At 41.7% G+C, this 114,431-nt stretch overlaps 1 protein-coding gene across 1 annotated transcript; it reads left to right on the top strand.

Annotated features, from left to right (window-relative positions):
• Positions 1 to 4,512: 4,512 nt before the first annotated feature.
• LOC140454461 (cytosolic 5'-nucleotidase 1A-like) lies at positions 4,513 to 80,193 on the top strand. Its single transcript, XM_072549219.1, has 6 exons — positions 4,513 to 4,668; positions 4,753 to 4,920; positions 8,310 to 8,439; positions 12,437 to 12,559; positions 22,069 to 22,244; positions 79,906 to 80,193. The coding sequence occupies exons 1-6, from the start codon at positions 4,513 to 4,515 to the stop codon at positions 80,191 to 80,193; spliced, it is 1,041 nt and encodes a 346-aa protein (XP_072405320.1).
• Positions 80,194 to 114,431: the final 34,238 nt, after the last annotated feature.

Raw genomic sequence — 114,431 nt, 5'->3', positions numbered from 1 at the left:
GAACATGGTTTTGTGAAAGGCATTTCATCAAGTACCACATTAAAGTTTAATGTAGAAGACAGGAGCTTGCAATAATGAGTTAGTATGAATTGAGGATTCTCTGGAAAAGCGCAGCAGCACATTTTCAGCTCTGATCTCCAGCATCTGCAGTCCTCACTTTCTCCTTGAGGATTCTCTGGCCAAGCAGAGAAGACAGAGTCCAGATTATTGGGTCTTTTTGGGTCGATTGCAATGACCTAACTAATGGAGTGCCACATGGATCAGCCATAGAGCATCAAATACTTACAAACTGTCTGAATGACTTGGAGGAGGGGTAGAGTGCATTGTGTCATGGCACTGTGATAATACAAAAATAAATGCAATGACATGTTGTGATGAGAACTTAAGGAATCTACAAGCACGTACAAATAGGTTGAGTGGGCAAAATCTTGGCAAATAGAGTTTAATGTAGAAAAAGGTGAGGTCTCACACTTTTATTTGGAAAGAATGAAAAGGCCGACTGTTACAGTAATAGAGAGAAACAGCAACAACTTTCAGTTCAAAGGAACATCGGTGTTCTTATGTATGAAACACAAAAAGGTAGCATGAAGGTGCAGCAGGTAATGAAGAAGACAAATGGAATTTCAGTCTTTATTGTGGGAGCGTGGGAGGCAGAGGGGTGGAATTGAAAAAAGGGCGGCACGGTGGCACAGTGGTTAGCACTGCTGCCTCACAGCGCCAGAGACCCGGGTTCAATTCCCGCCTCAGGCGACTGACTGTGTGGAGTTTGCACATTCTCCCCGTGTCTGCGTGGGTTTCCTCCGGGTGCTCCGGTTTCCTCCCACAGTCCAAAGATGTGCAGGTCAGGTGAATTGGCCATGCTAAATTGCCCGTAGAGTTAGGTAAGGGGTAAACGTAGGGGTATGGGTGGGTTACACTTCGGCGGGGCGGTGTGGACTTGTTGGGCCGAAGGGCCTGTTTCCACAGTGTAAGTAATCTAATCTAAGAAGTTTTGTTACAATTGTAAAGGGTATTGCTGAGGCTGCACCTGGAGTACAGTTCTTGTCCTGTGTCCAAGAGAGAGCATGTTAAGATAGGTTGCAATTCAAAATGGGGTCACTCGACTGATTTCTAGTGGATAACTTATCAAGGACAGTAATGATGTTAAATGTTTATTCATTAGAGTTCAGAAGAATGAAGGAGTGATTGTATTGAGACATACAACACTGAGAGCGGGCTTGACAAGGTAGACATTGAGATGATGCTTCCACTAGTGGGGACATATTTACAGATTACAGGGACACTGATTTAAAACTGAGGTGTGAAGGAATTTCTTCTCCTGGAGAGGGAACATCCAGAATTCTCTATCCCAGAAAGCAATGGAGGATGTATTTCTGAAAATATTTAAAGGGGTGGGGGGGGGGGGGGGGGGGAGGTGGATAGATTTTCAAAATGGAGGAGCTGAAGGCTGTGAGGAAAAAGGAATTGAGGATTGGAACAGATCAGCCATGATTTTATAAAATGGCAAAACAGGACTGAGGGGCTGAATGATCAACTCTTGCTCCAATTTATGTTCCTAACAGTCGTTGATACATTAATCACCATTTTCAGTACATTTTGTGTTCCTCAAAAAATTGTGCCTGATATCAGTTTGTGGTACACTTTGCCCCCTTCCAAGGCATATGTATGATAGGATAATTTGCCGCTTCCCTTCAAAGTATTGGTGTTATCGAATGCATGACCCATTCAGTAAAATCCATGATCATTCAGTATGAAGTGAATTTTTGATGTTTGCGGAACGATTTAAATATGCATGCTGCTCCTTTAGCCAATGGTTTACTCTCAATGGTAGCTCCAATGTTTAGAAGACAGATTCACATAGTGCTTTCCCCAAACACTCTTACCATCCAACACACATGTTCATGATGCACTGTCGAAAAGTAGGGAGAAAATGGTAATAGAGTTTGATTAATGAACATTTAGATAGTTATCCCAAGCTAAACTAGAACAAATTATCAGATTTCAAGATCTTCGTACAAATATGAGTTCATCGGAAAATACTATGATGTTCTGTACACCCAAGTCTTACAACACTGTTCAAGCTCAACAACGAAACAGACAACACATTTGAGTTGTACAGGATCAGTCAGGAGTGTGATGGAATACTCCCCACTTGCCTGGATGAGTGCTATCTACAAGATGCACTACAGAATTTCACCAAAAATCCTCAGACAGCACCTTCCAAATCCACGAACAATTCTATCGCAAAGGAAAAGGACAGCAGATACATTTTGTCAGCACTCCGTGCATGTTCCCCTCCAAGCCACTTACCGTCCTGACTCGGGAATATATTTTTCCTTCACTGTCCCGTGTCAAAATCCTCCAAAATTAGAATTCCTTCCCTAAGGGCATTGTGGGTTGATCTATAGCAAGAAGGCAGCTCACTACCGCCATCTCCTCATGTCGAATAAATGCTGGCCAATCAGTGACACCCAGTCCCACCAGGGATTAACCATCTCCTCATTCAGAAATGATGGCTCAGATACTGAAAGTATCGCACCTCTCGCCCATCATATATATTCATCCACAGTGACAATCAGCACACTGTGGAATTAAACCGTACAGGCTAGTCGTGATGATTGTATGTCTGCAAATGTGTTTATCTTAATGTATAAAGATATGTACCTGAATGTACATGTTTATCAAAATGCAGTTCCTATTCTTCAGAAGGTAAAAAAGAATGTTGTTTTGTTGCACAAATCTTAAAACAGCACAATGATTTAAGATGGCTTTGAGACATGTAACACTCTGATATAAGGATTTTCATCTCACTCTCAGTTTATTAGTCTTTCTCATATACATATATCAGTATATATATTCAAAAGGAACTTAAGTAAACAGAAAACCCAGACTATGAGATAACGATTGACTCATTGAGCTGTACAGAATGGAAACAGACCCTTCGGTCCAAGCTAATTAGATATCCTAAGTTAATTGAGTCCCATTTGCCAGCATTTGGCCCACATCCCTTGAAATCCTTCCTTTTTATATCTCCATCCAGATGCCTTTTAAATGTCGTAATTGTACCAGCCTTCACCACTTCCTCTGGCAGCTCATTCTAAACACTCACCATCCTCTTCGTGAAAGGTTTGCCCCTTAGGACCCTTTTAAATCTTTGCCCTCTCACCTTAAACCTACACCCTCTGGTTTTGGACTCCCCCACTCCAGGAAAAAGACCTTGTCTATTTATCCTATCCATGCCCCTCATGATTTTATAAACCTCTGTAAGGTCACCTCCTCAGCCTCTGATGCTCCAAGTAAAATAGCCCTAGCCTGTTCAGCCTCTCGCTATAGCTCAAACCCAGTATTAGGGTTGGAGGATTTGAGCTACAGGGAGAGGTTGAATAGGATAGGGCTGTTTTCCCTGGAGCGTCAGAGGCTGAGGGGTGACTTTATAGAGATCTATAAAATTATGAGGGGCATGGATAGGGTAAATAGTCTTTTCCCTGGGGTCGGAGAGTCCAGAACTATAGGGCATAGGTTTAGGGTGAGAGGGGAAAGATATAAAAGAGAGATAAGGGGCAACTTTTTCACTCAGAGGGTGGTACATGAATGAGCTACCAGAGGAAATGGTGGAGACAAGTACAATTGCAACATTTAAAAGGCATCTGGATGGGTATATGAATTGGAAGGGTTTGGAGGGATATGGGCTGGGTGCTGACAGGTGGGATTAGATTGGGTTGGGATATCTGATCGGCATGGACGGGTTGGACCAAAGTGTTTGTTTCCATGCTGTACATTTCTATGACTCTATGATCTTGCTAATGTCCTGTATAGCCACAACATGACCTCCCAACTCCTACACTCAATGCACTGACCAACAAAGGCAAGAGAACCATATATTTTCTTCACCACCCTGTCTATCTGCGACTCTCCTTTCAAGGATCTGCACTCCAAGGTCTCTTTGTTCAGCAACAATCTCCAGGACATTCCCATTAAGTTTACAAGTCCAGTTCTGAATTAGACTCCATCTGCCACTCTGCAGTTGACACAGTGTTGCTAATAGACTCTCGTTAAGAGACATCTCTGTCAATTAGAGTGCAGTCTCTCTAGTACGTGTGGACGAATTACAGAGAGTGATTCAGACCATGCCCGTGTAGTGGCCGTGATGAAAACACATTACTCTACAGTAGTGAAATAACGCCAATATATTTTCACATCGTCGGCATGTTGCAGTGTTCCAACATTCTCAGTGGGCAGGCAGTCCCTGGGTAAATGCAGTTACCCGCTCCAGAGGAGTGTAACAGTGTGTAACACCAAGCGCAGACGTGTTTGTAACTCCCTGTCACAGAGGCTGGTCTGTTTGTGACGCTGCGGTGTGTGTGTGTGAGCTGCTGAATGAGTGGGGTGACCAGGTACAGCCCAGCCCAGCGCCTCTGAGCTCGGTCTGAGCCTATCCGACCCTGCTGCGGCCGCCTTACACGAGCAGCTGCAACTCGTTGAGTTGGGGAGTAACACAGGGAATCAGGGACGATGAGTGACACCGGCCTGTACTTATTGGACGAGATGGACCTCTGCGTTGTCCCGGTTCCAGAAAGAGCCTCGTCAACAAAGAAGAGCCGAGGACCATCAAACAAGATTTCCCCAGTTGTTGAACGGGACAGGACTCAACTCCCTGTACCGTTAGAGGTAGGGAGTAACTTGTACTGGTGTGTAACTCTACAAAATAAAACGAAAACAATCTCAACTTGTGTTTCTTTGTGTATTTATCAGAGCAAATCCCAGCAAGCCATTACCATCGCTGTGTCCTCCAGGACCCTCTTCAACATGTCTGATGAAAGGGCTATCTATGAGTCTGATGGGTTGGAATCGTATGTGAAATACCAGCTGGATCATGAACACGAGCCACTCAAGAAAGGATTGGCGTTCGCCCTGATGAAGGTAGGACCAGGAGACCTTTAAGCACTCCCCCCAGGGACCTGTTTGTTCAAACGGTGTCGAGTGTTTGCGGAATCACATGTAAACCTAACCTATTAGAGTTTGTGGAACACACCTCTCTGATCACATCGCCAGGCTTTGTATATTTCAGCTCAGTGGGGAGGGCCCCATTAGAAACGGGTTGAGTGTGTTTTCAGAGTTTCCTGATGAAGAGTAATGGAAGCTGATTGACAGGGCCAGGATGAACAAACGTAAATCCGTCCCTATGTTAAAAATGATCCACTGCCTTATTGATTTGATCTTAATTTCAAAGAATCATGACAGAGCAGAAAGAGCTCAATCAGTCAGCTCATCATGTCTGGAAGTGAGCAATTCATCTCGTGCTATCTGTCCACCTTGAAACTTAAATCTTTGTATATTCTTCCTTTTCAAATAGTCTAATTCCCTTTGAATTAATCTCCCTCCACAGTGCAGTCCAGACTTAACCATTTGCTGCTTGAAAACGTTTTTCCTCTGGTTAGTTTTCCTTTTGCAAATCGCCTTCAGTCTGTACCCTCATCCTTCATCTTGTGAGTGGAAGCAATTTATCTTCATATCTGATGTTCCTCATACCTGGAACTGTTCTTGTGACTTCTCCTGGACCCCCTTTTAAGGCTTCACATCTCTCCTGATCTGGATGCAATGTCCCAGCTGAGGGAAAGCTAGTGGCTGCTTGCTCTTGTGCTTGATTGCACCTGTTGGTTAAAGCCTTGGACACAGTATAACATTATTAACCACTCACTGCATCAATCCTACCACCTTCAGCGATAAATGCACATTTGTGCCCAGGTTTCTCTGTCCCTGGACCCACTTTACAATTGTACCCTTTAGTTTAGACTATCTCTTCACATTCTTCCTGTAAAAGTGAATCGCTTTATATTTCTCACCTTTTAAACTTCAGCCACTTGTCCATCCAATTGCTTTTTTTTTTGTTACTTCTTCAAAAAGCTCCACCAAGTTGATTAAGCACTATGTTCACTTAACAAGTCCTTGCTGGCCTTCCTGCATTTGTCTGAGACTACTAATTTTGTCCCAGAAATTGTTTCTTCATGTTCTGATAGTTGCTGAGTTTATCTATATATACTTTTTTTTGAATGAGTGTCCAAAGAAGTGATGGATGCAGAAACAATTACTTTTACGAAAGGCAGCGAATGAAGATCCTTTTGAAATAATTTAAAGGCAGAGGTAGAGTCTTGATCATCTAGTGACTAGTCTGCTTTGTTCTGCAGAAGGATCACTGGACCCAAAACTTTACTCTGCTTTCTCACTGCAACTGCTGTCAGACCTGCAGAGTTTATCCAGCTGTTTATGTTTTTGTGAAACAAAATGAATTGGAAATTACTTCTTTGGTAGCTGGTACTGTATGGAAAAATGAACTATTAATGTTTGACACAAACAATAACACCATCACTAGCCTTGTGTATCTTTTATAGCACGCTTTCCACAAATTAGAGTTGTCAGGAAACAGTCTTCAGTCGATTTTAGTTTCCATTTGGTTCAGTTTTCCTTGTTTCACTGTGTCATTATGCCCCGCATCCATTAAAAACCATTTCCCTCATTCTTCTGAGAATGTTGTTACTGACTTTCAGCAGTGACGTTCATTTCCTGTGATTCCTTCCCTGGCCTCTCAAGGATGAAACTTGTAGTGATCTTAAATCTCTCCTGGTTCTATCTCCCGACACAAAGGGTAGGGTTTTCACTTGCATCCTATACAGCACGGTGGCACAGTGGTTGGCACTGCTGCCTCACAGCGCCAGAGACCCGGGTTCATTTCCCGCCTCAGGCAACTGTCTGTGTGGAGTTTGCACATTCTCCCCGTGTCTGCGTGGGTTTCCTCCGGGTGCTCTGGTTTCCTCCCACAGTCCAAAAATGTGCAGGTTAGGTGAATTGGCCATGCTAAATTGCCCATAGTGTCAGGTGAAGGGGTAAATGTAGGGGAATGGATCTGGGTGGGTTGTGCTTCGACGGGTCAGTGTGGACTTGTTGGGCCAAAGGGCCTGTTTCCACACTGTAAGTAATCTAATCTACCTGGCAGTATATCCCTCCTATTCTCAATGCTTTGCTGCTTCCCCACCTCCCTCTTCCCCTTTCTCTTGCTCTCTATCTGTTTGAATCTCTGTGACAAAGACTGTAATAAGAACACTCGATTTTGCATTTTTTAATACTTTAAATCAAGCATATATGTTGTAACAATATCTGACCTGTTCCCCATGGTAGTTAAGATATATTGGCTTTTTGTTGGCATAATTGGCTCAGATTGTGTCACTCTATTCATTATTTGGTTTCAACTTCAAGTAAAGAGGTAATTTAAAACATAACCCTTTTATAAAAATTTGCTGGCTTAGTGGTAGGGATGCGAGCATTGCAGCAGAGGAACCCTCAGAGCATCAGAATGACAATTTCTTAGCACAGTGCAAGCTGATTTGATGACAGTGGCTGATTAACATCCACAGTTCTCTATTTTAAAACAAATGAGGCCCAAAGTTCAAACGAACTGACCTCTTCATCTGTATATTTCAATTAAACCACCATTTTGTGCCAGAAATTTGTGCAAATTGAATTATTCTCCCCTTCAATCTGGTGGCTGAAAGCACGTTTTCAACATGTATAGAAAAATACTATAGTTACGTAATCAGTGCTCCTCTTTGTTCTGGTTTGCAAGAGTTCACCAACATATAGACTTGCATATAGATGTTTTGAAACTTGCCTCTCACTTTCTTTCAGATTAATTAATAGGAGAGTTTTGCCTTCTAGACTAGAACTGTTCGATTGAAATGCCTGCCCCCTCCCCACCCCGAAACACGAAAGGTCAGATAAGTATGTGAGGCCTGCATCCTGAGACCATAAAATTATTTTTCAAATATTGGCAGAATTTCTGAAAGTTTAGATATAAATACTCAATTTTTTCAACTTTCTCCTACTTTTGCAAATTTAGGTAAATTGCAAATTTTCAAAAATTGTGCATTCTGAATTCACCTGATAAAATTGTCATTCAAAGCAGATACATCTAGTTCAAGATGAAGTTTGAGTGAAGCTTTAACATTTTGTTCATTCCTTAATAAAATTATTAAGGGACTCAAAAGGTAATTCAAATGATAAAATAGTGGATAGTGGCATTTTAGAGAAAGTAGAATTCAGCATCTCCTAGTAACAAGTAAGTTTAATAGGTAACAAGAGGAACTGAGAGACAATGTGGATGTAGGAACTTAGTGAGGAAAAGGTTATATAACAGTGCAGTGAAACGTTGATGTCTTTGTGAACAGGAGTTGTGTGTAAACATAAGACTTGGACTATATGTATAAAAAATATTTGAATGATATTGTTATAATTGGAAACCTGTGTCTTATTTCCAGGCACTGGAGACAGTTAACTTTCGACTACATGAACTTTACCCTGGCAGTGATGAAATATTTGATATAGTTCTGATGACTAACAACCATGCCCAAGTAGGAGTGAGACTGATAAACAGCATCAATCACTATGGTATGTATACTGTGATTTGTCTTTTTAACCAGTAGTAACAATTAATACCCATGGATTTGTCTTTACTAACTATATAATGAGGTGAAAGGTTGTGTATTGACTTTGTGTAATAAATTGATGGAATGAAGGCTTTTCTCAAAATAACGTTTTCTGTTAAGAATCTCCATTGGTTGTAAGAATGCTCTTAGAATTTATAATTCAAGTTTAAAAATAATGAAAATGTCAAAATGCATGAATTCACTATATCAAGCAACACAGGTTTGTCATAGCCAGTTATCATAATCAGTGTCAACGAATATAATCATGTATTGGGTTGATTGATTGCTGTAAATGGTGTAATTGTCGGTTTTGGAAGGCACTCAATAAGGGTATGTCAGAAGAACAAAGATTCAGTTATGTGGTAGGAAAGAAAATGTGACATAGCCTAATGTTGGGCCGAAGGGCCTGTTTCCATACTGTAAGTAATCTAATCTAATCTAAAACATAATTACCAAAAGCACAGGGATATATAGCTTAAAAGTGAGATTCCAGCAAAAATCTTTATAAAAAAAAAAAGCAACAATAAAATATTTAGCTGCTCTTGACATAATAAGTAACCAATTCTCAGGCAGCAGATGGTTCACTTAACAAATTTTGGAAGATTTAAACTTGTTGATACAGCAGCTAAGTGCACACTATTGGGAAAGGCAATTCAAGATTATCAGGAGTGTAGTGATTGTAACAATGCCAGCCAGGTAGACTTCAAAGAATATGCATTCCTGATTGGACTAAGCTAGTCCAATCAGGGAGCCCTGGATGACAGATAAGAAAAATAGTGTCTCCCCCTCCAACTCTATTTTGATTTAGTCCCTGCCCTCCTCTTCACTGTTTGTTTGATCACACAGCATTGCCCTTTGATGTGAAGGGCAGTGCTTGTCATTGGCCACTCGGGTGTTTCCTATCTTCCTGGTGGTGGAAATTGAATAAAAATTCATACACCTTGTGTCTCTCACTGTGTCTCACACCTGCACACACAAAAAAAAGAAAAAAAAAGAGGAGAAAAAAGGGCACTCAGTTTGGTTTGAAGGGCAAAAAAAAAGAAAAGTAGTGTCTTCCCCCTCCAACTCTATTTTGATTTAATCCCTGCCCTCCCCTTCACTGTTTTGATCACACAGCATTGCCCTTTGAGGTGAAGGGCAGTGCTTGTCACTGGCCACTTGGGGGTTTTCCCAACTTCCTGGTGGTGGAAATTGAATAAAGATTCATGCACCTTGTGTCTTTCACTGTGTCTCACATCTGCACACACACACACCATGGGTGGTGGGGGGAAAAAATAAGCACTACCGCAGTTAGGCGGTAGAGTGGGGGTTTAAAAAAAAGTAGTGTCTACATCTGTACACACACAACATGGGTGCTGGGGAAAAATAAGCGCTACCACTGTTAGGTGATAGTGGAGGGGGGGGGGGGGGAGAAGAAAATAGGACTGTCAGAGGTTTTGTTCACTCTGAGTGCTGGCAGAGGTTCTGTCAGAGGAGCTGGATCAGTTTCAAGTATAATGGACATGTAAATAATAAGAAAAAAAGAACAGGAGTGTCACACCCTTAATACAAAAGAGTGTCTATTTCTGCACTCACACTACAAGGGTGCTAGGGAAAAATAAACACTACTGCTGCTAGGTGGTAGTGTGGGGGAAAATAATTTTAAAAAAAGAAAAAGTGGAGTGTGAGAGATACTGCAACTCTGAGAGCTGGCTCTGAGGGAGCTGGATCAGTGGTGAAGGACTCTCCATTTTGTGTTCAGGAGGGGACAGACTGTGCTGTCTGGATAAAACAAGAAGAGTAGTGTCAGAGGTTCTGTTCACTCTGAGTGCTGGCTGTGAGAGAGCTGATCTGTGCCAATAAAAGGTAACTTGGTGACACAATATCAGTCTCAATGGAGTTATTTCAAGGAGTTAGTGGGGAACGTCAAATTTGAAGTAAAATCAATCAGGAAACCTGGTGGAGCGGGCTTGTGGAACCATATTGCCTGCTTTTGTTTCAATTTTCTATGTTCTTTATCACAAGGCTATCTAATCCGTCAGCTAAGGGAATATAAAACCACACAAATCAAGAAGTCTGTGGTGCATGCAAAATAAAAATGACTCCTTGAACACAAAGTGCAAGGGTGGCAGATAGATAGGAACACTACCATTTGCAAGTTCCCCTCCAAGCCACTCACCATCCTGACTTGGAAATATATCGCCGTTCTTTCACTGTTACTGGGTCAGACTCCTGAAATTCTCTCCCTAAGGGCATTGTGGGTCTAGCCACAGCAGGTTGACTGCAGCGGTTCAAGAAGTCAGCTTATTACAACCTCCTCGGGTCAACTAGTGACAGGCAGTACAATGCTGGCCCAGCCAGTGATGTCCACATCCCATAAGAGAATGAATAATGTGCTAAGATGCAATAATGGTCTTGTAGACACTTCAGTTTTTTTTTCTGTGAAACTGTAAAAGAAAACATGACTTTTTTCTGGTAAGAATCTCTAGTAGTTGTAAGAATGCTCTTAGAATTTATAATTCAAGTTAAAATTAATGAAAATATAGAAATGTATGAAATCGCTATGTTAAGCAACACAGGTTTGCCATAGCCAATTATCATAGTCAGTGTCAACAAATATAATCATGTATTGGGTTTGTAGATGCTGTAAATGTTGTAATTGTGGGTTTTGGAAAGCACTCAATAAGGGTAAGTCAGAAGAAGAAAAAGATTCAGTTATGTGGTATTAAAGAAAACGTGACATCGGTTAACAACAGGAATAGTTAGTGTAAGTAATGCACACTAGAGGTGAATGCTGGGACCTTGTCCATATGTGTAGATGTTTGGGCTTGGGTGTAAAGGTGGAGTCTTGAACTAGAATTTTGAATTCTTCTGAAAAATCAAAAGTCGGCGAGCAGTCAAGAAAACTGCAAAAAATGAAATGAGGATATGTTAGTGAACAAGCAGGTGTATGTAGTTGAATTTGGTTGTGTGAGATAATAAATTTTATGAAGAACAGAAAAAACACCAAAGTACATGCTACATTGCCCATAGTATAAGGTGCATTAGGCAGAGGGAAATGGGCCTGGGTGGGTTGCTGTTTGGAGGGTTGGTGTGGACTTGTTGGGCCGAAGGGCCTGTTTCCATACTGTAGGGAATCTAATAATTTGGGCGGCACGGTGGCACAGTGGTTAGCACTGCTGCCTCACAGCGCCAGAGACCCGGGTTCAATTCCCGCCTCAGGCGACTAACTGTGTGGAGTTTGCACGTTCTCCCCGTGTCTGCGTGGGTTTCCTCCGGGTGCTCCGGTTTCCTCCCACAGTCCAAAGATGTGCAGGTCAGGTGAATTGGCCATGCTAAATTGCCCGTAGTATTAGGAAGGGGTACATGTAGGGGTATGGGTGGGTTGCGCTTTGGCGAGGCGGTGTGGACTTGTTGGGCCGAAGGGCCTGTTTCCACGCTGTAAGTAATCTAATCTAATCTACATTTAATTGAAATGTTATGAAAGAGACAAATACAATTAAGGGCAATATTCCATTTGCTTTCCTTCTTACTTGATCACTTATTATGATTTCATCTAAGTGTACACCCAGATCCCATCTGTATTGTTTCACTCTATAACCTTTCTCTGTTTGAAGTTAAAAATCACACAACACCAGGTTATAGTTCAACAGGTTTAATTGGAAGCACACTAGCTTTCGGAGCGTAGTTCCTTCATCAGGTGATAGTGGAGGGCTGTTCTCTGTTTAGGTAATAATTTCCTGTCCCACGTTTTCTACAGCTGTGGATAACCTCATAACTTGTATCTTCCACTTCATTGCATGAAGAATTAATTTTCACATCTACAGCATGATAATAGCAGGAATTGGACAGGGAGAGATTTCATTTCTTTGTGACCAATATTGTGATAGACTGGCGATCACACAGCAATAAACAGTACAGTGGCGTCATTAAATTATTTCAAGTGAACAGCAGTTTTCATGTTGTAACTTTTGTTTTAGGCTTGGCAATTGAAAGGTTTTGTATGACGGGTGGAACAAGTCCTATCAATTATTTAAAGGCATATCATACCAACTTGTACCTTTCATCAGATCCCGTGAAAGTTGCAAATGCACTAAATGAAGGTAAGGACGAAGAAATCAAAGTATCACAGAAGTAAAAGTGTATTTATATATCTTAAAGTTTCACTGCAGAGGCAACCTGTAGCTTGGATGTTTATGAACCACAACTATGATTATTAGATCTTGTTTATCAGAATGATAAAAAGAATATGCATGTTACGGGTGGAGTGCCATGCAGAATAAACTTTACAAAATTGTAAAAATAAAATCAAGAAATTCTTTGTTACCGTTTCCAGCTAGATAATCTTAGTGGCGTTTCATTTGTAATATTCAAATATCTCTAAAATAGTTCTAGGTTTTATCCCTGCATTGCTATTTGAATATCCATTTCTCATATACTCATCACCCTATGTGAAGATTTTGTAAATCATCCTAAGTTGATCTCTCAAGTCTGAATTTGTTTCCATTATTCACTTTCCATGTTTGAAATAATATTCCAGGTTTACAATTGGCATAAATTTCTCTAGTCCATCTTCATACACAGGTCCATTACACAATGGATCTGGTCTTGTGGTTTTTTTGCACTATATGCAGAGCTAGAATATCTGTCACAGAGTCATACAGCACAAAAACAGCTGACCAAGTTTCCTTAACTAAACTATTCTACTTGCCTGCATCTGGTCCATGTCCCTCTAAACCTTTCCTATTCATATACCTATCCAAATGTCTTTTAAATGAACAACTAGAATTAGGTCTGATCAGATCACAGAGCTATAAAAATGTGGCTGATTCCTCTTCTGACTTGTATTTTAGCTTTTAATGAGTGTTGTCTTCATTCTTGCAGAACTGTACATGGTTGGGATTAAACTTCAGCAGCTATTCCTACCCCCATTATTGTACTTGGAAACATTCCATAAATTGTTTGCATTGACCCTGATTCGATGACCTCTCTTTGTTGATGTCATCCACAAGTTTGATCAACTTTTATACTGAATTTCAGAATCTATATAGAAATGGTGAACTCTGCAACATTGAACTCACTCGTTTACCCCTCCCCTTTTAAGATTGCCTCCGTGGTAATGGGTAGAATTTGTTGCCCTCTCCAGGACTAGGCTAAGGTGAGATAATGAGGTGGGAAGATCTGGTTGCAGAGCCTATGTTTTCTTAATACCACCACCCCCCCAACTAAAACAATGATGGAGAAGTTTGAGATCAGTGGTCCTTCTCTTACGGGCTAATTGAGGCCCTAAAGTAGCCCATTTATAGTTACTTTAATGGCCCCATTCTCCAAACACTGCAGCAACCAATATTTATTAATAAGGTCATTCTGGAAAAAACATTCTGTCACCTCCCCTTCCAACTCCAATTGATTTAGTCCCCTCCCCTCTCTCTCTATCTCTCCCTCACCTTTGGTGGTCTGCGTTGTCCTACACAGATGTTTCACATAGTTTGAATAATTGGAAATATGGGTGATTTGGTGGTGGTGGATAATGGGTGAAAAGTACCACAGGTAACTTAGTGATGGGGAAAAAGCCATTTGGTTGTGTGTGATAACACCTCTGGATATATATTTAAAAAGAAAGAAAAGCATTCTGTTCTAGCTGCTTCTATTGCTACAGTTGACATGGCCTTGTTATGATATTATGGGATAGCTGCTTAAAACAAAAGTTGCAGGTACATGCAAAAGTCTATTTGAATCCTTCAAATTCACTGTCCTCATCTCTTGCACCACTGAATAATCCATTCCAGTCATTTGAGTCAAGCATATCGCCGGATGGTTCACTTTCATCTTCACTCTCAAGGAAATCATCAATTGACGTTTTCATCACTTCCATCTGACTATAAATAGTCAGCCTCCAAACCATTTGAAGTATTAGAAATTCCACATTGTTTTTCACAATAATTTCAGTTTTCATTTCCTTCCAGGACTCAACAATCCACTCATAGACAGTTGCAAGTAATGGAGCATGCATGTTGTAACCCTTTGTGAAGCTTTTTTCCCCTTAGAGTAATAGAGATGTACAGCATGGAAACAGACCCTTCGGTCCAACCCATCCATACCAATCAGATATCCCTCTTGCATCCAAGTGTCCTGTTTCTTCAGGACACTTAAAAGGTTTATTGATGCTAATGTGCAGTGGCCTCCAGGAATCATTGCAATGTCAGTATTGTTAGCTCAAAGTTCACTGATAATACTTTTTACTCAGTGTGATCTGAACACACCCCAAACCAGTAAGCTTTCTTCCTTTCTCAGTCCACCTGGTCACTTATTCCAGACCTCCTTAATCCAAGTTTACCAGCCACCTTCATCCATCCACCCCTTTTCAAGGACGAGGACAACAATGCCTTTTGGAAATTTCCGTTTGGGCAGAGTTTTCCGCTTAAAAACCACCACAGGCTTTAACTTTGTTCTGTCTGCCTTACAACCAAATTCCACAGTAAATCGGCTCCTTTCATGGCCAGCAGTCTTAACTAAAATAGTTTTTGTTCCAATCTAGCCCACTGTTCTGTTCCTTAGCATATCAAAGTTTATTGGGGTTTCGTCCATATTGCCGATGCACGAGAGCCTGGACGTTTCTCTTCTGACTTCTGATTGCAAAGCAATGGAACCCAATTAACTTGTCATTAAATTCTGAGGGGAGACAATCTTGGGCAATCTTGGCTTTCTGTCTAAGCACCAAATCAGACCTTTTCATAAACCTACTGCTCCATCCATCACTGGCTTTGAAATCACTGAATCCATATTTTTGTTTTTCCTTCGTTTTTAGCACGTATTCTTATATGCTGTCGAGTCACTATGCTTCCCTTCCGATAGCTGACTGAATTACCCAGTCAGCAATCTGTTTCAGTTGTGGCCACTTGTTCATCTATCCTCTGTTGGCATTCTTCTGTTTTGGCATAGCCTTTAACTGTGTGGCTTATTTCCTCCAATCTCAAGTTTTTCAGAAACACAGAACTCCCTTGCAGCTGCGCTATTATTGTTCTTCGCTGCAACTTCAATGACTTTATTAGTTTAAACTGTGCTGTATACTCGTTCCTTCGTGATACCATTTTGTCAGAAAGAATTGGGGGAGTTGTACAATAAATTCAGAGCACAACTGTACCTGACCCCTACTTTTGAGAAACTGAGGCAACAGCGGGAAGATTAAGATTGAGGGCTGCCATAAGGTACCGTAGATATTTGCATGCACCAGTCAAATATATGTATGTAAATATTACATAAATATATATAGTATATATAGTTATCAACATTCAATTTAATGATTTGAAAATTGTATTGTATAAATATATGCTGGTGCGTGTAACATGTGATGAAGCAGATATTGCATTTGTATCAAAAATGTGCCAATCATGCCCTTTAAGGCTGCATATATGGTCAGGAAGAGACCCCTAAAGACCAAGGATCAACTTATACACGCGATGCATGAAAAATACCAGACTTTTTTGGCCAAAGATAAGGGGTTGACTTATACATGAGTGTGGGAGAAAGATCTTGCCTCCCTGCCCACCTACAGCATGGCCACATAAAAAACACAGAAGCTGGCCTGTAAAACACAGAAATCAGGCCTACCAACATATACAGGAACTACCCAAGGTGCCCCAGTCTTCGCCAAATAGTCTCTTCCACGATATTATTTTGTTTAATTAAACTACTGTCAATTTCACTGCGATCCTCGTTTTGTCAACTCTGATTTATTGGGCTCAATTTCTCTGACAATGCAATCAACCTATCTATGAGTATATATGGTATTTGACAAATATATTACGATACCTTGTAAATGTTTTTTTAGGAGGTTTTCCAATGACAGTGTATTTATTTACTTAAGAACCCAGAAGTGTTATAAATATGAGCAGGAGTAGGCCATTCTGCCCTGCGGATCCACTCCGCCATTCAATGAGATCATGACGGACCTTCTACGTGGTAACACAATTTTCCTGTACTATTCGCATATTCCTCACACACAACGTCGGCAACTAACTGTCTGAGGACTGTAAATTCAGACTGGCCTTCCATTGTCGGTAGAGGTGAGCTCACTCAATACTTACCAGTGAGTGGGCACATTCACTATCCCCAGATTAAATCCCAGTAGTCTTGGTGACATGCTGACAAATTACTCTGTATTCTGGTTGCATTCCAGTTTCGAAGAGGTTCTGAAATCTTCATCTTTCTTCTGTGTGTGTGTGTGTACACGCATGCACGTACTTGTGTGTGTATGCGTACGCGACGCGCGCGTGTGTACACGTACAATGTGTGATTGCTGATGGAATTCTGATTGGAGTGCTATAATTCTAGGAATTCTTGTGCGTTCCTCTGTTTGGCTTGTCCGAAGATGGTTATGTTGTCCTTCCTCATCTGTGTAGATTAGATTAGATTCCCTACAGTGTCGAAACAGGCCATTTGGTCCAACAAGTCCACGCCGACCCTCCAAAGAGTAACCCACCCAGATCCATTTACCTCTGACTTATGCACCTAACTCTATGGGCAATTTAGCATGGCCAGTTCACCTGACCTGCACATCTTTGTGACAGTGCGAGGAAACCGGTGTACCCAGAGGAAACCCACACAGACACGGGGAGAATGTGCAAACTCCACACAGACAGTCACCTAAGGCTGGAAGCGAACCTGGAGCCCTGGGGCTATGAGGCAGCAGTACTAACCACTGAGTCACTGTGCCGCCCATATGTATGTAAAGATACTAACGAGAGTGGGTCATGTATTTTTGTGGCTAGTTATCTGTCTTTTTGTCCAAAATCATGTTTGTTACAGATGTTGCAAGGTATTTTGTAAATGACATTAATTTTGCTTGTTGTTGTTGTAGCTTGCTACAAAGAAACCTAGCACATAGATCAAACATGGGCCATACTAATAGTGCTTCACCAGAGGGTCACTGTTGATGTTGCCTAAAATGGTGATGAAACATCTGAAAATGAACCTTGCAGCTCGGCGATCAAACCTACATCCAGAAGCTCAACCTGAGCTATAAATCTTCTCAAAATCTTACCATCAGATAAAATGCTGGGGCTGTTTTCCTTGGAACGTTGGAGGCTGAGGGGTGACCTTATACAGGTTTACAAATTTATGAGGGGCATAGATAAGATAAATAGACTAAGTCTTTTCCCTGGGGTCAGGGAGTCCAGAACTAGAGGGCATAGGTTTAGGGTGAGAGGGGAAAGATATAAAAGAGACCTAAGGGGCAACATTTTCACACAGAGGGTGGTACGTGTATGGAATAAGCTGCCAGAGGATGTGGTGGAGGCTGGTACAATTGTAACATTTAAGAGGCATTTAAATGGGTATATGAATAGGAAGGGTTTGGAGGCATATGGATCGGGTGCTGGCAGGTGGGACTAGATTGGGTTGGGATATCTGGTCGGCATGGACGAGTTGGACCGAAGTGTCTGTTTCCATGCTGTACATCTCTATGAACTCTATGACTTTGATCCCATTTACCCTCCCCTGAGGGAAAAAAAAGGAAATGACACTGCAGGAAATGACATCACTAACCCAAGGAAACCTAAACACGTAAATAAAAAGCGGGCCATACCACCGGTGCTTCACCAGAGGCTCACTGATGATGTTACCTAGTATGGTGACGAAACGTCTGAAAATGAACCTTCCAGCTCTGCGAGCAAACATACATCCTGATAACGAGATACTTGACACCAATCAAGCCAGTGAGAATTGCAGGACAAAATAAAGAAAAGGAACACAGCAGTTCCAGCAGCATCTGTGAGGAGAGAAAAATAGAGCGAACAATCTGATTCTGATGTGACTCTTCTACAGAACTGAAGTGAGAGGTGGAGAAGTGATGGGTTTATAATGTAGGAAAAAGGGAGGGAGAATGTCCTGGAGCAGGTAGGTCCAGAGGATGGTCAGAGGATGAGTGGGATTAGAGATCACATATATCACAAAACAAATAACAAAAGTAATAACAATGACTGGAGAAAAAAATGCAAAGCCCAGTGTAGATGCTCATATGAGCTGTTAATGACAGAGTAAAGGTCAGCTTTGGTAAAAGCAAAACAAAGAAAATCAGACACCCGTGGGTTGCAGTGAAGAGTGGGGGAAGGCAGTGAAACACAATGGAGGTCTGAGCTCATATGGATCACTGAGTGAGGTGGGGGCACTGATAAGACATTCAGATGCTCTCAGCAGGACCCTCACTTCAACTTCTTTTTTCTTTTTTCCATCCTCCCGCTCTACATATACTCCTGAACTGGAGCTCACTTTGATAAGCATCAGCAAGATACTGAAGGGCCCAAGGCAGGGATTTGATCAGTTCTCTCTGAGGTCACATTCTGAGTGTGAAAACCATTGAAAATACCTGTTGTTCACACTCAGTGTTATGACACGGCGGTGAACCCTTCTGTTAATTAAAACACACCCAGAAAAGCTCACCTTGCCTTGTGATCTGATAAAACGAGTTACAGAGAACTCCCAAGTTCCACTATTTAAAGAAAATAATATCAATTTATTCTTTAAATCTAAAAGTGAACATTAAACAACAACTGTTCACAACTCTAAGCCCTCCCTTCTCTTAACTGCTTATTATCTGCCTCCAACTCTGTAGCAATATATTGTTCCAATAAGACACTTACTAAAGTTGCATTAACTTAATTTCATAACCATACAGCAGCTGTCATCATCAGTGTTTTTCTTCTTCAGGCTGAAGATTTCCCTGGGTCGTCATCTTTCTTTTTATGCAAATATGTTTCGTGTGAAAAGGTACCTTTTGATTGGGGCGGAGGGGTGGGGCGGGTGGGTTTCAATGGCAGTTGCTCAGTCTGACTTTCAAAATGCCTGTTTTTCTATATCCCCAACATTGGATCCTCTTATTGTTTTGATGTTGGCAAAACAATAAATTCAAATTGGATTGGGCTTTAGTATACTGGCGTATAATTTAAACTGATTAAATTTGAATTGTCAAAATAGCAACCAACTCTGGTATCTATTTCACAGCTAAATGTTTTATTTTCAATTTTCCAGTACATTCTGAGGGTGCTCTTGTAAGCTTTCAGTGCAGAACAATATTCACACTCTCTTAAAGGTATGGTACATGCCTTCATCAGGCTGTCACGTTTGACACTCCACATCTGTATTCCCTCTTTCCAGGAGCAAAGACCTCATTGCCAAGACCTGAGGTGTTATATTATTCATACTGGAGACAGAATTTTCAGCAGCATTGTGCACCGTTACAGAGGGATTTGAGGAGCCTAACAGTATTTCACACATTACTGCTGGTCCCTCAAACTTATCGTCTTTGGTCATTGAGGCTCAGATCCTAGGTCTAGTTGTGCTGAGTTTGGAATATCCTGAGTCCTCTGAGATGGGGCTTCTCACTGCTGTTTCTGTCATCCGCATTATCTACTCTTGTCGATTTTCTGATGTGTGAAACACTATTGGAAAACTACATGTCCGAGTGGATTTGTGTGTATCTGAGCTGATCATTTCCATGAGTCTGATAGTACATTCTCACATTGAATCTTTGTCTTTCTCCTGCACCACCACTTGTGGGATGCTCAATGGGACTGTAGGATATTAAAGACACAATTGAGAGCTGTAAAAATGAGAAGATCCTACCTGAGCATCATGCACATAATCATACTTCATTTGGCTGCCCAAATTTGGTTAAAAATACTGAATATCATGTGGCTGTTTGATATTTCATTCTGCTACCAGGGTCACCAACATTCAACTTATCTTGAGTGCCTCCTGATTTGTGACTGTTAGAATTAAGGTGGCTCATGAGCCATGCCTAGCTCTCTGTCTTTCTGTCAGGTTTTCTGTACCATCTTGTCCTAATTAGAGATGAGATTGATGACTATGAGTGAACTGTTCTGAATTGGTGAGTTCACTCGTCAGGAATCCTAGAGATCAAGTATACATGACATAAGCTGACTTCACTGACCAGTGCCTTCCAAGTACTTCCAGTTTCTAAATACCCTACCAGGATACCCTATCAGTGAGTCTGTCTCTACGTCTGGTCTCTATTTCTAGTCTAATGATCGTATTCCATTTACATAAAATTATTATGCAACAGAAACGTATCAGCCCTTTAACATAGCTACATTGTCTTTCATCTCGAACTTATTTGCTACTAATTGTTTTTTTTCCACATAAAAAGCATCAGTTAAGTTCCCAAGCCTCATGTTGTCTTTCTAGTATTTGATGCTTTTATCATCCGTGAATGAGATACAGTAAGGTTTGTGACTCAGGAGAATGTACAGCATTTGTAACCATAACTCTTGATTGAGGATTTTAAACCTCCTTCACGTCAGTAAAGCAGAAAGCAACAAAAGTTTTCTATAAACTTAATGAACTCTAAGTACTCTATTTATTCGTGTTGGCATTGTTGGCAGGTCAGAATTTTTTGCCCATTCCTAGCTGCTCAGAGGGCAGTTAAGAGTCAAATATTGGCCAGATGAGGTAAGAGAGGCAGATTTCCTTCCTTAGGGATATCAGCGAACCAGATGGTTTTTCCCATCAATTGATAATGGTTTAGTGGTCATCATTAATTCCTGTAGAATTTGAAATCTTCCATGACCGGATTTGAGCCCAAGTCCCAGAACATTATCTGTGTCTCTGAATTACTAGTCAAGTGGTAATACTACTGGGCCATCACCTCCCTAATCATTATTCAGGACATCTTAATTACATTTTACATGTTGATATTGAAAGAAACCTTTTCCAATATTAACTTAACTCTGACACAGCACAGGAATATGAGTAAGAGCAACTTAAGATGGTAACACAGAAAATGTCAATCCCAGTAAAGGAAATATCTTGACAAATTACATGATCAATCATTTCCACCTTGTGGCATGTTACAATTTTTGCAAGGCAGACATTGCCACAATAAACCTTGCTATTCATTACAGACAAACCCTCCTGAGTTTGAGATCGTAGATTCTATGTACAGTAAATAGGTAAAATCAATTATCGTTGAATTTCTTTCAATAAGGAAGACCTGGGCCAAATATTCCACAACCTCTCTGACACTAGTGTGTGGAGATGGCCTGGGAATTAGATTAAGAATTGGATTCTAGCTTTCAGTGTCAATTTCCATAAGTTGCTGGTCGGTATGCCTCGTGAGAAGGAACAAATTGACTGTAGCAGGAATGAGGCCAGGACTCCATAGGGGTTTGAGGTCTGGATTGCTGCCTTTGACGATTTTGAGTTGTCTGTGATTTTATTGGCACACTTGTTAAGGGATCTGATGGACAACCTTCTGGCATGTTTCCAGAAACAAAGGAAGCTACAGCTACGCTCTCAATTAAAACTGGGAGGCTGACTTGGAAGGGGTAAAGTGCTAAGGTTGATACTCAGGCGTGCGGCTAGAGCAGAGTCTTCACTGATCTATTGCAACTAGAGAAATTAAGGTGTAGGACGTTGCAACTGAATACAGATAATGTTCTGTCCTCACTCGGTATCAGTCATTTTTCATCTTGGTAAACATTGCAATCATAAAATGAAAATCGAGGAAGTAGTTTGAGTTTTGCTTGAATTGTTAATTTGTAGGGGAGAGAAACAAAATTTACAAAGCCGGACAGCTTTGTTTCTGCCATTTCAGGAATTGCAGCAGCAACAATGTATCACATTGACAAAGAAGGGCAACTTTCTGAGAAGCAACTAAGAGTGGCATTTGACGGAGACTCCTTGATACAGCAAGACCAGGATGACAGAAATACAGAGACATGTATGCGATCAAATTCACCCTACAGCCATGAGTCCAAGTTAACATCACAGGTATGGATTACTACTAAACCTGAAAAAGTTCTTAGTTGATGTAACATTTGGGTGGTTGACATGAAACAGGAACATTTTACAATCTGTGGCATTTTACTTTCAAAAATATCTAAAAAGGTTTCTTTTCTTAGTGCTGGCAGACAATTTTCTTGTATGGAGCACATATTAAGATTTCACAAGTTGGTAACACAATATTGTTCCTATGTTAGTGGAGGGTCAAAACATCAATTAGGATTACAAACGCAAAAAATTGATTTTCAACTATCAAAAAATGAAATCAAATTTCCATTATAAAAGTGATTATCTGAATACAGTTTTCTTTACCTTCATAACAAGGAATATTAATGTTACGCGTTTACACTGTTACATGTCTGATTAAGCCAGATAATCATTTCTTATTGAAAGGTTGGTAGAGAGCATTTCTTTTTACATTGTAATTTATAGAACTGTTGTCAGTGTTCAACACTTGTATCACATTTGGTCGCAGCTGTCTTGAGGTAGTGGGATGATAATAGAATTTAGCACTTAGCTTGAAGTCCTTCTCCACTATTGGAACCTAGTTAGTTAAAAAGAAGACTTGTGCTTAATGTTCATAATCCATGGCATGACTTCAGAGCAATACAATGGTGGTTTGTTAATTGGATTCAATTTATCTCTTGATCATAATGATCTCAGTGATCATTAAGATCAGAATGAATCAGTTACAATCGGGTAGGAGGTTGAACAGTTAATATGATTAATTTGGTTAGCAGCTAAACTGAACCCCAAGCACATTTTAGGAACTGTTTCAAAAGCTCAGCAATAAATTTGATCAGTTGTAGGGATTATTATTTAAAAGCCAAGGATTTATCACAATTTTATTTCGTTCACTTTTTGTTTATATTGCTTCTATTCACTATTGAGCATTTTTCTTTATTCATATTTTCTATTTTATTTCAAAGTGCAAACCATCTGATTTGTTTTCTGCTGCCCTCCTGAGCAAACTATGCGTCCTATTCATAGTCACTAACACCAAAGCTCAATTATTTATTAACAATTAAATTATATTCCTTTCATGATGATGGTAATCATGTAGATTTTAAGTCAATTCTACTTGCATTCTGAATCCCTTCTATACCTTGAGTTGATTTTTTTCTGTATTATCAATCTGGACCATTTCTCTCTCTCTCTCTTTCTCTCTCTCATGTGCATTAGAAGGAATGGGAGGCAAAGATTGCAGCGTTTTTAAAACAGCATTTGAATTGAAAACACAGGAATTTTTAAACCATTCTTATTTAGTTGTAGTTTTAAAATCACTTTGAAATTTGAGATAAAATAACTATTAACTTGCTACTTATGACTAATGCCTTGAATGTACCAGTGAGGTAGGTTAATGTCATGGAAGGGAAATACGTTGGAAAGACAAAATTATTTTTTTCCGTGTCCTTAATTGTAACATTGTTGTTGAAGATAAGATTTTGGTGACGTGGAGAAATTTTATTTTTCTTTTGCTGGGGTAGTCATCGATGTCTCAAGCAAATTAAAGAAAATTCACAAAGTTATATCATTGGGTATCACTTTTAATCAATTGACCTACATGCTCGGAAATAGCAAATGTTATCTCAATATTGAAGGAGTAGTCATCTAAAACTAACCATCATTAACCATATATTTGTGCTGGCATACTTACTTCACAATATTATTGCAGGATTGATTCTCATTCAAAGAGTAAAATACAGGTGGCTTCCCCTCACCCCCCCCCCACTTCCCTTCCCCCCCCTTCCCCCCCCCCACCCCCCCCTTCCCCCTTCCCCCTTCCACCCCCCCTTCCCCCCACCCCACCCCCCCTTCCCCCCCTTTCCCTCCCCCCCCACCCCCCCCTTCCCCACCCCCCTCCCACCCCCCCCTTCCCCCCCCTTCCCCCCCCCCCCCTTCCCCCCCACACACCCCCCCTCCCCCCTCCCCCACCCCCTCCCCCTTCCCCCCCCCCCCCCCAACCCCGTGTCTGCAGGAGACACGTTCCAAGACCTACCGCGGATGCCTGAAACCGCAGATAGTAGTGAACCCTATCGTTTAACTGGGAAATTTCCCTCCCCTGCAGCCCCCAGAATTATTTCTGGAACGTTCCATGTAATATTTTTGGGCCGTGGTAAACCGCGGGTAACTGAAACCGTGGAAACTAAATTGGGGTTTCGACTGTACTTAAAAACAGTAAGTGATAGAATCGATTAGCTGCATTTTAAGATATTATTTATTTGGTTGTATTGATATGTGATTAAGTTTTGCCTTTAAAACTTGTAAAGACTTAGCTAGTTGGAAAATCTGGCTTGGTAATGAGAATTATTATTTTATAATCGTTGGGGTACAGACATGTAGAATTCCATTGGGTTTGTTCTGGGACCTGCTATCTGTACAGTGCTCATAAATGATTTAGAGTGTTTTTGACGCTGTAATGGTGGCTACACTCTTTTTAAACAGAAAGCTTCATTTTCTGTCAAGCACTTTTTGAAACCTTCTGAGTCCATTGAAAATGCTATGTAAATGCAAGTCTTTTCTTTTTCTTCCATGCTTTAGAGAATAATACTTTTGTAAGGTTATAGCATTTTGCTAATGATATAAAGATATGCAGCAATGTGATGTGAATAAATGAGACATTCATCACCAAAAAAAAACTTATCTGGACCAATTAAACATGAGGTGAAGAAAATGGGCTGTGATGCAGATATATGTAGGGCACTACATAATTGAATAGGAACATAGAATGTACATGATGACAAAGCGTTCTTTAGCAATAGCAGAAAAGAGTTTAGATGTGATTACCTATTTTTCTGGCTTTTACTGATCATTGAAATATGTTCCATCTACCATGTTGAAGAAATTGCCTATTTAGTGGCAACATGTAGAACCAGACAATGCAGCTAAAAAAGGATACACAAGAATTTGGTTAATGATGCTATTGGATTGATGTAGTGCAAATTGTTTTAAATACTGTGGAATACATATTCCACTTTCTTTGAAAGTATGGGGCCTAAATTGGATGCAAGGATTTAGTAAGAGATTCTCACATTGTGCTAAATAAATTACTTTCAATGTCCAGGCAATATGGTTGTCATATATTTTTGTTTTTTGTCAGTGTTACTAACAAGACATTTAAGTAAACCTTCCCTGTTGATTTAAAACCTGTTGTTATTCAGTATTTTAGGTACAAAGTCAGGAGACTAAAAGATGGGACAGGGATCCTGACAAAATACCTGGCCACAATGCACCATCAGCTGCCTCTCTTCATAACCCTTGGAATTCTTTCTCGCACTTAAATCCACTTTCTGATATATCTGGTCTAAACCTCAGTGCTTTAGCTTCCACCTGAATTCAAACATTCACATAGCCTGTTTAGTTGTATATCTCTATATTCTGAACTGGGGCACAACCAATTTATTTTCCTTTAATAACAACAAAATACTGTGAATGCTGAAGCTCTGAAATAAAAACAAGGTTCTGGAGAAACTCAGCAAATCTGGCATTATCTATGGAGAGAGAGAAGTGCTAAAAAGAATTCCTAGGGTTATGAAGGGAGTCAGCTGATGGTACATTGTGTTTTGGCTATCCTGCTCAGATATCTAGTCGGGATTCCTGTCCCATCCCTGGCGATATACCTAACGCTTTGAGTCCAATATGACTTTTGGGAACAGTTTCATGGAACAGGAAAGATTAAATGTAAATGATGATTGGGCATTCCTCACCAATAGAAATGGTTTGAGAAGAGGTAACTGATTTTTCTGTCTGTTACTGATCATTATAATATCCTCAAAAGGTGTTTACTATTCTGTTCTAAATAATATTTCAGTGTGAACAGCAAGTGTGATGCTATGCTGTAATTCTTCAATGAAAATTTTGTGATCCAGCTATTTCAATACTTCTCTCTCTTATCTCTGAAAGAACACACTCTGAAACAATAGGAAGGATTGAGAGCCTAAAAATCTGATATTCAAAGTCTCTTGAGTCTACAAGTTTCATCTTTTTGGACAAATTGGAGCTGAAGATACTTGTAGCAGTGGACAGTACAATCCAAAAACATTGCATCTGCTCCTGGCCCCTCAAGCTTCCATGTCTCCTTTGCAGACCGCTGTCAAATTGGCACTTGCTCCATAAGCTCTACATAGTTTCCCCAAATGTCCTTCAGTGCCTACATAGGTAATCAAGGTAACCACCCTTAGTGGTGCGTAATCTATGCCTACATAGGTAATCAAGGTAACCACCCTTAGTGGTGCGTAATCTATCCGACCTGGTTTGCTGTTTTTCATACTGCACAGCCAAATTATTAGACTCTGATGTAGACCCAAGAAAAGCTGGACTTGTACTTTGAGAAGAAAAAAAAAGAAATGTAAGTTTTTTTTTAAAAGATACTTGCAAGGGGACTCGATTCATCACATAATCTGCAATATATTGAAGGTTAGATCAGGAGACTTCAAGCTCACTTTTATACTTTATTCAGCTTTTCATTCTACATTTCAATATATCACACACAGACACCTGTGGCTGTCATAAAGCGTAGTTCAGCTGAACTCCCTGATGAATATTATTATTCAGATGAATAGAAAAGAAACCATTCTAGTAATGTATCCAAGGCTTTCAGTAGTTATACTAATGACTGGAAGAGATAAAAAGAATGTTGTTATTAAAGGAAATGTTTCCAAAGCTCTCAATTGCTGTGTTTTCCTTGTAAAATGCAGGAGGCTATAATTAACCAATCTTTATTGATTGCTATTACATATTAGTCAACAACTCCATTAACTTGATATAATGGGATAATTGGGATGCCTGGAAGTGAAATAGATTGAATTTCCTTTGTCCATCCAGCAACATGGCTTCTTATCTGTTCAAGATTGATCGGGATTTCAGATACTGCCTGATCATCCATAATATGCATCATTTCTAGATTAAGCGTGAGAATTTGAAATTACTAGTTAATTTCTGTGGCGTAACAAGCAAACGTTTTCAAAAATATTTTCCCACATCACATATTCCATGGGTCTTAGCATTGGGCAGCTGCGTAGACTCCTCGTAATTTAATTTGCTTTAGCACCAGTCCATGTAGACCTTCATGGAGAAGGCAAATTGACAATAAGAGCATCGACTGATCATTTTCTATAAACCTTTGTGGTAGGCCTTGAACTTGGGGGAATCAAAATATGTTATCAACATAATACACACATATTCATGACCACAATGTTTTTTGGGCTGCATACAAAAAGCCAGTGCTATCAATAGTGCTCAGATGCGAGGAGAAGGGGTAGAATTACTATCCTCTTTGCCCCACTTCTAATTTGGCCAAAACAATTTGTATTTTTAAAATAGTGTCCTTGACAATACTGTCAATGTTTCCCTGTACAAGTGCTCTGACTATAAAAATGCCACAGTTTATTTATGGAAAAAAACCAGAAAAATATTTATTGTACTTAAGACCCAATGTAATTGTAATAATGAAAGTACCACAACACACACACGCATTCAAGAGTACGTATATACACACACACTCAGACATGCACGCGTGCTCTCTCTCTCTCTCTCTTACTCACACACACACACACACACACGTAAAGTACAATGTGGGAGGATCAATTAACTAGTTTGTAAGAAGTCAAATAAAAGTCAGTGGGATACAGATCATATATAGATTGAGGAGTTGAGCAGCTTTGGATTGAGCTTGCTGGTCCTTCTGAATTCTGTATGAGACAATTCAGAGGTGTTAATGAAGGATTTATAGGTCTTGTTTCTGGAGGCAGACTCCGCTGGATTGTTTCTTAAAACATGTCTCCAGTGTGTGGATTGTGACTAATCAGGTCGGGCTCAAATCTGTTGGACAGAGAGAGAGTGTGTCAGTGTCCTGAGAATCAGTGTTCTGCTTCTTCTGTATCTTTCCTCTTCAGTTTTATGGCATGAAGAAATGTAGAACACAGAAAAGAATGGCACTTGGTCATCACACGATCCCCTCTCACCAACTGACCAGACATCCAAATATGACCAGAGCAAGTTTATTCCAGGTTGGTGTTTTAGACATGTTTAGATTAGAGATGAAAGAGTTCCTTTCTCACCCAGAGTCCATTGTCTACATTGATTACATCTAATGGCTTGTTCTAAACCCAGATGAATGCACATGTTGTCTAGGTGTTTTGTGAATGGGTAGAAGATGGCTCATTTACCTACCTCTGTCTCTGGTGGATTCTTCCAGACTGGTTGGCTCTATTACAGAGGCTTGACAATTTGCAGATTTCTGCAATGCTAATGTTCAATCAATCATCTTTAAAGCTGCTGTGTTCTGCCTATGAAATGATGTTTTTCAATATTTTAAATCTCGGCCAGTGATTTAAATCCCATAAACGCTAAAGCCATGTAAATCATAGGTTGATAAGAATACCATCACTGTGTCTCAGGGAGGTTTTCTGCTGTTTTTGATGCTGTGGCACTTTTCTTCTCCTCCTCTCTGTTATATATCTATGTGGCACTCTTACCTCCATCCACACGTTCAAGTTGAATATTCATATAGTCTTTGTTGCATGGTTAGTGGGTATGCTTGTCCCTCCCCCCACTTCCCCCCACCCCATCACCAAGTCAAACAAATGCTTTTCTCTGTACCACAATTCATTCCAGTTCTTCACCCTTCTCCTTCTTCAGTCCAAGTAGTTCTCTTTTCCCATTGATGTTCTTACTTTAAACTGGGCTGTTCTCTCCAAATCCTCTAATTTGATGTGGGCAGCTTTATTCCTCCCTCGATTGTTTGTGATCTTGCTATCTCATTCTCGGTCCTTTGCTTTTCCCTCAAATTCATTCCAAAGTTCTCGCAGCTTAATTCATGCCTTCCCAGTTAATGGTACACCATTGTGTGTTATGGGCACTGATGCTGAAAATTACAGCCTACTGCTTTTTGTCAAGCTTTGAAGGCCAGGACATTTGTGACCTTTAAAGCAAAAGGAACCAGGCTGAAATGGGTGGAACTGGCTTCCAAGTATGTTCAGCCAGAAAGCCTGAGCTTACAAGTTGGGTTCTGACCATAACCCCTGAAGTTTGAGTTGTCTGCAATTACTGCTCAGATGTTTGTCACAATCATGAATGCCTTCTCTTCTGGTGCTCCAGTACCAGATTAGATACTTTTATGATGCTCTAGAGAAAGTGAGGACTGCAGATGCTGGAGATCAGAGTTGGAAAGTGTGGCACAGGAAAAGCCCAGCAGATCAGGCAGCATCCGAGGAGCAGCAGAGTCAATGTTTCAGGTGGAGAAGGGCTTATGTCTGAAATATCAATTCTCCTGCTGCTCAGATGCTGCCTGACCTGCTTTGCTTTTCCAGCACAACACTTGTAGACTTCTCCTTTGCTCTGTCTAGCAATCATTGCATCTTGGTTGTTATGTCTAACTTTCCAACACCAGTCTTCTCCAAGTCCATGTTAGCAGTGATAATTTTCTTCTATACACCTTACGGACTGCAGCTGTTCAAGGAGACAGCTCGTCACCACCTTCTCCAGGACATTCTGAGATGGAAACAGACAGTATTGCTGGAGTAGCCAGCAACACTCATCCTGTGAATGAATTTTCAAAACTATTTGAAGCAGAGTCAGGGACCTCTGTGTCCTAGCACCTTGTCAACTTGGCCAAAATGGCTATGCTTGGTAATTATTTCAGAATCTATGGAATCTTGTTTGCACAAGTGGGCTGTCACATTTTGGTTATGCTGTAAACGCAATCAAAAATAAATGTAAAAGTTGTCACCTTTCTTAAGCACCGACAGCACCTTTAAAGTTCAGAATATTTGCAGGATATGTAGTACTTGTGAATCATAAAACATGTTACAAAGCAAATAGTTATAACATTTAAAACAGTGAACACCTTACTGTTCCAATCATTATCTCCCATTACTGTCTATTTCCCAGTAGACACCTAGGTTACTCCCAAAAGAAACGAGGGGACCTTTTGTTTGGAATGGAGGAATTCAAAGTGACCAACTTGTATCCTGAATAGACAGTTGGTCTGGGTGATCAGTTCATCACCCACAGGTTATTTACTGCTACTCAGGATTATCGCATTTCTTTCAATACTATCAGATTAGACGAGAATTAATTTCTGCTTTTTAAGAATGTATTTTACTAAACAAGTCTAACTTCTTTCACACCACTGAAACGATATCCTTGCATCTGACCAGTGCCGACACAGCCATGGAGTGGGAAAATCTATGGAATTCATTGCCACAGAAGGCTGTGAAGGCCAGGTCATTGAGTATATTTAAGACTGAGATGGATAGGTTCTTGAGGATCAAGGGTTATGGGGAGAAAGCAAGAAAATTATGAGCCATCATTAAATGGCAGAGCAGAACACGATGGGCTGAATGGACTAATTTCTGCTCCTATGTCTTATGGTCTTATCAAGCTTACACCTGTACTTGAAAGTGTCCTTCACTGGGACAGCTACCTATATGCATACATTCAATTTCACAAAGAAACATATAACTCTTGGCCATTATGAACCTCAATTTTGATACCTGGATATCAGAGTCATTTTAAAGGTAAGTGAAGGATTTTTGGCTTTCTTTTCCTTTTCTTTTTCGGAGGCACGGCTACCCATGAAACCGGTAGGGTGCACAATCATTCATTAAACTCTGCAGTGTAATGACTGCTCTAAGCCAGTGAAACATGGCAGTCAGTTTGTCTCCTGCATGCTTTGACAATCAGCACGGAGAGAAGTCACAAAATAAATTATTATTGTGAGGTTGATTGAGGGATACATGTTGGTGAGGACACTTAGAATAACCCACAGCTCTTTTTCTCAAAACAGTAAGATCTTTTCTGCTCATCTGAATGAGCAAGAGTGAGCTTGGTTGAACATCTCATCTGGAAAAAGACCAATATCACTGAGTGCAGTGGCACTGCAGAGTGTTAGGCCTTCCAGAGTCTCCGAAATTGGTCTCTGATCCAGTGTCTGTGGTTGCTTCTAATCACATCCCTTAACTCTGTAGCTGTTGGGAAATGGAATAATAAATCAAGGAGCAACCATCCTTTTCCATTAGAGGACACCAGGTTTGAGAATTGAGTGCTTGTTATTTACAAAGAATGTACTGACAGAAGCAATATAAAAATCAACAGTAGGGGGAGCAGACACTAATTGCTTTTCTGAGCTCAGTGATGCTCCGACTAAAGAGACCAGCTTGAATAAAAACACTTCAATTGTTTTTTCCGATTTTAAGGTACGGATATTTTCAAATCCACCTGTTCAGAGATGTTATGATACAGCTCTGGAGCAAGTGGGACTCCTGGTTTAGAAGTTGGATATGACCACTGTACCTACTAGCGTCACATTGTTTTATTGGAAACAGTGAAGGGTTCAGTTCCAGTGAATTCTCAGAAAGATTTCTACCTTAATTACCGAACTACCAGCGCCCTAGTTTGTAAGTAACATTATTTATTCTTATTTTGACTCCAGCATGTGGAAGCTGGAGAGCAAAGTGTTATGGATGCATGAACAGTCAACATAAGGAGAATGTATTAGTCAATATCGCCAGAGACCCATATCAGGAGGTGGGAGCCCTGCACACTCGTAGCTACACATTGGTCTTCTATGATGATGGGTGATCTATAGATGTGCTTTGCTCTTGGTCCAAATGTAGCTCTGTGAAGCAATCAAATAATCGTACACAAATATAGGAAATAGACTCATCCATGCTAACACTCCTGTCTAGTACTCCAGGCGATGAATGGTACCCCAAAAGTAAAACTTTCTGCTACATTGATGTGGGGAATAGCAGCTCCCTGGTGCATTCTCCAGGCAACATCTGATCAATTGACGCTGACTGAACAACCAATCAGCCCATCCTTTTGTTATACAGCATAAATTGTTGCTGCCTTTGAAATCTGGCATTCTTGCATCAATCCTGATGAGTACAAGCTGTAAAACCTTTAACAGCGTGTCTCTTTGTTTCAGTAATATTTGAGTTCTATACAACCAAGTATCTATAACTCCTGTTAAGCATGGCAGCCATTCTCACATTTGTATCTAAGATCAGCCAGGAACAGCTCTTCAGGTTAATGTCTTGCTGCTCCTTTGTCACCTTTATATTGACTCCCTTTCAATCGTTCTTTTTGCTTAGTGTTCTCTCTTCAAAAATCACACTCCTTGCTGTCACCAAGCTGTTCATGGTCTGAGGTTTGTGACACATTTTGAAAAAAAGGAAAGTCACTCTTGTCCTGCCGGACAATGAGGTTGTGCTCTCATTACAGAGAGTGCAAGAGGTGACTGGTGGTGGTTTAACCTGAGGGTCACCACAGCGCAGGTAATGGGAGTGGTTGAGAAAGAGGGTTCTTCACGGTAACCTTTGCTGAAATGGGATTTGAACTCAGGCAATGTGTCCACGAAACAGCCATCCAGTCACCTGAGCTAACTGACTTTCCTGATCGAGACGTTGATTGTCCTCCTCCTCGGATGATGCCTGACCTGCTGTGCTTTTCCAGCACTACACTCTTGACTCTGATCTCCAACATCTGCAGTCCTCACTTTCACCTGACTGACCTTAAGGTAAATAAAGGGAGGATTGCAGTGTAATTTGAAATGGTTAGACCACCTACGTCTGACCCTGGAAGCTGCTATACGTCATTTGTAAGATAGTTTCTGAGAGTACTTAGTACAGTCTAAAAGCAGTATATTATGGTCACATCCTGTCTGTAATGCTGAAAACTAGCAGGCCACTAGGATGGTCCACTTACCAACCAAACCATTCCATTTTAGTCATGGCACTAGTATATACCTGCCAATGTAAAATATGTACCATTCATAAAAAGCGTAGCTTTAGCAAAGCCAATTATCAGTCAACTTGGCCTAAAATCTCAATGATCAATAATGTAACAATAAGTTATTAATATTGCCATTGAAGTATTCTTATTCATAATACTCTGTAAACCCTCCAAGTTGCATATTGTTTCAAAGCTGGAGTTCATATACACACATAAATTAAATACTTGAGGTATTGTGAGAGCTGCATTCCTCTTTATCAAAGCAATGTCCAATTGATACTGGCATCATGGATCCATAGCAAACCTGAAGGCCAATTTCTCCACTAACAGGCATCATACTTGTTACTGAGAGAAATAATTGTGGTTGATGCAGGCTAATTTTAGAGTCTTGAGGCATACATGTAGGAGTTTGGTGAAGTGTGTCAAAGCAGTTATCTTCAACTGTTTCGTCAAAGACCTCCCTTCTAACATAGAGTTAGTGATGGACCTGTTAACTGATGATTCAACAGTGTTTCCATTCACCATTCCTCTTATAGTAGAACAGACAACACTCTAGTCCAAAGCATTGCCTCCACCTTTGTGGCTTCACCAATACTACATCAATAATCACTCATTGCAGAGATTGCCATTGATCGAATGTTTAACTGAACCAATTATATTGGGCAAAGTCAGAGGTCACACAACATTAAATTATGGTCCAACAGGTTTGTGTAGAATCACAAGTTTTCAGAGCACTGCTCCTTCATCAGGTGAAGTGGAGGGAGGCACACAGGCACAGAATATATAGGGGGACAGATAATGGCAAGATAATTCCAGGTAATTAAGAGTGTCAACAGATAAGTACAAATAGTAAGTGGAATGTCAACGGGCTGAATAATGAGTCCTTGCAGGTGATCAAGAGTGTTAATAGATTAATACAAAAAGTGTGAGTAGACTCAACTCTGATACCTAGTTATTTTAGGCATTTGGTTTGTCTTATTTTTGATTATTTGTCATTGTGTCTCTACCATAATGAATTGGCTCATAAGTCATCCATTCACTTTTTATTCAGCTGTTGACACTTTATTCACACGGAGGGGAGGGGTGTATGTGGGAGGGGGGTTGGGGGTGTGGGTGGGTGTGGCAGGTGGGGTCCTTGATCACAGAGTCATGAAATGGATTAAGTGGGCTTTGTCTTGAATTTTCTTTTCTTGCTTCATTATGTTATCATGGAAGAGCTGTTATTGTGAACTTCCTATTTCTTCGTTTTTCTAATTTTTGTCTTAGAATTTGTACTCAGGAATCCATGGCTAGGTACCTTTGTACTTACAATGACACTGTAAGTGGTGACTTGTAAACCTTTTACTGTACTCATGTGAGCACATGTGACAATAAAGCTAATGCAATTCACTTTAATCTAGACCATGTCAATGTAAAATAAAAAGGAGGAGGTGTTTGATGTTTTGAAAAGCATTCAGATTGACAACTCCCCAGGTCAGGTCATGATGGGTTCTGTCCCAGAATGCTGAGGGAGGAAAGGGAAGCAATTGCTTGGGCCTTATATGAAATCTTTGGGATTTCTCGTATGACTAAAGAAAATACAAAGGACTAGAGAACAGGCCAACGTTGTTCCTTTGTTTAAGAAGAGTGAAAGGGATAATCCAGAAAATTACAATCATTGGCAGAGAAGTTATTGGAGAAGATTCTTAGGGATAGGACTTACTCCAATAGACAGCATGGCTTTCTGTAGGGGAGGTCTTGTCTCACAAACTTGATTGTCACTTCCCCAAACAAACTAAGATAATTGCTGAGGGCAGGGTGGTGGATGATGTCAATATGGACTTCAGCAAGGCCTTTGAGAAGGTCCATCATGGCAGACTGATACAGAAGGTGAAGTCATGTGACCTTTGCAGCGAGCTGTTAAGATGGAGACAGAACAAGTTCTAATCCATGTGATGTGCAGGTGCTACTTTAAAGAATTACATTTCATTTCTCCACCAAGAAATCTTGCTGCCCACTCTCTCAGAATGTAATGGAAACAGCGGGCCAATCCACTGGTAGTAAGTAAATGAAACTGGAAACAATAAGTATCTTCCTCGACAGTATGCTATCTCTATTCCACCTGGAGCATGGAGATAATGAGGTGTGCAGATGCTGGAATGTCAGAGTCGATAAAGTGTGGAGTTCGAAAAAGTACAGCAGGTCAGGCAGCATCAGAGGAGCAGGAGAGTCGATGTTTCAGGTTTTCATAGGACTTTCAGGATGTGGTGAAAGAGCTGAGAGAAGGTCCTGACCTGAAACCTCGACTCCCCTGCTCCTCTGATGCTGCTTGACCTGCTGTGCTTTTCCCAGCTCCAAACTTGGTCAAAACCTGGAGCATGACAGGCTGAAAGCTGCTGCAACCTATTTCTGAATTTCAGGCGCTCTATTGTTTTTGCAGCTCGTACAGGAGCCATTTATCAAACTTGTTCATATCACTGACGTATAGAAAAATGTTGACTCATTTCACTCTGCTTGACTGTTTCTGAATATTTAGATTTTCTTCTAATTTCCCACTGACATCTGGCTAATTTACAACCCCCATGATAATATCGTCACATCTAAATACATATCAACATTTCCATTGTAAAGAAGTTTGTCTTTCCCTCCTGTTCAGAGCACCTGGAACAACATCCCTCTTTACTATCCTCAGTGGTAACCCACATTGATTATTCTGTATCACTCTTTTCTGTATGCATTATCCCTCCTGGTACTTTGCTATGCATGTCCCTTCTGGTATTTTAGTCTCCCAGTTAGAAGTAGTGGTTTATCTTTGTTAATTCTATTGAAACATATTGTGCTTTAAGTAAGTTTTTTTTTCAGCCTGTTTGTATCACTGGAGCCCAGTAGAGCAGGCTGGGTGGTGAGTAGACCTGCAGGATTGTAAAGATGGGCGAGTGAGAGATCCATTCTCACAGGAACTGAAACTGACCCCAGTTTAGTCAGCAACATGAATGTACTGATGTGAGGAACCTGCCCAATGGCTAATTAAAGAATTATAAAGTTAAAAGGGTTAGGTCTAAGTTAGGGTTTAAAGAATGCTATTCTTGAACTAACCGGGATGTAATGATGGCTCAGGGATTCTCCCAAATTCAACGAGTCTCCCATGTCCACGAAAAGGCCAGCCATGATCTTATTCAATGGTGGAGCAGGCTCAATGGGCTAAATGGCGCACTACTGTTTCTTTCTTTTATATTATTATGCTAACTGACAACCATCCAGCAAAGTCTTTCAGTGAAACTCCTGTTTTAAAGGTTTCTGATCATTAGTTTTATTTGGAGGTTGGTTAGCTCACTTGGCTGAACAGCTGGCTTGTGGGACAGAGTGATAGTAACAGTGTGGGTTTAATTCCTGCACCAGCTGAGGTTATTGTGAAGGACTCTCCTCAACTTCTTCCCTCACCAGAGGCATAGTGACCCTCGTGTTAAACCACCCCTGCTCTCTCTCCAGTGAGGCAGGACCCCTGTAGTCTGGTAAGGCTAGGGTGACTTTGCCTTAATTTGTCAGTGAGGTTTGCCTTTCACTCTGAGGGATAGGGTAGTGGACAGACAGGTCCATTGTCCATCTGAGCTGGAGTGGGAATCAACTTCAGACTGCTGGTTTCAATCTGACACTACACTGGTCATCTGGCCAGCTGAGGCAACTGATATCAGCCCCTTCCTCACTCCCACTACATCCAGACTCTTGGAATTATTTTGTACTCTGCCTCTGTAACCCTAACCTTAATAACAATAAACACTGTTCCACCTGAAAATAATTGTTTTACTCTGTTAACATTGATCCAGCAAGTCAGTAATGAATATTCCCCTCCCATCCTGAGTCTTCCAATAACGTTTAAAAAATCGATTTGAAGGAATGTTCAGCAAAGTAAACCTGATAAAATCCTCAGTTGAGAAACACATTTACAGCATTTCCTAGCTCTGAGTATTGTGCTAACCATTAATAAAAGCAATTTTTTGGTAGTATGTTTTTGCTAATGACAATGTAAAGGGGTAGATTCCAGCCTGTCAGAAACCTGTACATCAGGGATAAAGTAGCACTTTTCTCCATTTTTGGATTTTTCCTTCTGTGGGTGGTCTTATCTACTGATTTTACTTCAGTTGCCAGAATGGAACAAACTTCTTTTCTGTTGGAAATGTCCCTTGGAAACCACCTTAAAATCTTGGATGGACGACATGACTTTAATGGAGATTTATTTGCAGAGATACAGGGGATTTTACAATAGTTGGTATTTTTAGTTCACGGGTGGTCTGGTCTATTTGCTATGTTTTGACATTCAGTGGCAAGCAACCAGATTTTTCTTGTTAAAAACATCCCTTCAAGACCAATCAGGGTAAACAAGGCTTTGGTCTGCTAAACTAGTTATTGGGGTCACTGTAAGGGCTAAGTCTTGATTTTGTATGTGAAATCGTTTCATTGGATGAATGTCATGAATTGCTATCTGTTAAATCAGCATTTAACTGTACTTGAAATATTTGAGTCTGATTTTTATTAGCTAGTTACAAATGAATAAATATGGCAATGCCTTATAAAACATATTTATGCTTATTTGTGGATTTGTCTATTTGCAGCAGTCTCACATCCAAAATTGAAAGGTTTCTGGAAATCATTTTTAAGTCTAATGATGTTTTCTGTCTTTCCTTTTTAACCTTCTTTGACTTTGCCTGGTAGTGGGAAACAAGTGATAGAGAATTTTCAACCCAGTTTGCAACACTCTTTATAGTTTTCATTATAATGGAAATAAAACGTTGAGAGAGATGTTAAGTGCACTGTCGATTCACTGTCAGCTATTGTAAACAATTTCAAATTGTCAAAGTCTGCTTCTTGAAGTCAAAACAAATGGTAACTTTCAGGTGAAGCAATGAAAATTGGAGAATACACAGAAAAATAGATACCTTGGAGCAGGTGTTGACCCAACTGCAGTTCAATGGCCCAGCCTCAATATGTTATGAGGAAGATCCTCTGACTCTGAGAAGGAAATGCTTTGTCTTAAAAGGGAGCTCTCTCATTTTCAAAATATGTCCCCAGGTTTAGTCTCCTTACAAGAGGAAACATCTGCTGGTATCCAGCGTATTTAGTCTCCCAGGATCTTGTCTGTTTCAATAAGATTACTTCACATTCTTCAAAACTCCAGTGATGATTGGCCTAATTTGTTTAACTTTTCTTACTAAAATAAGTCTTTGACCCCAGGGATGAGTAAAGTGAGTTCTGTCTCCTCTCTCTCCCACCCCTACCACCCCACAACCCAATCTACTGGGACTATCTGTTCTTCCCAGTCTGGCAGTCAGGCACGCCATTGTTCTGCAATTCTCACATTCTGATCACTTAAACTGAACGAATGACATCCTTTCTCCCCGACAACTCCCTGCTTCCCTGTTCCCCCCAACCGTGCCACCAGCTATAGTATAAATGCTGTGTCCTCCACACTTCACTTCAACTCTGATGGAGAGTCAGCTAGGTTCAAAACATTAGCTTGTTTTCTCTTCCTGAATGCTGTCCGACACACTGATCTCCAACATTTCTTTTCAGTAATGTACTGTACAGCTACAGTAACACTTGCTTATTTTTATATTCAATTGCCCTTCCAGTCAACAACTACATTGCATTGACCTTCCTAATTACTTGCAGTACATGTGAACAAACATGGTGATTTATGTATCAGGAAATACAGATCCGTCTCTACCACCACATTCTGCAGTCTCCCTACCACCTGTTAACAACTTACTTTCCTATTAATTTGGTGTCACTGGCAAAATTATATTCAGTCCCTTCATCCCTATTACTGGTATAGGTTGTGAATAGCTGAGGTCCAAGAGGCACTGATTCCTGTGGCATGTCACCATTTACAGGTCAGATAAGTCCCATTTATCCATTTTTTCCCTGATACTGTGCTTCCTGTTAGCTAACCAACCCTTTGTCCATGCTAATAGTTTGCCCCCTACATTTTGTGCTGTAACCTTGAGCAGAATCTATGTGACAATTTATTAAATGCCTTTTGGAATCCAAGGAAACCAGATTTACAGCTGCCCATCAATGCAAATGGTATGAACAGATCCAAATGAATGTTATTTTGCTCGAAGAGAGCTGCCATTTGTGATTCCCCTTTCATAAGCCCATTTTGGTCCTGCCAAAAGACATTGGGTTTTTTTTAAGTCTTAAGTACATTAACAACAATTAAAAGGCATTTGGACAAATACATAGATAGGAACGGTTTAGAAGGATATGGGCCAAGTGCAGGGAAATTGGGTTAGAGTGGATGGACCAGTTTGGGCCAAAGGGCTGTCTCTGTACTGGAGGACTCTATGACTCTCTCCTGCTATAACCTCCATGATAATGTATTCAAACCCCTTTCCTGATAAGTGCTAAGCCTATTGGCCAATAATTCCTGCAATTTTCAATCTGCTGGGACCCTTCCAGAATCGAAGGAATTTTAGAAAACAGCTATTATCTATATGTTACTTCTCTTCAGACCTTAATATGCAGGTCATCTGGTCCTAAGGATTCTTCAACCTTTGGGTTCAGTTGTTTTCCCAGAACCTTTTTTCCTAGTGGAGTGGTGATTCCTCTAAGCTCATCCTTCCTAATCACTTCATGATTTCCAATTATCTTTGGGCTGTTCCTAAGCCTTCTACTGCGAAGACAGACGCAATATCTGTTCAATACCTCCACCATTTCCTTGTCTTCCATTATCAATTTCTTAGACTCATTCTCCAAAGAATCAACACTGGCTTTAGTTATTCTTTTCGTTTTCAAATACCTGTAATAACTTGTACTATGTTTTTGTTTAGAATCTCAATTGCTTGTTTTCTTTTGAAACTTCTTTCTTTCTCTTTATTATCTCTCTTTTTTTTTAAACTGCTATTGGATATCTGTCCAATCCTCTGGCTGACCAAATTTTGCAGGCTGGTAATGTTATGGACTAAGCCAGACTCTCCAAACATTCCTAAGCAGGCAGTCCCAGACCATGACTTTGCAATTTGTTTCAGTAAGTGTACAGTGAAGATTACCCAGAGTAAGTTAGCTAGGTTGACTACTAGATATTAAAACAGACAGAACTGTATTCACAAAATTACACAGTGAAACACAAAGAACAGAATACGGAACCCCTATAGAACTTAGTCTGTCTAAACTGGACTTAATTATGCTGTTCCAAATATACACAACAGTCCCAATAAGCAAATTCCCTTTAAAATCCAGTCTAAATGGAATACATGCTTACATGTTGAAGTTAGAAGGAGAGAGAGTTTCCACACAGCTCCCTGTTGAACTCCCAACCAGTTCAAGACTGAACTAAAACTGCTCACCTCAGCTTTATACAGGTCACTTCTAAAGCATGACCACTTTGGCCTGAAGTCTCATCTGTTTACGTATAAACAAAAGGCCTCTCAAAATCTTTTTAATCTCTGTACCAAACCAGACTGATCGGATCCCGGCCCAGTTTATTACCCTTCTGAAAAAAATCAAGGACAGAGTCTCCTTGAGCCAAGGAACAGCTTTTAGAAAGAAAAGGACTAGCTTTGTGACAGTACAGAGTAGTGTCAGTGACAATTTCTGCAGTTATACAGGCGCATTCAGTCCTCTTTTAACATCATATATTCTGTCCTTATTTTAGAAAATTTCAATACAAATATAAAAATGCCCATGTTCATAATGTAAATGTTTCCTTCCGTATTGAAACCGTTACAAGAACACAAGAAACAGGAGCAGTGTATTAACTGGGCAAAAGTGAGGACTGTAGATGCTAGAGATCAGAGTCAAGATTAGAATGGTGCTAGAAAAGCACAGCCGGTCAGGCAGTATCCGAGGAGCAGGAAAATTGACATTTTCCCAGCTCCTCGGATGCTGCCTGACCTTTTGTGCTTTTCCAGCACCACTCTAATCTTGGCAATGTACCAACTGTCTATTCAGCTTGTTCCACTATTCAATACCATCAGAATTGATCTTGACCTTTAACTCCGTTTTCCTGCCCACTCTCCATATCTCTCCTTTCAGTGGTGGCATTGTAGCATGTGGGTTGTAGTAAGCAATGGGATGTTTTAGTGTGTGGAAGGGACCATCGAAAGGACCATAGGAACAGGATGTGTCTGGAACCTGCACCAGGATCATTGTGATGAAGCTGACCTGAAAAGCATTTCAAATGCAGAGTGGCAACAGTCGAGGTGATTATCTGTAGCCAGCCCAAGTCTGTATTGTTTCTTGGGGATACAATTCTGGGTGTAATTCAGCAATTCACTTTGCATTGATTTTCCAACTGTGAATGGAGGGAAATAATTGTATTTGGGAAAGGCAGTGATTAATAGCATCATCAGTCATAGGGTGATAGTATGTGGTCTAATTATGTTATGATAGCTCAACAACTGAATTTAAAAAAAACTTGTTTAAAAAACTTTCATTGACTTTGGATAAGATTGTGAAATGCCAATCTCTATGCTGAAGATTTCTTCCTTTCAAATTTCTGCTAAGGTTAGCAAATGGCATTTTTAAAAAGAAATCAATAATTCTTGTTTTCTGTATACAAAAGCACTCTTCTGAGTCCTTTGCTGTAAATCCTGAGGATGTCACAATTACAGCATTTAAAAGGTATCTGAATGGGTTTATGAATAGGAAGGGTTTAGAGGGATATGGGCCAAATGCTGGCAAATGGGACCAGATTATGTAGGATATCTGGTTGGCATGGACGAGTTTGACCGAAGGGTCTGTTTCCATGCTGTACATCTCAGCGACTCCATCTGTATGTCCTTACACTCTAATGGGCTGTGCTGTTCCTTCCCCTTGGTTCAGTCTGTAATCCATTTAAATGCAATGTATCATCACGTGCTGATCTAATTTCTCCTCAGAAGTACATATTGTCAATATATTAGCTGGTGACTGCTCTGTGAAATCAAGGGATTTCATAATTATTCACATCTTGGTGTTCCTTGCTTAACAATTGAACTGCAGCCTAATTAATGACATCATTCAACATCATTGATTTGTCAGTAATTATACTTGCGAAGTCAAAAGATTCAGTCTGGGTGTATCCTTTGTAATTATGTCCATTTTTACCTGAAGGAGTCTTTGTTTCTCTTCTATTCAAATCTTAAACCATTTGAAGTATATTTCCTTTCCCTTTCTTTCAGAGGAATGTACAATTTACTGAGCAACTTACACTTCCCCAGGGTGTACCAAAATGTTTCACAGCCTTTGATTAACTTTTGAAGAATAGTTACTGTCATTATAAGGATTGCAAGGTGGCTCAGTGGTTAGCACTGCTGTCTCACCCTGCCAGAAACGTGGGTTCGATTCCAACCTTGAACATCTGTCTGTGTGGAGTTTGCACATTCCCTCCGTGTTTGTGTGGGTTTCCTCCAGGTGCTCCAGTTCCCCCCCACAGTCCAAAGATGTGCAGTTTAGGTGAATTGGGCATGCTAAACTGCTGTAGAGTCCAGGCATGTGCAGGCTAGGTGGGTTAGCCATGGGAAATGCAGAGTGACAGGGATAGGGTTGGAGTCTGGGAGGGATGCTTTTTGGTGTGGATTCGATGGGCTGAATGGTCTGCTTCCAAACTGCAGGGATTCTGGGAAGTTGGCCGTCAGTTTCCATGAGGCATGAATACCCATGAAGAAACATATTTCTTCTTGTATTTTTGAAGCATGACTGTCATCTGGGAATACAGCAGAATGTTTTCAAAATTATGCCTTTTTCTCTCCTCTTCTGGATTTTGTCCAGCCAAAGTGAAGGACTGGGAGACAGTTCAATTGAAAAAGCTGATGCTGAGCCACTATGTCACACCAGTTCCAGTTGCCGGGTAACTTGTTCTGTATGTACCAGTAAGTCATTCAAATGCCCTGTCCTCCTCTGTGCTTACCTGATGTTGAATGTTGTCATAGAACGTGGTGTATGAGTGTAAGAGCTCATTAAAAGATACGTCGTCAGCAAGCCAATGGAATTAATTATGTAGAGTTATTCTAGTCATACAACACAGAAGAGGCCCTTTGGCCCACCATATCTTGAACTGATCTATCAACACTTATCCTATTCTACAGCACATGCAATGACACTTCAAGTGCTCATCCATGAACTGTTTAAAGCTTGTGAGATTACCTGCCTCAACCTCTTTCCCAGACTGTGCATTCCAGATTCCCATCAGCCTTTGGCTGGAAGAGCTCCCTAAAAGAGCACTGGTCAGTGATCCTTTGAGGAGGGTCAGGCCAGTTCTTTGAGTATTATTCTACTTTCTCAGCCAAAGTTGCACTGTAGGGCTATAATGTGATTATATGTCTGAAGAATGTGAAATGTCAGAAATTGGCATCAGGCTGGTATAAAACCAGTCGGAAGTAAACCCCTGAACAGGTGAGTGGAAGTGGGTACTGCAGGTGCTGGAAATCAGAGTCAAGATTATAGTGGTGCTGGAAAAGCACAACAGGTCAGGCAGCATCCAAGGAGCAGGAAATTCAATGTTTCGGGCAAAAGCTCTTCATCAGGAGTGAGCACCACTCGAACCTGAACAGGTGTCCTGATGGAGCTTGCCAATTGGAAACTTTGGAGAAAGTGAGGACTGCAGATGTTGGAGATCAGAGTCGGGAGTGTGGTGCTGGAAAAGCACAGCAGGTCGGGCAGCATCTGAGGAGCTGGAGAATCAACGTTTCAGGCAAGAGCTTTTCATCAGGAATCTGTCTTTCCAGCACCACTCTCTCAAATTGGAAACTTATCAACTCCTCTTGTCTCTGATGTTCTGAAGTAGGATCCGAATGTAGCCATTCAGATACACCAAGGCATATTAAAGGCACTTTGGGCTACAGATTGGTGTGCATGATTTTGGATGCAGGATGCACGATTTCTATGCCATTGAAGCAGCAGCTTGGAAATTCAGTGCTGTGTCCTCAGGTACCTGATTGTAACATGGATTGGAGAAGTGCCAATGTAGCTGGTAGCTTGAATGCTCCACAGACACAGACAATACACGGTGTAGATAGCCTGTTCCTCTTCAATACAGTCAGCTCCTTTCATTGAACTCTGAGACAATCACTGAAATGTAGCTGGAGAAACAAACAGAAGTAAAAGCATAGGAAATGGAGGATTGCGGAAGACAGCTGGCTTCTGAAGTCTGATGGCCTCCCTCATGAAGATGAACACAAGGTGAGAAGCCGTTTTCTGCAGGAGTGCATTTATTTTTGGAGGGAATGGGAGTAGGTGGCCAGGGATGAACATGGTCAGGGACTGGCTCAGGCAGAATGGTCACATAAAATTGAAAGAGCTCACATAGCTGCTGAAGGTCTCTGAACACATCCTCACATAATATCTTCTATCTGTCACTCCAAAGACCTTTCATACTGCTCAACCTACAACTCAGCTAACAGCTGTCAGCACTCACCTTTAACATTCACTTGCACACACTAATCAGCCTCACATTGAGTTCCCACTTTATCAAAATCCCTCCAGTTATTTAGCTGTGTCACTTAAACACCTTTGTATTCAATCACTAGAACCTTGTCCTTGCAGGAGCAGGTAATTCATAACTGCAAAGAGCAAAGAAGGTGGAGGCTAAGGAACCGTGCATGCCCAGAGCCGACAGAGAAGGTCTCTTGACCAGGCTGACAAAAGCAGAAATTGCTGGAAAAGCTCAGTAGGCCTGGCAGCATCGCTGGAGAGAAATCAGAGTTAATGTTTCAACCCACTTATCTCCACAGATGCTGCTAGACTTGCTGAGGTTTTCCAGCAATTTATGCTTTTGTTTCCGATTTCCAGCATCCACAGTTCTTTGTGTGACTTTTTGGATTTCTCAGTCAGAAACGACTGTGCAATAGAGCCCTAGCATCCAGTGTTTGCTGAGAGATTGTGGGTGATGATATGTTTCTGCTCCATGCTCCTTCTCAACTGAATGAAGCTACAGTTCACCCCAACTTTTAAAACGGTGATTTTATGTTGGGTTTTTAAAAAGTAGGGATATTTTAATCTACAAATTATCTTTAGAAAGGAATATTTAATCTTTGTACCTTTACAATTTATTTTGTTATCTGATAAAATGATTACAGTATATTATGTTTTGTAAGTGGTTGATACATCATTATATTTGCTTTTCAGTAAGTGGGATTTCATTCATCTTTAGAAAGAGTTATCTCACATTTATTTATATAATTTATGCAATGTGGATGGACGATCACAGACATTTGATTTTATATTCTGACATTTTGGAAAAAGAAACACTTTCACATCTTTGAATTAAAGTCATGCAGCACAGAAAATGTCCATCAAGTCTGCACCAACCTATCGACACTAGTCCTTTTTCTGGTGCATGACCCACAACCTGAAATGTTATGACATTTCAAGAGCTTATCCATGTACAAGTTAAAGGTTATGAGGTTTCCTGCTTCTACGACCCTCTCAGGCAGTGAATTCCAGACCTCCTCCACCCTCCATTTGGGGGGGGAAAATACTTTCCTTTATTTCCCTCTAAAAGTCAATCCCTTCACTTTAAAATAATGCCCCCTCATTATTGACCCTTCAGCCAAGGGGAACCTTACCCACCCATCTTGCCCCTCATAGATATTATTGTTATTCTCACACACCTCCGTGATTGTCTACACAACGTCTCTATTGCCCACTATGTTTGGAGGCCTGTAACATACTCCCAGCAGTATGGGAGTGAAATAGTTAACAAGTGGGACACTCTTGTTAGGCTGAAGGTACCTCACTGGCTCTTTAAAACTAAATAATTCCAAGTAGCCACATGCACTTGAATACATACCTAATTTAATTAACTTAATCTACTTAATGTATATGCAAACTACATTAGATTACTCACAGCGTAGAAACAGGCCCTTCGGCCCAACAAGTCCACACTGACCGTCCAAAGAGCAACACACCCAGACCCATTCCCCTACATCTACCACTACGGGCAATTTAGCATGGCCAATTCACCTGACCTGCACATCTTTGGACTGTGGGAGGAAACCCACGCAGACACGGGGAGAACATGCAAACTCCACACAGTCAGTTGCCTGAGGCGGGACTTGAACCTGGGTCTCTGGTGCTGTGAGGCAGCAGTGCTAACCACTGTGCCATTACCGAGCAGATCTATTAATCTAAACTACTTTATATTCAAACTACTGAGCCACTCTAGCTTAAACTATTCCATAGATATGCAGACAAATGAGACTCACTTCCTTGTCTTCCCACTGGGGATTTTGGGTTGCTGGCACTTGGAGCTCTATCTCAGATTCCATGTCCCCAACCTCATTAACCGCAGTCCAATGGTACTGTTCCATGTCCACAATCTGATGACCCTGGTCTGACTGGAAGCATCTTGTCTATTGCGCAAAGTCCTTTATATCAATACTATTCTATCTCTGTGCTCTACCAGTGTTTTGTAGTACTTTCAGTAATTTTCCCAGAATTCCATTGTGCAGAAAACACATTGAAAACATCTCCAGGTGACTGCATGTTGAGAATGCAGTGAGATTAGATTCGATTCCCTACAGCGTGGAAACAGGCCCTTCGGCCCAACCAGTCCACACTGACCCTCCGAACAGTAACCCACCCAACCCATTTCCCTCTGAATGATTTACCTAGCACTATGGGCAATTTAGCACGGCCAATTCACCTAATCTGCACATTTTTGGACTGTGGGAGGAAATCGGAACACCCAGAGGAAACCCACGCAGACACAGGGAGAATGTGCAAACTCCACACAGACAATCGCTGGAGGCTGCAATCGAGCGTGGGTCCCTGGTGTTGTGAAGCAGCAGTGCTAACCACTGAGCCACCGTACCCCCCTGCAGTGCTGGAAAGGCACAGCAGGTCAGGCAGAATCCGAGGAGCAGGAGAATCGATGTTTTGGGCATAAGTCCATCAGCAATTTTGATGAAGGTGAGGAAGAAAATGATAGGTTGGAGAGGAGGGTGGAGCAGATAGACGGGAAAGGTCATGGACAGGTCATGAAGGTGGTGCCAAGTTGGAAGCTTGGGACTAGGATAATGTGGGGGGAGGGGAAATGAGGAAGTTGTTGAAACCCGCATTATTCCCGTGTGGTTGCAAGGTCCTAAGGCAGAATATGAGGCATTCTTTCTCCAGGCGTCAGGTAGGAGTTTGGCTGTGGAGGAGGCCCAGGACCTGCATGTCCTTGGTGGAGTGAGAAGGGTAGTTGCAGTGTTTAGCCACAGGGTGGTGGGATTAGTTGGTGCGGGTGTCCCAGAGATGTTCTCTGAAACAATCCGCCAGTAGCGTCCTGTCTCCCCGATGTAGAGGAGACCACATCGGGTGCAATAGATACAGTAGATGACATTGGTGGCGGTACAAGTACATTTCTGTTGGGATGTGAACGAATCCTTTGGAGTCCTGGATGGAGGTGAGGGGAGTGGTGTGGGTGCAGATTTTGCACTTCCTGCTGTGGCAGGAGTGGAGTGAGGGCTGGTGGGGGTGTGGACCTGACAAGGGATCGAGGAGAGAATGGTCTGTCTGGAACACTGATAGGGCTGGAGAGGGAATTATATCTCTGGTGGTGGGGTCCGTTTGTAGGTACTGGAAGTGGCAGAAGATGATGCGATGTATACTGAGGTTGATGGGGTGGAAGGTGAGGTCCAGGGGTTTCTGTCCTTGTGATTGGAGAGGTGGGGTTCAAGGGTTGGGATGCAGGAAGTGGAGGAGATGCGCTGGAGGGTATCACCAACCACATGGGAAGGGAAATTGTGATCTTGAAAGAACAAGGTCATCTGGGATTTTCTAAGGTGGAATTGGTCATCCTGGGAACAGATGCAGAGGAGGCGGAGGAATTGGGAATAAGGGATGGTTCTTTTACAGGAGGTGGGTGGGAGGAGGTGTCGTGCAGGTAGCTGTCGGAGTCAGTGGATTTGTAGTAGATGTCCGTGGTTAGTCGGTCGCCGAGATGGAGAGCTCCACAAAGGAACTGGTCCAAGCTGGTCCAGGCAAACTTGAGTGTGGGGTGAAAGGTGTTAGTGAGGTTGATGAACTGTTCAGCCTCTTCATGGGAGCAAGAGGTAGTGCCAATGCAGTCATTAAAGTCGCGGAGGAACAGGTGAGTTGTGGTGCCAGTGTTGCTGCGGTAGATGGATTGTTCTACGCACCCGACAAAGAGGCGGGCATAGCTGGTGCCCATGTGGGTGCCTATGTCTACCCCTTTGGTTTGGAGAAAGTGAGAGAATTGGATGGAGAAGTTAAGGGTGAGGACCAGTTCAGCCAGGCGGATGAGGCTGTCAGTGGAAGGGTATTGGTTGGGACGGTGTGAAAGGAAGAAATGGGGGGCTTTGGAGGCCTTTGTTGTGGTGGATTGATGTGTACAGTGATGGATGTCCATGGGGAAGATGAGGCATTGGGGGCCAGGGAAGTGAAAATCTTGGAGGAGGTGAAGGGTGTGAGTGGTGTCCTGAATGTAGGTGGGGAGCTCCTGGACTAAGGGGGACATTTCTGATGAAGGGCTTACGCTGAAACATCTATTCTGCTCCTCGGTGGCTGCCTGACCTGCTTGCTTTTCCAGCACCACACTCCTTGTCTCTGATCTCCAGCATCTGCAGTCCTCACTTTCTCCCAGGTGACTGCGTGTTAACTGTCTAAAGGAATGGTTCTCACAGACTATCAAAGTAATGCAATTCCTTCCCAGCCAAAACAGGCCTTCTTTTTGACACTAGGCTGATTTCCGTGTACATTTCCAGTTTGTTTCAATTGCTCATTGTCATGTCCAATTAACCCTCAGCTATTAACATTTCATCATGTGGTTTGAAGACATCATTTTTAAGGCCAACATGACCACTGGGACTTTGCTATCTCCCTACAGGCTGCAGGGATGGTGCAGGAGAGAGGGTTTTGGATTCCTGGACAATTGCAGCTTATTCTGGGGTAGGTGGGGCCTCAACAAACAAGAGGGGTACCAATATCCTGGGGCGGGGGTGGGGGGGGGAATTTGCTAATGTTCTTCGGGAGGGTTTAAACTAATTCAGCAGGGGAATGGGAACTTAAACTGTAGTTCTGATATCCAGGCGGTTGAGAGTAGTGACGTCAGAAATGAGGTTTCAAGGTTGCAAGAGTTCACCAGTAGGCAGGAAGGTGGTTTGAAGTGCGTCTACTTCAATGCCAGGAGCATCCGGAATAAGGTGCGTGAACGTGCAGTGTAGGTTGGTACCTGGGATTTCGATGTTGTGACCATCTCTGAGACATGGATAGGCAGGGACAGGAATGGTTGTTGCAGGTTCCGGGATTTAGATGTTTAAGTAAAAAAAAGAGAAGATGGTAAAAGAGGGTGTGTGTGGCATTATTAGACAAAGACAGTATTACGTTGGCAGAAAGGACATTTGAGGACTTGTCTACTGAGGTAGTATGAGCTGAGGTTAGAAATAGGAAAGGAGAGGTCACCCTGTTGGGAGTTTTCTATCGGCCTCCAAAGAGTTCCAGAAATGTAGAGGAAAGGATAACAGATAATTCTGGATAGGAGTGAGAGTAACTGGGTAGGTGTTATGGGGGACTTTAACTTTCCAAATATTGACTGGAAATACTGTAGTTCGAGTACTTTAGGTGGGTCAGTTTTTGTCCAATGTGTGTTTCCTAGCACAGTATGTGGGCAGGCCAATAAGGGGTGAGGCCACATTGATTTGGTGCTGGCTAATGTACCTGGCCAGATGTTAGATTTGGAGATAGGTTAGCACTTTGGTGATTGTGACCACAATTCAGTTATGTTTACTTTGATGATGAAAAGCGATGGGTATATACCGCAGGGTAAGAGTTATTGATGGGGGGGAAAGGCAATTATGATGCAATTAAGCAAGATTTAGGATGCATAGGATTGAGAAGGAAACTGCAGGGGATGGGCACAATTGAAATGTGGAGCTTATTCAAGGAACAGCTAATACATGTCCTTGATAATTATTTACCTATCAGGCAGGGAGGAAGTGGTTGAGTGTGGGAGCCGTGGTTTAATAAGGGAGTTGAATCTCTTGTCTCGAGGAAGAAGAAGGCTTATGTTAGAATGTGATGTGATAGCTCAGTTAGGACACTTGAGAGTTGTAAGTTAGCCAGAAAACACCGAAAGAGAGAACCAAGAAAAGTCAGGAAGGGACATGAGAAGTCATTGGCAGATAGGATCAAGGAAAACAGGTATATCAGGAATAAAAGAATGACTAGAGAATTATTAGGGCCAATCAAGGATAGTACTGGGAAGCTATGCGTGGAGTGCGAGGACATAGAGGAAGCACAAAATTAATATTTTTCATCAGTATTCACACTGGAAAAAGACAATGATGTAGAGGGGAATACTAAGATACAGGCTACTAGATTGGACGGGATTGAGGAGGAGGTGTTAGAAATTCTGGAATGTGTGAAGATAGTTAAGTTCCCTAAGCTGGATAGGATTTATCCTAGGATTCTCTGGGAAGCCAGAGAGGAGATTTCCAAGCCTTTGAGTTTGATTTTTGCATTGTCATTTTCTACATGAATAGTGCCAGAAGACTGGAGGATAGCAAATGTCCCCTTGTTCAAGAAGGGGAGTAGAGGCAACCTGGTAATTATAGACCTGTGAGCCTTACTTCAGTTGTGGGTAAAGTGTTAGAAAAAGTTATAAGCAATAAGATTTATAATTGTCTAGAGAGGAATAAGTCGATTAGGGATTGTCAACATGGTTTTGTGAAGGGAAAGTCATGCCTCTCAAACCTTATTGAGCTCTTTGAGATGGTGACCAAACAGATGGATGAGGGTAAAGTGGTTGATGTTTTGTATATGGATTTCAGAAAGGCGTTTGATAAAGTTCCCCAGGGTAGGCTATTGCAGAAAATACACGGGAGAGGCATGGGATTGAGAGTGATTTGGCGGTTTGGATTAGAAATTGGCTAGCTGAAAGAAGATGGTGATGGATGGGAAATGTACATCCTGGAGTTCAGTTACTAATGGTGTACCGTAAGGATCTGTTTTGGGGCCACTACTGTTTGTCATTTTTATAAATGACCTGGATGAGGACAGGAGAAGGATGGGTTAGTAAATTTGTGGATGACACTAAGGTCAGTGGAGTTGTGGATAGTGTCGAAGGATGTTGTAGGTTTCAGAGGGACATAGATAAGCTGTAGAACTGGGCTGAGAAATGGCAAATGGAGTTTAATGTGGAAAAGTGTGAAGTGATTCACTTTGGAAGGAGCAACAGGAATAGAAAGTCCTGGGCTAATGGTAAGATTCTTGGTAGTGTAGATGAGTAGAGAGATCTCAGTGTCACATAGATTCCTGAAAGCTGCCACCGAGGTTGATGGGGTTGTGAAGAAGACATACAGTGTGGTAGCTGTTATTGGTAGAGGGATTGAGTTTCAGAGTCATGAGGCCATGCTGCAGCTGTACAAAATTATGGTGCGGTTGCACTTGGAGTATTGCACACAGTTTTGGTCATTGCATTATAGGAAGGATGTGAAAGCTTTGGAAAGGGTTACATAGGACATAGAACATAGAAAAGTACAGCACAGCACAACCCCTTTGGCCCACGATGTTGTGATGAGACTTAATCGTAACGTAAAATATAGTAACTTAACCTCCGCACCCCTTAACTCACTGCTGTCCATATGCATGTCCAGCAGTCGCTAAAATGTCCCCAATGACTCTGTTTCCATCACAACTGGCAACGCATTCCAGGCATTCACAACTCGGCGGCACGGTGGTTAGCACTGCTGCCTCACAGCGCCAGAGACCCGGGTTCAATTCCCGACTCAGGCAACTGACTGTGTGGAGTTTGCACATTCTCCCCGTGTCTGCGTGGGTTTCCTCCGGGTGCTCCAGTTTCCTCCCACAATCCAAAAAATGTGCAGGTCAGGTGAATTGGCTGTGCTAAATTGCCCGTAGTGTTAGTTTAAAAAAAAAGGGGTAAATGTAGGGGAATGGGTGGGTTACGCTTCGGCGGGTCGGTGTGGACTTGTTGGGCCGAAGGGCCTGTTTCCACATTGTAAATAATCTAAAAAAAACTCTCTGCATAAAGAACCTACCTCTGACGTCTCCTTTATACCTTCCTCCTAATATCTTCAAACTATAACTTCTCATACCAGTCCTGCCCTGGGGAAAAGTCTCTGGCTATTGACTCTATCTATTCCACTTTGTAGACCTCGATCAGGTCTCCTCTCTTCCTCCTTCTCTCCAGATAGGAAAGTCCAAGCTTATTTAACCTCTCTTCATAAGGCAAGCCTTCCAGTCCAGGCAGCTTCCTGGTAAACCTTCTTTGCACCCTCTCCAAAGCCTCTGTATCTTTCCTATAGTAGGGTGACCAGAACTGGGCACAATATTCCAAGTGGAGGATATTTACTGGGCTGTTGCTTGGTATGGTGGAAAGATCTTATGAAGAAAGGTTGAGGGACTTGAGGCTGTTTTCTTTAGAGAGAAGGTTGAGAGGTGACTTAATTGCGACAGTTACTTAGAATGGACAGTGAGAGCCTTTTTCCTCAGATGATGATGGCTTGCACAAGGAGATATAGCTTTAAATTGAAGGATGATAGATATACGCCAGAGGTCAGAGGTAGTTTCTTTACTCAGTATTAGGAGTGTGGAATGCACTGCCTGCAACAGTAGTGGACTCGCCAACTTTCAGGGCATTTAAGTGGTCATTGGATAAACATATGGCTGAAAATGGAATAGTGTCGGTAGAGGGCTTCAGATTGATTCCACAGGTCAACGCAACATCGAGGGCTGTAGGGTCTGTACCGCACTGTAATGTTCTATGTTCTATGCCTGCTTCGCACCTTCCCTCTGCCTGTTGCTCTCCCATTCCCACTCTGCCTGCAGCTTTGTGGCTTGCCCACTTTAGGAATTGTGCTATCCTTCAGCCTCCGTGATGTTACAACATGGGGTAAGCCTTCTTGCTTAATTTAAAACCAGCAACACAAAAGATTTATCCCATGCAGTAATTTGTAAAAATTCATGTGGCCAAGAACTATTTAAAGTAAAAATTAACAACTTTATTTTTTAAAGTATAACAGAGAATAATTAACTAACCACTATTTACAATTTCTTTCTCTAACCTATCTGTTATCTTCCCTTTTATAATACTCGTCCGATAAAACTCCAATTAAAATTTATAAAACAACACTTGTTCTCTCAAAACTAGGCAGCTGTAGGTCTTTGTCTTTGGATCTTCCTTTCTCCTTGTTAGGAATTTCTGTGTCACAGGTTACTGATCAAAAAGGTACTTGTAAGAGAGAGCTATTTTCAAGCATTCTGTTTACATGCTCGGTGGTGGCAGTTCTCCTCTCAACTGTTCAGTTTTCCCCAATATTATACTCCAGAGCATTGAATTGTGTCATTGGCTTTTAAGATTGTCAGTATACTCAATTCAATCTTGACTGGAGTTTGATATGTTTCGGGTATAATTTAAACTGATTGGCCAAATTCAAATTTGTTTTTTGTCTCCAAACAATGAACTAATTGAATGGTTTGACTCAATGTTACATTGTTACCATTTTTGAGTACACTTGGTGGTATGTCTGGTAGTTCTGCTGCTTTTAACTCTCTTAAAGGTATACCCACATCTTCATAACAGTGATGTATCTCTGTGCTTCCAGCCATTGCTCCAATTCTAATGCTCATTGCTCGAGTTGTTTGAACTGGCCACATGTCCTCCACATGTGGTCATCCAGCCTGCCAGAACATTGAGGAATTTGCAGGTGCTGCAGATGATACCACTTGGGGAATGGGCTCCTGCTGTATTGACTTAAATCTAAATAACTTTTAGCTTTTTCTTTGCAGTAGTCTTAAACATAACTCTTACTGTATGCACTCCGTAAGCAAAAAGCTGAAAACATTGAGGCAAAAAGTACTGAAAGATATTCAGCCTCTTGCTACACTTAATAGTGAACTGTGAATATGTTTGTATCAAATTATTTATGTGCGTTCAAATTGTGTTCAAATATAACCACATTATTGTAATGTTATCAACTTACAGATCATTTTTCCACCAATATCTAAGCCAAAGTTTTGTTTTCAAATTGAAACTAAACCATGTTCGAGATGGTCGTTGTAGCCTCTGCATCATAGGGTTCAGATTAAAGTCCAGGTCCTAGGCTTGAGCACAAATTTGAGGCTGATGCTCCATTGCAATATAGAGGGAATGCTGCATTGTCCTTTGGATGAGCTCTTAAACCAAACCATATTTAGCTGCTTGAATGAATGGAAAATATCCCATGGCCTTGTTTCAAAGACCAGTGGAGCTATCCAAGGTTTTCTGGGCAATGATGATCAACTAATCAACATCGCCTAGCAGATTGTCCAATGATGATCACATTGCCGAGTTTACTGTCACATTTCCAACATTGCAACAGTGTCTACACTTCAAAAGTAATCTAGATTAGAGTGGTACTGGAAAAGCACAGCAGGTCAGGCAGCATCCGAGGAGCAGGAAAGTCGACATTTCGGGCAAAAACTCTTCGTCAGGATTGAAGGCAGAGAGCCTCCAGGGTGGAGCGATAAACGGGAGGGGATGGAGATGGGGCTGGGGAGAAGGTAGCCAAGAGTACAATAGGTGGATGGGGGTCGGGATGAAGGTGATAGGTCAGAAAGGAGGGTGGATTGGATAGGTGGGAAGGAAGATTGGCAGGTAGGACAGGTCATGGGGATGGTACTGAGCTGGAAGGTTGGAACTGGAGTAAGGTGGGGGGGAGGGGAGGGGAGGGGAAATGAGGAAACTGGTGAAATCCACATTGACGCCCTGGGGTTGAAGTGTTCCAAGGCAGAAGATGAGGTGTTCTTCCTCCCAGGCTTTGGATGGTGAGGGAGTGGCGGTGGAGGCCCAGGACCTGCATGTCCTCAGCAGAGTGGGGGAGTGGCGTGGGGGAGATGGGGGGGTGTGGGCGGGGTGGGGGAGGTGGAATGATATGTTGGGCCATGGGGCAGTGGGGTTGATTGGTGCGGGTGTTCCAGAGATATTCCCTGAAGTGCTCTGCGAGAAGGCATCCAGTCTCCCCAGTGTAGAGGAGACTGCATCGGGAGCTATGGATACAGTGAATGACGTGTGGAAGTGCAGGTGAAACTTTGATGGATATGGAAGGCTCTTTTGGGGTCTTGGATGGAGGTGAGGGGGGAGGTGTGGGCGCAGGTTTTGCAATTCCTGCAGTGGCAGGGGAGGGTGCCAGGACGGGAGGGCAGGTTGTTGGGAGGCGTGGACCTGACCAGGTAGTCACGGAGGGAATGGTTTTTGCGGAAGGTGGAAAGGGGTGGGGAGGGGTCCATTTAGAGGTGGCGGAAATGTCGGCGGATGATGCGGTTAATGCGAAGGTTGGTAGGGTGGAAGGTGAGGACCAGGGAGGTTCTGTTCTTATTAAGCTTGGAGGGGTGAGGTTTGAGGGCAGAGGTGCAGGGTGGGGATGAGATATGTTGGAGGGCATCTTCAACCACATGGGAAGGGAAATTGTGGTCTCTAAAGAAGGAGGCCATCCTATGTGTTCTGTAGTGGAACTGGTCCTCCTGGGAGCAGACACAGATACAGCGGAGGTGGAGGAATTAGAAATACGGGATGGCATTTTTACAGGAGATAGGGTGGGAAGTACTTCATTTTCATTAAAGGTGATTTGGGACTCACTGAGGTCATGAAAAGTGCTATTTAAATGCAGGTTTTTTTGTCATCTTTTTTTCTTTTCCTATGTACCTACTGTGAAAAATAACTTTACACTTGGGTAAAGATGTTTTTCACGACTGATATTAGGCTAGATTGTGAAATTTCCAACTTTTTTTTAACATAAAAAGTGGGCAAACCTACACAACACTAAGCAAGTTTAGGCAGGTTTGAATTACTTCATTGGTAATGTTGCAGTTGCCCTGATTATTGGAATTGGGGAATTGGTGGATTGTGATTATTTTTAACAAATGGTATCAATAAAAATCTTAATGCACAAGCAAAACAAAGTACTATTGCTTTGGTTTTAATGGATCAACTGTTACTTTTCACTTTGACTTTGAACAAATTTGTTTAGCACAACTTGTTGCAGGCAATGGATTCACTTGCAAGCAAAATATATCAGTTCATTTAAATGCATGTTAGAAACAAAATGCTTTGCAAATGCAAGAAAATGGCACATTAAGCAGAGGAACATTTTGCTGGATGTATAAGTCTAAACTTAATGAAGCACACATCACCATTCTGATAGACAATGTTTTGAATTATATCTTGAAAATGATTTAAAACTCCATGAATTCCCTCACTGAACAGTGAGGAAGATGAAATGGGAGGTGACAGCTTTCAGGTCAGTTTTCAGGTCAAGAGGACTAAGAAGAGCTGTCAGATGCCATCCACAGGCATGAGAATGACAGATCTTTCTTCAGAGAGAAATTAAAAAGCTGCAAGGAAAATCAAGTTGAAAATCACAACGTAAGGTTATAGTCTGACAGATTGATTTGGAAATACAAGCTTTTGGAGCACTGCTCCTTCGTCAGGTAGTTCGTGACTACCTGATGAAGGAGCAGTGCTCCAGAAGCTTGTAATTCCAAATAACCCTGTTTGACTATAACCTGATATTGTGTGATTTTTAACTTTATCCAACACCGGCATCTCCATATCAAGGAAAATGAAGACAGACTAGTTCCAAGAAACGTCATCTCTGAGTTCACAATCCCTTCTCCTTCTGGATTTGGTAGTTTCTGATGAATTGAGATGTGATTGCAACCTTCAAATAAAAGGCCAATAGACAGGTCAGTGATAAATTATTGGCGTCATAGTTTATATTAAGGTGAATGCAGTTAATTCTCAACAAAGTACATTCAATCCCATTGGCAGTCTTTTCTGATGGTAAATTTTGTATTTTTAGAAAAACATTGGTCAGATTTATAACTTGAAACTCAAAATTTGAATCAAGTCATTTGTTAAATGCAACTCTGTCTACAGTCTGCATTATTCATTGGATTTCAGTCAGGTGTTAGTAGCTACAGAATTTGTGCATTTAACTGGGTTGTGAAGTTAATTATGTTGCAACTTAACAAATTAATTTTTCTTGTAAGTCTGCCAACATATGGGGCAATATTAATTATTTGCCACATGGTCAACATCAAGGATTTAGGCAGTCATGTGCCATAACTGACAAATTTTCAGGTGGATTCGTCAACCTCAACTAACGAAGAAGACAATATTTTTATGTCGCTCATGAGACTGATAATGATGGAAGACAAATATAAGAGCATCATGGCTAGTGTATTTAAAGTATGTGTTTCAGGAGAAGGCAAAAGATAGGGTCATCACTGCCTCCACATTTTTATCTTCCATTTGATGGAGTTTAGAGGGATGAGGTGGGATCTGATTGAAGCTTCCAAAATACTGGGATGCCTGGATAGAGTGGACAAAGAGATGTTTCCACTAGTAGGGGAAACTAGGGCCCGAGGGCACAGCCTCCATGAGGGGATGAGATGAGGAGGAATTTCTTCAGCCTCAGGGTGCTAATTGGTGCCAAGTCATTGCTGCAGAAGGCTGCAGAGGCCAAGTCATTGAGTGTATTTAAGATGGAGGTGGATAAGGTTTTGTTTAGTAAGGAGATTATAGGGAAAAGGCAGGAGAATCGGGTTGATAATATATCAGTGATGGTCAAGTGGCAGAGCAGATTCGATGGGCCAAATGGTCTAATCTTGTTTTGTCATTTATATAAGTGATTTGGATGCGAGCATAAGAGGTACAGTTAGTAAGTTTGCAGATGACACCAAAATTGGAGGTGTGGTGGACAGCAAAGAAGGTTACCTCAGGTTACAACGAGATCTTGATCAGATGGGCCAATGGGCTGAGAAGTGGCAGATGGAGTTTAATTCAGATAAATGCGTGGTGCTGCGTTTTGGGAAAGCAAATCTTAGCAGGACTTATACACTTAATGGTAAGGTCCTATGGAGTGTTGCTGAACAAAGAGACCTTGCAGTGCAGGTTCATAGCTTCTTGAAAGTGGAGTCACAGGTAGATAGGATAGTGAAGAAGGCATTTGGTATGCTTTCCTTTATTGGTCAGAGTATTGAGTACAGGAGTTGGGAGGTCATGTTGCGGCTGTACAGGACATTGGTTAGGCCACTGTTGGAATATTGCATGCTATTCTGGTCTTCTTCCTATTGGAAATATGTTGTGAAACTTGAAATGGTTCAGAAAAGATTTACAAGGATGTTGCCAGGGTTGGAGGATTTGAGCTATAAGGAGAGGCTTAACAGGATGGGTTTGTTTTCCCTGGAGCGTCAGAGGCTGAGGGGTGACCTTATAGAAGTTTACAAAATTATGAGGGGCATGGATAGGATAAATAGACAAAGTCTTTTCCCTGGGGTGGGGGTGTCCAGAACTAGAGGGCATAGGTTTAGGGTAAGAGGGGAAAGATTTAAAAGAGACATAAGGGCAACAGTTTCACACAGAGGGTGGTACGTGTATGGAAAGAGCTACCAGAGGAAGTGGTGGAGGCTGGTACAATTGCAACATTTAAGAGGCATTTGGATGGGTATATGAATAGGAAAGGTTTAGAGGGATATGGGCTGGGTGCTGGCAGGTGGGACTAGATTGGGTTGGGATATCTGGTTGGCATGGACGGGTTGGACCGAAGGGTCTGTTTCCATGCTCTACATCTCTATGACTCTATGTCTTATGGTCTTTTGGTCAAACTATTTCCTAATTCTTAAATAACAAAAATACAGGATTTTAGGAATTAGATTTGATGTTTAGGAAATCATTAATCTCATAATATTTACAATACAATCCTCCACACTTAAAATGCACTTCAAGCATCTAACCTGAACTTTTATTAACTTAAAAGTGATATGTTTCAGGATAATTAGGTATACAGATTCTTACTTTAATAATGAAAGTAGAGAAAATAAATTTATCACAATGAATTTTTGGGCAAAATATATGTGTTTTGTTTTTAATGAAATGCTTCCTTCAAAATGTTCCATATTTTGTTCAGATATTGAAATATTTTTCAAGGTTAAGGTGCCTGCATCTAGGATTTGTATATATTATCTCATTAGTATTTAATCTAAGAGAGGACACAAGTGTTTTGGATGATGTTGACCAATTCTGTCCTCTCAGCTGACTGTATAAGATCCTGTTGCACCATTTAAAAGAATAAGGAGCTCTGCCATTGTCCTGGTTAATGTTTATCTCTCAGCCAACATTATCGACTTGTTGGAGTAAATTACTACAGATGCTGGAATCTGTACTGGAGATCACAGTAGGTCAGGCAGCGTCCGTGGAGAGTCATCGAGAGTTGAAACGTGAGCTTGCTGTCTCTCCATGGATGTTACCTGACCCACTGTGATCTCCAGCATTTCTTGTTTCATTATCTAATTGTTGTCTGTGGGAGCTTGCTATACTCAAATTGCCTGTGTTTCTGTCTCGATTAGAATAGTTGGTAGGAGATCAAGTAATTAACTGGCTATATTGTGTTACATGAGCACAATGTAACTCTATGTAAATTAGTCTATTCATGATTTAAATAACTCAGTGGCGTTGCCTCAAAATTTACAGCTGGAAATTACTGCTGAATGAGTACACACTAGGTTTGAAGCAGAATCATTTACTGCATTTAAGTTAAAATTAATCATGCCTTAATTAAAAGAGTGCATAAGGGAATGCAGTTTTAAACATTTTAAATGTTCAGTCACTGTTATGGTCAACAGTAATCGCTACAGCATGTTCAAAAAATGGACTGCATTCCTGGTGTAGCCACACATTAAGTATTAACGACAACAGCAGAAGTTACTGAGAAAACTCAGCAGGTTTGACAACATCTGTAGAGAGAAATCAGAGTTAACGTTTCTGGTCCAGTAACCCTTCCTCAGAACTGATGGCAGCTCGGAAATGTTGGATTTTATGCAGAAGATAGGGCAGAGGAAGGGGAAGGGAGTAAATATTAGATCCCTCCCAATATGTACGGAACTGATAATGGGGAATTCAAAGATGGTAAATACATTAAATATCAAGGGGCAGGATCAGATTGTCTCTTACTGTTGATGGTCAGAGTCTGTCGTTTGCACGTTCTGGATGTTGTCTAGAATTTGTTGTATTTGTACATGAGTCGTGAATGTTAATTTATGTTAATAATAGGGTATTATTAACATAATTGTGCAATCATCAGCAAACATCCCCAATTCTGACCTTATGACAAAGGGAAGGTCATTGATGAAGCAGCTGAAGATGGTTGGGCCTAAGACACTACCCTGAGGAACTCCTGCAGAGATGTCCTGGAGCTGAGATGACTGACCTACAATAACCACAACCATCTTCCTGTGTGTCAGGTATGACTCCAACCAGAAGGGAGTTTGTTCCCTGACACCAATTGATTCCAGTTTTGCCAGGGCTCCTTGATATCTCATGCAACCTTGATGTCAAGGATTGTCACTGTCACCTCCCTGCCTGCTGGAGCAGATGATGGAGTGACTGAGGGTGTGCTGTTGATTTTGGAAGAACCAGTAGGGGGCATGGGATCTAATCAGTGCAATGGGTTTGGTAAGATACAATAAGAAATCCTGCTTGGCCTTGCAGTGAAAAACCCTCCAAAATCACAACACAACCAACACTTAGACTCAGCCTAAAGATGCACACACACAAAATATTATTGTTCCTAACTCTTTTTGAATAATGCAACAATATTGCATACCAACTGATCCACAACCTCAGGACTTAATGATTTAACCAATTTATTGTCAGCCGTGTCCACTTCTTTTACTTTTAATTATTATCCACCAAAATTAATGAAAAGTTGACTATTATTACTGCAGGAGAAAGTGAGGACTGCAGATGCTGGAGACCAGAGTTGAAAATGTGGTGCTGGAAAAACGCAGCAGGCCAGGCAGCACATTTTTCAACTATTATTACTGCAGTCCATTCTTGTCACATTTTCCATACTATAAGGTTTTGCATTAATACAGCATCATGGTGTATTTAAGTGCTTTCTAGCATGTAGGTTAGTGAATCAAATTAATCAAAACAGCAAAAACTGTGGATGCTGGAAATCAGAAATAAATAACAGAAATTGCTAGAAATGCCCAGCAACTGTGGACAGAAATCAAAGTTAATGTTTCAGATCCAGTGACCCTTCAGGACCGGACTGAAAACATTAACTCTGATTTCTCTCCACAGATGCTGCCAGACCTGCTGAGTGTTTCCATCAATTTCTGTTTTTGAATCAAGTTAATATCCTACTGTTAACAAAAATACAGTGACCCAATACTATCAACAAGGAATCAATGCAAAATGTATTTCTGGTTCAAAGTATGATTGGTATCACTGGCAGTGGATGTTTAGATATTTCAACATGACTTTTATTGAATTATTTGATCCATCAAAAGATGAAAGTAATTCCTGGCAACAGGGACACCTTGATGTCAAGGGTCTGATATGTGTGAAGTCAGGCTGACTCTGAGTGGAAGTCTTATAACTGTTGGCTGCAGATCATATTTTTCCTGTTTGGGAAAACAGGGGGGGTCATAAAACCTACATGTTGAAAATCTGGCCTCAGTGGGGCCTTTTGAAATTGGTAAACAAAGCTGGAAACCTGAAACAGAATCAGAAATTGCTGGAGAAACTGAGCAGGTCTGGCAGCATCTGTGGAGAGAGAGAAAGCAGAGTTAATGTTTTAGGTCCACTGACCCTTTTGAAGAATTTCAGATTTTCTTTTCAAATCAGTGCTGAGATATAAAAAAGCAGATCCCGAATTTCAATTTCTGTGTGACTGTTACATTCTTATGAAGATAAACTCTGTTTATGGAAAAAAAAACTGAACCAACTGCTGATTGCTACTCGTTTATAGAAACAAAAAGAGAATCTGATCTATACTTGAGTTTGTTATTTCCCAAGAGCTATTAATACAACTGCGGTTATTATGAATGTTTAGCTGAGTTTCAAAAGCAACAAAAATACATTTATTTCAGCCAGACTGAGTTCACATTTTATTTGACAGTTTTTAACAACAGTTATGAAATAAGCTGTATTGATGGAGTTACTGAATAGAAATTTGATCTTATCACTGTTTACTCAATCAAGTGGATTTGAAATCTTTCAATGATTTTCTTTGTGTGTATAAGTGAGAGTGCTATTTGAGAGTTAGAGGCTTACTTACTTCTTTGATCTCCATAAGGCTCCTGAAGTTTTCTCGTGGTGGATAAATGCCTGGGGAGGTGGCACGGTGGCACAGTGGTTAGCACTGCTGCCTCACAGCGCCAGAGACCCGGGTTCAATTCCCGCCTCAGGCGACTGACTGTGTGGAGTTTGCACATTCTCCCCGTGTCTGCGTGGGTTTCCTCCGGGTGCTCCGGTTTCCTCCCACAGTCCAAAGATGTGCAGGTCAGGTGAATTGACCATCCTAAATTGCCCGTGGTGTTAGGTAAGGGGTAGATGTAGGGGTATGGGTGGGTTGCGCTTCGGCAGGTCGGTGTGGACTTGTTGGGCCGAAGGGCCTGTTTCCACACTGTAAGTAATCTAATCTAATCTAAGGACATCATATGGATGTCGTGTGGAGGGCAAGAGGGATATATGAGGAAGTACAGTTGTGTTGGCATGGAGAGAGCACAAGGTGTAGACTTAGGTGTGAGAAAATTTGAAAGGTGAGGGCTTGTCAGCTTTTCAGACAATAGGGATAGAGTCACAGATAACTGAACCGGCTTGATTCAATAGTATTCCTGTCTCCCCAGACTGAAAATTACAAAGGCCTCTGAGTTAGGAATTGTTCTGACTTAAGCTACCCACCTTGGTAGTAAAAATCTGGACCCCAGTATCAATATTTCCAGATTAGATGTAAAGCAAATTTGAAGTCAAGGGAAGATCCCGTTAATTTACTTCAGCAATGATTTCTGACTGCATCTTTATGGTTTCCTTCAATTTACGCTGTGTCATCAATAGATTTGCTTATTGGTTTACCCTCTCTGGAAGATTGTTGAAGGTACCTAAGCTCATTCCGTTGTTGAAATTACCGAAACTTGTGTTCTTTGCCAGGTAAAAACAATGACTGCAGATGCTGGAAACCAGATTCTGGATTAGTGGTGCTGAAGGAGCACAGCAGTTCAGGCAGTATCCAAGGAGCAGCGAAAGCCCTTCATCGGGATTCCCAATGAAGGGCTTTTGCCCGAAACGTTGATTTCGCTGCTCCTTGGATAGATGCTGCCTGAACTGCTGTGCTCTTCCAGCACCACTAATCCAGAATTGTGTTCTTTGCCACCAGCCCAGAGTAGAAATTGCATATGATTAGTCCCAAATGTTGTTACAGTAATTTCCCTGGAACAGATCAGTGGTGTGCTAATGTGCTCAGGGCCCTCGGCTGAAAACAATGATGTGATTAGAGTTTTCCACCAAGCATTCTTTATTTCTAAACCGTCACCCCACCTCAGAAGATATGTCATGCATAAAACTTTGAGACATCTTGGTATGCAAGGTGCAAAGTAATTGCAAACATTAACATAGGATTTGCAATATTAATGACAGTGCAACTGATAGCGACATCTGGGATCATATTTTCACCCACTCAAAACTCATTCTCTTCCATTAAGATAAAAATCAGACGCCCCACCCCCAGCATCTCTGCATGAGCATTTAAATGTTGACATCCAGAAATTCCTGTCAGCAATTCTATGCTTCTCCAGAGGATACACTACTGAGGCAAACAATTAGAAAGCATTGAGCTAACAAGAGCTTCCATTTCTACGCGTGTTGCATGCACCTGCACCAGATTGTACACATGTACAAAGTTCTTAGTCACTTTTTAAAGAATTTCTTATAGTTGTTGAATGCTAAATGTCTGGTTTATTTTAAAGTAAAAGGCACATTATCACATTTTTGAAAGTGTGTTTAAGATATTTTAGCTTCTACCTTCATCCCAGATGTATGTGGGATTCTGCAGAAGGGTCATGGCACCAGAAACTCTATTTCTCTCCACAGTAGCTGCAGGCCTGCTGAGTTTCTCTCACAATTTCTGTTTCTCTTTCAGATTTCCATCATCTGCAGTTCTTTTTGTCTGCTGTTGCTGTATGTCCACACTGTATTTTACTATCTATCAATTTCCAAAATTCTGAATGAAGGCATTTAGTGTCTTTGAGAATACCTCAATGTGACTGTTCAGTCCGGGGGTTAACCCTGGTTCCATGGTGAGTGCAGGATGGCATACCAGGAGCAGCTGTGCAAAATGAGGTGTCAACCTGGGGCAGTTACCAAACAAGACTGCTTGCATGCAAACAGCATGAGCAGCAAGTGATAGACAAATCTGATCTGGTGATTATGGAATTGTCTAGCTCTCTCTATCACTTGCTGCTCATGCAGTTGTCACATCCAGTTGTGAATGGTGGTGGACGATTAAACAACACAGTGGAGGAGGAGGCTCCACAAATATCCCCATCCTCAATGATGAGAGAGCCAAGCACGTCAGAGCAAATGATCAGGCTGAAGTATTCATGGCAATCTTTATTCAGATGTACCAAGTGGATCTTCCAGTGGTCCCCAGGATTCCAATGCCAGTCATCAGCCAGTTTGATTCACTGCACGTGATATGAAGAAATGATTGGAAGTACTGGGTATGGGACCTGACAAAATTCTGGCAATACTCTGAAGCCATGTGCTCAAGAACCAGTCAAGCTGTTCCAGTATGGTTACAACACTGGGATCTACCCAACAATGTGGAAAATTGCCCAAGTATGTCTAGTACATAAAAAGCAAGTTAAATCCAACCTGGCCAATTACCGCCCCCTCAATCCACTCTTAATCATCAGGAAACTGATGGAAGGTGTCATCAACAGTGCTAAAAAGCAGTACCTGTCAGCAATAATGTGCTCAGTGATGCTCAGTTTGGGTTCCTGATCTTATTACAGTCTTGGTTCAAACATGGAAATAGAGCTGAATTCCTGAGGTGAGGTGAGAGTGACAGCTCTTGACACCAAATCCACATTTGGCCCCACGTGGCATCAAGGATCCTGGCAAAACTGGAGTCAATAGCAATCAGGAGGAAACTATCTGCTGGTTGGAGTCAAGCCTGCCCCATATGGAGATGGTTCTGGTTGTTGGAGGTCAATCAACTCAGCTTCAGGATATCTCTGCAGGAGTACTTCAAGGTAGTGTCCTTGGCCCAACCATCGTCAGCTGCTTCATCAATAATCTTCCTTCCATCGCAAGGTCCGAAATGGGGATTTTTGCTGATGACTCTGCAATGTATAGCTCCATTTGTAACTCCTTAGCAGTCCATACTGGCACAATATCCATGTTTGTGCTGATCAATAGCAGGCAACATTTGCATATATGCATGCCAGACAATGGCCATAGCCAACAAGATGCAATCTAACACCATCCCTTGACATTCAACGGTGTTGTCATCACTGAATTCTCCCAATAATGCCACCTTTTGGGTTATTATTTGAATTTGACTGGTGATTTAAATACAGTGACTACGAGGGCAGGTTAGGAATCCTAACCTGCCCTCGTAACTTACCTCCTGACTTCGCTGGGTTGAAACCCTGGAATTCCCTCCCTAAGAGCATTTGGGGTCAGTTCGCAGCACATGGACTGCAGCAGTTCAAGAAGGCAGCTCACCCCAGCTTCTCAAGGGGCTACTAGCAACAGGCAATAAATACTTGTCAGCCACTGATGCCCACATCCCAAAAGTGAATTAAAAAATAAGAAATTTTGCTTGATGGCATTGCTGTTGCTGAATGCCTGAATGTCACATGATGTCCCATTCAAAATGGCATCACTCTGCTGTTCTAGGCACTTTTCTACAAGGTTCACAGCGTGTGCCTGTGCTTTATTATTGACTGCAAAATCCTAGTTTAGCTTGTAATTCTAAATATTACCATTGCAAGTCAAAACCCTCACCAGCGTTTGAACAAACAATTCAACCATACTTACCCCAATGAATCTAATACAGATTCAGTAAGGTAAAACTTTGCTAATGGCTATGCACTCATGATTGATCGAGTTGGGTATGAAATCAAGAGCACAGAAGTGAGCTTTCTTTCTTTATTTTCCACCCACTGGGATATTTACATATGAGCTCTGGACAGAAAGCTTGGGATCTCAAGGGAGTGAGAAATAACATGCACGTTCTCCTCAAAGTCTCTGTAACACTATCCGTCAAAAAGTGGAGCTGCTAGTGTTGTACTCGGGTGGACAAAGTTAGAAATCACACAACACCACGTTATAGTCCAACAGGTTTATTTGCAAGTACCAGCTTTCAGAGCACTGCTTCTTCAGGTAGCCACCTGATGAAGGGTTTATGTCCAAAACATTGATTCTCCTGCTTCTCGGATGCTGCCTGACGGGCTGTGCTTTTCCAGCACCACATTCTCGACTCTGATCTCCAGAATCTGCAGTCCTCAATTTGTCCTTTCAAATATACCTCTTGGACTATAACCTGGTGTTGTGTGATTTTTAATCAACTGTCAAATCAGCGCAATCTGTGACTAGTTGCTAACATGGAATAAGCTGCATTTTATTACTTACCTGAGACTCTGGTTTGTTGAGGAAATGGTATTCCTGCATCATGAGAGAAAACAGGTCTACACTAAAGCAAGTGGCTCCTTTCTTCATCAACAGCAGCTCATTCCACGTAAACAGCTGGCAGGCCCATGCAACACTCTCGAGTTATGCTCAGCATTCTTGTCGCTCAACCAACTCCTAAAGAAGCTAAATGATTTAATTTACTTGTAGTCTCAGACGGACTTCTGGACCCACAATTGCAAGGGTAGAAAATTAGGCAGGGCCCAGAAATACATGGGGCCAAATTTTACCAAAAAGTATCACCAATGACTATTTCCGGCAAGGTAACTCTCTATGAACTCTTGAAAATTATCTCATGTTTCCCTCTTGTTCACCTCATTGTATACGCACCCCACCTCCATGATGCTGCAGTCCCACTGACTTGCACTAGTGACCTGTCCCGTGTAGGGACCTGCTTTGTGCTATTGCCACTTCAAGGGCCTCACATCACTTACAAGATTAACCCACACATTTCACATTTCGCTGCGAGATGGTGGCAGTGAGTTTTCCTTTTGGTTATGTATTCAGGATTTGTATGAGATTGGAAGGTAGCCTGTTCCAGTTTTCTGGCAGTCATTTTTCATTTACCACACACGTTAGTGATTCAGATGAAAACACAGCTTACACTTCACAGCATGACCTACAGGATCAGCACGTTCATCTCGCTGATCCCTCAAACCTTCATGTGCCTTTCTTTCGTGCACTGTTGTCTGCATTAGTTCTGTGCTTTCACACATTCCCACCCAGCTCTTTCATTCAAGTCTTTAACTCCCACCATTGCCTCCTGAGCCCTGCCTGACAACTTAGTCCTGGCAACTACCATGTTGCATTCTTCCTCTGTTAAAGCCCAGGGTGCAGTGATGTTAGTACTCCCACCCTCACTCCACAGTAAGCCACATCATCCAGTTTCTTCCCCCACTTATCCTTGAGCTGTTTGAGATCACCACTGCCCCACGCCTATATTAATGTCCCTTCTGCATCTTGGCATACTGACTCTAAAATTGACCTCCCAACTTGCCAACTACAGCAGTGGCACCTGATAAGAAAATTAGGCCATTCAGCCTCTCAAGCCTGCACTGCCTTTTGACATGATCAGGCTGATACACTGCAGGCCTCAACTGCTCTCTTGAGTCAGGACTGGCTAGACCAGCATTTATTACCCATCCCTAATTGCCCAGAGGGCAGTTAACAGTCAAACACATTGCTGAGAGTCTGGAGTCACGTGTAGGCCAGACCAAGTGAGAATGGTAGTTTCCTTTGCTAAAGGACAAGGAACAGTCGTTTCATGGTCATCACGAGACTCTTAATTCCAGATTTTTATTGAGTTCAAATTCCACCATTTACTGTGGCTGGATTCGAACCCAGGTCCCCAGAACATCACTGAGGTCCCTGGATGAACAGTCCAGTGACCACTAGACCATTGCCTCCCCAATTGCCTTTCCCACACATTAGGAAGATTCTTGACACGCTGTTAAAACCTAGTTGGAATATTGGACTTTTTTAACTTGATGTCAGCAATCCTGTTATTCCAATGTCATTCTAATTTCTCAATGCCTCAGTATTGCCCAGCCAACTCATTTTCACCTATTTAGGGTCTCCAATTTTGGCTTTTTTCTTCCTCCCTGTCTTACCATTATCCACCCCTTTGTTTACCGAACTGTTTCCCTCACTCTCTAGGCTCTTTCCCTGTCTATTCACTTACTGCTTCCTGTACACCCCCAACCCCTCCTTCACCTTCCCCTTTCTCTGTCTTCAGTGTAGATACCACCATTTCCTAGTGACTAATAGTTCTGAAGAAGGGTCCTGGTCCTAAAACACCAGCTCAGTTTTCTCTCTTCAGATGTAGAGGGTTGTAACGTACAGCACTGGAAAAGCACTTTTAGACTGTGACTCTCCAGCATCTGCAGTCCTCACTTTCTCTCTAAATCTCCAATTTTGGTGTCAAGTTTGCAGATGACACCAAAATTGGAGGTGTGGTGGACAGCAAAGAAGGTTACCTCAGATTACACCAGGATCTTGACCAGCTGGGCCAATGAGCTGGGAAGTGGCAGATGGAGTTTAATTCAGATAACTGTGAGATGGGAAAGCAAATCTTAGCAGGACTTATGCACTTAATAGTAAGGTCCTCGAGAATGTTGCTGAACAAAGAGACCTTGGAGTGCAGGTTCATAGTTCCTTGAAAGTGGAGTCTCAGGTAGATATTTTGTGTGTGTTGGGGTGGTTGCTTTCGTAGTACACACACAAAAGAAGTTGCATCAAGACACTATTCAAAAGGGCCACAACACACTGCAGTACACCAGAACTGCAAAAAGAGGAAGAAGAACAACTATACAATGTATTCGCCAAAAACGGATGCCCGCGCAATTTTATCAACAGATGCCGAAGGGAAAGACAACGGAACGAGGACATGCTGCAATCCAAAGGACTAGCCACACTACCATACATCAAGAGCATTTCCAAACTGACAGCCAGACTACTGCGACCACTAGGACTCATAACAGCACACAAACCAACAGCCACACTCAGACAACTCACCAGAACAAAGGACCCAATACCCAGCATGAGTAAAACCAATGTAGTGTACAAAATCCCATGCAAGGACTGCACAAAACACTACATAGGACAAACAGGAAGACAGCTAACGATCCGCATCCATGAACACCAACTAGCCACGAAACGACACGACCAGCTATCCTTAGTAGCCACACACGCAGATGACAAGCAACATGAATTCGACTGAGACAACACTTCTATTATAGGACAAACCAAACAGAGAACAGCCAGGGAATTCGTAGAGGCATGGCATTCATCCACAGATTCAATCAATAAGCACATCGACCTGGATCCAATATACCGGCCACTGCAGCAGACAGCTGGAACTGACAACCGGAAGCGGCAGATTCAAACCACTACAAATGCCGGAGGAAACATCACAGAAGCGCTTCACAGGAGGCTCCCAAGCACTGAGGATGTCACCTAGACAGGGGACGAAACGTCTGCAACATAAATTCCCAGCTTGGCGAACAGAACCACAACGATGTTGAATCTTCCTACTATAGACCTAATCAGGGTAGAGGTGGGAAGTTGGCAGTGTATTTGGCCTCAGGGAGGGCACAAGATTCCACCTTTTGTTCCATGAAGAACAATCTCAAAGTCTCCAGTTCCTGAGACCCTCTTCTCTGTTAGCATTCTGATAAATGAAATCTCTCCAAGACCTTGGCATATTTTCCAAACGTTATTATCCAAGACACGGGTTGCAATCTAACCCAAGAATTATTGAACATTTGCCATAACATCCCAGCTTTTGGAATGTAAACTTTTGTTGGAAAGCTTTAACAACCTTATTGATTTATTCTGGCCTGTAAAAGATTTCTGTCTCAACGTTTCCAAGCCTCTGTATTTCTGTACTGCCTTCAAATTAATATCATTTAATACTCATTGAAAGTGTATTACTTCAGACTTCTGTACGTTGAATTTCATCTGCGTTTTATGTGATGACTTCACCATTCTGTCTCCATCTTTCTCAGGTCTGTTTCCTCCACATTCAATAGATTACTTTTAGAAATTGTTTGAGGATACAGTGTATTAATAATTTGAATCATCTTGTACTGTGTATTGTATGCTTTGAAGCAAAGGGGTGAGTTAGGACCTTTGCTTTGTCAAACTCTCCATCACTGACATTTCGTTGAATAATTTCAGAGTCTGTTATAAACTAATAGAGATTGACTAATAATTGCTCAATACACTCATTCCTGTTCTATCTTGCATCTACTAAGATATTTGAAAGAGAATGATAAAGAGCTTTTAGAAGCTCCTCTGTTGCTATGGAAATAGTTCCACTTTCCAGATCCTCATGGACAGGGCCACTTCAACAAGTCAAGAATTTCATAGATTCCTTACAGTGTGGAAATAGGCCCTTCAGCCCAACAAGTCCACACCGAACCTCCGAAGAGTAACCCAGCCAGACCCATTTCCCTATATTTGCCCCAGACTCATGCACCTAGCCTACACATCTCTGAACACTATGGGTAAGTTAGCATGGCCAATTCACTTAACCTGCACATCTTTGGATTGTGGAAGGAAACTGGACCACACCCACGCAGACACAGGGAGAATGTATAAACTCCACACAGACAATCGCCCAAGGGTGGAATTGAGCCCAGGTCCCTGACGCTGTGAGGCAGCAATGTTAATTGCTGAACCACTGTGGTGCCAAATGTTTGTTCATCTCACACATTTAACTCATTTTCAAAACCTGTCCAACATAGCTCTCTTCAATTTGTTATTTTATTTTTATTTTTATTTTTATATTCAGTTAATTTTCTCTCTCAGTTCATAATTTTCACCTTTCTGTATCTCTCATTCTATATCTAATTTTATTCTATTGTACTTCACTCTATTTCCTTGTCCATCAGTCCCCTTCTCTATGTTACACTTTCATCAGTTGAGTAACTATACTATTCGTTAATGTGGTGATCGAAACTCAAGGGCAACATGAACATTATGAGTTTGGATTTCCAGGAATTTAAATATAATCTGATATTAAGGATGAGGTTAAAAAGGAAACCAAATTATAATCTGTTACAATTTGTGGCATTTCAGTCATATTTACCTCATTATATTGGCTGGACAGGAATATGCTACATAGCATTGACAAAAAGTATAATGAATTGTAAGTGTTGAAAAAGTACAGTAGGTATGAAATAGCATAGATGACTTCACTTTAAAGGATATGGTGCAGTAGATATTGCAGATACCTGGAGACTAGTTAACAAACGAAAAATTCCAGGTTATAGCATCTGTAGAAATTTAGTAAGCTGAATAAGAGACAGAATTGCAGCAACATTGTAACTGACACAGGGCTGAATTTTATCCAAAATTGGTAAACTATGATTTGGGGGGAATTTCATGGAGGGTTTCATTCTGATTTTTAGTAAACTGTTTCACACAGTTCTCTGCTGCTCACCTCATTGTGTATGCATCATGTCTTTATGGCACATGTACTGTCATGTGTTCACTCACAGAACACTGCCTGGGACCTTGCTGGAACCACACTGCCAACACCATCTTTACAGCCCAGTTGTGCACCAGTTTAAATGCTGCATGCCAGGAATTGCCTTTCACAAGTTGCAGTGTGGGAAAAACTGCCCCAGAAAGGCTTATCAGGACTAAGTTGTCACGTTGCTTTACTGACAGAGTGCTCGAGGCCCTGGTGAATAGGATACTGGAGAAGAGGAGCAAGCTATCCTCTTTACTGAACACATCAGTCTCATTATCTAGGGAATCAACATTTATTTCACTATACTTTTCCATTTTGCAAAATGGCAAAAGTCTTTACTGTTGTCTCTCTTTCTTTCCAGCTTGCTTTCTGTCATATTGTAATTTCTTCCTCTTCCTTATCTTTTTAGTCGTCCTTTTCCTGGTTTCCAAAATAACTTGCCAATCATCCAGCCAAATGTTAGTCTTCCCAGCATATGTTTTTTATATATATGTTGCAGCATATACTTTTGTGCATAAATGAACAAAGAAGTCAGGGATTAGATCAGAGTGGTGCTGGAAAAACACAGCAGGTCAGGCAGCATCCGAGGAGCAGGAAAATCGACGTTTCGGGCAAAAGCCCTTCATCAGAAATGAAAGAAGTTAGGGAAGCAGGCCTCTGAAAGAAAGTGGTGATGATGTAAAATATTATACATTCACTGACTGTGAGCAGCAGAAGACCTCAAAGTGCAGACAACATAGATCTAGAATATATTAAAACGATTTTCTGGAAATACATTTTTTATAACTAACAATGAAATAGATAATAGATTTAGTTGTCAGCCTAATGGTAAGGGAACATCTTGCAGGCAGCCGCCATGAAATGATTTATTTTGATAATCGTTTTGAGAGGTTGCAAGGTGACCCACACAGAGTTTTGAGTTTAAGTAAGGTATACTTTGAACAGATGAGTAATAATTTGGTCATACTAAACCTACAGACAAAGTTGAAAAATTTGTAAAGGGAAGGGACCTTACTATATATCACACTTTGTCTCCATGAGTTTGATAAAATACTGGTATAACAGTGCAAAAGTCAAAGTCTCTTGTGTAATTAAGTTAATGTGCTCAACAAATGAGGTGAAAGACTTTGGTGGTGTAGTGGTAGTGTCCCTACCCCTGCACTGAGAGACCCAGGTTCACATCGTACCTGCTCCAGGGGTGTGTATTCACATCTCTGAGCAGGTTGATTAGGAAAAATAGGTTAATTGTTTTTTAAAAAAAGACATTGTTGGTTCAAAGCATAAAGAAATGGAAATCCAGCATTCTTGGACCGAATCTTCCTAGTCTCTGACCAATGGGGTAAGGATGTGTGTTAAGAACATATAGTTCGATCAGAAAATTAGATCCTTGATGTTGGGATAGAAAAATCTGATTCTGCCACCGAGGTTGGAATGGTGAGGTGAGGATCTCAGCAATGAGCAGCGAGAGACCTTTTTACATGCCTCATTGTGTGGCCTCATTGACACACATGTGCCAGAGAAGAACTGCACAGGAACAATTCCCAACATGGAGGTCAGAGTAAGTTCCTGGTGCCTGGAGCACATCATTCCCCCATCGGGTCTCCACCTTGGGTAGCAGTCATCCATATCAGAGAGGGCATTCCATTGGCAATGATTGCCACACACCCAGTCTATGGAGGTTGGCATCAGTCATTCAGCAGCCTTACCACATCATCATGGCGTGTCCTCAACCCAGTTAGAATGCAGTTCTCCACCGCAGTGCTGCATTTTGGAACACACCAGCAGCTTTCACGAAAATGCTGCTGCCAGAACACTTTGTAGGCAGCCATCTCCCACACTGGGTAAAGATGCTCCTCACCTGCTTTCTCAGGATTCATTCATTCTGCACCTATTCGGATGCTCACCTCATCTCTACCTTTTTGTGCTTTGCCAACTTCGAATTTTAAAGGCTTTCCAGTACATGGCGTTCCTACACTGAAAAATGAGAAGGTGTTATGCTGTGCTGTACATTTGGGAAAGAACAGAACAGAGCACTTTGGGGCCAATGACTATAATTCTATTAGTTTTCAAATATTGATGGAAAAGGATAGACCCGATCTAAAAGTTGAAGTCCTAACTAGGAGGAAGGCTAATTTTGATAGTATTAGGCAAGAACTTTCAAAAGCTGATTGGGGGCAGATTTTGCAGGTAAAGGGACAGCTGAAAAATGGGAAGCCTTCATAAATGAAATAACGAGAGTCCAGAGACAGTATAATCCTGTCAGGGTGAAAGGAAAGGCTGGTAGGTGTAGGGAATGCTGGATGACTAAAGAAATTGAGGGTTTCATTAAGGAAAAGAAGGAAGCATATGTCAGGTACAGACAGAATAGATCAAGTGAATCCTCAGAAGAGTATAAAAGAAGTAGTGGTATACTGAAGAGGGAATTAAGGAGGGCAAAAATGGGATATGAGATAGCTTTGGCAAATCAAGTTAAGGCGAATCCAAAGGGTTTCTACAAATATGGTAAGGATAAAAAGGTAACGAGGGAGAGAATAGGGCCCCTCAAAGATCAGGAGAAAGTGAGGACTGCAGATGCTGGAGATCAGAGTCGAGAGTGTGTTTCTGGAAAAGCACAGCAGGTCAGGCAGCATCCGAGAAGCAGGAGAATCGACGTTTCGGGTTAGAGTACTTGGCTTGTATTTCTTTGATTTTAAAGGCTTGAACTGTGACCTATTAGACCTGTTTAACAATAAGAAGTGACTCAGTATAGTAGGTAAAGAGAAACTGTTTTCGTTGGTGGAGGAATTGAGAAAGAAGTGCAGAATCTTAAAAATTAGAGTTGGCCATTTAGGAGGGATGTAAGAAAGCATTTTGACCATACAAATTTAAGTAGATAGCTGGCTTTCTCTTAAGTAATAGAGTGGTGGATTATGAGTCAATTTAAATTTTCAGCTTTGAAATGGACACATTTATACCATTGCCAAACAGAGAGAGACATGTTTCAATCCACCACTCTGTCACTTAAGAGTGACTTTGTTGTTAAGCAAGTCATCTAATTTACTGAAAAATCAATTTCAGATTTACTGAAAATCTGATGCCCAACTCAACTGGATAATGGCAACATGAATACAGCATTGTCTTGATGAATAAAAGTAGTTGTACAATGGGGTTTTCCAGGGGACAGAACCTGGACCATTGCATTTCTTGATACTTATTAAAGATCAAATTTGAGGACACAAAATTTACAGAATACATAAAACTTGGATGCATTTTGAAATTTGAGGAGAATAGTAATAGACATCACGAAGGTATTGAACCCATGGCAGGTATATTTCAATGCAGAAAAGGGTGAAGTGACCCACTTTGGCAGAGTTAGTGTGGAGAGACAAAATAAACACAAAGGGTACAAATCTAAAATGGGTACTACCCCAGACACAACTGAGGTTTCAAGGTGGCAAGACCAATGCAGAAAGTCGTTAACCAAGCTTATGGAATCCTAGGCTTAATAAACACTACAAAAGAAATGAAGCTGTGATGAACCTTTATAAAACACTGATTGGGCCTCAGCAGGATTGTGTTCAATTCTTTGCACTGCACTTTGGAAAAGATACGAAGGTTTTAGAGAGAATGCAAAATAGATTTGTAAGAATGGTTCCAGGGACAAGAACTTCAGTTACTTACTTAGAATTGGTGAAGCTGGCATTGTTCTCCTGAGTGAAGAGAGGATTGAGAGCAGCATAAATAGAGGTGTTCAAAACCATGAGGGATCTAGACAGAATAGATAGAACTGTTTGCATTGGCAGAAGGGTGGAGAATAAGAGGAAGTTGATTTAAGGTGTTTGGCAAAAGAAACAGTGGTGCCACAAGGCCTCAAGTGGTTAGGACCTGGCATCTACTGAATGAGAATGTGATGGAGACAGATTCAATCCAAGAAAATTGCATAACTATGGAGAAAGGGCAGAGGACTAGATCTAACTGACTTGCTCTTCCAGACAGCCAGCACAGACCTGCTGTGCCAAATTACCTCCCTCCCTGCTGAAATCAGCCAGTGTTTCTATGATTTTGAATGTGCAATTTAAATTCCTTCAATAAACTAAGCATATTGAAGAAATTCAGTGCACCAAAAACTAAAAATGGCAGAATTCCCCAAAGATATCTAATAAATGGAATGAAATGCAGCAGCATTTACCACATTATGTGAAACAGAAAAGTTTGTTCAGATGTCTATCATATCAACATACCTCTAAGAGGCCTGAGATGTACTCTGTGATACCTTCAACTTGGCAAGAGTCAGTCCTTCATCTTCAGTCAGGAGTTTGATGAAGAAGTTTATCTTAAATTGGATGTTGGCTTGGATTTTGCAGTTGGAACAACAGGGTAGAGACTATCACCACATACCATCAACAGGAGTTAAAACAGATAGCATCTTCCTGTGTTTGCAATTGAATAGTTCAATGCAGAGAACCATGAGGTTGTTCATTGGTTACCCTTCTCTTCCACTAACGTGACTACATTGGTACCATAGTGACAAATTTAACATAACTCAAGGAGGACTTGAGGTTCATGCAGTGATCCATTGCATAGTTACCAACAAACTATCATAGCCTTAGGACTTAGGACAAGTTTAAAATACTTTGTTGTAGCAGTTGTTTAAAAGTCTTAATTAAGGACAAACAACCTCTTTGGCATGAAAATTAATTTCTATAAATGCTGGTTGTAATATCATCAGGATTAATTATACTGAAGATTTATGTTTTTTTTCTGTTAACCTCATTTATCTTTTCTCTCAATCCCATCTTTCTTTCCTCTTTTTATCTTGCTTTTCACACATAATTTCTCATTCAATTAAATATTTTAATTGACATTTCCTGGTTCTGCTGCTATGTGCCTCACTAAGGAGATTGGTTGAAGACAAATATTTTTGCTTACCATAGTCACACAGTTCCAAACTCCCCTGTAGAGGGCAACATACTGAAATAGATTTTTAAATACCATAAGTTGCTGTACAAAACCATATAGCAAGTCTATGCATGGCCATCTGCTTTAAAAGGTGTACACTGTTCACTGTTCACCACTAAATCTGAGCTAATACAACAAATCCTCCTCACATATAGATAGCATGACCTCATTATGTTTATGAATATTATTAAGGCTTTGTGTGTGAGAGTCAGGATTTCAGTAGAGAGGCCAAAACAATGCCAGTTTTCTGCCCTAAACAAGTTTTCATGGAGCAAAAACAAGCAAAAGTTACATCTCCCATTCTATAACGCTTTATAATCAAAATTACTGTTGCTTTCTGAGCATCGGTTGAACTAGAGGCCATCATTGATTCCATTTTAGTGATGTTTGTAGAGTCTAGAAGGAATAATCTTAACTCTCTATCTTCAATGCGTGAATAGTTTCTAGATCACTATTTTTCTTGTCATAAGCTGATGTAAGATGTCCCCTAAACTGGTGGTAGCATTCATTTTCTATGTATTGTTGATATTACCATTTGAAACTTGAGATGGGGTACTGCTGGCTTAATTTATCATATTTTAGGAAACCCCGAAAGTGTTTGTCTAAACGCAGAGTGGTTTCTATTCAATGAAAACATGAAGTGTTTGTAAACCCCTCCCTTGCCATCAGCAGTTGTGACTGGACACTGCCTGAGCTAGTAGATCATGAGGCTTTAGGTATTGCAATTTTATTTTTCATTTTGAAGATTCAAAGATGTCACTGACAGAATGCCTTATGTGCAGTTTAGAACAACATTATACTAAATTATAAATTGGCAAATATTTTGAATTTTACTGAAGAGTGGACCATGTTGCCAAAAGATTTTATTTTTCACACAGGGCAAACACAAGATTGTCAAAATTCAATCGCTCATAACAGTGCTGATTGGTTGTCAAGTCAGATGGCACCAGATTATAGTCCAACAGGTTTATTTGAAATCACAGGCTTTCAGAGTGCTGTTCCTTCGTTAGGTGAAGTCTTCAACCTGATAAAGGAGCAGTGCTCCGAAAGCTTGTGATTTCAAATAAACCTGTTGGACTATAACATGGTGTCATGTGATTTCTGACTTTGTCCACCCCAGTACAATACCGGCATCTCCACATCATGGTTGTCAAGTCAACTTTGGTGGGCTAAGGCAATGCTATCGAGAGAGAAAATTGGATTTATAAACTCGCAATGTTCCAGGTAATTCAAAACGTTCAAAAGGTTTGAACATTTTACTTTTGTTTCCAGGAATAGGTCCCTGTTTATGCAAATGTGTTGCTTCCAGCAAACATAAATGAGTCACATTATGAGCTCCACTGATTATCTCAAATTGGCTGTATGGGTAACTACTGATGCATTCAGAATGTTCAGTGTATGTTGCCTATTTGAATGAATCACATCTAATGGCAAACATTTTGCAACATCATGTATGGCTTTCAGTGCCAGTGTGATGTCAAGTACATGAACCATACATCCAGCAAATGGCTGATTGAATCAAAAAATTGTTCCTTTAGTTGTTGAAAATTGACTGAGTGCACATTGTTCTCAAAATGCCCATGCTTCAAATCCCAAACAAACAAAGTATGTATTGAACATTCTTGAATGTTTGAATAGTTACATAATAACCAATTTAAGATAATAAGTTGATGTTGTAATGTTCTTTTTTTTACGCTCACAAGAAACAAACTACATCGATAAGTGGGACTTGTTTTCTATGAAAGAAAGAAACATGTTCCAGCGTTGTGCCTTCTCTTGAATTGCTCAGGGACCCTGGGAGCCTATATTTTTCCATTGCTTTCTCTGTGGTAATGCCTAACCAACCAACCAAGAGTTGGCTTGCTAAATAATAGGCATCATTTTCCTCTTACGGCAGAAATTGTTGCAATCATTCAAAACTTAGCATGTGTGTATTAATTGTTTTAATGAATGCAAAATGAAAACTTTGACAACATATCTCTCTTCATGATTTGGAGATGCCGGTGTTGGACTGGGGTGTACAAAGTTAAAAATCACACAACACCAGGTTATAGTCCAACAGGTTTAATTGGAAGCACACTAGCTTTCGGAGCGTCGCTCCTTCATCAGGTGATAGTGGCTACCACTACCACCTGATAAAGGAGCGACGCTCCGAAAGCTAGTGTGCTTCCAATTAAACCTGTTGGACTATAACCTGGTGTTGTGTGATTTTTAACTTTATCTCTCTTCAGCAATATTGAAAAAGAATTGTTGAAAAATATTTGTAAGATATAGATGGTGAATCACAGTGAATAATTTAGATAAATGTGAGGTTGTTTCAGTTGATTATATTTAGTTGCTTTATTTGATTTAATCAGATTTATAAAATAATGCAGTATTTAAAAGACAAGATCAAGATTTCAGAGCACCACTCCACTGATAGCAGTGTGACAGAGTAGGCACATTTGAGAATGAATTGGAAGCCAAAGTTGGATGGAGATCATATTGGAAAGCTTCTGACTAATGGGTGTGTGTCTGTACATTGTCAATTCTGTCAAGTGAAGGGCAAGTTTTATCTCATTCTGCCAACAAATTGATGGAGAATGTAGACCTGGCTGTACAGGTGGGCTCAACTTTGGCTGCACCAATGAAACTGCACAGTGCTGAGTTCAGAAACAAAGAGATTCCCCTCTTTCTGCTGGGATTGCATTTAGGACAAGCAGAAGTCTCACCTCTTCCTTTCATCAAGCCTTTGCTCAGTTTCCCAGAGGGTTGGACTACAAGTGGAAACTGACATCCCTGAGTCTTGTCATAATTCCACATGTCCGTTGGCGTCCTACAATTGGCATCTTAGAAATGCCCTGGACCCTTAGCCTCTTTGTGTCTTTGAAAGACCAGTTTTAGAATACTCTTGTGCTACAAATGATTTTTTGAAAGATTTGTATTTATATAATATTTTCAAAGCTTGAAGGTGTGTCATTTGAAAAAGTCAATGGCTATAGCAAACATATAATGCTTAAAATAAATATAAATATAGTGAGTTAAAATCCAACATTTCTTTTGCTGTAAATGCCAGGTAATATTCTGAGCTTTCCAGCAAGAAAATATATGCCACATCATTGATGTTGATACATTAATATAGGAGTTGGTTCTACAATGTAGTCGGGATCCAAAAGCCTTTTAAAGTCTGGTGGTTTTCCATAATCAGCTTCCATTCCCCATCAGAAGTTCATGAGTGGAAATATTCTGTAATAGCCTAAAAGGAAAAGGAAATATTTTGTAGTGAGATAGTTGGAGACCTTCATACACTCCTATTGAAAGCCAGTTTGGACTGGCATACAAAAAAGCCTCGAAGAACCCTTTTGAGAATTATGACCGGGGAAATGATGTATGATTTTGATTCACTTGAAAGGGTGATCCTAACACAAAAATATGAGCTAAAAGATCAATAGGCCTTGTGGTTGATTATCTAAAATTCCAGTGTATAACGTTAACAACACTTAAATGTATGATCAGATTTTGGAAAATGTTGCACGCAAACTGTTTCTGAAGTTATCATTCACCTGTTTCACAAATAGGGCGTCCTCGTAGGATTTCTGGAATCACTCGGAAGACTCCAGAAAAAGTTTTATGCCAAAAAAGAACGTTTGAATTGCCCAATCCGAGTATACTTGATCGTAAAAAAAGGCGGTTCAGCTGTTGGATTAAAAGCTTTGAAGACGATTCGTTCCTGGGGGCTGGATGTTGATGAGACATTCATCCTTTCTGGCTTGTCAGCAGTAGAACTTCTTAACAAAATAGGCCCTCATATTTACTTTGATGACCAGATGTTCCAGTCAACAAATGCTGCAGCCATTGCACATTAAAGGATGCCATGGTCCTTGCAAAAGTCATGTTGCAGTTTTTCAGAGTACGAACTGTACACTACAAGGAAAATTAAAGTTACGTTACCGAAACATTCCAAAGTTGTGTGTTTTATTGTGAATTATATCTGGATAAAGTGATATCCTTCAGAAGAAATTATCAGCAAGAAGCAAGTATTTGCTCAGGATGATGTCAAATTTAATAAGAATTATCCTTACTATATGTATTTAGTTAAAAATCGCATGACACCAGATTATAGCGCAACAGGTTAATTTTGAAGCACTTGCTTTCGGAGCACTACTCCTTCATCAGGTAGCTAGTGGAGCAGGATCATAGGACACAGAATTTTAAGCAAAAGATCATCGTGTCGATATATTGAACAAACCTGGATTGTTGTTAAATCTTTCATCTTTTAGAATGGGTTGCAGGTTTCGAATCATTAAGACGTAGATCCAAGAATTTCTTTCAAGTTGCATTCCCAAGATAACTGCAGGTTTTATAAAAAAGTGATATCACAGCTCAGACAATGCATTAAAGGTGTAAGGTTGCAGTCTTTGTGTATTCCAATATTGAGCTGAAAATGTGTTGCTGGAAAAGCTCTGCAGGTCAGGCAGCATCCAAGGAGCAGGAGAATCGATGTTTCGGGCATGAGCCCTTTTTCAGGAATCCCCAAAACGTCGATTCTCCTGCTGCTTGGATGCTGCCTGACCTGCTGCACTTTTCCAGCAACACATTTTCAGCTCTGATCTCCAGCATCTGCAGTCCTCACTTTCTCCTATTCCAATATTGAGTCAGACTGGTTCTATTTCCAAAGTAGGAATTTATAAAATGTCACATGGATTATAAAAACTATTGACTGCTGACAAATTGTGTGCTTTTTGAACAAAATAGAATGTATCTGCAAATACAATTCTGCAAATGCAAATTCACCCCATAGATTTATATGTGTGTGTGTGCGTGCACTAGAGTCATAGAGACGTATAGCATGGAAACAGACCCTTTGGTCCAACCAGTCCATGCCGACCAGATATCCCAACCCAATCTAGTCCCACCTGCCAGCACCCAGCCCATATCCCTCCAAACTCTTCCTATTCATATACCCATCCAAATGCCTCTTAAATGTTGCAATTGTACTGACCTCCACCACTTCCTCTCTAAAAGCTTGTACTTCCAAATAAACCTGTTGGGCTATAACCTGGTGTTGTGTGATTTTAAACTTTGTCCACTCCAGTCCAACACCGGTATCTCCATGTCATTTTTTTTAAGTCAGTACGTTTGCATTTCTCATCTTTTGGATGGCTATTCTTAAAGCATGGGACAGTCTTATTTTCAACATGTTTATGAGATCCAGATGTTAGTTAAGCCATTTTTTTCTGAATTGAAAAAAACATTCTCTTACAAATTGTAAAGATCAATCTGTCTGTTTAATCTAAGGCTGTGATATTAAACTCCTTTATGTAATTGTCAATTTTATGTATTTATTTTTCTTAAATTAGGCAGTTTCTCAAATATCAGTGCTTGTTTTTTATATACTTTTATGAGTTTGAATGTGTCAGGAAGGAAGAGCAAGGTTTATTCTAGTGCTGTTTGCTGTTAAAACAAATTATGTTATCTTCTAACATACAACATTCTCATTTGAATTATAAGGCATGTTATTTCCAAATATAGAGCTCCTTTCACAAATTATGTAGTTACTTTCATAAGCATGCAAAAAATGATGCACCGTGTAAATAAGATTTTTACCATAAATTTGGTCTGTTTGCACATCACACTAGGCTTGGGCAAGTTCCTACAAAATATGTTGACTATCAGTTTGAAATTTGCCACAGCAAACATATCTGCCAGTCAGTGACAACATACTCAGTGATGGCTCAGGGTTTATTTTGGGAGAGAGCATTCAACATGTCCGAAATAATTTGAGTTGAATGAGCCTTAGGATCTCAAACCTTCATCCCAAGTAATGCTTTCCAGATGGAATTCACAAACAAAATGTTTAAATGCATTAAAAAACTGAAAACAAAGAGCTTCCGCAAAATATGTAAAATCTGTATTTACAGAGTGAACAAGAATAAGTAAACATTTGAACAAAACATCTTTTCTTAATATGACTTTGTGCATATCAAAGTGAATTAGTATTAGAATTGCTTATGAACTAACCAAATGTAAACTACCCCTATCTTTTGCTATCTTGAACATTGCATTAGAACAAAATAATTGTTAGCCTGCAATGAAGTTGTCTGTCAAACAAGTGGAAATATTTCTTTGCTGTTATCAGTAAGGCACAAAATCAGGACAACCTGACTGATGCTGACCTGCCTTTTAGAGTTACAAATAATGAGTAACTAGTTCAAGAACATCAGTCAAAGGTCAGAGAGATTTTAAACAGCAATTTATTCAGGAACAAAATGAAACCAAGAACTGTGGATGCTAGCGATCTGAAACAAAATCAGAAATTACTGGAGAAACTCATCAGGTCTGGAAGTATCTGTGGAAGGAAAAAAACCAGAGTTAACATTTCAAGTTAGTGATTCTTCTTTCGAACTAATTCTGATGAAAAGTCACTGAACTCAAAGCCTTAACTCTGCTTTATTCCTGTTGATGCTGCCAGACCTGCTGAGTTTATTCTGGAATGTATGTTTGAAATTTCTATTTCCAACTCTCTAGGATAAAAAGTAAGGCATGCTAATTTAACTACATTTGAATTGTACTTTGTAACACAATAATCATAGATATAAAACACAAAGAATACAAAGAAAATTAGACTGGGAACCGAATTGCTGCCATTCTCTTATTAAAATTATTAGATTAATACGATTGGAATGTTTGAAACAGTGGACAAAAATCCCACCCCCTGCAACCAATCACCACCACAAAGCCTCATGGTGCGACATGTGCAGTGGTGAGAAAGTGGGAAAATTGGGGAAAATGAAAATATCAGAATCCCAACGTCGAGAAATTAAGTTTGCAATTCTCCCTTTAAGCCTTAAGTGGTGACTTCAGAATTTGCTACTGAGTGGTGACTACCTTATTGCCATGTGTTTTAATCTTATTAAAGCCATCAGTTCTGCTCTCCTCCCCACAAAACTATTCCTGGGGTGTACATCAGAGCAGGTACCCAGTGACTGCAGTTTGCTGAATACTTGTCCGAGCCTTCATCCAACTCTCTCTTCAGCTTAATGTTCCTGCATGCACACTAACATCCTCAACCCCTCAGTATCAGCAAACCAGCAGCCTCACCAATCACTGTGCCTGCTCTCAGATCAACTTGTCCTCTCTTCAGTCCTTCACAGCTCTACTTCAGAGCTCAGCAACAACTATAACTTGCAAAATCACTTTGCACGAAAGGAGACTCGTGCATCTCATGCATTTGGACAGGATGTATCTTTTCGGCTCTTAGCTGGATTTCCTTGAACTCTTTCATTTTACACTTCCTTGCCAGCTGCCAGTCTGTGTCCATCGTGTTAGTACCCATTCACTGATTGACAGGCTATCATTCTCTGGTAGACTCTCATTACTTTTTCAGACAGACTGTTCAGTGACATACTGCCAGGGGGAGAGGCAGGCAGCTTGTCACACGAGGAACTGCAGAGTTGTCCAGGGGTGATCATGACCTCTGCAAATGACAGCACCAACTGTGGGCAGGAATTTGCGAGCGCAAAGATGTGGTTTAAGAAGCTGCAAAGCTGACACCCTCAGATAGACAACAGAGTCATCCACACCACCCAAAGAGGAAAACTTCAGGGTGGACTAGAGGCAAATGATGTCTTTCCAAAGACGACTTGTTCAGCCATTAATAGAAGATGATCTGATCTGGCTTCACTCAAAGTTCTCAAAGATGGAAGGTTGCCGCCCAAACTGAGGCCCTCAGACCATGTCTGGTTTCTGTTCTTGACAGTTTAATAACTGAAAAGTCCCTGATCCAGCGACCATATGTCTAGACACTACGAAATAGCTGAGTGCTAGACTGATGATCTAAAGGTCACTGGTTCAATTCTGGGTTTAGGCAATGAATGCATATAACTTTGCTGACCCAAAGATGATGACTCCATGTTCTTTTATGACCACATTTGTTCAAATTAGGCTGGGCTTTACCTCCATTTTGGAAATCCAATTTGACTTTGGGAGATTCTATCTGCAGTACCTGCTGTGCTTTGGCCAACATGTTTGCAAGCCCATTCATGATTCCAATGTCTGTCTGCACTAATTTAACAGCATTAATTACTTTAAGGGCCTGATGCCGGGGGAAGTCCCATTTTAGTGAACGGTTGTCTGATCCGATGATCCGGCAGCTCTTTGTTCCCACCGCTGCCTCTGGGAGCTGCTGGTCACTGTTGGTGGTGCAGGAAATTCTACCAGACTGAGGAGCCCAGCCACAACCAGGATCTGTAAGAAGGGAGGCGGCTGGGTTTAAGAGGTCAATGGAAGGGCTGACAGTGGGTATGAACTTTATGAGGAGTGCTTCCATGGACCCAGTGAGCTCATAATGGAAATTCCCCTCTGCCCTTGTCCACCACCAGCCGATGCAGCTAAAGCTACTGGGTTCCTTCGTGCGATGGAGTCTCTATCTGCCATCAGTACAATACCAGGGGCAGCAGGAAGAAGCATAAAACAGACTCTTTCAGGGTCTCAATTGGCCCAAGGTCAGGTGGGAGGTCAATGCCTTCCTCCCCCATTCCTTAAAATTCCCAACTGGTGTATCATCAGCAAGTAGATCACCTGCTGGATTTTATGTGCTCCCAACTTTCAGATCAACTGGTGAGGGCTCTCAAAAGTCCAACTGTTTGACACTTATTTCTATCACTGTTCTCTTTCCCTCTTCAAGCATTTTAACTGCTTAAAATCAACTTTATGTTTATGGTTTAGACAGTGTTTTATGTATTATGCTTCACTGCTCTGGCAATCTGGAATTGCTTTCTCATAGTTTGATATAAACATTGACATTGTGACTCTTTCGGAGAAAACATTCATAAAGTACCACCTTCCTTCCTTGGAGGTTTTCTGGGAAGATTAGCTTCTGATATCTGCCTAACCTTGCTGAAATGTCACAAACTCCTTCCAGGTCAAAGCATTCAGAACACTCGCCCTGTTTTTTTTGGATGGCAAAAACACAATCCTTGACATCCTTAATGAGGTAAAGTGAGTCCCATTCCTCAGTTACTTTTGAACGAATAACTAAGGTGTTTTATGCTATGATCTGAGTGATGTTTTATGTGTTATTCACATCTGGAGCCAGAGCTAGGTGGTTCTCATTGACAATAAGATCCTTGATTGGGGGTTGTTGACCTGGGCCAATCAGGGAGCCCTGGCTGTCAGAAACAGGGGATTTAGCACTCCCACAGTTAGGCGGTAGTGTGGGGGAAGAAAAGAAACAGGGGATTTAGAATTTTCCCAGTCCAGGGATTGGCTCCAAACTGGGTGGTCAGAGCCCATGGACTGTACACTTGTAAATATAAGGTGATTTGGTGTGGGCTACTGGCCTCTGTGCAGTTATTTGAACAACCAATCAAAACTTGTCACTGTCTGATCTGAGGCAGACACACTGTCAGGGAGGAATCTCAGCTCCTTTCCTTTTCCTAAGTCTATATCACTTTGTTCTATCTAAAATCCTAAAACTCCCACACATGTCTTATCTAGCAAGATACAATGCAATTACCCTGACAGATCTGTACCAACCCCAGCAGCTGAACCAACTGCCTGCAAGCTGTCATTTGTGTTGTTTCTGATTGTTTAAGAAAGAAAAACTTGCATTTATATGGTGTTTTTTGGGACGTTAGTGTCTCAAAGTACTTCACAGCTAATGCAGTAATTTGAAATGTACATTGTTATAATGTAGCTAAATGTGGCAGCCCATTTGTACAGGGGAAGATCCTACAAACAGCAAGAAATAGATAGCAAAATAGAACGTTTGTTGAAGAATAAATTTGAGCAAGAGTTTAATTGAATGCTAATGCAGGTACATAATCCTTTATCCGAAACCCTTGGGGTAATTGTTTTTCGGAATTTGGAATTTTTCAGATTTCTGAATAAGTGATACTTTCACAGTAAAATAAAATAATTACCTAACAGCAGACAAATGTGTGAATAGTGCAAGCACTGAGACACTTTTGACGCCTGCCAGTGCTGACCCTGCCCTCACGTCACATCTGAGTCGCATGGGTCCCAGGGCGTATGGAGTTGAGTCACCTGTTCACACATCAAATTAACCCTCCACACTACACGATAAACATTTCGGATTTCAGAGATTTTCGGGTTTCAGAATTTTGGATAAAGGATATTATCTGTCTCGTGTTTTTGAAAATCAATATTGTAGTGTAGGGAGGTGACTATGTTACCACTGGCTAGTGAATTGAAGCAACTGATTTGGTACAGGCTTTAGAAACCCTATTCCAATGATTGCAGCCAACATTTGTAGACCAAACAAATGCAGGTAATTCCTGATAATTTCACAGTTTAGAGGTTTGGCACTCTTTCATTTCTTGTCCAGATCTATCAAATGTGCGAAACATTTATAATTGTCAAGAACCAATAACAAGCATTTAACTTAAAAGATATGTATGATCTTCCTATTGGTAAAGTTGCAAAGTAATTTAGTGGAATACAATTAACATGCGATTCGGAGGTTGGTAGTGAGGAGGAAGGTATTAAGGTAGAGGTGGATATCATAAGATTTGTGAGATGGGCAGATTGGTAGCAGATGAAATGGAATCCTGACAAATGTGAGGTTTGGAAGCTGTAACAAGACAAAGGGGTACTCAGTGAAGGGCAGGACACTAAGAAGCTCAAAGGAACAGTGGGATCTTGGGGTACTATCCACAGGTCCCTGGATAGGTTCATCGGGCAGTTCAGGAGACACATGGGACCTTTGAATTTATCAGTCAAGGCAGAGACTATAAGAGCAGGAGGTTATGGTGGAGCTGTGCAGGACTTCCGTTAGGCCACAGCTGGAGTGTAGTTCTGATCACCATACTAAAGGAAGGATGTGATTGCACTGGAGGGTGTGCAGATAAAATTCCCCAGGGTGTTGCCTAGGATGGAGCATTTCAGCGATGAAGAGAGGCTGGATAAGCTCGGGTTGCTTACTTTGGAAAAGAGAAGGTTAAGGGGCGGTGGCAATTTGATTGAGGTGTATACGATTATGAGGGGTACGAACAGGCTGAATAGAAGGCAGCTGTACTCCTAATTTGAAGGGTCAGTAACAAAAAGCGCATAATATTAAACTGAAAGGGAGGAGGCTTAAAGGGAATGTGAGGAAAACTATCTTCATCCAGAGTGTGGTGGGGGGTCTGGAACGTACTTGGATGAGCACTTGAAGTGTCATAACATTCAAGGCTATAAGCCAAGTGCGGGAAAGTGGGATTAGTTTGGGTAGTATTGTTACTTTGCCAGCACAGACTCCTTGAGACAAAGGGCCTCTTGTGTCCTGCATGATTCTATGGAATCAAAGGAAAGAGTTGAAGCCTCATCCTGTTTGATGTAATGGTGTCATTAATAATCGGCTATCAACTTTTTTTCAAGAAAATGTCTACAGATTTCCTATACAAGTAGATCGGGTTTGTTAGCTGAACAGTCCGACCTTGTATTTATTGGGTGCCAGAGAAAAGTGTCATGAAAGCTTCACAAGAGTATTATTGAACTAAATTTGACACTAAACCACACAAGGAAGTATTAGGACAGGTGGGTACAAACTTGGTGAAAGAGCTTGCTTCCTAACAGTGTCTTAAGTAGAAAAGTGGAACAGTTTAGGGAGGGAAATGCAGAACTTTGCACTTTGGCAGCTGACATAAGGCAGTGAACACTGGGAAATGGTTAAGTGGCCCAGAATTACCGGAGTTCAGATTACCGGCTGTGAATGCAATCTATTAAGGAATTAAGAATCATCTGAATGTGAATTGTGTTCATTTGTTTTCCTAAGGGAAAGTTCTAAAGTAACTTCCAAAAGATTGCAAAATACCAACGATGTAGTAAGCAAGAAAGTATATTTTTTCTTGGAATACATGGAGATTAGTTGGGTCTTGTATATTGCAGATACTCTTCATTCATTTCTTGGAAATATAAGAGAAGGCAGCTTGCTGAAATTATGCTTGTGCTGAATGGAAATATTGAGTGGGTGGAAGCAATGACCCATTTTTCCTTTTGTTTGGTGTATGCAGTGCGTTCATTACAATAGTCAGTGCGTTGGAACATTCAGCGGTCAACTTGTGAGTCATTTACATGCAACCTCCTGGCTGCTGTGTGGTCCCACATAGGTGATGCTTTGACAGAAGAAACCATTCACTAACGATTGAAGACTCTCAGGAGCAGGTATCATGGCCTGCTGCACTGAGCTATTTCAGCAATGATCCTTTCCCATGTGCCTGTTTTGTTGCCTCTGTGACTGGGGGAGCTGACGCCCTCAAGTTGATCATAGGCTGTCAAAAGTGGAAATTCCACTGCTCCCACCCTACCCCCTCCACTCAACCACAAAGAAAAAATATTAAAACTGAGCATTTAATAAACAAGAGTTAAAATTAATTACATAATTGCAACAAGACATTCTTGTTCCTGCACTCGAACCCTCAGCATACAGTTTGTCTTCGTTACTGCCTGCTCACCTTCGCACTTAGTTTCAGCATCTCATGCATAAGGACACCCAGGTCACGTTGAACATTCTCCTCTCTCAATTTACAGCCATTCAAATAATAATCAGCTTTCCTATTTTTTGCTACCAAAGTGGATTACCTCACCTTTATCCACATTCAATTATATCTGCAATGCATTTGTCCGCTCAGCCAGCCTGTCCAAATCACCTGCAACACCTCTGCATCCTCCTCCCACCCAGCTTTGTGTCAGTTGCAAATGTTGAGATACTACATTTAGTTCCCTCATCTAAATCATTAACATAGTCTACAGTGTCTTATCTTCAGAAAATTTAAGGATCTAATTTCTACTGAATTGCCCTTATGCGCTCTTTCCATTACATTTTCAAAGTGTTCTTGCAGATAGTTAAGTATAACTTGACCTGTTTGAAGCCTCACCGACTTTTGTTTTACTGTTTTATGTCTCAGATACTCTTCTATTCCTTCTTAAATTGTAGATTCTGGAATCTACCCCAACATGGTTGTTAAGCTGGCTGGTCAACAGCTTAGAATAAAACTTTTATTGTACATTTTGTGTATAGGATAAAACAGCTCCTCATAAGCATCAATATGACAAAAATCTATCTGACTCCCCTTTAAAAACCTCAGCAATTTAGCCTCCAAACATTCAGAGGAGAAATCCCTTTGCATGGTCGGGGAGTCCAAAACTCAAGGGTATAGGTTTAAGGAGAGAGGGGAAAGATTTAAAAGGGGCCAAAGGGGCAACCTTTTCACACAGAGGGTGGTGCGTGTGTGGAATGAGCTGCCAGAGGAAGTGGTGGAGGGTGGTACAATTACAATATTTAAAAGGCATCTGGATGGGTATATGAATAGAAAGGGTTTAGAGGAATATGGGCCAAATGCTGGAAAGTGGGACTAGATTCATTTAGGATATCTGGTTGGCGTGGACGAGTCGGACTGAAGGGTCTGTTTTCGGGCTGTACATCTCTATGACTCTATGATGCTATAACAGCACAACCCATAGTTAGACCTGAATGTGAAGGATCATCGTTTGAACCTGGGATACCAACAAATTTTTTATTGCTTATTCTGTAAACACATTTCCTCTTGATAAAATGATGCTATCACAGTGTGTCAGGGTTATGTCATTTTCATAGAATCCCTACAGCGTGGACTCAGGCCATTCTGTCCATCAAGTTTCCACTGACCGTCCGAAGAGCATCCCATACAGATCCACCTCCCAACTCTATCCCTGTAATCCCACATTTCCTACAGCTAATCCACCTAGCCTGTACACCCCTGGACATGATGGATAATTCAGCATGGCCAATCCAACTAACCTGCACATCTTTGGACAATGGGAGGAAACCTATGCACATATGAAGATAATGTGCAAACTCCACACAGTTGCCCAATGGTAGCATCGAATCCAGGTCCCTGCCACTGTGAGGAAGCGGTGCTAACCAATTTTATGAGGGAGCAGCTATCTTTAAATGGTAAATAAGCAATCTGAGCAATAATTGAAAGGATATTGCAGAGAAAATACAGCTCCTTTCTCAACACACTCAGGTGCTTTAATTAAGAACACAAAAACACTAGAAAATGAACAGTAATTTGACTCTCACAACTCATCACATAACTAAGGCAAGACTTAGGAATTTAATTTGTCGTTTTATTCTGTTTTTTCCCTGCTGTAAATCTGTATCCATAGTTCCTACTGAATCAAGAGCTTTCTAATTGCTTTTGTATTTTAATTGAATAATTTATGTATGCTAACATTTTGATCCTTTATGAATAATTTTCTTCATTGACAGTCTAATCAAAAACTATAAAGCAAAAATTACTCTCAAGGCAATGTGACATTCCAGCTTTAAGAATGGAAGAATGGTGTATATAATTCAAAAATGCTGTATGCTCACAGCAGAAGACCCAATGGATATTGTTATGGTTTCAATGACTCTGCAGGGATAATTTTCTAATTCTTGGTGAGGTGTATCACCTGCTGAGCCCAGATAATGAAATATTGTCTCTACCATACATCTGACTCTCCAACCACTTAAGATGATAGTGGTAAAATATGTACAGGGCTGTGTTGGAAATTCAGATATCTTATTCTGGCAGAGAAGGCTTCCCCACTGCAAGCACAAAATCAACAAATTACTCTCTATAACCTTGTGGTCTTAACACAAAAGTTGTTTTCAAATGCTATCTGAACTTTGAGCTCAATTTATATGGCCTTTAATTTTCTCTCAGGCATGAATAAATGCAAATTGCACTTTTAGATTCTTGAATTGTGATTTACAGCTGAGTCTAGTAAAAGTTTAAATAAAGCTTTGTGTGTCCTGTCATTGGGCTTTGATTTTAGCATAACTGTGGTTATAGGGATTGAAATTATAGAGTCATTCAGCATGGAAACAGACCCTTCGGTCCAACCACTCCACGCCGACCACGTTCCCAAACTAAACTAGTACTACCTGCCTGCGTTTGGCCGATATCCCTCCAAACATTTCTTACTCATGTAATTATCCAAATTTTCTTTTAAAAATGTTGTAACTGTACCTGCATCTATTACTTTCTCTGGAAATTCATTCCACTTATAAGCCACTCTCTTGTGTAAGAAGGCTCCCCCTCACATCACTTTTAAATCTCTCTTCTTACCTTAAAAATATGCCCCCTCGTTTTGGATTCTCCTACCCTAGGGAAAAGACTTTTGCTATTCATCGCCAGCTTTTTGTTTTGAAGTTGCTATTGGCATTAATTAGCTAAAATAAAAGAATATGGAATGTTAATTGTGTACATTATTGCAGAACAACTATCTCTGAAGTTGTAATTTGCCTATTTCACAAACAGAACCATATCAAAGGATTTATAGAATTACTGGGAAAAGTCCAGAGAAAGTTCTTTGCCAAAAATCAACACTTGGAATGTCCTATCCGCACATACTTAATCACAGGAAGAAAACCCATAAAGTCTGTAGGAAGAGTTTTAAGGACAATTAGCGACTATGGCCTGGAGATCGACGAAACTCTCTATCTTGCCGGTTCACCGAAAAAAGCAGTCTTAGACATCATATTGCCTCATATTTTCTTTGACAGTCAGCTTAGCTCAAATGGTTTCTCCATTCAAAGTACCTCAAGTTGTACTGAAGTTTAACTTTAACTGCATTGTAGATACTGACCTTTATGAAACAATGCAATATCTATGTCAAAATCATAATTAAAAGAATTCTACTGACAACTTCAGAACTCTATTTATTATTGTAAATTGCTGCAGATGGTATCCTGTGAGTAAGAAATTGTGACAGAAAACATTATTTGTTCACCCTGTATATCAATTAAGTGTTAACGTTGATATGTGTTGTTCTTATGATTTTATTTGCAATTATTTGTGCACCAAATCCAAAACATTAGCTGAGTTGGTAGCAGTCAAAAGGCTCTTGGTTAAAACCACCTTCCAAACGTTGTGCATTAAGTTTCACCTTGCAATGTTGGGGGTGCAGTCGTTTAGATGAGATGTTATAACTGAGCCAGAGTCTGCCTAATTCCACAGCATTTTTCAAATTACACTGAGTTCTGCTCACGTTCTGGCCAGTATTCATCCATGATCGAGATCTGAAAAATAGCTTCTACACCCGGAAGGAAAGAAAACAGTTAAACTGGTAAATGAGACACACTGATCTTATTGATATTGTACACTTCAAAATGGAGAGCCAATAAGAGACCAATATGTCTCCTCCATCAGTGTGAACTGATTTTATTTTACTTTTTGCTAACCTTCTGGGTGGCAATTTAAAACCGTGTTTTGTCACTGCATTTTGTTTGAATGGAGTTTATTGGTTTTTAAATAACCTGCACAAGTAATGACTGCTGTAGAATTGCACCTGTTTTCTTTTCCATGAATTGCATTATGAAGATTTTAAAAGGGAAGTGTTTTAGGTGATGTGAAGTGTGTAAATCTGTGTTACCCTGATCTCTTGTCTACTCCTGTATTTTTTCTTTTGAATTTGTAATATTGATGAAGTTTATAAGCATAAACGAACCTAGCTGAAGTAATTCTATATTCAGGATAAGGAAACAAGACAAGAGATTATTGCAATAAAGTTATTAACTGATTCTATTTTGTCAAATATTTTGTTAATAACCTTGAAGCTCAGTCATCATTATAACAAGGAAAGCTAGTAGTCAGGTTAAAAATGTATTAATGAAGTGAAACTTTCTGGTTTTAATGTCTTCTTACAATTTCATGTTAAATTACTTCTATTCCACTCTGAAATGATTTAAAAATTGACATGCCCTCCCCTTCAAAGAAAATAAACATGTCACAGTTTGCATTATGAGGATGACACCTATCAGGGGCACATTTCCATGTGCTAAAATCTTTGGGATAGGTGGATCCAACTCCAGAAATTGTACATTCGTTTTGGTCACTGGATCACAACCGATGTTTCCAATGCAGGTGCAGGGGTAGCAAAGCTGATATCAACAGATCAACTCAGCTCATTAACTGGAAGCTGAATGTCATTGCACATTTAAATAGCATGTATGGTTGTTGACTACAGTTTAAGCAGGGAGCTGATGCCAACAGAACCGAGATTGTCACAAGTGCTATAACTATAGAGCAATAGGAAGCCTCTACTATTATGACTACAGTTGGGGCTGTTTGATGAGGAATGGCATAAAGTGAAGATGAGGGCCAATTAGGAAGAACCATTAGGTTCATGAGTTAAGAACTTATATTTGAGAATGTTGGAGGGGGTTTGCTAAAGAGATTGAGGTTATTTCCGAGACAGTTACTGAGTTATTTATTTGTACCTACGTTTGTGAAATATTGCCTATACCTGTAACATGGATGCAATAACATAACTCCCATCTTGCTTGTTAATTTATTTGAATTGTTGGATGTTTTGACGAATGAAAAGAGTCATGAGTAGCCCATTCTTGAAGGGGCACAGATGAGTGAATTGTTGAAATAAAGCTAACCCTTAAAGGAAACTTAACAAATCAAAAACTATATGATGATGCATTCAAATCACTCTGATGTGCACTGGTAGTGAAAGGCCTCAGCCATGCCTGTGTACATAATATGCACCTTTCTTGTAAAAGGCAGGCCACCAGGTTGAATAACCCTTTGACTGCTGCTACCTGGACCTGTGCTAAGTGCATTCCTACAAGATCATCCGCCTTCCTGGAGGCCAGAGGATTTGATGACCTGCCTCTGATTCACCACATCCTGATTGGCTAGCTTCAGGCTATGTCTGAGTCAGTGTCAGAGTGAGTGGCTGGGAGTAGCAGATCAGTTGCTGAGACCAGTGGTTGATCAGTGGCTGATATTGGTGGGTGTTTGAAAGCAGCAAATCAAAAGGAGGAATATTGGAGTGAGGGAACACAAGTTAGGGTGGAAAGTGAGAAATCCACGGTTGCACCATATGCAGCCTGCACGTCAATACCAGATTGTAGAATGGTGGTGAGCTGGGGGTACAGGAGGGACACAAAACAGGGAGACATCGGACCCTCAATGTCCCTAGTGTTGCTGTGTGCCTGTTACCACTCGTCCCATCACATGAACCACCATCTTCTCCGCAGGTTTCAGATGTCCTTGTTCCCCACAGATTCGGCTCTGCTTTGTTCCAGCTCTATTGTACGCTTGCGCTGGGACTGAGACGGCGGATTGTCAGTTTTTTTGGCAATGTGATTGGGCCATTGCCAACTCCAACCAAATGGCTGAGAGTACATTCTAGCAGTGAGATATATGAAGTGGGCATCATTAGTATATCTGCAAGGGAGAGGCAGAATATCTCCACATAGAACATAGAACATTACAGCACAGTAAAGGCCCTTCGGCCCTCGGTGTTGCACTGACCTGTCATATCAATCTCTATGCCGGGTATGACTTCTGAGTGCTAGGAAGTGCTGATGGCCAAGTGATAGGGCCGTGGTTCAATCCTCCTGTTCCTTGGATGCTGCTTGACTTGCTGTGTTTTCCAGCATCACACTCTCAACTCTGATCTCCAGCATCTGCAGTCCTCACTTTCTCCTCCCTGTGGTTGATTGGGTCATGTAAGAGGTTAGTAGGGAGACAGATCTCCTGTGAAAGTGCACACATTGCATTTGACCATCCACATGATCTTGAGTGCAGTGCTTGTTTGATTTTTTTTGCTGGCTTTGCTTCGTTTTCCTTTTAGTGTCCCCTTTTCTGCCTGTGTTTCCCCTTATTTTTCATCGTTGTTGCTCCTCTCCTGGCCTTAGACAGGCTGCAGGTTTCAGCCACTAAACGATGTCCTTGCCAATTAAAGAATGATGATGCCCATGGAAATGAATTTGGAGAAATAAAATGGTGGAATGAGCTGCCTATCTGGACACAGGTAAGGCTTCTTGGTTTAGAAACCATATTGAAGTGTTTTAATAGCTGTATTTTTGTTGTCAGTCCTCGTTACCTGTGGCATTAAATTTATTGCTATGGCACAAACTCCCCCCCCCCCCCCGCCCCCATCATGTTTTAATAATCATTTGAATATTTCTGTTATTGAGCCAAAATTCAGCTTACGTGGAAGACAATACTCAGTTGTTAATTGATTGGGACTCAAATGGAGTTCTTAATAATAATACAAAGCCCCCAAAATTGACTAATGTGTGAACTCTCCATTTATGTTAATTTATCTAACGTGTTTAAAACCATCAGAGGAGTGATGAACAATACATGGATTTCACTTTCCCAACAAAACAATCAAGTTGAATTGCAGCAGCGTTTGACCATCTGTGAAGGACTCACTGCTCTGACCGGGAAAGATATTCATTCTGTTCCCACTAGGACTGCTACTGGCTGCTCCTTCTCTGACCTGCCTCATGTAAATATTGGCAAGGAGACAATACCTAGAGGATTTCCCTTCTTGTCAACTCATTGAACACTGTTTTCCAGGTGTCCCAATTTGATGGCAGTTTTATTCACTGGGAAACAGCTGTAAAAACTCTAGATATATGCCCATGAAGGAAACAGGGACTCATAATAACTTTTTTCAATCCAACATATAGCTGGTGAATGCCCTCGCTCCCACTTTAATTGAGCTCCTCATTAGGAGCCCAGATGCAATCCTGAAGGGAATTTCTAACTGGTTAAGGTTCCTAATTACTTCTTGAGGTACTGAGGAATCATCAAAGACTTCAACAGCGCAAGGAAAAAATTCCCACCAATATCTTCGAGAACAAGTAGGGATGGACAGTAAAGTGTCACTTATTTTTTGAAGATTTCTTAGACACATTCACCTTCTTTCAGTTTTTGTCAAATATCAAAGTCGATGTTTTATTCACTTGTTCCATTTTACACTTTTTTCAATAACAAAAAAAGACAAAAACAAACGTAATGTCTTTTTTCTAATTCCTGATTGGATCGTTTCCTTTCAAAGATAAAAAATATTCAGTTAAACCTTCCCAAATTTTGACAGCACATCAAACTTTGTTGAGGTTCAGGGAGGATTTTCTTCTGGAGTTCTAGTGAGCTTTGTCAGGCCATTTTACATTGCTTACCTCATGCAGAATACACCAGGTATCCCCAGTGCCAATCTCACACTAGCTGGCATACCCATGGCAGAGGTACTCATTGTGATGGGTCTTCCAAGTGTCTTTCTGCCCCTGGCAGCATCTTTAAAGCCCAGTTGTGGGAACAGTCCAATAGTACAGGCCCAGAATCGGACTTCACAGTCCCAGTGTATTAAGAACTGAGAAGGAGATGATCAATCTAGGGAAATTGATACAATGCTTTGGTAACTGTGACCTAACCATAGATCATAAGATGCAGGAGCAGATGTTATCCATCTGAGTCTGTTTTGCCATTCAATAAGATCGTGACTGATCTCATAACCTTCGATGCCACTTTCCCATCCCATAACTCCTGATTTCCTTATTGATTAAAAATCTGTCTCAGCCTTGAATATATTTAATTACCCATCATGTGCTCATGAATTCCACATTTTGAGAGAAAAAAATCTTCCTCGGCCCCATCTTTTTTTTCAATTCATTCACGGGATGAGGGCATACTGCCGAGGGCAGGATTTATTGTCCATCCCTAATTGCCCAGGGGGCAGTTGAGAGTCAACCACATTGCTCTGGCTCTGGAGTCACATGTAGGCCAGACCAGGTAAGGATGGCAGTTTCCATCCCTCGGGGACATGTTTGGGTTTTCTCCTGACAAGTGACAATGCATTCTCAATCATCGTTAGACTCTTAATTTCAGACTTTTATTGAATTCAAATTTCACCATCTGGTCTGGTGGGATTCGAACCCAGGTCATTGGATTAATAGACCAGTGGTAATACCACTAGGCTGTTGCTCACCCCCCCTCCCTTCAATGGGCAGTCTGTTATTCTGAGACTATTTCCTCTGGTTGTAGACTCTCCCAGCTGTGCCTGATATCTGGGTAGATCCCTGACTCTCTCACCTGATGCTGATTGGACCTGCAGGGTTGGCTATGGTCTAATTCCTGGACTAAATGATATGGAATCCCTGACCCTGAGCACCTTGAGTGACCAACAGACCATGTCTAATGCCCTAGACATTGACAAAGGATCAGTTAGACTCGAAATGTCAGCTCTTTTCTCTCCTTACAGATGCTGCCAGACTTGCTGAGATTTTCCAGCATTTCCTCTTTCCAGCATCCACAGTAATTTGCTTTTATCCAGTCTTTAACCCACTGCCATCTCTCTCCCAGGAATGCCTACCCTGAGGAAGTACTGCTCTTCTCTCCGACAGGATTTTCATTTGTCTCTCTCCCCCTGTCCAGCTTCACTGCTTTCCTTTTCTCTCTCAGTGTTAGACAAGGTATTTACTAAGACTCGCTTCCACAGCCATATTTCCTTCCTCAGGGACTGTCTTCGCCTCCAACTTACTCCACGTGGATTTCAACTCAAATCCCACCCTGCATGCAGCCTCCAGGATTACAGGTACTTGCACGATGTACAATATTTTTCCAACTGCTGTTCTCACCGCATCCTAAAAGCCACACTCAGGGCCATGTGCCACCACATGAAAGCACTCGACACGTCTCTCCAGCAGCACTGACTTACTCTCTCTCAAAGCTGTCCAGGTCCACGGTTTCATTTCATCCTTCATATTATTCAGTGCCTTAACTCCAAACTTTTTCTGTTTCTTGCAGATGTTAAGGAACACAAGCTTCAACTTCTCATCCACACCCCTGCCCACCCTCCACCTTCCAACAGTCCCAATCCCTCGAACCCCATCTCTTCCAGCTCCAGCCCTTGCTGTGTGTTCACCATACCCTCTGACCTTCCCCTCTCTGAGGCTGAGTGTGCTGTTCTCAGCAAAGGACTCAGCTTTGTACCCTTACATCCCCACCGCAATGAATTCTGGGCTCGACATGATGCTGAGCTCATCTTCCGTCACCTTCACCTTCGTGCACACTTCTTAGACAATAGACAATAGACAATAGATGCAGGAGTAGGCCATTCAGCCCTTCGAGCCTGCACCGCCATTCAATATGATCATGGCTGATCATTCCCAATCAGTATCCAGTTCCAGCCTTATCTCCATAACCCTTGACTCCACTATCTTTAAGAGCTCTATCCAATTCTTTCTTAAATGAATCCAGAGACTGGGCCTCCACTGCCCTCTGGGGCAGAGCATTCCACACAGCCACCACTCTCTGGGTGAAGAAGTTTCTCCTCATCTCTGTCCTAAATGGTCTACCCCGTATTTTTAAGTTGTGTCCTCTGGTTCGGCACTCCCCCATCAGCGGAAATATGTTTCCTCCTGCCAGAGTGTCCAATCCTTTCATAATCCTATACGTTTCAATCAGATCCCCTCTCAGTCTTCTAAACTCAAGGGTATACAAGCCCAGTCGCTTCAGTCTTTCCGTGTAAGGCAATCCTGCCATTCCAGGAATTGAACTCGTGAACCTACGCTGCACTCCCTCAATAGCCAGAATGTCTTTCCTCAAATTTGGAGACCAGAACTGCACACAGTACTCCAGGTGTGGTCTCACCAGGGCCCTGTACAGCTGCAGAAGCACCTCTTTGCTTCTATACTCAATCCCTCTTGTTATGAAGGCCAGCATGCTATTAGCCTTCTTCATGACCTGCTGTACCTGCATGCTTGCCTTCATTGACTGGTGGACAAGAACACCCAGATCTCTCTGAACAGCCCCTTTACCGAATTTGATACCATTGAGGTAGTAATCTGCCTTCCTGTTCTTGCCACCAAAGTGGATAACCAGACATTTATCCACATTAAACTGCATCTGCCATGCATCTGCCCACTCACCCAACTTGTCCAGGTCACCCTGTAATCTCCTAACATCCTCATCACATTTCACCCTACCACCCAGCTTTGTATCATCAGCAAAGAGTCCTCCCCCTGCTCCACAGATCCTTTCACATCCCTCCAACATTTCACCTCTAATTGGACACCCCCCGCCAGGACAGTTTCCTGCCCTCGATCTCTTCATTAGCAATTGTCGACGGGACATTGGCTGCCTTCATTTCCCTGTCCCTCTTACCCATTCCAACCGCTCTCCATCCGAACTTTCTGCCCTTCGCTCCCTTAGGTCTAACCCCAACCTTGTCATCAAACCTGCTGACAAAGGGGTTGCTGTTGTCGTCTGGCGTACTGACCTCTACCTCACAGAGGCTGGGCACCAACTCTCAGATTCCTCCTCCTACCTCCCCCTGGCGCATGACCACACCACTGAGCATCAAGCCATTGTCACCAACACCGTGACTGACCTCATTTCCTCCGGATGCCTCCCCCCCCCCCATAGCTTCCAACCTCATAGTCTCCCAACCCTGGACAGCCCGTTTCTACCTACTCCCCAAAATCCATAAGAAGGACTGTCCCGGCAGGCCCATTGTGTCAGCATGCTCCTGCCCCACTGAACCTATTTCCTCCTACCTTGACTCCATCCTTACTCCTCTGGTTCACTCCCTCCCCACCTACATCCGGGATTCCTCTGATGCCCTGCGACACATTGACAGCTTTGAATTTGCAAGCCCTAACCATCTTCTATTCACCATGGATGTGCAATCTCTTTACACCTCCATCCCACACCATGACCGCTTGAAAGCTATTTGCTTCTTTCTCGAAAAGAGGCCCGAACAATCTCCATCCACCACCACTCTCCTCCGCCTGGCTGAACTTGTTCTCTCTCTCAACACCTTCTCCTTCAACTCATCCCATTTTCTCCAAATCAAAGGTGTAGCAATGGGTACCCACATGGGTCCTAGATCTGCCTGCCTTTTCATGGGGTATGTGGAACAATTCTTGTTCCAGGCCCAACCAGGTCCCCTCCCACAACTGCTTTATCGGTACATCGATGACTATTTTGGTGCGGCTTCATGCTCTCGTCCTGACCTGGAAAAATTCATAAACTTCGCTTCCAGTTTCCATCCCTCCATCACCTTCACCTGGTCCATCTCCGACACGTGCCTTCCTTTCCTTGACCTAGCTGTCTCCATTTCCGACAATAGTCTATCCACTAATATCCATTACAAGCCCACTGACTCCCACAGCTATCTGGACTACAGCTCTTCTCACCCTACGTCCTGTAAGGACTCTATCCCTTTCTCTCAGCTCCTTCACCTCCACCGTATTTGTTCCGATGAGGCCACTTTCCAAAGTGGTACTCTTAATATGTGCTCCTTCTTCTCCAACCGTGGCTTCCCACCTACAGTTGTTGACAGGGCTCTCGGCAGTGTGCGATCCATCTCCCGTGCCACTACCTTCAGCCCCCCACCCCCTCCCAGAACAAGGATAGGGTCCCTCTTGTTCTCACCTTTCACCCCACCAGCCTTCACATGCAAAGAGTAATCTCTGCTATTTTCGCCAACTCCAACACGACGTCACCACTAAACACATCTTCCATTCCCTCCCCCTGTCTGCATTCCTCAGAAATCGTTCCCTCCAGGACAACCTAGTCCACTCCTCCATCACACCTAACACCTCTCCCATCACACCCGGCACCTTCCCATCACACCTAACACCTCTCCCATCACACACGGCACCTTCCCATCACACCTAACACCTCCCCCATCACACACGACATCTCTCCCATCACACAAGGCACCTTTCCATCACACACGGCACCTTCCCATCACACCTAACACCTCCCCCATCACACCTAACACCTCTCCCATCACACACGGCACCTTCCCATCACATCTAACACCTCCCCCATCACACCTAACACCTCTCCCATCACACATGGCACCTTCCCATCACACCTAACACCTCCCCCATCACACATGACATCTCTCCCATCACACACGGCACCTTCCCATCACATCTAACACCTCTCCCATCACACACGACACCTCTCCCATCACACCTAACACCTCTCCCATCACACACGGCACCTTCCCATCACACCTAACACCTCCCCCATCACACCTAACACCTCTCCCATCACACATGGCACCTTCCCATCACACCTAACACCTCCCCCATCACACACGACATCTCTCCCATCACACCTAACACCTCTCCCATCACACCTAACACCTCTCCCATCACACACGGCACCTCTCCCATCACACCTAACACCTCTCCCATCACACACGGCACCTCTCCCTTCGCACACGGCACCTTCCCATCACACCTAACACCTCTCCCATCACACATGGCACCTTCCCATCACACCTAACACCTCTCCCATCGCACACGGCACCTTCCCATCACACCTATCACCTCTCCCATCACACACGGCACCTCTCCCATCACACCTAACCCCTCTCCCATCACACACAGCACCTTCCCATCACACCTAACACCTCTCCCATCACACATGGCACCTTCCCATCTCACCTAACACCTCTCCCATCACACATGGCACCTTCCTATCACACCTAACACCTCTCCCATCGCACACGGCACCTTCCCATCACACCTAACCCCTCTCCCATCACACACGGCACCTTCCCATCACACCTAACCCCTCTCCCATCACACACGGCACCTTCCCATCACACCTAACCCCTCTCCCATCACACACGGCACCTTCCCATCACACCTAACCCCTCTCCCATCACACACGGTACCTTCCCATGCAATTGCAGAAGGTACAGCACCTGCCCCTTTTTCTCTTCCACGCTCACCACCCAAGGCCCCAGACACTCATTTCAGATTAAGCAGCTTTTCACTTGTACCTCTTTCAATTTGGTCTATTGCATTCGTTGCTCCCAACTTCAGATCATTATCCCATCTTGACCCCTCTGTTTTCATTCTGCACCGTAATTTTATTTTAATTTATTTACTTTATTTATTGTTTTAATATATTTTTTTCACTGTTCTGTACCTCTTATTTCTTGATTGCCTCTCTTTCTCTCGCTCCCCACTCTCTCATCACTTTTTTCCTCTCCTCTTCCCCCTCTGCTACCCTTCTCCCCCAAAAGAAAAAAAAAGAGCTTTGACAAAGGGTCAGTTAGAGTCGAATTGTCAGCTCTTTTCTCTCCTTATAGATGCTGTCAGACCTGCTGAGATTTTCCAGCATTTTCTCTTTTTTGGCCCTAGACATTGGTTTCCTTTACTGACTGAGTTGGGAGGTTATGTTGCAGCTGTACAGGACATTGGTTAGGTCATTTCTGGAATACTGCACTCAATTCTGGTGTCCCTGCTATAGGAGCGATGTTGTGAAACTTGAAAAGGTTCAGAATAGATTTGCAAGGACGTTACCACATTTGGTGGGTTTGAGCGATAGAGAGAGGTTGAACTGGCTGGGGCTGTTTTCCCTGGAGCATCAGAGGCTGAGGGGTGACCTTATAGAGATTTATAAATTATAAATGGATGATTAGGGTGAATAGACAAAGTCTTTTTTTCCCAGGATAGGGGAGTCCAGAACTAGAGGACATAGGTGTAAGGGGAGAGGGGAAATATTTAAAAGAGACATAAGGGGCAATTCTTTCACGCAGAGGGTGGTGTGTGTATGGAATGAGCTGCCAGAAGAAGTGGTGGAGACTGGTACAATTACATTTAAAAGGCATCTGGATGGGTATATGAATAAGAAGGGTTTAGAGGAATCTGGGCCAAGGGCTGGCAAATGGGACGAGATTAATTTAGGATATCTGGTCGGCATGGAAGAGTTGTACTGAAGTGTCTGTTTCTGTGCTGTACGTTTCTATGACTCTACGTCCACTCCCTTGACTGCTCATAGGAGTAACCAGCTACCAGACTTTGTGTCTGCACTAAAGGTCAAAGCAAGACTGACGTTTTGTGAGCCTGGATGTTCTGGGTGAAGTGGGAAAGTGGAAAAAACAAATCAAAGCAACACCAAGATACCATGAGCATCCAAAGTGTGTGAGCTCTCAGTCTGGTAATGGCTTTATATTTTCTGTCGGAACTGGGTGCAGTCCAATTGCTCTCTGCTGCCTGGCAAACTAACTACTTACAAACACAGGAAGTGAGATAAGGTAATAATGAGATGTTAGTAAATGCAAATGGTTCAGTTACCAGTCTCAAGCAAGCTTCATCATGCTGCTGAAACTCTGAAATATCAACATCAAGAATCTCTATTGTTATTTCTCACCTTATTTTTTCAACCTTCTCGCCATTACCCACATTGTTCAGGAGCTTGGAAATTTCCACCCAGAAGTCCCTTGTAAATAACTTAATTCAATAATGATGTCAGTAAGTGCACCGTGAAAATATGGAGCTCAACGGTTTACTTTTACACTTGTCAATATGGCCATCCAGCAGAACTAGCAGCACGGTGGCACAGTGGTTAGCACTGCTGCCTCACAGCGCCAGGGACCTGGGTTCAATACCAGCCTCAGGCAACTGTCTGTGTGGAGTTTGCACATTCTCCCCTTGTCTGCATGGGTTTCCTCCAGGTGTTCTGTTTCCTCCCACAGTCCAAGTACATGTTAGGTGGATTGGCCATGTTAAGTTGCCCCTAGTCTTCAGGGATGTGCAGGCTGGGTGAGTTAGCCATGGGAAATGCAGGTTAACAGGGCAGAGGGGTGGGTTTGGATGGGATGCCCTTCAGAGAGTTGGTGTGGACTTGGGCTGAATGGCTTATTCCTCACTGTAGGGATTGTATGCTTATCTGCTGAATGTAAAGCTAAAAGCAGAAACTCAAAATATACTTTATAAATTAGTCACAGTCTCCATCTAGTGTCCATTTTGGTGTAGGATGAATTCATTTCTGTCAGTTTGATTTCTTGCTTTGAATCCCATTTTCTCAAAACTTATTTCATGGGACATCATAGAAACTATATTACTAAGAGGTATTTCACACACGCACAAATACATGGTCCCTGTCCTCACTCCCTGCCACAGTGGAGTCACTGTCCTCACTCCCTGCCACAGTGGAGTGAATCTACAGAATGAGCCAGAAACTGTTCACACCTGGGCTCCTCCAGGCCAGAACCAAGAATCCCCCAAGTTCTGTCATTGAGCTGCAGGATGCAGGGGACCCCTGTGTATGCACACACTCAAAGGTCAAGCCTAAAACCATTGTCGATGTATTCACTGCGATATAGGAGAGAACAAGCCTCTCATTAAATTCCCAGAGAACAAAAGGTCTTCAGCAGCCGAGTCCTGCCACACAACACTGCCCCCTACTGCCCCAACGCGTTAATGGTCATGGACATTCAACCTCCGATCTTTGGGTAAGAGTACTCCAAGGCAGTCTTCGAGATACACAGCAATGCAGGAACGCCGAGCAGCAACTGACAGCCATCTTCCATACCCATGAAGACAACCTCAACATTGATCTTGGGTCCATGTCACGCTATATGTGGCCCCACCTTACTGTTCTGTATCTGTAAAACCTTCCTTAATGTCCGGCTTTGACACCATCATCTTAATGAATTGTTATGATCTTTCTACCTTAATTAGTTTGTACAGTTTTGAGTTACTTATTACTTTGGTTTGAACCTCGGCATGGGACTCTTATACCTATCATGTTATTCTAGTCATTTGGTTTGTCTCCAGGACCACCTTATTTTAAATGATTTGTAATTATCTCTCTGCCTCATTTTATCGGATTATAGGTCATCCCTTCGCTTGTTATGCAGCTATTCATATTTTACTCACACCATCTGATGCTCTCGATCATCTGCAGAGACCTATTATTCAGCCTATTGATACTTCAGTCAAACCATTTGTATGATCTTTTGATCTCACAGCCCATTGGTCTCAGAGTATTGCATACAGTTCTGGTCACCGCATTATAGGAAGGATGTGGAAGCTTTGGAAAGGGTTCAGAGGAGATTTACTAGGGTGTTGTCTGATATGAAGGGAAGGTCTTACAGGGAAAGGCCGAGGGACTTGAGGCTGTTTTCATTCAAGAGAAGAAGGTTGCAAGGTGATTTAATTGAGGCATATAAGATAATCAGAGGGTTAGATCGGGTGGACAGTGAGAGCCTTTTTCCTCAGATGGTGATGGCTAGCACAAGGGGGCATAGCTTTAAACTGAGGGGTGATAGATATAGGACAGATGTCAGAGGTAGTTTCTTTACTCAGAGAGTAGTAGGGGTGTGGAACACACTGCCCGCAACAGTAGTAGACTCGCCACTTTAAGGGCATTTAAATGGTCTTTGGATAGGGATATGGACAAGAATGGAATAGTGTAGATTACATGTGGTTCAGATTGGTTCCACGGGTTGGCGCAACATCAAGAGTGGAAGCACCTGTAACCTATATTCTATGATGTCTCTGCCTTTACATTCTGTGTCTGTGTGCTTCTCTCCTATGTCACCTAGTGAAGCTGACCATGTCCGCCCCAGTCCAACACCGGCACCTCCACACTAAAGTTACAAAGGGATAGTGTTAGACCAAGTGAATGAGCAAAATTGTGACAGCTGGAGTGAAATGTAAACAAGTATAAGTTATCCATTTTAGATAAGAAAAAAGGAGAGATCAGGATGTTTTCTAGATGGTATGAAGTTAAATACAGTGGATATCTAAGATGAATTGAGGGTTCAGATACAAAGAGATTCAGAAAATGATCAATAAAGTTAATTGAATGCTGCTCTTCATATCTTGAGATATCTGGAGTACAAGGAAGTAGAAGTTAAGCTGTGGTTCTACACAACCTAGTTAGAACTCACTTCGAGTACTGTGAGCAGATCTCGGTATCACACTTTAGGATGAACATATTGGCCTTGCATGGAGTGCAACATAGATTCCTGGGACTTTAGAGGTTACATTATGAGAAGGAATTGTACAAATTAGACCTGTTTTTTTCTCCAGAATTTAGAATGTTAAGGGATGATCTAATTGAAGGTTTCAAGGTATTGACATGAAAAGGCAGGGCAGATAACGATAAACTGTATTCATTGTTTGCAGATTCTAGAACTAAGGACCTAGTCTGAGAATTTGGGCCAGAAGAGGTGTTAAGAAACATTTCAACACACAAAGGGTGCTAGAGGTTTGGAACTCTCTTCTACAAATGGTAATGGATGCTGGATCAGTTGTTAATTTTAAGTCCAAAGTAGATACATTTTGTTAAGCAATGGTATTAAGGGATATGGAGTGAGGTCACAGATCTGGCCATGATCTCATTGAATGATGGGACAGACCCAAGGGGCTGAATGGCCTATTCCTGTTATTACTGTACATACTCAAGTAATAGTCGATCTCATGGAAAAATCAACCCTAGTTCTTTGCAGATAACAGATCAACGTTTATGAGTCAGTGCGCTGACCATCATGTCCCACTCCAGATTTCCAGTCTGCTGGTTGTTCCTTTCTGCACCCAGTATTCCAATCCACTGGCCATTGTTTTCCACTCCGGGTTTTCAGCATTAACATAATTCGAACTTTTTCATTATTTGTTTAGAGATCAATTGGGCTTCTGCTAATGATGCAGTATGAATTCTGACAGGAATGAATTTCAGCCCCTCAAAAGTAGTATCCATTAATAGTCCACCCAATAACTTTAACCTTAAAAAGTAATCAAAACAATTTGACTATTACTCAAGTATATACAGAATATTCTGATTTTCTTCCTTTGATTCAGAAATATGGAAAGCAAAATGTGGCCGAACAAAGATGTGAGCTATTTTATAATCACGGATAAAACTTGAAATCTTACCCTTGGAAATGACTAGAAGTGAGTAGGAAATTTGATGCCATCATCATGAAAAATTGAATATTGCCCTAATACTGTGCCCATCCTCCTGAAAGTCCTGAAAGCTGGGGGTTGTTGTGTCACAACCACCTGATGAAGGAGCGACATTTCGAAAGCTAGTGCTTCCAAATAAACCTGTTGGACTATAACCTGGTGTTGTATGATTTTTAACTTTGTACATTCTAATATTGACCCTAATCTCCAGCATCTGCAGTACCCACTTCTGCCCAAGAAAATTGATGGTCTTTCTAGTGTACTCCCAGTGTAACCCAGCAGAGGGCACCAGAAGGGCCATATATTCATTCAGGACTCAGTTACACCAACATTGGCCTGGCCTGAAGTCTCCTGCAGAGCTCAAAATACACAGGCGCCAGACAAATTCACCCTTAAAATGTGACCATGAAATTTCAACAACAAAGAGGAAAATCAGAGAAAGATTGATCTGTTCAAATTATTAGCATCTTTGTCATCCAATTTATCAGTTGAAAGAACAGTTATCCCTGGGAGCTGGATAATAATGCAAGTAACCTGAACAATGCAAAGCAATGACCATCTCCAACAAGAGAGAATCTAAGCATCGCTCCTTGACATTCAATGGATTACCATTACTGCATCCCCCGTGGTTGATTCCTGGTGTTATCATTGACCAGCACCTGAACTAGGCAGGCCATATGAAGACTGTAAGAAAGTGAGGACTGCAGATGCCTGAAACATCGATTCTGCTGCTCCTCAGAAGCTGCCTGACGTGCTGTGCTTTTCCAGCACCACATTCTTCACTCGCGACTCTCCAGCATCTGCGGTACTCACTTTTGCCTCATCAGCTATAAGTCCAAAGTTAGGAGACTGAAGAATACTCTCAACCTGCCTGGGTGAGTGCAGCTCTAACAGCACTTAATGGTCAACCCAAACACAGCTTCAACATTGACCTCCTTCACCATTAATGCAGTAACTCATTAAAGGTCTCTGGACAACATTTTCGTACCCTGTGAGATCTATCATATAGAAGGGTAAAGGCACCAGGCACAAGGATCACCATTTCTTGCGAGTTTCCCTCCAAACACACAGCATCCTGATTTTGAACTATATTGTTTTTCCTTCACTATCCCTTGGTCAAAATCTTACAACTTCCTTCCTAACAGCTCTGTGAGTATCCCAAAACCGTAAGGACTACAGAACCTCAAGATGACAGCTCACCACCACCTTTCCCAGCACAATTCACTATGGACAATAAATACTGGTTTAGATAGTGCCACCCTCATCCCATCAATGAGGAGAAAAGTTCAATTCAATTCTATTCTATTCTGATTCAAGTAGCAGTGAGTATTAGAGAGGCTGAATCTCTAAGAATCTGCAACTCTAATTGTAGATTCTGTCTCTTCCACATTAGGTGTTCCAGCTCCATCAATCTCTACAGAATCCCTCTTTCCCTCTCTTCCAGAGAGAGCATTTAGAATTCAAGGATGGGAGGAGGGAATCTGTGATTAGAGAAGCTGGGACAGTTATTGTACAGGAGACTTTCAGCGGTGTCAGTAACAGAGGAGCCTGCAGTAATATTGCGGAAAACAAGACCACAGAAGGGAATGGGTGGCTGAAAGTAGGTCCCAAAAGTGGCCAACATTCAGCCCGCTGCTAGCCCAGTCCCAGCTGTAATCCCTGTGTAAGAAACTGAGGTGTTTGGTTTCACCTTCCTTCAGTGACAGACCTAGATGACTTTATAGGCTGTCATTTTGAACAGAAGTGAGAAATGGAGAATATTTGCTGGTTAATTTGGGAAGGTTTGGGTCTAGTTCTGGGTTTGGTGTACTTCATTATCTGCTGGCCAGCTTGGTGCTGCAACATGAATTGCTGCTTGCTCCAGTTGCTGAACCTTTGGACATGGAGCAGTCTGTAACCCTCATGTGTTCTACACCTTTCATTTTAAAGCTACTGGGGCAAAAAAAAACTTGCAACTGTGAGAACCAAATGGAAGACTGTTGGAGAATGAGAACTGCTTATAATTAATATTTAAAAAGGTCCATGAATGAGACATTTCTTGCCACTATGCTACCTCATGCCATATAGGTAGAATTTTTATGTTGGAAATGGAGTGTGAGATTTATTTATCAGAAATTAACAAAAACATTTGATTTAGAAAACAAGAGTATAAGAAACAAAATACTGTACCAGGTCCTGGTTCACAGATTCCAAATTGAAGTATGTAATTATATATGCAGTCTTTGGTATTTACTTATCTGCATAAAGAAGAAAACGCAAGACAAAGGTTCAACACAAATATAGAAAGTATATATTCTTAATAAATAAATTAGCTGTTACATTTCTTATTGATAAGTAACACATTAGTAGTATGGATTCTATTCAATTTGAAATGTCATACAGGTTTAATTAAACAGTGCAGACTGTAGGTGACATGATGGTTAGCACTGCTGCCTCACTGCACCAGGGACCCGGGTTCGAATCCGGCCTCGGGCGACTGTCTGTGTGGAGTTTGCATATTCTCCCCGTGTCTGTGTGGGTTTCCTCTGGGTGCTCTAGTTTCCTCCCACAGTCCGAAGACGTGCAGGTCAGGTGGTGGATTGGCCTGTAGTGTCCAGGGTTAGATGGATCAGCCATGTGAAAAACGGTGGGGGGGGAGGGGGTTGAGTCTGGGCGGGATGCTCTTTGGAGAGTTGCTGTGGACTTGTTGGGCCAAATGGCCTGTTTCCAAACTGTAGGGATTCTATGAAAAGTTGCATTTATAGAGTGATACAGCATGGAAACATCCAAACTAGACTTGTCCCACTTCACCAATACCCCTCCAAACCTTTCCTCTCCATGAACCTATCCAAATGTCTTTTAAACCAGATGACGACATATACGGCTTTCTTTTGTATGCATCTGCTTGATTGCATATCCATTAACCATGTGGTTTCATCTTTGTCCTTGGCTTTGTTAACATACTTAAAACAATAATACATGCCCCGATTTTACAAGATAAAGTTAAATAAGTAAAAGTATGTACACATTAGAGTAATTGCAAAATTACTTAAACAGAAACAATAATTAAACTATTTAAGAGTCTGGATATAGTGGCCTATTGTCTGATATGATCTATTTAAGTGGATCGAAAAGACTGAATATTGTACTCACTTGTCTTCAATGGATGTGCTTTAAATATCATCTAACTGTCTAACAATTAGATATTTGAAAAAGTAGTCAGTGATTTAAAGAAAATTATTACTCTGTCTGGTAAATAAATGTGTAGTCCTTTTGTACTAAGGGACTGGTGAATTCTGACTTCACTGCAGAGGATCTTTGTTCGGCTAGTAGAGAGTAGAATAGTTCCTACCATATACACTGATACAGTAAAAATGGGACAGAGTTCCTCCAGGACCGAGGGTGCTGCATGGACAGTACAAACTACACAATTGTATGCAACATACAGTGCATAAGAAATGCAAGTTACAGTGTAACAGAAGAATGGTGAATGATAGATTTTTTTTTCTAGCTGCAATAGAAAAGAGTCCGATTATACTGTGTTAAGGATCTTGATGGCTTGAGGGAAGAAACTGTTGCACAGTCTGGCTGTGAGAGACCGAGTGCTTCGGTATCTTCTGCCAGATGGCAGGAGGGAGAAGAGTTTGAGTGAGGGTCATGTGGGGTTTCCCACAATGCTGTTAGCCTTTTGGATGCAGCGTGTGGTATAAATGTCTGTAATGGAGGGAAGAGAGACCCCGATGATCCTCTCAGCCGTCCTCACTCTCTGTTGTAGGGTCTTACAATATGAAACAGTGTAACTCCTGAACCAGGCAGTGATGCTGCAGCTCAGGGTACTCTCAATGAACCCTCGGTAGAATGTGGTGAGGATGGGGGGGGGGTCGGAGGTGGGAATTCCTCAGTCTGTGCAGAAATTAGAGATGATGCTGGGTTTTCTTGGCAATGGAGCTGGTGTTGAGGGTCCAGATGAGATTCTCTGCCAGTTGTGCGCCAAGAAATTTGGGCTCTTCACGATCTCCACGGATAAGCTGTCAATGTCCAATAGAGAGTGGTCAGTCCATGCCCTCCTGAAGTCAACAACCATCTCTTTCATCTTGTCCACGTTCAGATACAGGTTGTTGGCTCTGCACCAGTCCATTAGCTGCTGCACCCTCTCTCTGTATGCTGACTCGTCGTTCCTGCTGATGACACCCACTATAGGCGTGTCATCAGTGAACTTGATGATGTGATTTGACCTGTGCATCGCTGTGCAGTTGTGTGTCAATAAGGTGAACAGCAGTGGACTGAGCACACAGCCCTGGGGAGCCTTCATGCTCAGTGTGATGGCGTTGGAGATGCTATTCCCAATCCGGACTGACTGAGGGCTCCCTGTCAGGAATTCCAGGATCCAGGTATTTATGCCCAGCAGACTCAGCTTTCCAATCAGGTGCTGAGGAATGATAGTGTTAAATGCCGATCTGAAGTCTATGAATAGCAGTCTGATATAGGTGTCCTTCTTCTCCAGGTGGGTGAGGGCCAGATGGAGGGTGGTGGAAATGGCATCATCTGTTGAGCGGTTGGGTCAATATGTGAACTGCAGGGTGTCCAGAGATGGGGGGGCAGCAGGGTCTTAATCTGCCTCATCATGAGCCTCTTGAAGCGCTTCATGATGATGGGTGTACATGCAGCAGGGCGGTAGTCGTTGAGACAGGACCCTGAAGACATCTTTGGCACTGGTATGATGATAGCGACCTTGAAGCACGTTGGAACGAGGGCACAGCTCAGGAAGATGTTCAAAATGTCTGTGAGAACATCTGCCAGTTCGTCAAAGCATCCTCTGAGCACTCTGCCAGGGATGTTATCTGACCCAGCAGCCTTATGTGGGTTGACCCTGCATAGGGTTTTCCTTACATCTGCCGTGGGGAGGGGGGGGGGTGTGCTTCCTCACTGCCATGTCATTTAGTGTTTCAAACCCATGCGTAGAAGTTGTTCAACTCCTCTAGGAGGGAGGCATCACCAGCACAAGCAGGCAATGCTGTTCAGTGGTCTGTGATGGCCTGATACCAGCGTATCACTGCTGTCCTGAAAGTGGCTGTATATTCTCTGTGCATGTTCACTATTTGCCTCTTTGATGGCCTGGGTCAAGTTGGCTCTTGCTATTGTTAGGGCCACCTTCTCATCCGCTCTGAAGACAAAATCACGGGGCTTCAGCAGTGCCCACACCCTTGCAGTCATCCACGGCTTCTGGTTTGGACAAGAGGTGATGGTCGTAGACACAGTGACATTGTCGGTACACTAGCAAATTACCGATACCGTGTACTCCAAACTGATGGAATCACCTTCGGTTGTCACCTCCCTGAACATGTGCCAGTGAGTGCGCTCAAAACAGCCTTGAGGAGCAGAAATGGTCCCTGCCGAGCCGGGTGTTCATCTGCTTCCGAACCGGTTTGACTCGTCTGATGAGCGGGCTGCATGCTGAGATTAGAGTAACAGAGATGTGTCGCTATGGTTGATGACTCTGCGTGTTTCACACATTCTCACTGCTGTCTTACTGCCATGGTATATCCCTGGCCAATGTACAGTACCCTGTGCCAGGCAACCTCTTCACTTTGTGACTGGGTCCTTGATGAAACTGAAAATACATCCTAGTGAAGACCCTGAGGTACAAGCACATTTCGCTCTTTTTAAGTAATGCCTCTTGAAATAGTTGGTTAGTCTCTGTATGACCAAAAACACTTGTGTCTGGTACCTCTTTTACCATAACATGAAACAAAGAACTGTGGAGATCTGAAATAAAAACAAATTGCAGGAGAGACTCAATATTTCTAGCTGCATCTGTGGAGAGAGTAACAGAGTTAATGTTTGGAATCCAGTGACTCTTTCACAGAACACTAGAGCATTCTGGTGAAGAGTCATCAGACTCCAAACTTTATCTCTGCTTTCCCCGAACAGATGCTGCCAGACCTGATGAGTTTTACCACAATTTCTGTTTTTTTCATGCTTTATCCATCCTTCAGTCATGAATTTCAATGTATCTTCAGTTATGAATCATTAACTGCTTCTACTTGGTTGTATTGGAGCCAATCCAAATTAGTCAGTTTGACCCTGAGGACATATTTCAACTTGATGTACATCATGTTGTCTTAGAAGTGTAATGGAATTTTAATATTCTTATGCATATTTGGTCATCACTCAGTGCATGTGATATAACCATTTTGGTACCATGATTGAAGCAAACATCAAGTCATATATTGAAGTTATGTTGCAGTTGTACAGGACATTGGTGAGACCACACTTGGAGTATTGTGTTCAGTTTTGGTGCCTTGTTATGGGAAGGATGTTATTGAACTGGAAAGAGTGCAGAAGAAATTTACAAGGATGTTGCCAGGACTCTTAAGTTATGGGAAGAGGTTGAACAAGCTAGGATGTTTTCTTTAGAGTGTAGGAGACTGAGGGGGGCATCTTATAGAAGTGTATAAGATCATGAGAGGCATGGAGAGGGTGAATGCACTCAGTCTTTTTCCCAGGGTTGGGGATTGAGGACTAGAGGGCATCAGTTTAGGTTTGGAGGGGAAAGAATAAAAAGGAACCTGAGGGGCAAATCTTTTACACAGAGGGTGGTGCGCATATGGAATGCGCTGACAGCAGAAGTGGTTGAGACATTACACCTATAAGACATTACACCTATAAGACATCATGATGTACATTGAGATGGAATATGTCCTCAGGCTCCAATACAAACAAGAAGAAGTAGCTAATGATTCATGACTGAAGATATAATATTTAAAATGCATTTGGACAAATATGTGGATAGGAAAGGTTGAGACGAATATGGGCCAAGTGCAGGGAAATGGGGTTAGAGTCGATGGACAGTTTGGTCAGCATGGACCATTTTGGGACAAAAGACCTGTCTCCATGCTGCAGAACTCTATGACTTTATGACTCTCTACATCTGTGTGTTATTACCGGAAGTTGTTATCTCGATGTGGTACACTTGTCACTGGTTTCTGTCAAATCGTTACCAATGATTTGTGATCGGTTTCCACAGGGAATTGCTTATAGATCAGGTACGTATGGAATCATGTGATACTGTGCATTTGAGGGTTTCATGCCCTATGTTGAAGTATATGTTCAATTCGATTCAATTCAGTGTTGGACTGTGTATATTATCGACTACAGATCCAAATACAATTGGTTTCCCATTTTGGACAAGCCTTTCCTGAAAAAGCATGGTATCCAGTATTGTTGTTTTCCCTGGGCTCATTATATTGTAGGATACAAGTTTCTGTTGACAATGTTTAGCTGTGATTGGAACACATGCTGGTGATCTTTCTTCCATATATATGGTATGTCTTTCCATCAGAGTTCTCTTAATGTTAATTCTTTGTTGGAACAGTTTAATATATGTGATGCCAGGAAGGTACAAATTCCAAGGCATTGCTGCAGGATTTCTTCATCTTAGAGTCATAGGGCCATACAACAAAGAAACAGACCCTTCCATCCAACCAGCCCATGCTGACTATGTTCCCAAACGAAACTAATCCCACCTGCCCGCACTTGGCCCATATCCCTCTAAACCTTTCCTATTTGTGAACTTATCCAGATATCTTTTAAATGTTGTAACTGTACCTATATCCACCACTT

This window comes from Chiloscyllium punctatum, chromosome 3 (genome assembly GCF_047496795.1).
Source record: "Chiloscyllium punctatum isolate Juve2018m chromosome 3, sChiPun1.3, whole genome shotgun sequence".
In the NCBI taxonomy this organism is placed as follows: Eukaryota; Metazoa; Chordata; class Chondrichthyes; order Orectolobiformes; family Hemiscylliidae; genus Chiloscyllium; species Chiloscyllium punctatum.
Note: the sequence above shows the minus strand (reverse complement) of the source record. Positions and strands in the feature narration are given on the sequence as shown.

Bases quoted from the DNA above. Each gene is read 5' to 3' on its own strand.
- LOC140454461 (XM_072549219.1), top strand. From the start codon at position 4,513: ATGAGTGACACCGGCCTGTACTTATTGGACGAGATGGACCTCTGCGTT. The intron at 4,669-4,752 runs GTAGGGAGTAAC...TGTATTTATCAG, and splicing joins AACTCCCTGTACCGTTAGAG to AGCAAATCCCAGCAAGCCAT. The intron at 8,440-12,436 runs GTATGTATACTG...CTTTTGTTTTAG, and splicing joins AAACAGCATCAATCACTATG to GCTTGGCAATTGAAAGGTTT.